The sequence below is a fragment of the Acartia tonsa genome, chromosome 9 (assembly GCF_053477335.1).
Source record: "Acartia tonsa isolate MP-2025a chromosome 9, ASM5347733v1, whole genome shotgun sequence".
Classification (NCBI taxonomy): domain Eukaryota; kingdom Metazoa; phylum Arthropoda; class Copepoda; order Calanoida; family Acartiidae; genus Acartia; species Acartia tonsa.
Window position 1 is genome coordinate 6,651,906 of NC_137268.1, and position 144,179 is coordinate 6,796,084.

The following is a 144,179-nucleotide window of genomic DNA, read 5'->3' on the forward strand; positions in this document are numbered from 1 at the left end:
AGTGTTTAAAAATGTATCAAAAATATATTCATTATTGTTTGACGACGAGTCCAATACATTTTCTAATATAAAATAATCCCTATATTGTAAAAATACAGCCTTAGGAAAAATGTAATTTGGGAAAAAATCATTTAGTATAACAGTTAGGAGGTCTAAACAAACTTAATTGTAGAAAAATTGTAATCAAGATTTTTTTTTTAACTTGTACGAATATTGAAATAACTTTTTTCCTCTTTTCATAGATATTTTTTTGTTTTCTCGTATTCATTCGAATCCAGTGGATAAGAACTGGTTCTTATCCATACGAAAAAACTATATCTAGCATCGTATTATATCCAGCTTTCTACGAATATAAAACTGTACACCTCGGGGCTAAACAACTGGTTTTAATCTTATAATTGTACATTCTATATCCGCGGAAACCTGTTTACAATACGATCCAAGAAATAACTATTAACATGTATAAAATATCTTATTCCATAACATGCAAAAGTGGAAAGTCAACACACTCCTTTAAATCAAAATTATTCTTACCCTCCCTTCTATTTCACAACCTTATGTTTACAAACGCCTGGTAAAACCCTTGGCATGCCACTGTCCTATTCCTATTTAAGGCAGATTCAACTAGCATCATAACCTTTTTGTATATTGGAAATATTTCAATAAAGCTATTTTTATTTAGGTTCATTATCAAACATCATAAAGAAAACAAGGGTGAATAGCAAAAAAATTTATGCACATTGATTGGATAATTCCTCACAAAAAAATAGCTGTCTATGTTAAATAACAACAGGGCAAATCATATTTAACTGAGAGTCCAACAGACGGCAAGACAGCGATTTACAGAGTTGTATCGCAACAACTAAAATGAAACAACATAACAAGTATGCCAACATGGTATTTTTTTTTATAAAGTTTGTTTCAATTTCCTAACTGTAAAATAGATATAAATATCTAAATATGATGGTCAATAGTAATGGTAAAACATTGTAATTTAAAAATCATCCCCCCAGATAAAAAAGGTCGTAATTTACCCCAAAACCAACCCCTGAGATTAAAAGGTAACTCTTGATTCTAAGATTATTAAATTTGATATACTCTTAGAATTATCAAGAGGTACATGTGAATATTTAAGACAATGATTTAAAGTAATGCAACTAAACCAGCTAGTATTATTAATAATTAATAAAGAACAGTAAACTGTAATGCCGTAATATTGAAGACAGTTTGAAATTGCGAGTTACTATAACATTACGAATCTTATCTTATCTAGTGACCTTATTACTTAAGGATAAACAGACATAATCTAAGAGTATATTTAAGGGGTGTGGGGGGGGGGGCATTGACATAACACCATCCTTGGCTGTATATAACCCCCTGTCCTTTTCTGATTCTAAATAAGTATAATACTTGCTATAAAATGCATGATTTTAATTTATGCTTATTTGCAAAAGTCCATATCAAATTATAAAGTGAAATATTGTTATTTAAAGATTTAAGAGTGTCTTTTTACTTGATATATAAATTACATAAAATACCCCCCCAATAAATTCATTAGTTTGGTTATCTAAATTTCCTATCGGCAAATTTCATTTTGTTGACCTACTAGTAATGAAAAAAGTTTAAATTGTATGAAAAGTAGATTAAACAAGGATGACAACATCTATAAAAGCGAATTTGTTGAAAAGCTGCTTGATACAGGATATACTTACATTTTTATCACTTGATTATAGAGTTGCTTCGCTTATAATATTGTACTTTGTTGTCCCAGAAATCTATATAAGAAAAATCAGATCAAACGGATGATTAGATCACATACAAATTTGTTGTTAAAAAAGTAGAAAACTCAACATGTTTCAAATGGACGTACGGTCATTCTGGTAATGATTATAGAGTTGCTACGTTTTCTAAATCGTATCAATTTACTACATAGGACAATTCTAACATGCCTAAATTAACGAAAAAAGCTATCTATCTCGGACGGACGTACGGACGGACAGACCCTAATTATAGAAAGCTTCGCGTTTAAAAAACTTCATCATATTAGAAATTATATTTTATCTGTAATTACTTTGAGGATTTAATTATATAGAATCTTCTTGCTTGTATTTCTTAATGTCTTTACAAATCAAAGGTTTTCCGTTTTGAGATCATTTAGGTTTTTTTATCTCCTCTATCTCCAAAACTTCCATAAGTAGCCAAAAACCTGTCACAGACCCAAGCAAAGTTCCAATAAAGAGATTAATTTGGCCTTGACATTTTATAGTATTGCATTTATTTTATTATTGACTGATAAAAAAAAAATTCCATAGGAATAAAACAAAGCTTTCCTGAAAATAATAATATTAAGAAAGACACAGACAAACATCCAACTACTACAGTGCACATTAATCAGAAAGGATTATTCAATTTTAAGTTTTAAAACAAAAGTTGTTATTGCACTTTTTACTATTGATATGTAATATTACTTGGATGTTGCAACATAAATTTTTATGTACTCTGATAAAAAGATACTAACAGCTGGCTAAAACAACGATACTCCCCATATAACCCCTTTACCTCATCCTCAAAAGCCCTACTGAATGAACAAACTTACCAATAAATGAGGTCTATATTAGCAAGCTAAATTGACGACAAATTTTCCCCAAGCTAATATATCCACGTATATCCTATATCCAATGTTGACTCAGTATGCATTCACTTCCGCAAATTTATCACATTTTTAAATCATCACAAATTCGAATTTTACAACTATCATAAACTGTCTATTCTTATTTTTGTAATTTTATAATTCAATGGCTTCGAAATCGATTGATATCCGCTGTATTAAAACCTTATAAAATTTATTTGAATATGTTTGTCATGAACTGGTATTTTCAGCTTATGCAACGGCCAACCTAGGTTATGAAAGTACCAAACTATGCATAAAAATATGTGAATATGTGTAATAATTTTATTATTATTATTATGTATGCTTATGTTGAAATACATATCTATCTATCTATCTCAGGCATGCTGAAAAATCATGTATATCATCATATTACAGACAATTTTCCTCGAATATTTAAATTAAATCAAGAAATAAATACCAGTTTTATACTTACATCTTAATATCCGCGGAAAGCTGTCTTAAAATCGATGCGATAATTATAACCATTTTCCTCGAATTTAGTGATATTGTATTTTATTGCAAAACTTTGTGCGGATTTAACAATTGGCGTAAGTGAATGCACATTATTGACTCTTGAGCCTGGGAAACTTCATGGTGGTCCTTATTGGCTTCCAGAAAACAATGGAATATGGGCATTGGCTACCAATCTATGTTATTTTATCCTTGAACGTTAAAGATTTTAACCTCTAATATTATCTTTTACTTTTTAGTTTGAAAAAAAAAAAATATGGGACATGAAATGATCCTTAGGGGTTGGTCCTTATACCAAGAATGTTGATAAAGGTTTTAAAAACTAACTGTCCATTTGTCTATGTTTTTACCCCAAAAAATTACTGACAAATCTCAAATATCTTTTATAATCCCCGTATTCCATGATAGAGTATGAACTTTCTCCATATCCATTTTTTTCTGTAGGATATTAGAAAAATTTAAAAGTAGTAGTGTATACAAATTAACATATTTATGGCGTTTTTACACTACAGTCAATTCATCATATTAGCTAAATTAGAATATATTCTTATTTAGAGCAATATTTCAGATCTTACATGAAGGATATGTGATAGATATCTACAGAATATTTTTGTTTTGTTTAGTTTGCAATGTAGTAGACGTTTAATGTCATCTGGTAACTCCAAGTTTCTGATATTTTTGGTGCCAGCTATACCTGTGAATAACTTTTCTTAGGCAGTTTTGTGACTTTTGGTTTTATTGTTAGAAAAAAAAATGTTTGAAAAAAGAACTTGATTAACCTTAATTGACTGCTTTTCTAGCCAACTAGATGCTTAGATGAAAATATTCGAGAATACCTTTTTAGCTTTCTATGAAAATTGCTTTATTCTCTGTATTAAATGAACTCCGTTTTCATGACTAAAGTCCGTCCCTAAACTAAACTTTTTTACCAATGATTCTTTTAAATAGGCAGTTACTACAGAAATTATCACTAAACCAAGACAATTTTGGCCATTAAGGGCGTAGCAATAACAAGTTCATTTAGTTCTGATAACAGAAAAATGCTGCACTCACGAAACCTTTCAATGAAACATTTAATAAAATATAAAAATAAAGAAAAGTATAGATCAATTTATATGAAAGTTAACCTCTTCTAGAAACTCTATGATACTAGGTACAATGCCACCATGATTTGATATAGGGAGGGTTGTTTGTTAATGATCCTGAATATATCTCTGAAATAGATAATTATAAGTAATTAACGAGATCTATTTTTTTAACAGACATCTAATCAAATACATGGTTTTACTATCTATAATACAAAGTATAATGATGTATGTCCGTCTGTCCGTCTGAAGCTTAAGATCTCGGTAACCACTGAACGGATCGGATTCTACTCTTCAGGGGGTATACATATTGGTCCTGTGGTGGTTTTAAGCTATTTTCTTGGGGGATGGGACACCCCCGAACCCCCCCCCCCCAAAAAAAAAAAAAAATCTCGCCTCCGATTTTTTTCTTTTTTCTTGCGGATAAGAGGCTAGGGGCGAAGCCGCTAGTTCTAAACTAAAGAAGTTGTTTGTTACTTTAGCAACAGATCTATAGTATATGTATATGTATATACAGACAACTACCTACCTTCATTTTTCAAACACCTCTTTCGTCTGCTTCTAAATTATTTTCTGCTACTTGGCTGTGTAATATAAGCGATACCATTGGTTGATTTTCAATGACCCAATAGAAAGGTTTCACAAGGCGGTTGCGATGGAGAGATACAGTTATTTAACCATTTCTCCCTCTAGTGTTTTACTATAATACTTTAGCCTCAAAATGAAAAATGTTATACTTTAACAAAAGCTTTACTCATAACAATCGATTTAATTAAAATATATTTATAAATACTATCAAAATATACTGAATAAAGTCATTATAATAACAAGATGTTTTTTTTGTTTTGTCGTTTGTATATTAATACTAACAAGAATGACAACATCCATAAAAGCGAAGCACTGAAACAGTAGGACAAACGGACATTAACATTATATAGTGTCAGAACTGAATAATCAGAATATAAAAGTATAAGAGTCGAAGCAAAATTGTAAGTAAATTTGTTGAAAAACTGCTTGATACAGGATAATGATTATGGACATACTTACATTTTTAGGACTTGATTATAGAGTTTCTTTGCGTATAACATTATACTTTGTTGTCCCAGGAATCAACATACCAAAAATCAGATCAATCGGGTGATTAGATCACATAAAAATTTGTTGTTAAAAAAGTAAAAAAATCAACATGTTTAAATGAACGTACGGGCATTCTTGTTATGATTATAGAGTTGCTACGCTTTCTTAATCGTACCTAACTACTAAAGAAATCACCATGCAAAGTTTGAAATCGATAGGACAATACTAACTTGCCTAAATTAACGAAAAAAGCCATCCGTTTGAGACGGACGGACGGACGGACCGACCCTAATTATAGAAAAGCTTTGCTTTTTAAAAATCTAGCTAACCGTTGGACCGATTGGGTTAACCTCACGTTTCAATTGTTTAATGTACGTTTGCACCAAAACGTACAACCCCTGCTAAAAAGATTGAGTTTCTTTTTCCTACTTTATTGATAAAATAACAGTCATTTTTAAGTCAACATTAATAATATCAAATGAAATTATTTAATTAATGAAATGTTTAAGTTGTGTATTAAGTTGTAATTCATACATATTACTTTAATTAATTTGTAATAATTATGAAGCTGTGTATTAAGTTGTAATTCATACATATTACTTTAATTAATTTGTAATAATTATGAAGCAGCTTATAATATTAATTAAAATGCTAATATCCCATAAATTTAACGATTATAGCTTTGAAGTGCGCTAAGTATAAGCTTGATTTAATGATAAACAAATAAATTACTAAATAAAACAAGGATGACAACATCCATAAAAGCGAAGCTCTGAAACGGTAGGACAAAAGGGCATTTACACTTTATAGTGTCAGAACTGAACAATCAGAATATAAATGTATATGTCTGTACAAAATTGATTATAGAGATGCTTCGCTTATAACACTATACCTTGTTGTATTAGGAATCAGTATTAAAAAAATCAGATGAATAGGATAATTTTAACATTCAAGTTAAAGATACAAAACATTAAAACGTCTCAGAAGAATATAAACATTTTTCCTTTTTCTGTAGATTAATTGAAGCCTAAAAAATAGCCATGCATAATATTAAATTCTTAACGGCTTCATTGCTACTGTCGTTGTCGAAAGGAATATTTGACTGCGTATTACACTTTCCCCAAAGTATTATGATAATGTTTTCTAATTCATTGGCTTAACAACTTTGAGGACTTTTATTGAATTTTCATTAAGTTGAGTGTCCAAACGTTTCAACAACTAATTGTATCTTCAGAAGGGGTATGTTTGTGTATCATCATAGGAAATATATATCAATTTGTCGGCCATTGTCTTATCCCTTTACATCCTTACGTTGTACTTGATGTTCCTTGTTGATGTATTATTGACCGTAAGATATCATAATATTAACAAATTGCCTTGCTAATCATAACCCTTCACAGACGATAGGTCATAATTATTATAAAAGATTGCCTTCAAACAAAGAGCCGCTTGAGCACTGAAAATGCCCCTCCCCATCCATCTTTTTTCAAAATAAATAAATAAGGGAAAAGGGTAGTTTTTATTGTAGTGGTTGGCCAAAACCTTGAGGATCATATACCTGCTGTGCCCAAACCACGCGGGGCTTTCAAGTACCCAATTTAATAGATCCTAACCTAAAGAATTACGCCCCATTCTATAAGTTATTAGAAAACATAAAAAAGAAATCATATCATAAATTCACAGATTTTTAAGAATAAGATATTGCCATCCCTAGAGAGTTAAAATTATGGGTTCTATTATCGTTTCAATAATTTCCTTTCGATTTTAGATTTTATTAGAAGATTCTAGAATAGTGTCAATGAACGTAAATATGACCGTATTCGCCAGTTCAGATATTAAAGGGTTGTTAATAAATTTACATTTGCTATAATGGATATCACTTATTGGTCAGTTGTTTCTTCCAGTAGAAGGAGAGGGGATGGGGTGTCATTATTTTAGCCAGCTACAAGATTTATTTATTGGAGTATATGATAATTTGGTGTAAGGTCCAAGTAATAATAAATCCATTGCTAAGTTACTGCATCTTTTAAGCACTTAAATATTTATGTTGACAAAAAAAGTAAAGTAAACTGTAATTTCGAAAAACAAATAAAACAAGTTCAATATAAGATAATTTTAAAATTGAAGATTGCATATTACTATTGGATAAGTATATTAAGTATTTAGTATTAAAAACTGACGAGTTTTGTATTAAATTTTTAACTGTTTCTCCTTTATTACACATTAAAGATAGCCTGATATCTAGTTGCCGAATGTGTACGCAGTTTCCTGGGTGTTTCCTCATCCTCGCTCAATATTTACTACTAGCTACAAATCTTCAAACTTCCCTTAAAAAAATCAAAATTTGAATGTGTAAACGATTTATACAATATACATTATAAATTTGAATTTTTTAAATTTTGATTTTTTTTTTTTGAAGTTTGAAGCTTTTTTAGCTAGTAGTAAATATTGAGCTAGGATGAGGAAACACTCAGGAAACTGCGTACACATTCGGCAACTAGATATCAGGCTATCACATTAAATAGCGGGTTCTTTAGTTATAATTAGTAGCAGTGTACCATTAAAGCATTCTTTGACTTTTAATAGAATGTAAAATGTTTGACAGAAAATCTTAATTATCAAACTTTGATTACATGTCCTTTTCCTATAATTGTAATATACAAATTCAATAGGTTCGCAGGCGCTAGCATCAAATACTTCATATAAATCATTTCAAAATATATATACATTTTTAAAAAAATCTTTATGTTTTGTGCTGAGACTCAAACTTATCAACTTTACGACAACAAACGGACATAGCAACTTATTGCTTAGACTAAAAATTCTGATGTAATTCTAAAATAAAGGAAATCTTTGGAAACCAATTTATATGAATTTTATTCTTATTGTGTTGCTACTAGTTATTTCACGGAGAGATGGAAAAGTAAAAATGGTTAAAAATGACTTTTACAATATTGACATACCCTTTAAAAAAATTACCTAATGTCGACTAAATGGTTATAATGAAAGTGTTCAAGGCTGATATGTTACCTACATCTGATGATATAAAAAAGTATTTGAATTTTAACAGTTTAAAATAATAATATTGGCTAATATTTAAAGACCTAATTGAAAGTCAGCACGGGTCCCAAGCCGTTAGTTACATTACGTAGAGTTACATTTAGTTTGTGTCCCCTCTATTTTTTACTTTTTTACTATTTTTATGCGCTTTAGTAAAGCATTGGTTTTTGTCTAACTCAAACCTCCTTTTAAAATTCTAATTTAACCCTTCACCCCTGACTACTGTTAAATATAAAAGCCATAACCCTCTAATGAAGGTCAGATTATTTACAATAAATAATGTGTATACAATGCAGACACAAATTTTCAAATACAGAGAATAGGGCCTAGTTGTAAATTTTGGTCGGAGTAAAACCCACATATTTTATGGACAAACTGCAGCAGATATTTTGGTAAGTTTTGCCAATAAATCAGTGAATATGACATTTTCTGGCGAGTGTAAATAAACAGCAGTTTATCTTGTAAAGTTTTTTAAAATAAAAAAAAAACAAGAAAATGAAGTCAAGAAGAAAAATATAATATAGTTTTTAGCAAAAAGTTATACTGTTTATAAATAAAGATTTTAGTAGGATTGACGGAACATAAAATTTGTCGAATCAAAGGGAGATATTATCATTAGAACATCATTAAATTAATGGGTGTTCAATCACGTACGCATAATAACACAATAACAAATTATTAGGTTAGAGCCAGTGACGTCACAGCTTTTAAATTTGAGGTATTTAGGCAAATGAGAGGTTTCAAAGGTTTGAGGGGTTAATTTAATGTATTTTTAAAAAATTTAATAGGGGTATATTGAGGGGATTCAAAGATTGAGGGTAAACACCCCATTACCCCCACCCTTGGACGTCTATGGATTGTTTTTTTTAGTGATAAAAGTGAAGTCTTAAAAGGAATATATCTGAAATAAGTCTTTAAAGCAATATAATTGAACACTATATTATTGTTGCATTAGAGACTCCAGGGCTTTCGTTTACTGCGAAATTTTCAGCATAATTCCTTCAACCGCTAGATGTGACATAGAAACCCCTCTCCATCTGTTTTATTATGCTTTTAGTCCCTCAGTGGTAGATCTAACCCCTAAGGGGCTCCTCTAAACTTAACCTAATCTATAATAAGCACAAAAATACATGTGTGAATCAATGATAACGAAAAAAACTAAATATCTAACTTTTAATCTGTTTGTGATTTATTAACAATATCTGTCAAAAGTACAATATGACGCACAGTAGAAATAAGGTGAAGTTGTAGAGAATGTTTTATATACTATACTACATTTAACAATTGGTAAATAATTGCATTGATGTTGCACCAGAATTTAATGTGCCCTAAAGGGATATCACTAACTGGCTAAGATAACGATAACCCCAATCCACACCCTCACGCCATCCCCTACAATTATACAGAATGAACAAACTGACCAATAAATGATACAAATATTAGACAAATATTGCCCCTGTTAATATATCCACGTATTCTATACCCATTCCTTTAACCAAGCCGTTATTGAAATCTGCTACTTAATCTTTAATACTCAGGAATATTGGGATAACTTACAATAAATGAAAAAAAAATATTTATGATTTTAAAATCAAATCTACTCTTTAACAGTGCCAGTAATATATCATAGTACGTCTATATTTATAATGCCATGACACAGGGACGTCCAGTGGGGGGGAGTAAAGGGGTGATTATCCACCAAAATGAATTTTAGGCAAAAACTGGGACATCCCTGCCTTTATGAAAACCTTAAACTTTTCTATTTTAAATTTTTAACCCCCCCCTCAAAAAAAAAGCTTGGACGCCCTTGCCATCACAAAAAAAAACGCCAGGTTGATAATTCATCGGCCCTGACCACTTTGATCTAATGACATATAATCGAAAAACGCGAGCAGAAGATGTTAAATACAGGATAATAAACATATTTTTAATTTATTGATGCACTACTTATACACGTGTTTGTACTTGATTCAATTTACCTTTTCCTTCTAACCGTGCACTTTCCCCTTGAGGGTAAAATTAATAATTGAATCTAATAATGGGTTTCATGTAATAATAAGAAAATTATCATATAACGGTGAATTATTTATATGACTTGTCCAAGTTTTAAAAGAATGATGGTTTATATTTTACAAGTGGCTACGCCCCTAGAAGCCTCTAGTGGCACTGTAACTGTTTTTTTCATGTCTACGTTGCTTTCAATTCTCTATTTTTTTGTGATTTCTCCTGGGAGGGAGGTAACACCCTCCCTCAAAAAAGTTATAAATCTTTCTAGGACCTATGAGAAGCTAAATTATTACGGTTTTGCGAGATCCTTTGGTACAAACAAACAAACAGACAAACATCCTGTTACTTTATTATAAGGATAGGAATGCCTTAGCACATAAACATGCAAATACTCATAAAAATATCAAACATTTTAGATTAAGCATAATAAGTATACTTCCAGTTTGGCTTTAAAACAAATTTATATCCGCTGGATTAGAACCGGTTCTCAGGCATACTCAAAAATGATGTACAGCATCGTATTACATAGAATTTTCTATGAATACCAAAAAAAAATCATAAGATTAACAACAGTTTTCTAAAGAATAGAGGAGCATCTAGCTATATGTGAACTCTGCCCACAGGGCAGCAACTCTTTCCAGCTTTTTTATATTAGATGTTTTAAATGTGCTTACATCGTCGGAAATATAAACACAGCCGAGTCCCATCAAAAAGCAATTTGCAAGCAGACAAAAAAGGTCTGCACCACTTGGGCCAGGTAAGTGTCTGGATTCTATACATTTATTCATATTGATTATTATTAATGCGCGTATTTTTCATAAATCAAGATATAAAATCTAAACTACCTAAAACTCAGCAGCTACGAAAAGCAGGGATAAAGTGATTGGACAATTGTCGATAAATTTATGTACCAATTAAAAAAACTAACCCTTATCTATAGTTTGATTATTGGTGAAAAAGTGTAGACACTTAAAAACTTCGGGGGCAGAGTCATTTACTATTCACTTTCTCTGTGAATGAACAAGGATGACAACATCCATAAAAGCGAAGCACTGAAACGGTAGGACAAACGGACATTAACACTTGTATAGTGTTAGAACTTAATTATCATAATATAAATTTATAAGAGTCAAAGCAAAATTGTAAGTAAATTTGTTGAAAAACTGCTTGATACAGGAAAATTTTTATGGACATACTTACATTTTTAGGACTTGATTATAGAGTTGCTTCGCTTAATACATTATACTTTGTTGTCCCAGGAATCAATATACCAAAAATCAGACCAATCCGATGATTAGATCACATAAAAATTTGTTGTTAAAAAAGTAAAAAAATCAACATGTTTAAAATGGACGTACGGACATTTTGGTAATGATTATAGAGTTGCTACGCTTTCTAAATCGTACCTAATTACTAAAGGAATCACCATGCAAAATTTGAAATCGATAGGACAATTCTAACATGCCTAAATTAACGGAAAAAGCTATCCGTTACGGACGTACGGACGTACGGACGGACGGACGGACCGACCCTAATTATAGAAAAGCTTCGCTTTTAAAAAGTGATTATGTTACAAATTGACTACTCAACGATTTTTGATATTTCAGATATATTTGGCGTGAACAATTCACCAATAACAGTTAGATACACAAAGTGATTATTGTGTTTTGGGAGAGCAAATATTCTCTTAAATTCTGTAGATGTATTCTATATGTAATTTACTTGGATTTTCTTATACATATATGGAATTATTTTATACTTTACCAGAGCTGAAAGTATCTTTTCTTCACTTTTTCTGTCGCTCTGCCATCCTATCGGTTTAAAATTGGTCATATTTGTTACAAAAAAGAACAATTTATTTAGTATTGAAACTTAATAATTCTTGATAAAACCCATTTTACATATGGTAAACCTTTTGGTATATTGACACCAATTAACTATATGATACATAAATGGATCAATTAATGATTTCTAGGAAGATTAGGAATTATTTTATTAGTAAGGAACTTTCTTATTAAAATCTTAAAAAGCAGGTATGAGAAAAAATTAAATAGACATTAATTTTGAATTCTGGAAATTGTCAAACTTTTTCAAACCATAATATAAAAACAATTTTAATGGCCCAGTTTTCTGAAAATCTGTTAAATTTTTATCTATACAATAATAATTAGTCTCCTAAGACACAGGTATCCAAATGTGTATCTTCCTACTCTACCTATTGTTGTATCAAGGTTAGCACAAGGATGCAAATATTGCAGAGTTGTCGCAGCAAGAAAAATAAACTATGAAAAGGTCTAACATCTATAATACAGATGAAGATTTTAATATTTCACAGCATCAAGAGCGAAGAAAAGTATTCTAGAAGAGAAGTAAATCTTTTGGAAGAAAAAGATATAATTGATGTACGTGCAAATTTAACGTATTTCTTTGTAGGATGGTGGGGGACGGGGGGGGGGGGGGTGAGAAAACATAACAGATTTTTATACATTATAAAGCTTGCTAAAAATACATTTTTTTTTTGGGGGGGGGGGTAAGCTAAAATTTTGCAGAGGATTGTTTCCAATCCTCTTAGGGTTTTTTAAGTCCTCGGTAAATGATCACCAGTTTTCTAGAGAGATAACACAATAGAGTATAATACATAGATTTATTGGTAAGACATCCCCAATGATGATACACTAAATAAGTCCCCAAAGAAAAAAAGTTATTATAAAAATTTGTGGACAACGAATAATTACAGAAATGCAACTCATAAAAAAACAAAAAAAATGCAAGAACAAGTGTTGAAATTATTGTACATTTTTTTCAAGGTAAATTGAAAATTTACATTTTCTAAATATTTCCAAATATCGGGCATTTTTTTCGTTTTAGATGATTATTTGTGATTGGATTTTTTAGAGGTTCAATGTCAAATTTTGCATCGGGAGATTTTTCTAGCGTAGCTACTCTATATTATCGATTATATGTCTGTTCATCCACATGTATTTAATGGCTGTTAAATTCATTATGTTAATCTTTTTTTCCTGAACTACTAATTCTAAATATTAGATTAAAAGAACAAAAATGCATATTTTCATTAGGGTTGGGCCGGATATCCGGTGAGGCCGGATATCCGGCCATTTTCAATATCCGGCCGGATACCGGATATTGAAACTATCCGGCCGGATATCCGGCAATATAATATTTTATTTTTTACAACAAAAATTTCTGCTTTTTTAATTATAAATGGCTGTAATTTTCATATTATTGAAGCTATAAGAACAATTGAATGTGTTTATCTTTACATAAATTTTGGCGGGGGCAGCAGTTCTTGGCAGCTGCCAGCCTCAAACTGGCGGTCGGCAGGTAAACAGCAATGGATTTTATGAAATTGTAATACGTCATGAAGACATATAAAAAGCCTAAATTTAAAATTTGAAGTGTATAAGTCAAAAATTGCTGTCACAGGAACCGTTTAAAGATTTCTGGAGACCTGGAGGTTTAGGACTTGTAGGACTATACCTGAACCTAAAATCGACTTGAACACCTATATTTCATGTGAGGATGTACGACTATAGAATATTTAAGTATTTGATAACATGAAATGCTTTGTTTAAGTAAAAAATTTTTTTTTACTTTTTACCTGAATGACCTTGCCAGGTTTGCTGGCGTCCTGTTGCCAAAATTCCAACTCTCAGTTATGTGTCATACCCATATTTTGAAAATCATTTAGTTATATCCCTCTACCTTTTATACAGAGAAAATGCACAGGGGGTGGGGGGGAGGGCATGCGTTCAATGCCACCTCCCCGCCCATCCTCCAACACGGGTTAATATTACAGATTGAGGGTAGTAATAGTTTATTAGATTAATTGCTTAGAAGAAAGATCATTTAATAGTTATATAATTTTTAAGTTTTTACCTGAATCCTTATAATAAAGTAACAGAATGTCTATCTGTTTGTCTGTCTGTTTGTCTGTACTGAAGGATCTCGCTAACCGCTGAACCGTTCAGGTTCTCCTTTACACCCTTCTCATAGGCCCTGGGAAGGTTTTTGGGTGAGGGTACCACCATGCCACTCTCCCAGGAGAAATCGCCCCTAGAAAAAAATACCCCCCCCCAAAAAAAATATATATTTTTTTAAATTTTTCAACTAAATATAAAAATAAGGGGCATCAGCCCCTCCCCCTAAATTTTTTTTTTTTCTTAAATCTGAAATAAAAAAATGGTTATCAAATTCAACTCCCCCCCCCCTCTAAGGGCATAGCCGCCAGTTTTATATAATAAGATGGCCGGTTATCCGGTAGTTTGCCGGATATCCGGCATTTGAAATCTACCGGATATCTGGTATCCGGTATCCGGCCAAAAAACTATCCGGCCCAACCCTAATTTTCATATTATATAAAAACCCCACAAAAAAAGCTTAGTGTTAGTAACCTTTTCGATTTAAAAGATATATTCCCATTGTAAAAAAACTATTCTGCCCCTCAAAAAATCACAACTTTTTCTTTAAAAAAAATAAATACCTAAATCTGTGATATTTAAACCAAAATTAAGGGTTTTGTAGGCGGCCGTTGGACACCCAGAGGGGTGTAATTCTCCCCCATAATTTTGCCAGGGGGGTAGATACACTCCTTCCTTCAGGCCTCTGGCCTAACTTAGCCCTTACAGATCGGGGGGGGGGGGGTCATATTGACCCCCCCTTCTAGTTTTTTCAATGTCATTTTTTTTGTAGGTAAGATAAAGAGTTGTGACTTCATGACTTTTTAAGTTTAGTAATTATACGTAGGTAAGAGTTGATTTTATTAGGATATCTGGTCTGTGTCGGTCGTGGTGTCCGGTCAAAGTCGGTTGGGTAGCACCAAAATTAAAAAAAAATTCTAAATAAATCTTAATTTCTACATTATGACTCTTGTGTAAAAGGTAGAAACCTAATTTTTTTTTGGTGAATACTTAGATATCAATGCCCTTATGAGAAAAGTGGTGTTATGACCGTTTGACCGCTCCTGACCGACTTTATGACTGATTTTTGTCCGGCTTTTACTTCAGACATATATCATGAATATCGTGGCTTCGATTACAGCTAGAGACCTATAACTTTTTTTGTTAAATCCTTGAGCAACAATAAACAGATAAAAATATTAATTATCACCGCCAACCGCCGTTTTACCGCCGTAACCAGCTAAAATAGCGGTTTCCGTTATTTGCCGTTTTTCGGCGATGATCAAAAAAGTTTTTTTTTGTTATGAAAAATAAAAGTTCGTCCTAAAATGTGGCTATCCTAGCTGCAAAATTGGCTGCTCTACAGCTGTTTTAAAATTTAGCAGCTGGCCGCTAAAAAGCGGCTAAGGAGCGGCCTGACCGCTATGACTAGAAAAAGTAATTTTCTCTAAAAATACACATGAACCACCAGAAAAAAAAATTTACGTCTTTATCTGTAACAGAAGCCGAGATAGAGGGGGGCCGGGGGGGGGTCAATATGACCCCCCCCCCTTCCCGATTTATTAAGGTGGAAATTGGGGCCCGATCTGTAAGGGTTAAATATAAGGCCTAGGATTAACCTTCCAACCCCCTATTACAATATACATAAGTAGTAAATAAGAAGTAAAGAAATGTGAAAGCGTTTTACAAAAACAGGGGCCTTTCAAATACCTTTACCGCTTAATGTATGTGTGTTTTTAAGCCCTTTTCTTTTGACTTCTGGAATCAAATCTTTATTTCGTTAGATTTGTCAGTATGTCTTACTTTCATAAGAACAAAATAAATCTGTCAAAAAATGGAAAATAGAACAGCAATACTTTTTTCAAAAGTATAAAGCTACAGCATATTACCATATATTTAAATCTAGTGAATACGCGTGGAGAAGTGGGGGGGGGAGGAATTTGACACCCCATATTTCTATTTAAGTTTTAAAAAGACAAACTTGTATTTTTTTTTTGGGGGGGGGGGGGGTTGGTCCTTTTTTAATAATTGTTGTTTATTGGGAGGGTTGGCATCCTCCCCAAAATTAATCATAATTCTTCCCATACTGTAAAGGAGAACTATATACATTCAGCAATCAGCGAGATCGTTCGGTAAACACAGACAGACAGAAATATACAATCATCCTATTACTTTAATATAAGGATTTAGGTTTAGGGCAGGTAAAGTGATTTTTTTTACCGAACTTTTTTTTTAGCAAAAATTGGCTTAAATAGGAAAATTTAAGTTCAATGTTATGATATTTTACTTATTTATTGACATTTTGCTGTGGTAATTTTAACATTGTTGTTCTTGTTAATTTGTCACTACTATGCCACCTTTTTGCTAGTTCGCTAATGTGCAAAACAACATGTACATAATTATGCACGTTTGTTTAATCCTACGGTTTTTTTTATTTTAACTGTAAAAATTTTATTGTTGTAGGATCTCTGGACCTGAGTTGACAACCAACCCTTTGATTGCAAACCCTTGTCTTGAAGTCCCTTCTTACTGTGCGTCATGTTGTACTACAGTTTTTGGTCTGTACATTAAGATCTCACTTATCACTGGACTAATTGAGTCCATATTAGATTTTAGGTTTTTTTTACCCCGGCCCTCTTTTTGCGATAAAGGCTAGGTTGCTATATGATTAGAGTAAAACACTAGAGGGAGAAAGGGTTAAATAACTCCCCATCGCATCTGTCTTGTGCAACCTTTCTATTAGGTCTTTGAAAATCAACCAATGGTATCGCTTATATGACACAGCCAAGTAGCAGAAAATAGAAAATAAGCAGACCAAAGAGGTCCTTGAAAAATAAAGGGAGGTAGTTGTCTGTATATACATCTATACTATAGATCTGTTGATATATGTTTTTTTTTTTGTAATGCAAATTTTCTATAACTATGGTATGCCCATTCGCCTAATCCTTCGTTCATCCGTCATATAAAGATTGACTTTTTATAATATATAACAATCAGTTTGGGATATTCTTCGTAAGAGACACACTAACAAATATCCTGTTATTTTTATGATATTGATAAACACTCACATTAAATTATATTATTTAAATTATGGATGTCATAATAGGTATAGGAATTCGATTGTGTAACATGAAAATATAATTGTCAGTAACACTGAAAGGCTTTTAGTGGCTGTCGCCGAGCTGCCCGGCCCTGAGCTGGATCTTTAAATCATTTTAGCGGCCAGATCGGGGTGAGCCAACTTTCTACCAATGAGAGCACAGCATTTTATGAAATGCCGCGCTGTGATTGGCTGAAATTTGGCGCACCCCGATCTTGCTCACCACTAAAATGATTTAAAGATCCAGCTCTGGTTATTCCTCTCGTAAAGAAATATTCTCTGTAATATTAGGTCAGCCAATTTGGTTGTTCTATTAAAGAAAGCTTTTAGTTGTTTTAGATCTTTTTTAAAGAAATTTATGAATACAGGGGAAAATCGAAGCCGCTAAGATTTTTTTTTATAATGACATGGATTTAATAGTATAAAAAGGTAAGTTTTCAATTAATTGTTTTGTTTGGCAAGGTTAGATTATTTCTTATGCCTGAGAAATTTTGGGGTTTTTATGGAAAAACAAATAGAAAACTTGTATGAAAATGATTCAAAGAAGTAAAGCTACCAATTTATTTCGCAATTATATTTTATCTCAAAAACTCTTCTTTATTTTTTTGCATCGGTCAGAGCTAAGCGAGACTAAAAGCATAACCAACCTTTTAGTCATGTATTGGCCTTAATTGATTTATGATTGATCTGTACAAAGTACCAGTCTCCAAACTTTTCATACTGGGTAGTTAGAAAAACATTGTTTTATTGCCCATTGATCCATCCCTAAGATCTTTTTGTCTATAAGAGTTGCACATTCGAATGAAAATACGAATAACGGTTATTTATCGAATTGTATTATTGACATATTTCCGCGAATATTAAAATCAAACATTTTAAGATTAATAATAGTTTTGGTAGCCACGAGGCCAAAATAAAACTGGAAGATTTTTTAAAATTTAATATTCGTGGAAAATTGTCTGTAATACGATGCTGTAAGCAATTCTGATAAATGATTTACACTGTAAATTATTTATCAGAATTGCTGAAAACTCGTTCTAATCTAGCGGATATATAAATAGGTTTGTAAGCATACTAAAAATAAAGTTATGGAGTCGCTACTTAACTAAAAACAAGCTGTTTAACAAAAAATTTAAAAGGTAAGAAACCTAAACATATTAAAATAGTGTTAAAAGAATACTTATGTTAAGTCTTTAATGGAAATTATGTTTTGCCCCAAAATTCTTTCATTTTTGTAATATTTATATACATTTTTATGCTGTTCATACAATAAACCAATATTAAAAAATAGCAAATTTATTTTTGTTTTAACTATAATTATACAAAATGACTTTTTTCAAATTAAACATACAATATAGAAAAGCTTTTGGTAGATATCTAAAGGTAAGAAGACTAATTTTTAAAAGCGAAGCTTTTCTATAATTAGGGTCGGTCCGTCCGTACGTCCGTACGTCCGTAACGGATAGCTTTTTCCGTTAATTTAGGCATGTTAGAATTGTCCTATCGATTTCAAATTTTGCATGGTGATTCCTTTAGTAGTTAGGTACGATTTAGAAAGCGTAGCAACTCTTTAATCATTACCAAAATGTCCGTACGTCCATTTTAAACATGTTGATTTTTTTTCTTTTTAACAACAAATTTTTATGTGATCAAATCATCGGATTGATCTAATTTTTGGTATATTGATTCCTGGGACAACAAAGTATAATGTAATAAGCGAAGCATCTCTATAATCAAGTCCTAAAAATGTAAGTATGTCCATAAAAATTATCCTATATCAAGCAGTTTTACAACAAATTTACTTACAATTATGCTTTGACTCTTATGAATTTATATTATGATAATTAAGTTCTAACACTATACATGTGCTAATGTCCGTTTGTCCTACCATTTCAGTGCTTCGCTTTTATGGATGTTGTCATCCTTGTTTAAGATTAGTTTTATCTCATATAGCAACATATATGAAATTTTTCTCATGAAAAACCAATTTTCTTCGGAGCATTTTAGTTGAAAGTTTCTATAATTTATTAATGTGTATTGTGTATACCTTTTAAATTAGGTTTAGCTATTTACGGAAATGAGTCATCTGTGGTTTTACATTGGCAACTTTACGAACATGTTTTTGTAAAGTGTTTTTTTGCACGTTGTTTACATTTTAACTGACATAAGAGTAAATAAGTAAGTTTCTTATATTTTTACAATATTGCCAAAAATATACACAAATCTCTTTTATGTAAGAATCTTCTAATCGAATTTAATCCTTGAAGATTCCTCTAAAGATGTGATATAATTAAAAAAGCCTTTGAACATTGCATTTATGGTACTCCAACAAAAATAAAAAAAAACAATAAAAAATTTGTTGTCCCTATAATAATCATTTTTGACTGACAGAATAGTTTCTGTAGTTAAAATATTTATTTTAGTTATAGTGTTGTTTTTCTTAAAAAGTAGTGTTATATTAATGTAAAGTTTTAATTTAAAAGAACTAGATGATCATTTAAGATAGCTCAAAAGAGTTAACCTCTTAACAGACATACGTACAACCAGATAATATAGAATATATGTAAGCATATTTCAACAAAAATGACAACATCCATAAAAGCGAAGCTCTGAAACGGTAGGACAAGCGGACATTAACACTTGTATAATGACAGAACTGAATAATCAGAATGTAAATGTAAAAGAGTCAATGCAAACATGTAAGTAATTTTTAAAAAAAAACTGCTTGATACAGGATAATGTTTATGAACACACTTACATTTTTAAGACTTGATTATAGAGTTGCTTCACTTATAATATTGTACTTTGTTGTCCCAGGAATCAGTATACCAAAAATCATTCTAATCGGATAATTAGGTTACATACAAATTTGTTGTTAAAAATGACAAAAATCAACATGTTTTAAATGGAGGTACGGACATTCTGGTAATGATTATATATTTTCTACGTACGGACGGACGGACAGACGTACGGACGGACCGACCCTAATTATAGAAAAGCTTCGCTTTTAAAAATCACTTTAAACATCTAAAAACGATACTTTCTTAATAATGCGTTCATCTCTCCAAAACAAGATAACTAGATAAATATCAGAAAATAATATGTGGAGAGGGATATTTATTCTAAAGAAAATATATTTCATCTTAATTAAAACTATATCTTAACCAAACCAAGAACCGTTTATCAGCCATATAAAAATATCATGTATAGTATCGTATCACAGAAATTTCTCAATGCATATTACATTAAAATCATAAAATTAATACCAGTTTTAATCTTATTTTTTTTATATTTTAACATCCGCGGAAAGCTGTCTTTAATACGAATACGATGCGATAAATAACTATTATAAAATAAGCACGGCTTCTATTTATGTCTTACTAGTGGGTTCGGCTGCAGACTGTTTAAAATTGATGGGGGGGGGGGGGGGGGTGTTAATGAAAAAAAAACTTAATTCTAGATAATCTTTCCATTTCTAAACAAATATTTTGTCCCTTAATTAAATAATATTGTCGTTCCCCCACTTTCTCTTCTTATAATTTTTAGTAGCGAAGATGTTTTATCTATGGAATTTGTCAATACGTCCGCACAATTAGTTGAGTATTTAAAGTCTCATTTTTATGGTTTACTCGCCCCTAGACTCAAGATTCGCAGAAGAGAGTGAGGTTCATTTTTGCTGTTGTTGTCATGGCTATCAAACCTAAAACATATATATATCTCATTTTTTGTTGACGAATTTAAAAACATAATCATGTAATTTTTATAATTATACATCTTTATACTTTAAAATAACTCTATGGTCTAACAATTTTCAACTGTTGCTGTAAAGTTGATTTTTAATTCGAAACGATAATTTTCATATTCTTTATTTAATATACTTTATAAATAACACATTATAGGACATAAATGTCTTTGTTGATTTGATTCACGATAAACTGTCGAATTTGTCACTGTCAGCACATTCTATTTATAAATCCATGAAAATTTAAAGTTTTAATTAAATTAAATATTAATGTATGGTAATTATTAAAAGATGCACGCAAAATAGAAATAAAGTTGGATTTTTCCAACATTTTAGGGGCCAACAAAACTTACTTTCAACTATTTCTTTTTTCATTTTAATATCCGCGGAAAGCTTTTTTATAATAATATGCGATAAAAAAAAACTATAAACATATGACATGTTGAACTATTGTTCATATTGTTGACATGCATTTTCTGTGTTTTAGTCGACTTAAGAATTACAATTGAAAGCCTCAACTACAATAAAAAATATTAAAATTATGACTGAACTCATTGCCCATAGCAAATGAAATAAATGGCTGGAAATAGAATTACCCCAAGACTTAAATTGAAAAATTTTAATTCTGGCCCTAAAATCCTGGAACTATTTCTCTAAAATGGAGAACTCAATCGGTTATAAGGTTAGCTAGATAATTAAGGACCCAGTAAGAAAACAGTAAAATATAAAAAAACTGTGCCAAAAAATTGCAATTAAATAAACTAGAAAAAAAAACAAAAAAGCAAACAAAAAGACGTTCCTTAAAACAAACAAAGTTAGGTATATAAAAACTACGCTCTTAAAAAACATACTTTTCAAGTTACACGCGATGGAAATCTTTAGTCTAACCCTAAGTACATCTATCGAAAGGCCCATGCGAGCGATCCATCGCGCGAAAACCAAACCGCGTATTCCTTAAAGGAATGCGCCAAACGTAAAATATAAAGAATCAGGATACGTGTATGTGTGTGTGTGGTGTGTGCGTATGTGTGTGTGTGTGTGTGTGTGAGCTGCGTAGAACCTAAGTTGACCCAGGATATGAGAAATTAATAAGGAAGGTTTTGTGGTGTGTCCACAAAATTGCGAAAGATATTTTTTTTTCTTTTCGGCGAAACATCATAAATGCAGGGGCCATTTAAGTCTAAATAACACTGGTACCCAAAGTTTTATAATTACATTATCTTATGTGTAGGTTGAACAACTTTGGGTACTTTAAAATTGTGATTGATTGGTTGGTTCAAATATCAATAGATACTTTTAATCAGGGATCGGAAGCCTCACGTAAGCCGCGCATAAGCCTCAGTTTTAAACCTGCTTGTGAGCAGAAAAAAAAATTTAAGAAAAAAGGATTGTCTGATAAAGAGCCGTTTTTTACATCCAGCTGAATTTTATAGTAATAAAATCACGATTTTACTGAGGCTTACACGCGGCTTACGTGAGGCTTCCGATCCCTGCTTTTAATTTATTGAAGTAGCAATTTTGTTTTAATTCTTTATTTTTATTTTAGGGAACTTTTGATTGTTTATCGTTTATGTTGGTAATTCCAAACGGTAAGGGTAAAACAACACAATCAATGTACTATGATAAATCCAATATTTGAGAAAGGAAAATAAAATTATCCGTATCGTATAAACGTAAAACTAAGGATAATGGCTTTAAAATAGACAGATACACACTTAATAGATAGATAGATAGATAGCTGCGAACTCTGAAATGTTTGTGTGTGTGTGTATATATGTGTGTGTGTGTGTGTGTGTGTGTGTGAGTACACATACTTACTCTTATACTCACTTTTAGTTTCATTCCCACTGTCAAAGTGTTTATTTCTCTAGCCAAAAAATACTTTATTAGTGATAAAAAAGTGTTTTAAAAACTTTTTTTTTATTAAAACTAAAGGTAACTTTTTTTTAAAATTGATGTTTATGTAGGTGAAATTTTATCAAAACTTGTTGTTACTAGGGCAAAAAATGGCTATAACCCATTTTCAAAGCACATGTTATGTAAAAAGATTTTGCAAGGTTGAAAACATCCAGTAACGCAAAACATAAGGAAAAAGATAAATATTTCATTTTTTTATAGGCAATTGCGTCTAAATTAAAAGAATACTTATTAAATAGAAAATATGAAAAAAATTTTATTACCTAATACAATAATCTAGACATCTTAATTGCAAAATTATGTATATTTTGGTAAACGTACTTTTTGGATATGACAGAAAAATATAAAGAAATAGCAGAACCTATCAAAATCTAAGATATTTTCATCTGATAAAAACCTGCCTAAAAATCTTGCCCTCAGTTGTTTGGGTTTTCGATAATGTCTATCAAAATCTCTTTTCGGGTCATGGAAAGAAAACGAAGTTGCAGGTTTCATCATATTTTCACAGTAGCGTTTGAAAGGTCATTTTAGGTTAGGTCAGGTCAATTTAATGTTAATGATTGCCCCGCAGGGCTTGAGCCCCTCGCAAGGGGTTAGAAATACGAGAAAAGCTACTGTAAAAATACGAAGTTTACGTAATAAAATATTAGTAAATGAGATAAAACTAAATTTATTTAAAGAAATTGGTTTATAAAATTTTACTTTGGATTAATGAACTTTCATAGCTGTAGGGTGGTAGCTGATATCTTGATTTTTCGTGAATTTTCTCCGCTGATATTAAAGCTAGACCTCTGATTTTCTTGTCAATATTCCCATCATTATGGGGCATTTTAAAAGTCTATGACAACTTTTTATTTAGCCGCTTTAATTTTTTTAATGATTTCCATATATCTATGTTGTTTTTCCTCAGTTTGTTTTGTTGTAAAAATACTTTAAACTTTGGTGTAATTTAAATAAACGAAGACGAATAAAGTCGCTCAAAAAATCATTATGAGAAGTCATAAAAATGAGGGATTATCCATATCTTTTCCCACTCCTCCTCTCCTCATCCCTCATTTTTATGACTTTAGAATTTTTTTTTGAGGGACTTTATTCGTCTTCAAGTAAACCTATTCGGTTGAAACGCATTAAGATAGGTTATTAAGTACACTATACATATAATGGACATAATATGTACACCTACATATTATATGCATAATAATAATTACTATAAATCTGAAAATCATGATTGTAATGTAACAAGGACATTTATAGTCACAAGTTGCGCAGCCATATCATGTTGACAACAATATTGGAAGAGGGTTGAAGCGAGTATCCACGCCCCCCTTACAAGCGAAATTTGACAGGACTGCCTTCCCTTTTCTTCAACCCCTCAAGGATTAACTCCCCCCCCCCTCCCCCCTACTACACTAACAAAACCCTGTGCACGTCAAATTGACAAATTTTAATAAAAGAAACTTCGAAAACAGTAAAAGTGTCTGACTATGACGTCAGAAAAAATTAACAATTAACCAATGAGAAGCCAGTATTCACAATGGTAAAATATATAGCGGCCTTTCATTGGTTAATTGTTAATTTTTTCTGACGTCATAGTCAGACACTTTTACTGTTTTCGAAATTCATTTCAAAACTATATAACTGTATAGCATTAGAAAAGTGGCACTGATTGAAAAAAACACATTATTATTAGAATTGTATTAAGATTAAAAAACACTCATTTTTCAACCGAAGGACTACTTGATTATGAAAGTATTGACTTACAGACATACTTTATTGTACTGCTAAATATTTCATGTTCTTAAGATTTAAAACTGTATTATAAACATATATTACATTAATGGGTCAATATGATTCGAATAAAAAGATAAGTAGATGAGGTTTACTTTGGGCTTTTCAACATTTGTCGTATTAGAATAAGACAAAAATTATGATATCTTTAAGATTAGAATTTATTAGAGTTCAAAACTGTTTCTAAGATCTAGAACCTACCTTAGTTATAGGATTACTAGTTGCCGTCCCCTTGTATATATGAGAGGGTCAGGGAGTTGAATAAAATAGCCTAAAACTCCCTCAAGACATTTATAAAGCATTCTTGAAAAGAAAAATCAATTTGAACCTTCGAGCATTTTCTGAGATCTTTACTTCTTAATATTATAGGATTAAATGAGGATATTGCGGTTTTCTTGCTCTCTGAAATCGTGGTTCGATAATAATACTATAAATATAAAATGTTCATACAAAATATTAGAAAATTTTGTCTCATATGTTAAACAACATTATTACTAAATACATAGATGTATATAAAGTAAAATATTTCTAAAAGCATAAGTATTCTTTTTAAAAGTAACATGGTTTGTGTTTGTGTGAGTTTGTCTTTCTAACTGCTAGACCGATATAGTTCTCCTTTTTTACTTTGCAAACTAAATTTGAAATTGCTGGGAGGGGTAATGTCGATTTCCAATATCTTCAACTTTAAGTTCCACTAGAGGCCTCTAGGGGCGTATTTAAAAAAAATATCTAAAGGGCGACGCACTAAATAATCTAGTATGTGATTTATAACACATAACTAACTAAATTTATATTCCGTCAAAACTTTTATTTATTGTTCTTTATTTCATAGATTAAAGCATGCTTGTTTTAATTGCTGTGCTATTTATTGCTTTTTATTTTACTCCATTGTATGATGACATGAATAAGTTAATATGTAATGATCTTGTTATTAACTATTGACTTGTGTATAGAGGTCAATCACCCATCTTAAATACAAAGCATTTTTAATATACAAAATTAACAGGATGTTTGTCTGTGTGTCTGTACCGAAGGATCTCGCTAACCGCTGAACCGATCGGGTTCTCCTTAACAGGGTAGATTCTCATGGGTTCTGGGAAAGTTTATAACTATTTTGGGGGAGGGTACAACCACCCTCCCAAGAGAAATGACAAAAAATCGAAATTTTTAAAAATCTATGGGAGACTTCAACGTAACATAAAGAGGTATTCTATAATATAAAGTAGTATCGTAACATAAAGAAGTAACGTAGAGACTTTAACAAACAAAAACATCTAAAGTGCCACTTGAGGCCTCTAGGGGCGAAGCCACTAGTTTTTAATAAATTGATTTTAAATTATATTTGTGTTCTGATTATAACGTATTCCTTATTAGCGTCAACGCCCCTATAGACCTCTAGGGTCATTTCTTTGTTTAAATGAAAAAGTAAAATCTCCCCAAAATATACATAAACCTTCACAGGACCTAAGATAAGCGATATCATAAATGAGCACCATGACTGTTCAGCGGTTAGCGAGATCCTGTGTTACAAACAATCAGACAAATATCGAGTTACTTTTATATAAGCTTAAACTTTTTAATACTTAGGAAACATTTATAGACAATTAGTATTTTGAACTATTTTAATGAGTGGCGTGTATAGGGTCTTTTTTTAGACATACTGATGTCTATATCACAATTATAGCAGAGTTTTGCATTTTAAAAGTCACTATAAAAGAATGACAACATTAAATTTAAAAGCAATTAATCTTATTAACTAACCATTTACAGTAGGAAATTTACGTGGATTTTTGTGTGCCATAGAGTCTGTTCGCTAGGAATAAAGATAACGAAAAGACATAAAAATTTTGGTCTATGGTTTGAAAATTGATAGGTTGCATTCAGTACAAATTCGTAAATGTTAATGGGTAGCTAAAAACTAAGTTTCATTTCTAAACATAATGAATTTACAAAAGTAGAATTCGCCACGCAAGTAAGTTCTAAACTGCTGAAAATCCTCACATATTAGGAGCTAAGCTCCACTTATAATTGATGTGTCTCTCTTATTCACTTATTAGCTTTTTGGTATTTTCTCTCTTTTTTTTCTTCTTTCTCTCTCATAATGAAAGTCTATTTGCTCAAAATCTTTGCTTTTATTGAACATTCTCGTTCTTGTTAGTTAATGTCTGTTTTGAACTCACTGGACATTGACGTGCTGCAGTACATTACAACGATGTTGGCGTTTAAAGAATTGTTTTGAAGACTAGCATAATCGAGTAGCAAAGCGGGTATAGCTTAAGAAAACAATACCATCGAAGAACTTTTTTTTGATATTATGTGTCAACCTTTCATAATTTAAAAGTGTATTGCATTTAATGACAATAACTGACATTGTTTTATATTGTTTTTATAGAAGATTCTCTAATAATACTTATATACAGTCTTAATATAATGAAATAAAAGTATATTTTTCTTAGGAGGGTGGAGATACCATCACTCAAAATAGTTTTAAACCTTCCAAGGACCTGTAAGAATCTTCATTCTTAAGAAAAACCATATCGGTTCAGCATTTGGCGAGATCCTTCGTTACAGACAAAACAGAGGGCACTATGGAAATTCTACCAACAAGTTCGAACAAATTATAGAGTAGCTTCGCCGCTAATAATCTGTCCTGGTTAGCCATGCGAAAATTTTTGCAACCAAAATTACGGAAGGATATTTCAACCTGTTTTTAGTTATCAATACCATGGAAATGCAAAATAAGAAGGTTTTATATCGTTTTTTATGGACTAGTGTATACAATTTTATTTGGATCATGGAAAGTAAACGGAGTGATGGGTTTCGTCGTTTTTTCACAGTAGCGTTTGATAGGTTAGGTAAATGTTAATGATTGTCTCCCACAGAGCATAATTGTGTAAGGAAATATTTTCTTGACCTTATATTTTTACCCTCACACTAGCCATATAGCCTTAAACCTCCTTTTGATAATAAATCTATAAATATACAATTCAAAATTCAAAAAGGGGCGGGAGGTCAACTTACTTCATTCCCGCCTTAAGTGCTCCTAGAGACCTATAAAGCGTAGCCGCTATTAACGGATAAACAGAGACAGAAAGAGTGAAAAGAAAATTTGTCTTTTGAACAGAAAGTGAAATTTGGAAGATTAATGTTTGAAAGGGGAGTGGTAAATAAGATGTATATTCAACAAGAAACGCAAAAAAGATTTTTTTTATATTAGCTCTTATTGTTATTCACCCAATAAAGATGGTCTAACAATCTAATTTTATTAGAAATAAAAGACATACTTTTCTTTAGGGAGTGGTTATTAATTTTCTGGAGGCCAGTCTTAAAGCAAATAAATTAATTATATCTATCTATCTATCTAATCCTACCAAATACTCAACTTAAATGAAAATCGTGATCGCTACATCCATTTATGAGATCTTACTGTACACACATTTAGCTTTAGTGTATAAGCTATATATGTAGGCATAAGGTATATTCCTCCCCAGACTTGAATAAACACCATACATTTAAAATGGTCTTTTTTTATCTTGACATATGATCATGTTTCATTGTTAAATTCCAAAAGGTAACTCAATTTATAAAAAGGCTTAAATGTAAATCCCCTTTAGATTTTCGGGGGCGTTTTCTTTTAAGGTTTATACATTTTGACCCGTGTTTTACAACACATGAAAACACTGTCTACCTAGTTAAAGAAAGTACTTAAATAACCATACCCAGTTTATGCTAATAAATGAAATTAATTGGTGAGATGTTTTCATTATTTTACGTACTTGTTGAAAAAGGTTTATTTGGAAGGCGTTCTTTTTTAAAGTATTATTTTCTATAAAAAGGCATACAATCTTTTTTTATGACCAACAGGAAGCTTCTTTGAAAGAGTAACTCTGGGTATGCTCAAAAAGGAATAAAGAAATACTACCCAGCATCTTGTTTAAGCTATTTTTTTTATTTTTCCTTTAACCCTATTTAGTTAACAACTTTCTCTTTTGACCACATTCATACAATAAAATTTTATCCGCCGTTTTTAAATATTTTCCCAAAAAATAAGGATTATATGGCTTTTTATTTGATAGTTTTGCTCTAATAAGCTTGTTCATAATATTTATTTACAGGCGGTTACGCCCCTAGTGGCCTCTAGACAGACAGACACACACATCATGTTAGTATTATGTAATGATTATTGTTTTGAATTAATTTACATCTCTTGATTTACTAGAGTGACACAAATTGAGAGCGGCACTAAGAAAATTAGGATATTATTTACAACCCAATCTTCCATTAAATTTACACGATTTATTAATGGCAGAATTTCACACTTAAGCTTTCGGGTAAAGATAAAAATATTGTTCAGAGTTCAATATTAGGTTCATATGCGGAAGTTACATAAATATATAATATTTTCATTTAGTTCAGTGAATTACAAAAAAGTTACAAAAATCAGAGTCAAACAGTATGCGCTCAAGACATACCTAATTTGAAGAACATATCCAGTTTTATCAAGCACGTCCACGTATATTGGACAATAAGGAGACGCATGGACAGACTGATACGAACTCCTATCGAGTAGCTTCGCTACTGCAAACTAGTAGCAGCTTAATTGTATACTAGTGGATGCGACCCTACCATCTAGGGGCTCTGTATTAAAGGGGTTGGAAAGGGCAGAAAAATAGCCTAACACGATCCAAATATAAAAAAAGAATAGCCTAAAACCATCCCAGAAAGCTTTCCTTAATTGGAGAGCACAATTGGTACAGTAGTTATCAAAATCTGAAGCCTTCCCTGGACCTATAAGAATCATCACTGTAAAGGAGAACCATATCGGTTCAGCGGTTAGCGAGATCTTTGTCACATAATAGAAAACCTTACTACTTTATATCATAGGATATATATTTATAATACAAAGTAGATGGATGTCTGTCCGTCTGTCTGTCCGTCCCTTAAGATCTCGGTAACCACTGATCTGAATGGATTCTACTTTTCAGGGAATATACGTATTGGTCCTGTGGTGGTTTTAGGCTATTTTCTTGGGAGCACCAGCAGTAAATAATTTTATTATTTTTAAATTTTAAATTTTTTTAATGACCTCTCGGGGGCAAAGCCCCTAGAGGCTAGAGGTGAAGCCGCTAGTATATATACATATATATAGAGGTGTTGATAGTCTAATGTGTTTAACCATAATTAATTCACAATCGCAAGAGAATTACATTAAATTTGTTCCCAAATACTCTAGTGTCCTACCAACTAATTGTAGTTGGGGACAAATATTCTAATACATAATAATTCCAATATATAATTCCATATAAAAATGAAAATGCCAATAGATGAAAATCAAAGTTACCACTGCAGTAGATTAATAAAATAATTGTCAAAAATGTTTGATACTCTTAGTTTGAACAATAGAATTTAAGATTTTATCAAGACTACTTAAAATGTAAAACAAACGAATGTGAGAAAAGTTTTTGTTAACTTTGGGTACCAGTATGATTTAGATTCCCATGTCCCCGCCCATGTCCCGGTAAATGAAACGTTGTTTCCTATTCCCCTAAAAAAACTGTTTAGATCTGGTTCAAAAGTACCTTCAATTTCAAGTGGTGTCTTTTGTAGTAATGTTTTTTAGTAGCGAAGCTACTCTACAATTTATATGTCCGTCCATATGTCTGTCAGTTCACACCGATTTTGGGTATTTTCTCAGCCTTTATTAAAGATAGACAGCTGAATTGTCATGAAGATATCTATGACATATCTAATCTAAAAACTGGTTTGTCAATCTGACTCTCGGTCATATTTTATCATATTCTATTTTTTTCTCTTTGTTATGAGAAAAAAAGCATCTGCTCTATAACAAGCTATTTGTTTGTCCTTTCCATAATTTTTGTTCTTCCCTAATTATGGATGTTGTCATCCTTGTTTTACTTGCAATTGTGTTTTTATACAATATATCATATACTTACGTACTTTGTGTAAGAAAAGGTATTTTGAAAAAAAGATTTATGTGAATACTGATCTGTTAAAAAAGAAATTATTAAAGTGTTGAATAAAAAAAAAAAATAAACAAGGACTAAATCGTATATACAACCGTGTTAACGATTGTGAAAACTTAAAGTTAAATCTAGAGAAATACGTCTATTGGTTCCTCCATGGTGAGGGAAGGGCATGGCGTCATTAGCCAGCTGCAAAAAAAAACATTCTCGAAAACAGTAAAAGTGTCTGACTATGACGTCAGAAAAAAATAACAATTAACCAATATTAACCAATGAGAAGCCAGTATTCACAATGGTAAAATATATAGCGGCCTCTCATTGGTTAATTGTTAATTTTTTCTGACGTCATAGTCAGACACTTTTACTGTTTTCACATTCTCTCATAATATCCATGTATTATCTATCAATTAAGCATGTCTAAATTGAAGTACAATTGTATTTCTTATTGCTGCACTAGATATAAAGTTCTTAATTGATATATGTAAAAGGAATCTGCATCATGAAATTTACTGTAAAATAATTATTGTTTTTTTTTTGCGCTTTCTATGGATACAATTTTTCCAGTGTTAATTAATTTTGAAAACCTAACTGTTTGTGTTTATGTTACAGCATCGCTACTAGGAAGTTTAAAAATATGTAATTCATAATGTGGTTCAAATATTATGCTTAATTGGAGCATGATAACTCAGGAATAAAGTAATGCTGTAAATGATTTTTAACACAGAATTAGGAGTAAGTTTATTGTTTATTACTTAGTAACTTTTTTAGTTTTATAACTTTATGTCAATTGCTTTTTTAAAAATCTAGCATCTTGGGGCTGTGTATGAGATGTATAGGAAAATAGCTTAAAAAAATCCCACGACTTAAATCTCAAAACGAAATAGCATAAGATTGTCACTGTATCTATGTGAAGCTTACCTAAAATAGAGAACCCAATCAGTTCAGTAGTTCATGAGATCTTAAGCTTCAGACAAAAGGCCCTCACTATTTGTGACTTGTAATTATAGGATTATTAAAAGCGAAGCTTTTGTATAATTAGGGTCGGTCCGTCCGTCCGTACGTCCGTAACGGATAGCTTTTTTCGTTAATTTAGGCATGTTAGAATTGTCCTATCGAATTCAAACTTTGCATGGTGATTCCTGTAGAAGTTAGGTACGATTTAGAAAGCGTAGTAACTCTATAATTATTACCAGAATGTCCGTACGTCCATTTTAAACATGTTGATTTTTTTACATTTTTAACAACAAATTTTATGTGACCTAATTCTCCGATTGGTCTGATTTTTGGTATACTGATTCCTGGGACAATAAAGTACAATATTTTAAGCGAAGCAACTCTATAATCAAGTCCTAAAAATGTATGTAAGTATGTCCATAAATATTTTCCTGTAATGCAGTTTTTCAACAAATTTACTTACAATTTTGCTTTGACTCTTTTACATTTACATTCTGATTATTCAGTTCTGATATTATACAAGTGTTAATGTCCGCTTGTCCTACCGTTTCAGAGCTTCGCATTTATGGATGTTGTCATCCTTGTTTTTTATTAATTTATTGTTTATTAAGAAAGTAAAACATTAAAAAACAATAATCCTATCTCTTTATCCATGATAAAACACAACTATTTATTGGTTGAAAGATTTTATACAGTTTATGAACAGTAAGATCAATCACTTTCAATTGTGGCTAAAATATTTTTAAAAATTAACGTTTAATTATCTTTAGAAATAAACCAAATGACCAATGTAAGATTTTGTAACTTTAGTAAAAAAATAGCGGCTTTGCCCCTAGAGGCTTCTAGAGGTAATTGAGGAGGGGGGAGTTTAATCCTTAAACCAATTTTTTTTATAAAATTCATAATTCAAAAAAAAGATTTTTTTTTTTTGGGGGGGGGAGGGTAGGGATTTCTCTTGGGAGTGTAGTGGTACTCTCCCCCAAAATAGTTATAAACCTTCCTTTGACCTATGAGATGCTACCCTGTTCAGGAGAATCCGATCGGTTCAGCGGTTAGCGAGATCCTTCGGTACAAACAAACAAAAAGACAGACGTCGTTCTAGTTTGTATTATATGTAGGTTTACTCCTGGGATATATATAGATAGGTATATCTAATTTACTTTGAATGATTTCATGGCTTTAAATTCTTTACTTATACAATGTCTGTCCCTTGGAGCTAAATATCTCAGTAACAAATCGACTGAATTGGTTTACAGAAATAGTCATTTATCGCATCGTAATACAGACAGCATTTTGCGGATATCAAAATGAAAAATATAAGATTAAACCCAGTAATGTTAGCCCTAACGAAACTGGTATCGATTAATGATTTTTATTCTAATATTCGTGGCCAGTTGGTCTGTATTACGTTGCTAGATATTATTTTAGGTTTGGCTGAAAACTGGTTCTAATCCTGCGGGTATATAATGGTTGCGACGCCATACCAAAATATGACCATGAAGGCGCAGACTTGTCTATTTTGTAGACGGAAGCGTCTCAGTCTAAACCTAGTTTTTGCTCGGTTGTTTAAAGGTCATAGAAAACTTGATAAACCTGTTTTTAATAATTTGTGTTTTACAAAATTGACTTGTAAAGGCTTGTAGTATGTATACTGTTAATCTAGGTTAAATTTAGTATGGTTAAAGGCTTGTATACTGTATGGTTTAAATTTATGCTTATGGTTAGTAACACAACTTTTAACATACATTTAAGTATGGCTTCGAAACCGATTAATATATCAGCTTGATTAGAACCGGTTATCAGCCAAACTGAAAAATCATGCAAATCAAATACAAATAATTTTCCACGAATATTTAAATTACAAAATCTTAGTGGATATAATTTTTGTTTTACCATCCGCAGACACCTGTCTATAATACCATGCATGAATTGCGTTATTTTAAAGAATGTTTTTTTTGTTCTTTTATTTTTTTTTTTTCAGACCTTTAAATTTAATATTTATGCAACGTATTTTTTTCTTTCAAATAGATGATTTTAAATTGACCCAAGGTTGAAATGATTATTATTTTAAAATGATTTTGATTTCAATCTAATTTCAGTTTTCAACAATGAATTTTAGAAAAATAAGGGGCTTTTATGTTTTCATTCATCTTGCTTTCAAACCTTTTTTTCTTCAATTTTTTGTATGTTTTTACAAAACAGGTAATTTTACAAAAGTATTAGAGATAGACAAAATTAAAAAGTAAATAAAAAGGTGACTTCTGATTGTTGTTTACGCATCGTATTGTAGACAGCCTTAAAATATCTACATAAAAAAAAAATTTAAGATTAGACCAGTTTTGTTTGCCGAAAGTTGCCAAAGGCCCAGGCTAGCAAAACTTGTAATAATTTTACCATTTTTTTTCATTTTTGTGAAAATTTTTTTGTAATACGATGCTATACATAATTGTTTAGTTTGGCCTGGAACCGGTGCTAATAAAGCGAATATAAATCGGTTTCGAAGCCTTACTGAAAATAACACTGTATATAAGTCATGATAATAATACAGTATTAGTTATTTCTTTCATCGTATTATAAACGACTTTCCGCGGATATATGTAGAATGTACAATTTTAAGATTAAAACCAGTTTTTTAGCCCTGAGGTGCTGAAGGCACGGGCTAAAAACGCTGGTTTTAATCTTATGATTGTACATTTTTATATTCGTAGAAAGCTGGATATAATACGATGCTAGACATAGTTTTTTCGTATGGATAAGAACCGGTTCCTATCCACCGGACTCGAATGAATACGAGAAATATCATTACAAAATCATTAATATTAAATGATAATTAAGATTTATGTTTTTAATTTTTTGTTACTTTGAATGATAACCTCTTTAGTTTTGATTCGTGTTATAGCCTAATTTCCTCAAATATACGTTCTTCTTTAAATTGGACTCAAAATTACGGACTTAATTTGTAATTTTGAGTATATATGCTACAATTTGTATACGTCAGGGAAACAGTGAGTGGTAGATTGACGATTTCTGACTATATTATCATTAATATCCTGTCATATGTTAGAACCCTATAGTCCACATAAACTTATAATTAGCTTTTATAATGGACTGTCGATAAACTTCATTATTTCTTTTAAATACCATTGAGTCAAATTGTATGTAAGTACAACGTCCAAATATTATTGTCTAGAAAAGGTAAACGTTTGCATAGAAGATGAAGACTGATTTATCGCCAATTAACATATCTCTATATTTATGGATTTTTAGGTAGTTTAAATGTATGGGGTACATTTAGTTAAAAGAAAATCAAGGTTGATTCTAAGGAGCGAAGCTCTTCTTTAAAGCTTTTGTCTATTATTTGAAAATCTTAAAATAAGCTGAAACATTATATCTTTAAATGGCTTTTTTGATTAAGTAAGTCTTGCCTTTTAAGGAATCGTTGTAATAGGGGGGCTAAGTCTTTTACAACCCCCCCCCCCCCCTTTCCTTTAAATAAAAGTATGTAACTCATAGAGGCCAGAGGCGCAGCTCCTGTCATAAGCTAGAATAACTGAAACATCTTAAAGAGACAAGCAAATCTACTAACGTAATCTTTTTTTTCCCAGGGTATGAAAAAAATGTCATTCGGGATATATCAAGATAAAAACTGTTGTCTTACTTAAATAGATGACAACAAGAATTAAAATATCAAAAGATATTAAATGTACAATCCATGCATTTTGGGTTGATAAACGAAAAAGTTGTACAATGATATGTTTATATACTCAACTATTATGTACTTTTAAAAGTGATAATTCCAATAAGACTTTCAATATGTCGATATTATGGCAGCCACGACCTTTTTTCGATATAAATCTTTTAAAATGCATATAGAAAAAATGCCAACAGCTTTTAACGGCTGACGGGGACGTCCAAAGAGGGGGTTGGGGCAAAGAGTTGTACTTTTGGAATACAAATTTAAGATAGTTTACAAATTCATTGTAGAAAAGCTTCGCTTTGTAAAATAATAGTTTTGTTGCTTAAATAGATGAGAGAAATAAGACTGATTTTGTCTCAAAGCGACAGACATAATATTAGGATATGGACAGATGTTCAAAATGTTAATCATGTAATATTATGTAATATTTTCTTGTTTGTTCTGTTTCTGTAAATAACACTTCGTTTTTTACAGAGTAAAACAATTAGAAAAAAAGTAACCAAAAAGTAAACTTTTTCAAAATGAACAGCAAGAATAGTAAACTTGTAAAATTAATTGTCAATAAATAACTGAAAAGGACATTTTATTTAGATATAATAGTTATTTCTTAGCAGTTTTTTAGCCAGGATCGACGCATTAACGCATTAAAAGTATTAAAAGAGTTATTTATAAATCATATTAATATTACATAATTCAAATTTAATTAAATTAAATAAAATTAATTTGAATATTTGTCTTTATCCCTGAGGTAAAATAGGAAACAAACAAGACGATCTGTCCGTTTGTCAGGGATTAAGGAATGATTTTTGTGGTGGTTTACCTAAAAGTTCTCAGTCGAGCACAGAACTCCCCAAGCCCTAATTCTAATATATATAAATTAAAAATGAGAGAGGGGTGGTATTTATGTTTTGTTTATTACTTTAGATCAAGTTAGGATAAGTTATATAGGGAACTGAGCAGCTCCGCTTTGTTAGAGCTCCCCGGAGGGGTAAGACATAGAAACCCTCCCTTTTTAAAAATTTATTTCAAACACTAGGGGGGATAGATAAACAGTGAAAGAGTGAAATAACTTCTTTTGTTGAATGTGATCTTAGAAAAAAAATATGGCTCATCATAGCGCAGTTTCTATATACTTAGAGTAATTCTTTAAGTCAATGAAATCAGTAGAAAATTACTACATTTTTAAAAACAATAGTAATTTTTTATTATTTACTAAAAATAGCATTCATTGCCATCCTTGCGAGTCGACGTATGTAGTACGGAAGTAATTTCTAAATTAAATACTAGATGGAGGTTTATAGTCCTATTTTTATTTTATAGCACATCTTGGTATAGGGCTTGGTTATCATGGATTTTAATATTTTATATGATTTTTCAGTATTCTTTAAAAAAAATTAAAGATTTAAAATACAATAGCAACATTTTATACATTTTTAAGTAAGAAAACATCAATAATAAGCACAAATATAGTAATTGTAAAATAATAGGATTCAAATGTTGACAAAAACTTTTTAAAGAGTAAGTTATATTAGCAATAACTTAATTTATGACAATTTTATGATCTAGTCCGAAATATTTTTTTTATTATTTACGCTTCTTATTAACATAATTGTACTTGTTTATTAATGATTTTAAATCCTTATTGATTTCTTGACAAATTAACCTAAGCAGGAGATTTTCTAGATTAATAATTAATACTAGTATTTATCAAAATGTTTACAGTTAAAATTGTAGCTGGACAAAGTGTCTCAAAAATCTGCCATGTGACGTCATAAAAGCTAGGGAGATGAGAGTAAAAGTGGGAAAAAAATCCCTAAAAAAGATATGGATACTTCCTCATTTTTATGACGTCACGAGGCACATTTTTTTAGACACTTTGACCAGCTATTTAGAAATTTCAAGAAATATTTTACATACATTTGATAAGTATAATTCTCAAAATTCAGGTATCTTTAGGGATAAAACAATGGACAAAGTTAAGTTAACTCTACTATGAATTTAAATCATTGCATTGCATTGGTTAAAAAAATTGAACACTGATTTACTTACCACCCAATCAAAACTTAATAACATTACCAATAGTTTTAAAGCCACCTGGAGTGAGGGAAGTGATAAAACTGTCCTAGTTTAATTTACATTCCAAACTTTTTGGAGTAATGTAGTTTCAAAGATTATTTTAGGGTTAAGTTAGGGGTATTAAGGTATAAAGTTCCCAAGAGGGCTCTGCTGGGCAACAACTTACTAGAAAAATGGAAATTTAATTTAAGTGAGAGGGTGGGGGTAACGGGTGGATTTTGACTAATATATTTTTGTTGACATTAATAATTAAATCATATTAACGTCATGTCAATAGATTATAATAAAGAAAACATAAACCATCAAAAATGTTCCATGTTTAAAGGCAGCACAAATAAATAATTAGTCCTTTATAATGGTCATCTTGTATTAATGCTTATTATAATTGGATTTAAGTGGTAATCCAACAGATTATCATAATAACACCATATAATTACACGTACAACAATATAACGGTAGGGATATAGGGTTAGGATAATGGAGATTACTTAAGTACACTATGATTTCGAATTTTTAAAGTCAATGTAGTCAATTTGCGCAAATTTGCATTATAATTCATCACTTTGATAAAACATTTAATAACAAAAAAACAAGGATGACAACATCCATAAAAGCGAAGCACTGAAACGGTAGTGTCAGAACTTAATAATCAGAATATAAATGTATAAAAGTTTAAAAAAAAAAAACACGTTTAAAATGGACCTACGGACATTTTAATAATAATTATAGAGTTGCTACGCTTTCTAAATTATATCTAACTACTAAAGGAATCACCATGCAAAGTTTGAAATCGATAGGACAGTTCTAACATGCCTACATTAAAAATGCGTATAGAAGTGATTTTATATTAAATTCTCTCAATCTCTTTTGTTGTTTCTCCTTTCTATGGCCAGTGAATATCTACTCCATAATTCATTCTATCCGTTTGTTCCTCCTTGAAATCATTATGCTTTGCTACTCATGGATGTTGTCATCCTTTTTTATTAATTAAATTTTAAAGAAACATTTATTGCTAAGATTTTTAGTCAAAAGTAATTGATTATAATAATTAAAAGGAGTTTGATAATAAAATAAATTTAAATAATTTTGCTAAGATTTAATAAAGATAATGGTATTTATTGAATTAAATTAGAGTTAAATATATAAAATTAAGGCGCACACTGAAATATTCATCTTTTCTTTTCTTTCTTTCTTTGTATACTAGGCAGAACGCCTCTAGAGGCCTCTGGGTCACTTGATTTAAATGTGGGGGATCAATTTTAGAGGTTTTCCAAAGGCGATTCATCTTGGGTGGGTGGAGTTATCCTCCCCCAAAATAGACCACGCAACAGAAATTCTCACTAATAGAGAGACAATCATCCGGTCACTTTTACATAATTAAGGATATATGTAACTGATAATATATAGCTAGTAGTTACGAAGGACGGGCATACAAAATTGAGCTTGAAATTTCGAATAAAATTGTAGAAAGTTTTAACTAAATAGTTACTGTACTACACATGCCTGTTCTTTTCTCAGAATATATTGTTGTGCTACTAATATGCAAATAATTGAAAGTTTATATATTTTCTTTCAGAACTTCAAAATGATTCTGCGAAGATATTTGTTTTCTCTGGTCATCCCTTTATCCATGGCACAGCAGTTTGTTCCTTTAGACATAGGTAAGATATTCCTTTGTCCCCGCTTTCTTGGCTGCTATTTGGCATCTCAATAATCATAGTAAAAGTGTGTCCGACACACAGAAAACTGTCCCGAATTTGTATTAATTTTGAGGAACAAGACTCCAGTGACGTCGTATTTTTCTTTCCCGAAAAAGGGAAGGGGGGAAGAAAATCTCTTCAAAAGAGATGGAGAAAACCCCCTTTTATCCCATCTCTTTTTTCTTCCCCCCTTCCTTTTTTTTCTTCCCCCCTTCCCTTTTTCGGGAAAGAAAAATATGACGTAACTGGAGTCTTGTTCCTCAAAATTAATACAAATTCGGGACAGTTTTCTGTGTGTCAGTGTGTCCTATTACTGTATCAAGTATTTTTGCAATTTTGCAACAAATATATGTATACCTAATAGATAAAAATACGTCTAAAAAGGAATAATGGAAGGAGAAGTGGGAAAGGAAACCCTAAAAAAAAGAAATGGATTCAGATGCATATTTATGACGTCACACTTGACACTTTGCGTATTTTGCGTCACACTCTACAAGGTTTATTGTTCGTCCTTCCATCTGATTAGAGAGCTCAGCTTTTATAAATGTTATCATTCTCGTTTCTTAATTAAAATTCACAAAACCGAAAAATTGGTGCTTTCCTACAAAGTACCAGTCGAGTACTGGAACCCCTTCTTTTAATTTTTAAACTAAATTAGAAAAAGGGATGGGGGTTAGTTTTTCTTCTTTGAATAAAAATCAGATATTATACTATCTCTTGACATATTATTTAAGGAAATTCTAAATAGTATATTTAACAGTCTGAAAGTTCTGTAATTGTTAAGATTGGAAGTTGTCATCCTTGTTTACTAATTTTAGGAGAATATGTGAGAAATTCTCTGCTACCTGACGACGAAACCTTGGGCGGTATTTCCAGTATTTTTGATAAATCCAGCAAGGTGGATCTTAGCCATACGGTAAGTTATTTATTTTTGGCGGCTACGCCTCTAGAGGTATTGTGGAGGCATACGTCCCCTAAATAATTATATAAATTTCATTGGCCTGTGAAGGAGAACACTATTGGTTAACGAAATAATTAGCTACACATGGACAAAAACACAGAAGCATAGACAGAAGAATAACTTTATTGACAGAAGAAACCTTTTTTTTCTATCATATTAGGATTTTTATCTTAGGAGGTGTTAAGTTTAAATACAATGCCAATAACCTTAAATCATAAACTGCATTAATATTCTAGATTTGTTAAGAAAGGACTCAATAATCTTATTTTATTAAATTGGGGGTTAATTTAATTTATATTAATCAGGGGCTGCTATTCAGCCAATTGATTTCATTTTAAATTGCAAAAAATTAATATTTTTTTTGGGGTACAGCCTGTTTTTTAATGTAATTAAAGGGAAGTGGTAATAAGGGGGGATAAATAAGGTAAAGGGGTTGTAGAGATAATTTCACCTAGAATTGTTTGTTAGAATCACATTCGTTTTTCCCTGATATTAATGGACGTTCTTGAAACATTTACAGACAACAAAGTTGAACATACTAGGAAGACGAAAAAAGTCCCTCAAAAAATCAACATGTTACGTCATAAAAACGTGGTATTATCCATCTCTTTTTTAAGGTTTTTTTTCTCTTCTCCACCTCTCATCATCCCTCATTTTTATGACGTCATTGAGGATCTTTCTTCGTCTTCTATACTAGTTATACAATTAGTTTAGCTTCCCACAAAAATAGATTAGTGACAAATTTAAATGTACATAAAGTAATTTCTTTTTAAAATACACGCCACTCAGGAATCTAAAGAAATTATACAATGGCCGATAAATTCTTGCAACTCCCCATTGATGGTTAACAAAGTTACGCACTCTTTAGATTCAAATTATTGGTGGGAACGTTTGAACACTCAACTTAATAAGCATCTAATCAAAATTCCACAAAGTTATGAAGCCTACGAATTAGAAAACGTTATTATAAAACTTCGGGGACTAGGGTAATAAACAGCCCACTGTCCCCTCCCTCTCTCTCTGCATGCCACCCCTTGAAGATAATTATATTAGGTTGTTTAAATTACGGATATCCTTTATTTAATATGATAAAATTAATCACGACATTCCAACCCAAAAATTTATCACACACACACACACAAACAGAGAATTTAATTCAGAAAAATATTTAATAGTTATTTATTGCATAGTATTATATAGACAGCTTTCCACAGATATTAAAGTGAGAAATTATAAGATTAGAATAAGTTTTGTAAGCCTCAAAGGGCCGAAGGACCCAGCTGACAAAAACGGTATTAGTTTCATGATTTTTATTTTAATTTTCGTGGAAAAATTGTCTGTAATACGATTCTTTACACGATATTTCAGTAAGGCAAATATTAACCGGTTTCGAGGCCATACTGTAAATACTATTACAATTAACAAGCTACTAGCGGCAAAATTTGTCTTTTGGTAGTGTAGCTATTTCTAGGCCATAGAATTTTTTTTTTAAATTTCTTGTTGGGGGAAAGTTTTTTCCATTTCCCTATCCCTGTACCTTAACCTTCCTCTTTATTTTCTAACACAAAAAAATCTTTGTTGAAAAAAGGATATAATTATCTGTCTATCTATTTAGCTTTGCAATTAAACTTTATAATTATCTATCTATCTTCATAAAAAGGAGATAATTATCCATTCATTTACCTATCTTGTGAGAATATTTTGGTGATTTATATTACTTATATTTTTACACGTAAACTTTAATACTTACTTGTTTGTTGAACCAGATTACCATGTAGTTTAATAAAATGATACTTGTAACTTGCTAAAATAACAAAATATCTTTCTTTTTTTCTATCTTTCAAACTTTTTCTATCTTTCCTCTCTCTTATTCATCCTATTGTTATGCTTAATAAAACTGCATGTCTCCATGAGTAAAGACATATTTTCTGTAGAAAAAAATGGTGTAACAGAATATTAACTGAATATTCTTTAACATTGACTGATATCAAAATCATTTAAAATGTATATTTGCTGACAATTCCTTTAGCCAATAGGCTTTATATAAATAACTCACTTTGTCCCCATGCTATTTTATTATTTTTCATAATTATAATCTTCTCTTTCTTTGAATGTCGTCATTCTTGATTCATTAACTGATTGAAATTTGGAAATCCAAATAGAACAATAATCTATTATATGAGAAGTGAGAAATAAACCTATATTTGACAGTCTTGGTCTTCTATTTATTTTTTAAAAATCCTGGCCACCATTTGTGCATTTGTGTGAAGTTACATGCTGGTTTAACATGTACTTTCTATGTTTATACAATACATATTAACATATTCTTTGGTTCTGGTGCAGTTCATGCTAAAATGTTCGATTATTTCCAAAAATCTATTAACTTTTAAAGCTGCTAGCTGCCAAATGATGCAAAGAAGAGGTTGCCTGAAGAAAATACACTTAAAATACATATAATTGTGCATTATTGAGTAATGACTATTCCCGATTATTTGTAGTCTTTTTTTGGCGGTTAAAATATTTGACAAACATAATCAGATGTATGGGCGCTAGTTGCTTTTAAAGATCATAGATCTTTGAAGATAATCGATTCCAAGAACATTTTACAGTGACCTGAGGTGAATTTTTAAAAAAACTTTTGCCTCACTAAAATCAGGTTGCCCCACTAAAATTTTACACTACAATTATCCTCTCTAAATTTTTAGCGAGCCTCACTGATTTTAGTGGGGCAAACTAATTTTAGTGAGGCAAAAGTTTTTAAAGAATTCACCTGTGTATATGATCCTTTTTTAATCAACAAGTAAATATCTAAGTAAAGCTACTTAATAATTAGGGTCAATTTTACATCCCTAATCCACTCAGTAACGTTTCTAAACTTGAAAACTCTCTGTTCTTAAAAAAAATCAACAGATGTCTATCTTTCTAATGTATAAAATTGCTTGCATCATATGAACATTTGTAGGTGTATAAAGGGTGGAGAAAGTAAAAAAGGAATTTTAAATATGTGACAAAGAATATGAAGAATAAGATAGATGGATAGAAGGGCTAAGTAAAAATTGTTCAGGAGAGAAAAAGAGGGAAAGCAAGATAGTATGTGAGGGAAAGAGATAAAATTATAAAAAATTAAAATCACAAGGCAAACACTTATTAACAAGGACAATTTTGTTCCAAATAGGCTGATAAAAAACTAACATCTAAAAGTTGTAGAATAACTGAAAAAGACACAGATGAATTAAAAACAAGTAAGTCATAAGTAGCAAAGCACAAAATCATGGTTGGACAAACAGACAAATAGCTAATGTCCAGTTTTATAAAAAAAGAACATATAGATTAGAAAATGATATTGGTCTTAACCCTTACAGCTCGGGCCCCAATTCCCACCTTAATAGATCGGGGGGGGGGGGGGGGCTCAAAGAGCCCCCCCCTCTATCTCGGCTCCTGTTACAGATAAAGACGTAAAATTTTTTTCTGGTGGTTCATGTGTATTTTTAGAGAAAATTACTTTTTCTAGTCATAGCGGCCAGGCCGCTCCTTAGCCGCTTTTTAGCGGCCAGCCGCTAAATTTTAAAACAGCTGTAGAGCGGCCAATTTTGCAGCTAGGATGACCAAATTTTAGGACGAACTTTTATTTTTCATAACAAAAAAATTACTTTTTCTGATCATCGCCAAAAAACGGCAAATAACGGAAACCGCCATTTTCGGCGGTTACGGCGGTAAAACGGCGGTTGGCGGTGCCAATTAATACTTTTATCTGTTTGATGTTGCTCAAGGATTTACCAAAAAAATTTATAGGACTCTAGCTGTAATAGAAGCCACTATATTCATGATATATGTCTGTAGTAAAAGCCGGACAATAATCGGTCATAAAGTCGGTCAGGGAGCGGTCAAACGGTCATAACACAACTTTTCTCAGAAGGTCATTGATATCTAAGTATTCACCAAAAAAATTTTAGGTTTCTCCTTATACACAAAAGTCATAATGTAGAAATTAAGATTTATTTAGAAATTTTTTTCTAATTTTGGTGCTACCCAACCGACTTTGACCGGACACCACGACCGACACAGACCAGATATCCTAATAAAATCAACTCTTGCCGACGTATAATTACTAAACTTAAAAAGTCATGAAGTCACAGCACTCCATCTTACCTACAAAAAAAATGAGATTGAAAAAACTAGAGGGGGGGGCTCTTTGAGCCCCCCCCCCGATCTGTAAGGGTTAAGTAGCATGACCGAAAAACTAACAGAAAAAGTAAAGTCTATTTTGAACGACTGGCAAGAAATTCATGTTTTCCTCTAAACGTTTCTTACAGACGGACGGTGATTTTGAATGATAGAGTAGCTTCGTTAGAAAGAAAGTTATTTAACGTGATTTACATTTTTAAAAACGAGTTCCTATCAGATTGGATTTGGTCAAGACTGTAGAGTTGCTGTGCCTCTAAATAACCAAATACATTCTTTAATGTCAATTATATCAAACGATTGTTGTCTGACTGAATGTGATAAAATATATATATAGAGGTATAGAATAGATCAATGGCAGTTAAAATCAATCTTCCTAAAGCAAGTAATATCTATATATTAGAGTAAAACACTAGAGGGGTTAAATAATTGTACCTCCCAATCGCAACCGTCTTGTGCAACCATTCTATTGGGTCATTGAAAATCAACCAATGGTATCACTTATATTACACAGCAAAGTAGCAGAAAATAAATTAGAACAAAATTTTTTTTGTGCAAGTCCCCTGTTTGATTAATTTCCACCTATAAGTCTAAGTCAATTTTTGCTTCCCACCCTTTTATTTAACAACCTTTGTTTTTTAGTCTTTTTTTACTTAAAAATTTCAAACGGCTGTAATTTTCTTATTTTTGAAGCTAGAAGAACATTTTTTTCCCATAAAATGTTTATCTTTATGTAAATTTTACATTAGAAATATCGCAGTCGGCGGTCGGCTGGAAAACGGCGGCGGATATTTATGAAATTTTAATACGTTATGTAGACATGTAAGAAAAGCCTAAGTTTAAAATTTGAAGTCTTTAAATAAAAAATTGTGGCCACAGGAGCCTTTTAAAGATTTCTGGAGACCTTGAGGATCAGGACCTGCAGGATCATACCTGGAACCTGAAATACTTAAAGTCACGCAGTTTGGGCTCTTTATCTTTCACACACAGAAAATTACCGGAGGGGGGGGGGCGTTCAACGCCCTCCCCCCCCCCCTTCTCCGACCGTTAAGGGTTAAGATTCCTGTGAGTTAAAACTCTAAAAGAACAATAACATACGACAAATAAGAGGGATTTAAATACTTAGTTTCATTCTCTAGCTATAGAGTAGCTGCGCTCCTCAAACAAAGAAATTACAATTTAAATAGTTTCTATTAATATAAATAACATTAACCCCTGAAACAATGGAGAAACACATTCTTGTAGTTATAGTAATGTTTTTGTAATTTAAAAATGCATGCAAGCTTTTAAACTTTTAAAACAAGAACAAATTATTTATAAGTAGTATAGCACGTACTTTGTGATAACGAACTGTCATCTTGAAAGTTACGAGTTGAATCCGTGAATTTTCTGCCATGTCAACCGCGTGAGGCATGTAAACAGCCTTGTAAAGACCTAAATGAATAAATTATCAACATGGTAATTATCAAAATAAAAAAGTGTCATGTGTGACGTCATAAAACTACATATATTATTCATTTCTTTCTTAGGGTTTACCTTTCCCACTTCTTCTTTCAACCTTCTTTTTATACGGCTTTTTCATGACGTCACACATAACACTTTCCACTGTCCCAAAATATATGCTTACTATATTTCATAAAGTAGAAAGGTTTTAGGCTATTTTCTTACTCACTCTCTATACATAAGAGGCTAGGGTTAAAGCAACCAATGTCATAAACATATTTATTTATAAAACATAATTATAAAGTAGCTACGCTTCTGAAAGTCCTTACAATGACAATTGTTTAGAATGTAATTACACAAAGTAATCAAGTTCTTAATTTAAAACATACATGCTCCTAACTCTATTCGTGAGGGGGGGGGGGCGGATTTAAATCTGATTTTAAAACAATTTTAGTACAACGACGCTATTCCATAATCATTGACTGTACGGTTAGATCTTTTCAATAATTTTGGAAAATTAGAATTGTTCTATTGATTTCAAACTTAAGATTATGATTCCTGTAACAGTTAGGTGCGATTTAAACAGCGTTAAGTAACTCTATAATTATAACCAGAAAGTTCGTACTTCTATGTAAAACATGATGATTTTTAAATCCTTTGACAATGTTTTAATTATGGTATTTATCGGATTTTTGGAATATTGATTCCTAGGACTACAAAGTACAATATTTTAAGCAAATCATCTTTATAATCAAGTCATAAAATGTAAGTATATTTTTAAAAATGAATCATGTATTGAATTGAAACAAGTTTAATTTAAATATTTTTTTAGCTTACAATGCAAATTCACAGTTTTTTTGGAGACACCAATAATTTTCAACAAATATGGAAAAAATGATCTCTCTGTAACATAAAATTTAATATTAATGAAGACATTTTTCATGAACAAAATTTGACTTTCATGACCCTGAATTAGCATGTTCACTTAAAACATCCATAATTTTTGAAAAAAAAGAAAATTTGGTTGAAAATTTAAGAATACTTATTTATCGCATTGTTTAAAGACAGGTTTCCGCGGATATTGAATGAAAAACTATAAAATTTATTTTCTGTCTAAACACTAGGGTATTAGGCTCAGTAACATCCAACAGGCAACCAACTCTTTGATTGTACGACCTGTCTGGAAGTGTAAAACTGTGCATGGTAATGAGTAATGCCTGTTTTCAACCAAGACATTCCCTTCTCATTAAACTGAGATTCAAAATCATCACCGACCCAATGACGATCGAATGCGCTTGTGTAAAAAGCACTTCATCCAACTATACCTTTGTTCTTTTCAGGGGTGCGGACAAAAATCTATGTGTGAGGTGCTGTCCAGCAGGAGAATAGGAGAAGATGAAGATACAGGACTACAGGTATTCGGAACAGATGAGGTAACAATATGGGGTTTCATAAACAGCTTTCCGCGGATATAAAATGCACAATTATAAGATTAATCCAGTTTTTTTTAGGGTTTAAAACCGGTTTTATTCTTATGATTGTACATTTTTTATACGTAGAAAACTGGATATAATACGATGCTAGATATAATTTTTTTCTATGGATGAGAACCTGTTCTAATCCACCGGATATTAATCGGTTTCGAAAGAATGAAAAAATAATGCAATTATTCATTTCAGAAAACAATCCGAGATGCGGGATTGATCCGTAAGGGATTGGACTACGGGATCGATGCTTTGAGAACTTTTGCAGCTCCAGCGCTTAGTAGGATTGGACTTGGAGCTCTTGCCAGGTATACAAAAATAAATATAGACTGGTTGTGAATAGATGAATAGTTATTTTATTAGACGATAGATGAATGAAAGAGACAAGAATTAAAAGTCTTAACATCTCTAGGTATTCTACATTTTTAAAATATAAACCCAATAACAAGCGGATACGTGGCAGTAAGGCTGAAATAGATAGATAATAAATAAATGTTTTTATAAACAAAACTTCTTTATAATGCACTTTGTATGTATGTGCATCCGTCATTCAGTTCGTCTGCATCGCAATGAGATTTTCTTTTAAGAAAGACAGATAATTTTTGAAGATTCCTTGTACTAATGACGATCCAGTATATTGTTTACTTGGTCCATCGGTCAAGCTTAAAAAGAATAAAACCTTCTAAGATTTTCCGCTTATCCAACCTCTTTTTCTTTTTTATTACGCCGTAACATCTGCTATGTAGCTTACTTTGTCCATATGTTCATTTATTAGTGTTTCTTGGATGTTGTCATCCTTGTCTAATTTCCATTTCTTTACTTGATAATTTTCTTCTTATAATGTTCAATACTTGCACTTGTCAAGGAGGGTGAATAACAATCTGTTTTATAATATAATCAGAAGAAATCTTAAGGGGGTGCAGTGGTTTGTTTCTATCCCTCTGTCTACCTAATTTATGGGGTGTACAAAAACCTGAAACACCCTCCTAAATCAGTTGTCTGTATAATACCCTCCTCCTCTGTTAGACGCCTCTGGGGCTGAAACCGCTATTCTTGATATAGTGTATTCTTTTATTCACACTTTTTTCGGACACCACCTAATAAAAATATTGGAAGTTCATTTAATCTCATGACCAAAATTGTACTCAATTCTAATAGATTAAAATGTTTCCCTGTTTGTGGCACTTGTATTGTAATGCATTTTTTTACGATGAAGGAATAATAATTTGGACATATTTTTGGGTCACCGATCAATACTGCAAAAAAATTTGTTCATGATTACTTTAGATGAAGTATCCTTTTATATAAAGTAGTAAGCTTTTTTATCTGTAGCGAAGGCTTCTCCTAACCGCTGAACCAATAAGGTTCTCCTTTACAGTAAATCTTCATGGAAAGGTTATTAAACTATTTTGGGGATGAGTATCTCCACCCTCCCAAAAACTATTTTGCTAATATATATATTATTGTATGATTTGCATAAACGTTTACAAGAAATTTTTCTACCCTATAATGACCTCTCAATTTTGTATTAGTCAAAATTGGTAAAAAATTTGCATTTGATAAAAATTTGTGCACATGTACATATGTATGTATGCAATTTTACATGGAAGGAAAGAAATTAGGTGGGTTTTTCATTTTGCTTATTAGTAGCGAAGCTACTCTTATACATTAGAGTAAAACACTAGAGAAAGAAGGGGTTAAATATCTCCCCATCGCAACCCGTCCGCAATACTTCTATTGGGTCATTGAAAATCAACCAATGGTATCGCTTATATTACACAGCCAAGTAGCAGAAAAATAATTCAGAAGCAGACGAAAGAGGTATTTGTAAAATGAAGGGAGGTAGTTGTTTGTATATACATCTATACCATAGATCTGATTATTATACAACGTTTTGTACATTCATCGGGCATAGAGTAAATACTAGAGGGATAAGGGGTCAAATAACTGTATGTTACCTTCCCAAGGTCCACGTGCCGGCTTCCAATTGGGTCTTTGAAAATTAACGATTAGCGTCGGGAATATTAACAGAGTCAAGTCGCTACAAAAGAGCAGAAAGCAATTTGCTAGCAGGCGAAAAAGATCCTTAACAGGGGGATCCAGGTAGTCTGGTTAAACATTTATACTATAAATTTATTGTCAATATAGACCGTCAGTCATATTTTTAAGAAACTTAATTAAAAAGGACGCCTAGAAATATTTTAAGAGTTACGCTAAAAATTTCTAAAACTTCACTAAAACGAGTAAGGGACAGCATTTGAGAATCAATGTTATGATTTTTTTAATTGCAGCATTTTCAAAATAAAACAATGACCTATTTGATTTAAAAGGTGTTTTTTCAAAGTAAAGACATAGGTTAATAAATCATTATTGAACTCAAAACTTTCTGAGTTCTAGATAGATGATCAAAACAGAGATATATCTACTAAAGAAAATTTTTTTTCTACATTTCAAAGGTTAGAAAGATGAAAATAATTATATAGTAGGTTACACTGGCGAATATTTTAAAGACGAAAATATTGATAGCAGTCAAAACACAACAGTCCTAAATAACATGGAAAAATTATGTATGAACATGGTTTACTGGCAGAAAAATTTAAAGCAAACAATGTTCACTCTGTAAACAGTTTAGAGGGAGGTGCGCCCACACTTGCCCACACTATCACATTGTCCACATCACATAAAGCCCATTCCAATTGCACCGGTTTTTATCCTGCGGATATTAATCGGTTTCAAAGGCAAACTGATATTTGATGTACTGAATTTTAGTTTCCGAAAGTGTACCTAGCCTCCGCGTCCTATCTTAATATTTACTACTAGCTAAAAAAGCTTCAAACTTAAAATTTTGAATGTATAATGCATAAATCGTTTATACATTATATCGCTTTTCCCTTTGACCGGAGTAGCTGAAAATAGCGTTTGCATATAATTGGGTTATCTGCTGTACAACTTTGTTAATTAGGAAAGAAATAGACAATCCATTTTCAGCACATCTGATATTTGGACCATATCGGTTCAGAAGATCCTTTCTGTAGAGACAGTTATACATCCTTTTATTTTTATATTAGGGTATCATTTAATCGATTTGTTTTTTAGTGGATTTGAATGCATACCATGTATAGATGACCAACTAAGATGAAAGTCCTAAAAAAAACTTTCCCTCTCAGTTTTATGTGCTTATACATTACACAACTATTTTGGAATATAGCAACATTGAAATATGAAAAGACATTTAAATAAATTTGATTATTAAACTTTAAAATTTAAAAACCAAATAGAACAGCATAATCATAAGAAAACAATCCTCAAAAAGTGATTTGTTGTGACTTCTGTACCCATAAGTTTCTGCATGAACCTTGTTTTGAAAAAATAGCCTCTACAGGAAGTCTAAATTGCATTATATTTAGAAGGAAAAGGGATGATTTTTTGTGTATGCCTAACCTCTGCGGGGCCAAAACTTTTAGTAACCTTACCCAGCGGGACTACCCTTGAACCAAATATAACCAAAACCTAACCTAATGTAAAATAAAACACTCGAAAAACTAGCCCCTCTCTTATTCTTACTTTTAAATCTAACAAGGAAGAGTGGTGGGAAACCGGAGACTTTTCCTCTTTAAAAAAACAGACGAATATAAGTTTTTATTGGGGTACTTAATATTTAAAGCAAGTCGTTTGCCCAAGAGAAAAAAACTAGCTGTTTTGTATTGTTCCTATTTTGGTTTCACTGTTCAGACGCTGACTGGTTACATTCAGGACCGGTTACCCAGACAACTTTTAGGATTGTGCCCCAAAAATAACTATTTTCGCTCTTTTAAACAGCATAAAAAGCATAAAAAGTAAACATATTCTTCCATGGAGGTGGCGTTTAATGGGAGAGAGGGGGGAGGCCCGAGGGGAGGTAATTGTGTTTAATATAACTGGTAATATCAACCTCAAAAGTTCTAAAAATAATGCAATATCCAAAAAGAAACAAAAATCATTACAGAAAAGGGTAAAAGACAAAGAGACATGCCAACCCTGAGGTTTATAGCAATAAAATCTTATCAAAGTGACTTTGGAAAAAAATAAAAGCGGATAATGATATAGTAATTAATCGCATCGTATTATAGACAGCTTCCAGCAGATTATAAAATGGAAATCTATTAGATTTGAGCTAGTTTTATTAGCCCCGGAGGGCTGAAGGCCAGGGCTAACAAAAGTAGTATTAATTTTAGGATTTTTATTTCAATAATAATAGAAAATTCTCTGTAGTACGATGCTATTTATAATTTTTCAGTATGGCTGATAACCGGTTCTAATCCAACGGATATCAATCAGTTTGGTAAAAGTAGGTGTGTATTTTTTCACACCAAAAATAAATTTTAGTGTTTTTGTAGACCCCTTCATAAAAAGTAAGGCATAGCGTCGCGTCTAAGAACGGTCTTCAAGCACCCACCATAACTTATCAAATATATTTTATTTGAAGCCCAGATTATCTAAAACTTGTGCATGTATGTCCGTATGTCGGTCAGGAGGTTGGGCATTCTTTTTTTCCAGGAGAAACTCGGCTAGCTATTTGAAAAAAACTTTTTTTTATGACTAATGAAATACAGTTATTTAATTTCTTTAATCTATTAACATGCCATTATTAAGCATAATGTATATTTGTTATTAGGTTTTTTTTTAATGAAGCCAGATTTAAATCATGAACAAGTCTATCTTAGGAGGAAAGTTATTTAGTCCCTCTTCGTTGCAATAGAAACTTTGGATACTTTGATTAAATATTTTTTTTTGGTTGGCCATTGAGGAAGTACACCAAATTGTCTTATCCCTTTAGATCCCTGGTTATTATACAATAGAGAAATTGTTGATAAATTTTCACCCCGGCCCTTGTCACTGATTAAGAACTTTGTCTGGTTCAGGTTTTACAGAGATCTTAGGGGATAAGACAACCGATATAATTTGATGTACATCCTTTATTATAATTAACAACTAACTGTAGGTTAAAGTTATTGGTTTAAAAAATTACACACCACTAGTTTAGAACAAAACAATAAAAATTAATAATTTTTTGATCCAACTAATGAAATAACTGTTTATAAAACTTTGGGTACCAGTGTAATTTAGGGTCACATGTCCCCTTTCCTCCCTGTTTTAAAAGCCTTTCAGGCATATAGAGGCCTAAATAAATGTACAACCCCCGTAAGACTAGGTATCAATTGTTTTTTTTTTCGCACTTTCAAACTGTAAATCCCTGACATTTTTTAATCTTGTATACAAAAAGCGGACGACTTAAAAGTCTTATCTTAATAATCTTGTTTTAAGTTTAAAAATACAAAATATTTTATAACAGACAATTTTTGTATATACACATTTAAGTATATCAAATCATGTAAGGTTTATATATTTAGAGTTTTTTTTGTATAATCTTGTATTATAACAATTATAAACAAATTTCGGTACACCGACAAACCTCCTAAACGACAAACCTCCTAATGCGACATCTCTTTAAGTAAAACCTACTAAAACTTTTTCAAGTGATATCACATTTATTAAATGTGAGGTGAGGGTCGATTTTTTTAATGCAAGGATGTATCAGGTTCGAAACCATGTCGTTGGGTAGCCAATACCGACTTTGGGAAAACTGTCGGACGGATTTTTAAATTTCACCCTGTGGACAAAGTTATTCAAGAAAGAAATATCAGTTTTGATTTTTGTCCATGTGTGTTTTATCGCCATATTGGATTGGATTTTTACATTGTTTCACTGTTAGTATATAATTTTTAGAAGATTTAAAAAATTTTTTTGAAGATTTAAAAATTATATATTTTTTAAGAGGTTTTACTTAAAAGATGTCGCTTTAGGTGGTTTGTCGCATTAGGACGTTTGTCCTTTAGGAGGTTTGTCCCATTAGGACGTTTGTCGCATTAGTAGGTTTGTCCCATTAGGAGGTTTGTCGGTGTACCCAAATTTCAGTAGTTTAAAAATATTGGCGGAAAACTTTAAATACTGTTAGATTGAACTATCCAATTAAGATTTGATAAAAGTTTTCAAAGTTTCGATCCTGTTTAAATATGAAAATATTTTAAATTCCAATAATAATTTTCAAAAAAAATTAAAATTAAAATATTAATTAGATTATATACATTTATTTTGTTTGTAATTGCTTATCCTATTATATAAAGTGGTAAGCTTTTTTGTCTGTAGCGAAAGATCTCAAAAACTGCTGAACCGATATGGTTCTCATTTACATTGAAGCTTCTAATTGCTCCTGAGATTGTTTTAAGCAAATTTTTTTTATCTTAGTGAAGATAGGTATACCAGAATGCACTATGCTAATATTTATCATAGTATCATTGGTAATTGCAAGGCAAAAATTTGTAAATTTGTAAAATATGTTAAATATCAATGTCCAAAATGTAAAAAGACAAACATGGAATAATCATAAAAATGAGCTGAATTTAAATTTCCGAATGTGTACACAGTTTCCTCGGTGGTTCCTCACCCTATCTCAATATTTACTACTAGCTAAAAAAACTACAAACTTCAAAAAAAATCTAAATTTGAATGTATAAACGATTTATACATTTTTCCACTTTTGATTTTTGGAAGTTTGAAGCTTTTTTAAGTAGTTGTAAATATTGAGATAGGATGAGGAAATACCCAAGAAACTGTGTACACATTCGGAAATTCAAATTCATCTGACCTGGAATAATCATAACACATCCAAAATTCTAAATCTCCAGGGTTTCAGGGATAGGTAACTAGACGATACGTTTCAATTTTCTATATTGTTAACAATTACAGCTTATAATTAGATTCTTGGTTTCAAGCATACAGGGCAAAGTGTTTTATTCTCAGAATAACGTTATTTCGATAATTTTTAAGTCAAGTCCACTTTTATTTGATGCTATATAGAGGACATTAAATAACAAAGACCAAATTGTGTCAAAAATGATCCAAGTAACGTCGTAAAAACTAGGTATTATCCATCTTTATTTTTAGAGGTTTTCTTTCTCAATTATCCTCTCATCTCCCTCATTTTTATGACGTCACATGGATTATTTTTGACACATATTCACGTTGAAATAGCAGCAACAGATTTTTTTACTAGTTATAATGGAAAAGCTTATTAGAAATAGAATAGAATAGAAATAAGTGGAAATAATAAATTTAATTTCATCTATTTACCTATTCCTAAGTCCATGAAGCAAAAACCTCAAATCCGCAAGTGCAACAGAAAAATGCAGAGAAATAAGAAAATATTTGAGCTCAATTATGCCAGGGCACATTGACCAGGCATAATCGTTTGGCATATCCGCAAATCAAAACCTTAGGTTCAAGATATTGGATAGGTTTCTAGCTCTTAAAATCTTAATCTTAATCTTAAAACCTAATAAGAAAATATACAACAAATACTAAAAACCATAGTTAGATTTTGAAAACTGAAAGACAATAGCTTTCTTTCTTAAAAAATTTAATAATTATTCCTTTAAGTAGTGCCCCACTAAGCGATTATTGGGGCAATTTTTTTTAAAGAATCCGATAGAGGTGTTCAGTGGTTTTAAGTTAAGTATATTTATAGAAAACCTTGTAATACGTTTTCTGTATGTTTTGATATTTATATTTTTTTATAATAACTAGACAAACGAACCAAATAGATATACACTAGATGCCTTTTGTATTTGCAATTTTCACAACAAAAGTCAGCCGTCTATCTTAATTAGGAGCCAAGAAAATCACGTTCAATCAAAACAGTTTCAGAAAGGTGGACATTTCAAATTATAGAGTAGCCCTCCTACTAAAAAGTAGTAAGCCTATCATTGTTATGCAACTTCTGAAAAAAAATTAGGTTTTTTATTTTCCAAAATTTTTAAAAAGTTTGGGAATTAATAAGGTTAAAATTCAGGATTTTTTCTGTTTACTTAATTTGTGACTATGACTGTTGGCTCTTACACAAATGCAAGGTCGGGGCAATAATAAAGCCTTTTTTGTGTCTCTCCAATAGAGGGTTTCAAATTGAAATTTTCGCGCGCTCAAAATACAAGTATAAGTCTTCTCAAAAAATTGCTAATTAAAAAAAGGAACACATTTTAAATTATGTACTATCAGAAACAAGACTTTTTAAAACTAAATAATCTGAAAAAGAAATAATATTGTACTATTGGACATCATAAACTAACAAATTAAAATTTAAGTCCCCAAAATTGCCAGGCCAACAAATAAGAAAACGTTATTATTAACCTAGGGGACTGACTTGTGTAATAGACAGCCCAATGTCCCCTCGCTCCCTGTCAGATTAAAATCTATTGTAGATTTTTTTTGTCATGTTCATGACAATATTGTTAAAATTGTTTTGAAATATTTGTGTTTGAAACCCTCTACTCTGCATAATATTCTCTGAAACCCATAATTTTTGGACACTTTCCTATGCTAGTTCAACTTTTTGTAGTGTTCCTTTAATTTGGCTAAAAAATGTAAAGTTTAACTTTTGATAATAAAGTTATGTATACAAAAATACTACTATTTTTTTTTGCTATTTCAATTTGATCATTTCATGGTATAATAAAAAAAAACAAAATAAATCAATCCTTTTAAAGAAGCCACTATTTTGCGAAAAGGTAAGAGGAAATAGGTTTTCTTTTTAGATGAATTATTCCAAACGTTACTAATATGCCAATAGGATTAAACTAAAATTTGCTTGAAATTTTTGAATGTATTACAGGCAGATAAACTTGTAAACACACAAATTAAATTATAAAATCTTTATCTATCTATCTATTAAAAATTAAATTATGCGTCTTTCTACAACAAAAATATATTAGGTGACTAACAATCATGGCAAAAGCATTACCAAAATGTCCGTACGTCCATTTTAACCCTTACAGATCGGGCCCCAATTCCCAACTTAATAGATCAGGGGGGGGGGGGGGTCATAATGACCACCCCCTCTATCTCGGATCCTGGTACTGATAAAGACGTAAAATTTTTTTCTGGTGGTTCATGTGTATTTTTAGAGAAAATTACTTTTTCTAGTCATAGCAGTCAGACTGCTCCTTAGCCGCTTTTTAGCGGCCAGCCGCTGAATTTTAAAACAGCTGTAGAGCGGCCAATTTTGCAGCTAGGATGACCAAATTTTAGGACGAACTTTTATTTTTCATAACAAAAAAATTACTTTTTCTGATCATCGCCAAAAAACGGCAAATAACGGAAACCGCCATTTCGGCGGTTACGGCGGTAAAACGGCGGTTGGCGGCGCAAATTAATATTTTTATCTGTTGATTATTGCTCAAGGATTTACCAAAAAAATTATAGGTCTCTAGCTGTAATAGAAGCCACGATATTCATGATATATGTCTGTAGTTAAAGCCGGACAAAAATCGGTCATAAAGTCGGTCAGGGAGCGGTCAAACGGTCATAACATCACTTTTCTCAGAAGGTCATTGATATCTAAGTATACACCATAAAAATTTAGGTTTCTACCTTATACACAAAAGTCATAATGTAGAAATTAAGATTTATTTAGAATTTTTTCTATTTTTTTTTGCTACCCAACCGACTTTGACCGGACACCACGACCGACACAGACCAGATATCCTAATAAAATCAACTCTTGCAGACGTATAATTACTAAACTTAAAAAGTCATGAAGTTACAGCTCTCCGTCTTACCTACAAAAAAAAATGAGATTGAAAAAACTAGAGGGGGGGCTCTTGGAGCCCCCCCCCCCCCATCTGTAAGGGTTAAATATGTTGATTTTTTTTTACTTTTTTAACAACAAACTTTTATGTGATCTAATCATCTGAATTTTGGTATATTGATTTCTGGGACAACAAAGTATAATGTTATAAGCGAATCAACTCTATAATCAAGTCCTAAAAATCAGGGTTCGGAAGCCGCGCCTCAGCCGCGCATAAGCCTCAGTTTTAAACCTGCTTGTGAGCAGAAAAAGAAATTTCAGAAGACGGATTGTCTGCTAAAGAGCAGTTTTATACATCCAGCAGAATTTTATAGTGATAAAATGAAGATTTCACTGAGGCTTACGCGCGGCTTCCGAACCCTGCAAAAAATGTAAGTATGCCCATAAACATTATCCTGTATTAAGCAGTTTTTTCAACAAATTTACTTACAATTTTGCTTTAACTCTTATACATTTATATTCTGATTATTCAGTTCTGATACTATACAAGTGTTAATGTTCGTTTGTCCTACCGTTTCAGAGCTTCGCTTTTATAGATGTTGTCATCCTTGTTAAAACATGAATCTAAGAGTTGAAAGTGTAAAATAAATAATTAATGTGAATTTGAGTGTGTTTGAGTAATATGTAATATATAAAATTTTTGTCAGATTTTTTATAACAAACCTATTCTATGATGTAATTTATTTGCTAGTCCCCTGTTGTTAATTCTAAATGCACTCATTATTTTGTGTTAACCATACTATGATTTCAATAGCAATTGATTTCTAGAAATCAACAAAACGAGTCAAAAGTTGGGTTTTAAGAGTTCAGAAGTGTTTTGATGAATTTTTATGATTAATGCATATATAATTTTTTTTGTGTAGTGAGTCTTAAAGTAATGGATATATGTAAAATACGTGGATATATTGACAGGGGAAAATTTTTCGTCAATTTAGGTTGCTAAATCTGATCATTTATTGATTGGGGAGGGTATGGGGTAAAGGTGGTGGAATTTAGCCAGCTGCGTGTAGTACTTTACTAGAAAACATGAAAATCTGGTGCAACAGTCAAGTAATAATAAATCGATTGTTAAAGTGTGTATGTTGAATTGTAAATTATAGTGATTAGAAATAATGCAAATCAAATACAAAATTATAAGTGTTACAAATTGCCTCAGAAAGACACAAGTTTTATGTTAGATACAAAATAAGAACAACCTAGGCAAGACAAAAAAAAACTAAAGGGTGTGCAAAAAAATACGGACATCTTTAAAATTGAAATTGCGCGGCTTTTGTTAATAGTAGAAAAATACTACGTATACCGTTAGAACCGCTAAGAAGTCTATTTAAGGAAATATAAAAACGAGTCCTGTGCTACGCTTAGTTTAGGAGCTACGTGCTAAAATAACCCAACTGTCTTAAAACTTGACTTGCGAGTAAATTTTGTGACATTTTACCATCTGGCTCGTAGATTATTTGTAGCACAGGAACCGTTCTTATATTTCCAAAAAATACAGTTCATAGCAGTTCTAACGGTAAGCGTAACATGTTTCTACTATTAACACAAGCCACGCAATTTGAAATAAAACAAGGATGACAACATCCATAAAAGCGAAGCTCTGAAACGGTCGGACAAACGGACATTAACACTTGTATAATGTCAGAACTGAATAATCAGAATGCGAATGTATAAGAGTCAAAGCAAAATTGTAAGTAAATTTGTTGAAAAACTGCTTGATACAGGATAATGATTATGGACATACTTACATTTTTAGGACTTGATTATACAGTTGCTTCGCTTATAATATTGTACTTTGTTGTCCCAGGAATCAGTATACCAAAAATCAGACCAATCGGATAATTAGGTCAAATACAAATTTGTTGTTAAAAATGTAAAAAAAATCAACATGTTTAAAATGGACGTACGGACATTCTGGTAATGATTATAGAGTTGCTACGCTTTCTAACTCGTACCTAACTATTACAGGAATCACCATGCAAAATTTGAAATCGATAGGACAATTCTAACATGCCTAAATTAACGAAAAAAGCTATTTAAAAAAGTAAAAAAATCAACATGTTTAAAATGGACGTACGGACATTTTCGTAATGATTATAGAGTTGCTACGCTTTCTAAATCGTACCTAACTACTAAAGGAATCACCATGCAAAATTTGAAATCGATAGGACAATTCTAACATGTCTAAATTAACGAAAAAAGCTATCCGTGACGGACGGACGGACGTACGGACGGACGTACGGACGGACGGACGTACGGACGGACGGACCGACCCTAATTATAGAAAAGCTTCGCTTTTAAAAATGTAGGCATCTCTTTTTGCAAATATCTTCTCTTATTTTTAGTTATATTTTAAAATTTACTCGCAAGTCAAGTTTTACATCAGTTGGGACATTTTAACACGTAGCTCCGTAACTATACGTAGCAGAGGAATCGTTTTTATATTTCCAAAAAATAGACTTCTTATCGGTTTTAAAGGTATGCGTAACATTTTTCTACTTTTAACACAGGCCGCGCAATTTAATTTTAAAAATGTCCGCATTTTTTTGCACACCATTTAAATAGCAGAACCTATATTATAGATTTTTAAATTGTGAACCTTCAATCCCTTTTATTATTTTTAAAAGCGAAGCTTTTCTAAAATTAGGGTCGGTCCGTGCGTCCGAGATAGATAGCTTTTATTCGTTAATTTAGGCTTGTTAGAATTGTCCTATTGATTTTAAACTTTGCATGATGATTCCTGTAGTAGTTAGGTACGATTTAGAAATCGTAGCAACTCTATAATCATTACCAGAATGTCTGTACGTCCATTTTAAATATGTTGATTTTTTTACTTTTTTAACAACAAATCTCTATGTGATCTAATTATCCGTTTGATCTAATTTTTGGTATAGTGATTCCTGGGACAACAAAGTACAATATTTTAAGCGAAGCAACTCTATAATCAAGTCCTAAAATGTAAGTATGTCCATAAACATTATCCTGTATTAAGCAGTTTTTTTAACAAATTTAATTACAATTTTGCTTCGAATCTTATACATTTATATTCTGATTATTCAGTTCTGACACTATATAAGTGTTAATGTCTGTGTGTCATACCATTTCAGTGCTTCGCTTTTATGGATGTTGTCATCCTTATTTTTCCTTTTTTTCTTGGACGCTGGTTTTATCTTTTTAATGAATTATCTCACATGGTTCTATCGCTATACATATGCAAAATTATGTAAACTTGCCATTTAATTTTTCTTTTTTAGTAGTCTCAGCAGAATTCATTTTTCTATTAGTAAACAAGCCCCCCCCACCCCCGAATCTCTATCATACTAAAAATTACCTTCCCTGCTAAAAATTGGTTCGTATAAGTTAGACCCTTTTAGACACCTTAACGAACACAAAGAAAGACATCGGTTACTATTTTCTTTTCTAAAAGTAAATTATCATTTTTTTATTTTTTAGGAGTGATGTTTCTCTGTTTGACGTAATTGTGGATTCCTTGGACAATATGCTCATATGGGGGGCTAGATTCTTAGCTGGTAGAAGGTGAGATAGAAATTGATGTAGAATATACGTGGATAATATAACAGGATAAAAATTGTCGTCAATTTAGGTTGCAATTTCCCCCCGCTTCCAGTAGGAGGAAAGAGGATGGGGGATATCATTATTTTAGCCAACTAAACAGTTCACTTTATTATATAACGTGAAAATCTGGTGTGTATCCATGTAATAATACATCTATTATTGAGATAGATAATTAGATAGAAAGACATTTAGCTTGAATGATAGATAGATAGGTTTAGCCTTTTCTTATCAAATTTCTTATTTGGGGGCTGATAGTTTCTAAGCAGGTCGAAGGTAAGATAAATAAATAGATAGAAAGAAAGACATCTAACTAATAAATAGATTAGATGTGTTTGGACTTTTAGACAAATACCTCAAATGAATTGCTATGATAAGAATATAAAGTTAGGTAACATCCTTATATAACACTCAACCACTATTGTTCTCCTTTGCAGGGAAGCCTAGCTTTGTATTGTTTATAGAAAGGTTTATTACTATTTTGGAGGAGGGTAAAATTTATATTTTATGTTTTACGTTTCAAAACTAAGTAAAAAGTTCTATCTTTACATGAAAGTACAGTAATCTTTTTCATTTCCAAAAGGCATCAGTTTTCGTTTAAAATTTCCTTTTATAGGGTGATGCTTTGAACCATCTAAAATTAAAGGTTCTTAACTTTTTTCGGCTGTTTTATAGCCCTACAAAATTTGTGTAGCATTGAATGAACATAAATATTTATAACCTCTATTAGAAACTAATTTACATATTAATACATGCATCAATAAATAATAGTTTCTGTTAACTATGATGTTCTTCTGTTGACCTACAGTTATATTAGACGATTTCGAAATTATTTTTTACTGAAATTGTCTTGTAAAACCTATTCCAGAGCTGGATCTTTAAATCGTTTTTATAGTGCGCTGAATCGGGGCGATTCAGAGGTGATTTGTAGGTGCGCTGGTGGTTAGCCACAGCGCGCCTATAAAACATTGATATTTAAAAGATTTTCGGCGCGGTGTGGTTAAATCGCTTGCGACACTCAATAAAATATCGATCCGCGCCAGTACAACTTTATTACATAAGCCGTGTCAGTAAGGCATTTTATGTAAAATTCCGTGTCAGCATGGTATTTTATATAAAACATTAATATATAATTTATTTTAAAAATAACTATAAAAATGTTTTCACAATAGTTTTGCAATAAAATATTAAAGTAATTAAAAAAAAAAAATTTATTTATTAAATAAATCACCCCGATTTAAACCGGCAATGCCACTCGGTGAGTGGCGTTGCCGCGCCGGGCCCGCGCCACTGCCCGATTCAAATCGCCCATGCAAATTCGATTTAAAGATTGATATTAATAATTTGATGGTGCGCCAAATGAATCGCCCCGGTTTAAATCACCTATAAACGATTTAAAGATCGAGCTCAGTAGGGCCTTGAAACGAATTAACATCCGCTGGCCTAGAACCAGTTCCCAGCCGACAGTCATACTGAAAATGCATGTATAGCAATGTAAATTTCCCACGAATCTGGAAATTAAGATCATAATATTATTATTAGTTTTGTTCGTGTGGGCCTGCGGCTTCTCATGCTTAACAAAACTGGTATTCATCTTTTATTTTGTATTTTAATAGCTGCGGAAAGATGTCTATAAAACTATGTGATAGATAACTATCACGCCTATCACTGCAAAATCAAATTAAACCGTTGAAACTTTAAATCAACAGAAAGCTACCAAACTTGTCAGTGTTTCTATTCTATGATAAAGTGAGCATTATGTTGTTATAATAACAGCATCAAGGTAAACAGGGCATGAATGCATAGATAGATAGATGTGTACCAATTAATAACTATGCAGATAATTTTATATTAAATCCGATTGTTCCACCAAAACAGCGATTTTCTTTGTTTTCGCTGATTTTCTATAACAAGGTGATGTTCGTCTGTCTAACAGTTCAGTCATATTTTTTGTAGAAATTTGTATATTCTTTGAAAGGTTAAATAATTGCTGTTTTGATATTACATTTACTAAATAGATATAATCTATAAATGACTGTTTTATTGGTGGAATTGAATACACACCTCATATTCAATGCACATATTGCATCAAACTATTATTTATTAGAGTTACAGGTATTCTCATAAACAAAAAGTAGAACCGACATCCATAACCTTTCAATTATGTCCAATAATAAGCTAGTATATAAAGTAGTAAGGTTTTTCTTAATTAAATATCAAACTGGCGTTTGGCAGGGTAACCTAGCGACGTTCGGAAAGAGCCACATTACAAACTTTAAGATATTTTAATTTTAAGAGTAATTTTCTTTCTCGTATTCATTCGAATCCGGCGGATAGGAACCAGTTCTCATCCATACAAAAAAACTATGTCTAGCATCGTATTATAAACGGCTTTCTACGAATATAAAAATGTACAATCATAAGATTAAAACCAGTTATTTTAGCCCATGCTTTCGGCACCTCGGGGCTAAAAAACTGGTTTTAATCTTATAATTGTACATTCTATATCTGCGGAAAGCCGTTTATAATACGATGAAAGAAATAACTATTCCCATATAGAAAAAATGCAGAATATTAATACTTTCATTAATTTATTTGGTTTTGCTTATGCATACGATCGTTATAGATTTAATTTCAACAGCAATTAAAATAATCTAAATACATAAATACATTGTGCAGTCTCTGAGGTTGCTCTGAAATTCTGTTTGTCTGTCTTTCAGAAATGCACAAAAACATTGCACTTTGTCTGAATAATGATTATTTTTTTATTAAATTCTAATTTCCCCCAGAGTCAAAAAGCATTTAAATTTCTTAACAGGCCCTTATTGAATAGAATGAATATAGAATTAAGATTACTTTTATTGACCTCATTTATTGGTCAGTTTGTCCATCCAGCAGGATGGAGGGTACAGTGTTTTCGCCAGCTTGAAGTAATACTTTATTAGAGTACATGAGCATCTTGTGCAACGTCCTGTATCGATTGCTAATAGTTAGCGACAAGATTTTTATTTCATTACCAGACGTTCAGAGCCTATAATTAAGAAGGCATTGCTTCAAAAAAGGATAAAATCACAAAAAATAACTTTTGTTTCTATAATTGTTTGAGAAACAGAATCCTTCACGTAAAAATGTTTTGTGTTAAGTTTCTTTTGTAAGACCATTACGCATCAATTTTAAGGTGTGTTTTTACAAAATTGTCTAATATTTTTTTGCTTAAGCTTTTATAAAAAATATTTTACTAAAAATATATGACAAAAAAGCATAAGTTAAATAGTGCATTATATACTAAAAGTTCGGTGCTTTCACTAAAAGTTCCTAGCGAGCATAGCAACCCTACCTCTATTTTTTTAGATAAATTTAAAAGGGGGGTGTGGATTTTTTCCTGTTTCTAGCCCTTGCGGGGAGCCAAAACTCTATGAGGCATCTACATGCAGAGTCCTAACCATGTGGGGCGTGGGGGTTTACTGTATCCAATTTAGCCTAACCTAATCTAGGCTAGAGTAATATACAAATTCCCCGCACCCCTCTTATATTAAATATTCAAAAGGTACAAGGCACTTTAGTTGAAACTGCCAAAATTTTACTTTTCTCACAACTTGCTATAATGGATGGCTTACATCTGTTTTGTATGATAACTTTTAAGGCCCCGGAACTAATAACAATTTAACGCGAATCATTCCTTATTATAAACGTCTATAATAGGCCTAGCCACATAGGTAGGTAAATGGAAGAAAAAATAATCCTCTTTCTAATTAATTAAAGAAAAAAATAATAGTTATCTCTTTTTGGGGGTTTCCTTTCCCACTTCTCCTCTCATCCTTCATTTTTATGACGTCACACGCATTTTAGGCTTTCTAAAAAAAAGTCTTTATCAGAATGAATTAGTTTTCCCCAAACATTAAAATAAGTAATACTAAAATATCTAATAAAACATTAGCAAGTACAAATTATTCTATGCAACCATGACTAATGTTATCCTTGTTTTTCAGTGCTTTTTGCATAATTCTAATTTTCCTAGGTCAATTGATTTTTTTACAATTCACATAGCACTGTAAAATAGTAATGGACATTTTCTCAATAGTAATTACTGTCCGTCTGTTCTTTCATTTTTTCTTTGATGGAGCTGGGAATTTTTTAAGTTTGATTTTCTTAGCTGCTTTTGAAGATAGAATCTAAAATTGCATGTAAAAAATCCTTAACAAACATTGTTCTTCATTCGTATGACATACCCTAATCCAAGATGGAATAGGGTTATAAGCTAAAACAGCTAAATAGTACATGAAAATATTAAATTTGAGCCTAAATTTCTTGTTTTATATTTATTTGTTTTTTTATTATTTGTTAAAAATAATAAACAAACAATTATTAATATTTGTTTATACTTGATAGTTGTTTTTCTTTTCGTGTTAACCCTTAACGTGCAAAGCTGGGGGGGGGGGGGAGGAGTCCTGAGTTTCTAGTAGCGAAGCTACTTATTATTTCGTTGAGTACGTTTGTCATTCAGAACGTAACATTGTTATCAGCCCTTTCTCAGTTATATAAAATGATAGATCTTGTTCAAAGTCTAATGTTTAGGTAATTTTCACCTCAAAATGAAATGAAAAAATAAACAAAAATTTTAAATGTTATGTTATGTTGATATTATGTTAAGATATTTCTATTTTGCTGTTATATTCATGAATTTTATTTGAAAATATTTGATTTTAGGTTTTCTAGACAAATTGAGGATATAGCTCCCCTTAGGAGTGCAATCAACCTGGTCGGACCTCTGATTAAACCCCCTACAGACTACTATCCACAGTAAGTCTATAGATAGATATATAGATAGTTACAATCAACCTGGTTGCACCTCTGATTAAACCTCCTACAGACTACTATCCACAGTAAGTCTATAGATAGATAGATAGATAGTTACAATCAACCTGGTTGGACCTCTGATTAAACCCCCTACAGACTACTATCCACAGTAAGTCTATAGGTAGATAGATAGATGAGAAGATAGATAGTTAGATAGTAAGACATTTGAAATTATTTTTTATTTGTGTCTGACGCTTTTATTTGTCAAATATGTTAATTTTCTTACATGGTATTAAGGCAATTATGCAGCATGTTTATTGAGTATTGCAATAATTTTGTAAATGCTATCACAAATATCATAAATATAACTATTTTTATCTTAACTCCAGTCCTATTTTGACTTTTTAAGAGTTTAAGACTTATTTTATGCAATTGTTTTTTTTATGCACAGTTGAGCCTTATACACAAAGATTGTGCAAGCAAAGAGTTGGTTGTCTGCAATTATTGGGATGATAGGACCAACTGCAAATAATTGCAAACTGAAACCAAGCAGTATAAGTAATAATCTACTTTTAGTAAAGTATATTTTCCAGTATGGCTTCGATTAATATCCGCTGTATTAGAACCGGTTCTGATACATACTAAACTTTCCACGAATATTAAAATAAGAATAATAATAAAACTGTTTTAATCTTATTTTTCATTTTATTATCCGCGGAAAGCTGTCTATAAATAACTACGAATGCAATTTATCTAATTTTTTGTAATAATGTTTGTATAGTATAACCTCTCACATTTAAAAAATTATATCTGTTTAAATAAAGGCTCTAATTAGATATAGAATATAGGGATAGGATAATGGAGGATAAAATATTGGTATTTTAGAAGCGAAGCTAATAATAAGTTTTCTATGTACGTTTGAAATGTGACCTTCTCAGCTGCTATTTAATATAGACAGCTGATTTTTTGGTTTAGATTTCTAGGTATATAAATATATATTTATCATTAAGTTGATAATCCACTTGGTCCGGCAAATTGACGGTAATACCAGTAGCGTAAAAATAGAATATTTTCAAGAAAAGCTATAAATTACTTGGCTGCTATCTTATATAGATAGCTGAAATTTTGTATGATGGTGTTACTTGCAATTGACTATTTACTCTAAAATGCACTTAGTCCTTTTGTCTATCCATCAGATCTATAGTATAGATGTATATACAGATAACTACCTCCCTTCCCTTTTCAACTACCTTTATCGTTTGCTACCAAATTGTTATCAGCTAATTGGCTGTGTTAATACACACCACACTATTGGTTGATTTTCAACGAACCAATTGAGAGTCGGAACAAGGAAAATGCGATGGGGGGATACAGTTATATAATCCTTTCTCCCTCTAGTGTTTTACCGTAATGGTTATCCGTCATACTCTGGGAGACCATCTCTGATACCTTACACTTATAAGAAGAGAGGAAAATTAAGATATATTTAAATCCAAAAACCATTACTCTCTAACTCCCTGGATTTGCAAACAAGTTAAACAAGCAAAAAACATACACAAACTAAAATATGTGCGACAGTATGTTTAATTAAAATAGCCAAAAAAAGAAATATGGCAAACTTTATAAATATGATATGTATCTTAAAAGTCAGTCCAGAATACTTTGTTTGTTTCTACACTCTTTATAATATAAAATATAAAAATTATGAAGTATTTTGAAAACATTTCACACTTATATGTCTGTTAAAAGTGTTAGCTCTTTTTCTCTCGATTTTTTTGTGTGGACACTTTTGCGACATTAATTTGTAATCAGAAGCGTGTTAGATTAAATAGATAAATAAATTTACTGGTTGATATCTTTTTGTAGGTAGAAAGATAGATTTGTAGATTGCTATTCAGAAGTGTACTCTATAAAAACACTGAAGTATAAAAAACTAGTTATTTCGTCTATAGCCTAGTACTGGGACAGCCTAAAACCACCTAATGACTTATACTAAGCTTCCCTGTGAAGTGAATAAATAAAGGGGATATTATTATAGCTAACATTCTTAAACGGATAGCCAGACTTATAAAATATGGAAAGATAAATGTATCCTTATACTAAAGTGACAGGATGTCTGTCTGTTTGTATGTTTGTAACAAAGGATCTCGCTAACCGCTGAACTGATCGTGTTCTCCTTAACAGAGTAGCTTCTCATAGCTCCTGGGAAGGATTATAACTATTTTGGGGAGGTTACCACCACCCTCCCGAGAGAAATCACAAAAAAAATTTTACGTATAGAGACTCCTACGCATCGTAGAAACTTAAAAGCAACATAGATAGGTATCGTATTATTTTTTTAAAACCAAACATTTAAAGTGCCACTAGAGGCTTCTCTAGCCGCTAGTAGATAGATAAAGTCAGCATTTACTCTAGCGTGCAAAGATACAATTTATTATGTTTGTTTGATGTTATTAGTAGCGTAGCTACTTTAAATCAGGAAGACCAGCACAGTCTACTGCATTTTTTAGTCAACCTTATTTTGAAAAAAAACGAAAAAAGATGTTGGTAGTTTTTTGTGTGTGTGTTTTACTTTTTTAAAGATTAAATTAGGTACAGGGTATCAACAGATTTAGGGTACTGATTTAGGGTCAGGTTATATGATTTTTATATCTCTTACGAAATACTGTTTTTACCATAGCATTATTAGATAACTTAATTTCAAAAGTACCATTTATGTAGGGAGTTTTAGAGAATATATGGGTTTAGGCCATTCTAATAAATGTAAATTGCATATATCAAGAAAGGTCCGTTTGATGAAAATAATTATTTTTACCCCGGGGCATTAACTTATTTACAATCACAATTGATGTTAATACATAACAGTAAGCTTGTCCCAATATCAAAATAACAGGATATCTATTTTCCACATAAAAATAGCCTAAAACCTTACAAGGACTTGATTCTATAAATAATATTGCCTAAAACCACCCGAGGATCTATGTGAAACTTCCCGAAAATGGAGAACTCAATCGGTTAAGTAGTAAATCTTGAGCTACAGACAAAAAAAACCTTACTACTTTAGATATTAAGTTAGGGTGTATCATTTATTCTTAATTTATAATAGGCTGATCCTATTATAGAAAGTAGTAATTTTTTTTGTCTGCAGCTTAAAATTTCATTAACTACTGAAGGGATTGAGTGCTCATTTTTGGAAAGCTTCATATTGATCCATGGAATATTTTTAAATAAGTCTTGGGTTTAGTTTAGGCTATTTTCTGCCCTTTTCTAATGATAGGGGCGCAACCGCTTTAGACAAATTGTGTTTTTATGATGTTTCAATTTAGCTTAATGTCTTATACATTTTTTTTTATATTGTATGAACATTTTTTGAGATTACAATTACACCAAGGTTTATTCATTTTTACTTCCTTTATTAAACAAAGATAGGACAATAGCACGAAAAAAATAAATCCTCCAAATTCATAAGTTAAAGTAAAACCTAATCTGTTCAGCAGTTACCGAGATCTTAAGCTCCGGACAGACAGACAGAAATGCATTGTTCTACTTGGTGTATTTTCTTACTTTAGATTTTCATAAAAAGTATAAAAGTAATGGAGCAAGCAAAACACAATCTACGTGCATAATAAACATAAAAATGTATGAGTAATGGAAATGTGATAAACAAGCTACCAAATTCAGAGTTTATACATTTATTCTTATTCATTTATCCTTTACCCTCTATATATACCTTATACCTTGTATAATAAAGTTAGGATTTAGACAAAGTTTGAGTATCTATAATGAATTTGGTAATAAACAACCCTATATTTTTTTAATCGCCCCCCTATTCGTGTTTCCCTGAAAATATTTTGAAAAAGTTCGTGTTAATTTCTTAATTATAATCTGCCTAGGTCTATTAAAAATGTAATTATAATATTTTGTTTTGTCTCACAGAAACAACATGTAATAAAAAAACAATGAAGTTTAAGGCTGCAAATAGCGCAGTAATAACAGGATGTATGTTTGTCTCTCTATCTAAGGATTAACTATCCCTACTATGCATGCACTTGGCTTGCAATTTGTAAAAAAGAAGTAAAATTTGCACCTACAAATTGAAATAAGTTTTCACACGAAATCATTATTGATATATAGATAGATATGGATATGTAGATAATTGGATGAATATCATATGGATATAATATAAAGTAATAAGCTTTTTTCTTGTAGCGAAGGATCTAGCTCACCACTGAACCGATATGGTTCTTCTTTAGAGGGAAGCTTCTTAAAGGCACTGAGATGGTTTTAGGCTATTTTATTTTTATAAATAAGTCTGGGTATTAATTTAGCTATTTTTCTGCCCTCCCAATCCCTTAATAAAGAGTACTTAGATGCTAGGGGCGCACTGGCGCAGTCGCTTGTATCCATATACAGTAGTAACATGGTGTATGTCAGATTGTCTGTGTGTAACGAAGGATCTACTTAGTTTTTTATTGCCTTCAAAACTATATTGATTGTATTACATCGTATTATAGACAGATTTCCGTGGATTTTAACTTGGTAATTTATAAGATTAAAACATACGGCTTATCAGTTCGGGTCTTGCAAAACTGGTATTAATTTTATGATTTTTATTTTAATATTCCCGAAACATTGTCTATAATTTGATGCTATACATGATTTTTCAGTAAGTTTGAGAACCGGTTCTAATACAACGGATATATATCTGTTTCAAAGCCACACTGGAATAACTGTTAAAATATATGTTTTTCTTGTTCTACTGTTAGTTTATTAGTACATTTGTCCTTGTACAAAAAAATCGAGCGGGGACAAAGTCACTCAAAAATCAGCCCCGTGACGTCATAAAAATGAGGGATTATCCATACCTTTTGAAAGGGTTTTCTTTCCTTCTACTTCTCCTCTAATCTACTTCATTTTTATGACGTCATTTGTTTGATTTTTGAGTGATTTTCTCCCTATACAAAAAATCTTGTATTTTATAGGCAAGGATTTTTTAACATGTTTACCCAAAGGCGCATTTTTGAGCTTAACGTTTTGGAGGATTTTTTTAACCAAGGTTGAAAAATTGAACTTTTATAATAAGTTATTGGCCTTAGTATATTTAGAAAATACTGTTGTCTTATTATTATTAATTTTATATTTTGGTGGTTTCCATAAAAGTGTTACATCACCAAACTAGCTCGAGAAAAGAACTCCATTACTTTATATGAAACTAGCGGCTACGCCCCCTAGAGGCCTCTAGTGGCACTTTAAATATTTTTTCCTATGTTGCGTTTAAGTCTCTACGTAAAATCAAGGATATTAATTTTTTTTCTCGATTTTTTTGTGATATCTCTTGGGAGGGTTGTGGTAACCTCCTTCAAAATATTTATAAACCTTCCCGGGACCTATGAGAAGCCACTGATCGGTTAACGAGATCCTTCAGTACTAACATACAAACACACAGACAGACATCCTGTTATTTTATTATAAGGATTAATTAAAATTAAGTTGTTAGGATTCTGTGCTCGCTGGACACTTCCAGGGAAAGCAATATTAGAAAATAGAAAGTAATCAATTGGTCTTAGCAGAATGGATTTTTAAAAAATTAATTCAGGTTTCTTAGTTTTTTACTTGAAGTATAATATCCTGGAACTTGGTGGTTTTATTGAAGGTGTCAAGTTCATAAGATAGTGGACAATGCAGAGCAGTAAACTAACAAATTTCTAAGAAATTTCAAATCAGAGTATAGGTTGGACATATAATAGCATCTTGTCTTAAACTTTTTAGTCAGCCAAAATGGAATTTTATCATCTTCACTAGCTTTAAATGGATTAACCTAGGTGAAAAGTTAAATTTCCCTTTATTTAACTTTATTCTTTGAAAATTAAAAAAAAATTATGTGTTGAGGCTTTAGCTATATAGAAACCCCCATAAAAATAAGACAAAGACAAAAAGTGGTATCCTAGGTATTAATGGACACACACAAACATAAACCCTATATAAAAGTAAAACAATGGATACAGATTATACGTGGATATATTGGCCAGGGAAAATTTGTCGTTAATTTAGCATCTAATATGGACCTTTTTTGGTGGTTAGTTCGTTCATTCAGTAGAAGGGGGTATCGCAAGTATAGCGAGCTGTGAGCATCTGGTGCAATCTGGTGCATTATCTAGTCTATGTGTTAATATATCGATTAATAAACCAAATTAACAATAGGTTTCGTGATTAAAATTAATTTAAACAAATAAATTTGAATGTAAATAGATAGATAATGATATATTTCATACTGAATGCTTCTTAAACAGACAGCTTATGTATTATAGATGTTTTCATGGTCTAATGCCTTACAATCTTTGAGAAATGACAACTGAAGAAAATTTTTGTTTCTTAATACTTTAAAGGAGATTGTAACGAATAAATTATTTATAATTCTAGTTCTGTATGAAAATTAATGTTGTCATCCTTGTCAACAATTTAATATGTAGCAACCAATTTATATGTTTTAACTTACATATATCATATAATATATGTTATTTATATAATAATTTCATAATTTATCATCTTATCACAGCGTGTCATATAATTACTTGCGTAGCAACTATATAAAAGATCTTTTTCCCTTACCCTCTGACTTATATATCATCATTTCATAGTGTGTCATATAATTACACGCGTAGCAACTATAAAAATGTTACTTTCCCGCACCCTCTAACTTATATATCATCTTAACACAGCGTGTCATATAATTACTTGCGTAGCAACTATATAAAAGTTCTTTTACTCTTATTCTCTGACTTATATATCATCATATCATAGTGTGTCATATAAATACACGCGTAGCAACTATATAAATGATCTTTTCCCTTACTATCTGACTTATATCATTTTATCACAGTGTTTTATATAATTACTTGCGTAGCAACTATATATATACAAGATCTTTTCCTTTTCCCTCTGACTAATTTAAAATTTTTTCATAGTGTGTCACATTATTTCATGCTATTACAGGTTATTCAATATAATGTTTTTTTTATTATTATATAACATAACTTATAGGCTTAGAAAAATATTACTCCTATAGTTAAAATTACAACTAATTGAATAATATTATGTTATTATTAGAATGCCACGATTTTATGAGATATTGTCGTCCTTGATTTATTTTATAATTGAACCCACAAGCTTTTTAACATTTAACCTTGGCAATAAGACATTGGAAACAGGGGGAAATATATATCTAGCGTATCGTATTATAAACAGTTGTCCGCGGATGGAAATGTGATAAATTATGGAATTAATCCCTGTTTTATTGTCCCCCAGGGCTAAAGGCATTGTCTGGAAAAATAGAGACTTATACAATGATTTTTATTGAATTTTTCGTCAACAATTATCTCCTATACATGAATTTTCATGACTTAAAATGCACTAGGTCAGATATAAAATTAGTATCAACGACTGAGCAAATCGTAATCATAGAGAGCTACACAGTTATCAAATATATATGTGTAGCTTTTGCCCTTGGCCTTTTTTACAATTTAATTCAATAATGATGTTTTTTATCTGCCATCTAATTGATATTTATACAGAAATTGATATTTTTTAGAGGTTCTAATTATCTTTAGATATATCAAAATTTAACCTATGATCATTTTGAGGGTGGTCTGTTTTTGTTCCACTTTGGGTTAAAATTGGAAGTTTTTTTATTTACAAATATGACGAAGCCCAATCTGTACCACTTTTAATTCCTGTGACATCATAAAATGAGGGAGATGAGAAGAGAAGTGGGGAAAAAAAAAAGAGATGGATAATCCCTCATTTTTATGACGTCAATTGGCTGATATTTTAGACATCTAGTAAAGCTTCAAATATAGACTGCAAAGCTACTTTATAATAGTTTTGTGTCTGTCTGTCGGTGATGATAGGGTTGTTTTTCTAACCATTTACTTTTCTATCCATTTAACATACATATAAATACAAAAAGGTAAAATGCATAAATGTGTGTTAAACGGGATATGGAGAGCCCAAAACAGTTGTATCTCTAAAGAATCTTAATGTACACATGTCTTTAATACAAAGTAGAACATAGTCTGTCCGTCCGTCCGTCTGGCATAAGAAAAATGTTTTGGTAACTGTTAGACCAATAATATTGTGCTAATAAGGGTTCATACATTGTGGTCCTTGGAAGGTTTCAAGCTAGTTTCTTGGGATGGGACACCCCACCACCCTAAAAAGCTTATATCTAACTGTTTTGACTATAATATGCTCTTTCTTTTCTTTGTTTTCCCTTTAATATTTAGTTGTTCTCTTTCTTTTTTCCCCAACTATATTTAAAAGCGAAGCTTTTCTATAAATAAGGTCGGTCCGTCCGTACATCCGTCCGTAACGGATAGCTTTTTTCGTTAATTTAGGCATGTTAGAATTGTCCTATCGATTTCAAATTTTGCATGGTGATTCCTTTAGTAGTTAGGTACGATTTAGAAAGCGTAGCAACTCTATAATCATTATAAAAATTCCCGTACGTCCATTTTAAACATGTTGATTTTTTTTTACTTTTTTAACAACAAATTTTTATGTGATTTAATCATCCGATTGATCTGATTTTTTGAATATTGATTCCTGGGACAACAAAGTATAATGTTATAAGCGAAGCAACTCTATAATCAAGTCCTAAATATGTAAGTATGTCCATAAATATTATCCTGTATAAAGCAGTTTTTCAACAAATTTACTTACAATTTTGCTTCGACTCTTATACATTTATATTCTGATTATTCAGTTCTGACACTATATAAGTGTTCATGTCCGTTTGTCCTACCGTTTCAGTGCTTCGCTTTTATGGATGTTGTCATCCTAGTTAAATAATTAGCTCTTGTTTGCTTGTAACTTAAACATCTTAGCTAATATTATTGACCTTGTTTTCTCACGAAATTTCTGGGTTATGAAATACTTCGTTTCTGAAAATATTTTTATTTATTTTTGAACATGAATTGCATAATAATAATACAATATAACCCTTTTATGTACTTGAATACAAATAAAATTTTCACCATTTTTTTACATGAAGAACAAATAAAGGCCGCCCAATATAATAAAGAACGGGTATGCATACAAAATCTACTTTTTTTAAAAAAAATATGACAAATGTTGTTTATAAACTGATAGGATAATAAGACTACAGTTAGGATCTGTTAAATTGGCTAAAATCTTACAAAAACAACTCTGTGAATGCACAAGTTTTGTTTGCAAGTTGTAACTTTGGAATGGTCATGAATCATGATAAAAATTAGTGGATTCAATTTTTGGAATAAAGAAAGAACACCCAAAATAATAAGAACTTCCGCCCATATTTGGCAGACAATAAAATACATTTTTGCCTTATTGTTTTCCCTTTCTTTAAACATAGATGTGGTAAACTACAACTTTGATAAAGTATATCAACAGATTGGATAAGATAAACTTTAGATTCTTTAGTTATTAGAGTAAAATACTAGAGGGGGAATGGGTTAAATAACTGTATGTCCCCTTTCCAAGGACTTTCAATTGGGTCTTTGCGAATCAACGAATAGCGTTGGAAATATTAACACAGCCAAGTAGCTTCAAAAGAGTAGAAAACAATTTGCTGGCAGCCGAAAAAGGTTTTTGACAGTGGGACCTAGGTAGTTGTCTGGTTAAACATATATACTAAAATTTTATTTAGTCAATGATTTACCAAAAAACAACATTGATAAAGTATGCAATAGATTTGATATGATTGTCTGATTTAATCATAAAAGAGTTATAAACCTTAAACATAAACAAAAACTTTTTATCCATTTGTAAACCTTATTTTTAATAAAACTTTCCTCTGTTTTTTTATAAACAAAACTCTTTGTTTTGAATAACATATAGTGTGTTTATGTTGTAAAGTTCTCTAAATAAATATAAGTGTAGCATTCACAAAAAATTTCCATATAAATTTGCATCGTATTTTGTAAATATATTTACTTTTTTATTTTCTTGCGTAAATAATTTTTATTTTGAAAATATATAAAAATTTGATCTAAATAGTTGGCATTCTCAAGCAAAGATCTTAATAATTTAATTATTTTTAGGATTTAGGTATTTATTGATGTAAAAAAAAACATTTTCTTTTATTTAAATACATATTTCTCAAATTAAAAACTTAGCTCAAATGTAAAAAAACGGGTCATTATTGTAAATTTTTAAATTCACATAAGATTAAAAAAATATATTAATCTAATATACTTGTTGCTTATGTATTATAGTAAAACACTAGAGGGAGAAAGGGTTAGGTAACAGTATCTCCCCATCGCAACGTCCTTGTGCCGTCTTTCAATTGGGACATTGAAACCAATTGAAAATCAGCCAAGTAGCAGAAAAATATTTGGTAGCAGATTAATAAGGTCATTGAAAAAGAAAGTTAGGTAGTTATCTGTATATACATCTACAATACAGATCTGTTGCTTATGTATCCTATAATTTTTATTGTTTATTAAATCTAACTGTAAAATTATTTTCACTTCAGTAATGAGATCAATTTCTCTATTTTTGGTATTTTTATCTGTATTTAATGGATGGACACACACAAATTCATCTTCTTATAAAAAGCTCCTAATATTTATTTTTATGCGCTCATGATACTTCATGATTTATGATCAGAGTCACCTATAATTTCATTGTTTAAAATACACCAACATACATCATGTTACTTTTAGTAAACCAACTTAAAATCTACATGTATACTTTCTCTGTGGTGCAAAGTGATTCTTCATCATTTATGGGTGGAGTCCCCTATGTTTGCCGACTTTTCTTATAATATCTTCTTCTTTCACTTTCATTTAGTGTTCATACAATCTAGATAATTTTACACAACAGCTAAACATATCACTTTGAATTATACTGCTCATATGATAAATTAATTACTTAACCCATAAAAGTCGGACCCTGCCAGGTTTACTGGCATCCCGTGCCCGCCAGGATGGAGATATATGAAAAATATCATTTCTTACTTATGTGTTATATTCATGTTAGAGATGATTTTAAATTACACAGCCTTCTATTAAACTTGGGACTATTGTCAATCAGCTTGTGAAATAAAGTTTATATAAATCCTATTTAATGCTTAAGTAATTGTAAAATTTCATTTAATGAACATATCTGAAGATTTTCTATTACTAATATATATTTTTCTTCCTTTAACATATTATAGTTGCGCTACTTAAGAACAAATACTATAGAGTTACTGCTTTATACCAACACCAATAGAATAACAGGCGCATTTTTTAGTTAAATTATATTCTAATTATTTACAAACATTTTTGATAGATCACTTAATTCAATAATGATAGAAATTTTCGAGAATTAAATTCATAAAGTGACAGAAAACAATGGAAATATAGTATGTGGATATATTGAAAGGGGGACATTTTACGATAATTAAGGACTAATATGAGCCTTATTTTTTTGTCAGTTACTCTTTATTCAGTAGGAGGTGAACTGGGGGGGGGGGGGGGGGGAGAAATGTTGGGGTGGATGTTGGGTATAGCTATTTTAGTCAGCTGGGAGCATCACTTCATTAGATTACATTCAAATCCAACGCAACATACAATTTTCATATATTGACTCAGATAACAGAATTTTCGAGCTTTTGTTGAATAGGTTTAGACTGAATTTGTTTTTAAAGAGCTTGTAAGAACACAGTAATAGTGTCTGACTGATTATGACGTAACAAAAAAAAATTAGCCAATGAGAGGCCGCTATTGACAAATGGTAAAATTTATAGTGGCCTCTCATTGGCTATTTTTTTTTGTTACGTCATAATCAGTCAGACACTATTACTGTGTTCAGCTTATAAATGCCATAATACTTAATATCTAATTTAATTACTTTGTCTTACTGTTGTTATGTAATACAAGCGATATTATAGTAATACTTAAGTCTTGGCCTAAAACAAACCCAACTCATCACCATGCAAAGTTATGCCTATCAGACAAAGGTAGTGCAATCATAAGGTTGTCTGCAAAAGTCTGAATATCTGAATCTACGTTGTTTTTAACAGTATTTATTATTTATCAAGTATTTTAATCAAATATGAGAAAGTATTTAAATTTGGAAATTCCAATTTCAAAAAGAAATTAAAAATATGAAAAATCATTTTTGGGCGTTGAATATCAAAACTTTTTCTCCTTTCTGAGATATCTTTTGTAAAACCATATTTTATTGATTTAATTCAAAACAGATAAGTTCTTATTACATGTTCAAAATAAATATACATCATGAAATAGTTCTTCTTTTTTATGCCTTTGGAAAATTAAGTATTATTGTTTATATTGTTACTAGTGACTTCGCCCCTATCCTGGTGGAACTCATATTAATTTATCACAAATAACATTCTTAAAGACCACAATTTTTTTCAGTGGGGGGTGGAAGACAGGTTGGAAATTATTAGGGGGAAAGGTCATTCCCCCACCCCCCACAAAAAAGTAAAAAAGTGTGGTCTTTAAGATTGCTTTTTGTAACAAATTAATGTGAGGTCTAATAGTATAGAAGCGAAGCCACGAGTAACCATATAAATACTGTACTAGTCAAACACGAGAAACCGGCCAAAAACCAAATCAAAGTTAAAGCATGTCAACTATACTTCTGAGGACTTAAAAAAACATTTTAATAATTTAAAAAAGAAAAGATTCTTTTAGTTTTGTACATATGACCTATAGAGTATCTATTACGCCTCTATTAAACATTATTGAGTATAATAACTACTCTAAATATATTAGTTAATTTTATTACCTTTTAAATACTAGTATTTACCAATAATTGAAAACAATTAAAAAATGCAAAAGATTATTTATGATCGTTTTAGTATCTGTAAATTTATGTTTTAGGGTTTACAGTAAAAATGTATTTAGAATATACGTGGACATATTTACCGGGGAAAATTTATTGTCAATTTAGATTGCTAACGTGGAACTTATTTACTAGTCAGTTCTGTTATCCAGGAGTATAGGATGGGAGAGGGTAAAGGGGATTGATGGGGAAATCGTTATTTTAGCCAGCTGTAAATTTCACTTTATTAAAGTACATGAAAAACTGGTACAATTTCTAAGAAATAATAATATATCGATTACAGTATAAAATCACATGGATTGGTTTCTATTTATCTATATGTCTGTATGCTAAGATCTCATAAATAAAGAACCAATTAAATTTTCTTTTCAAACTTAATTCTAATTATAACAATGTGATGTTGTTAATTTAAAGAGTTATTAAGATCCTTCCATATAAAAATGCCCTTGGAGAATTTTTTTTTTACATTTTCAAACTAAGAACTTAGAAATTCCAATTCTCCATTTGCCCCCCAAATATTACTTTAGAATTATATCGCTTGTTGGTTACACCTTCTTCAAAGGATCTTGCCTATAAGAATCTTTACTGTAAAAGAGACCAAATTAGTTAAGCATTTATTGAAATCTTGTAGAATAAACAGATATACTGTACTGTAGAAACATACATATGCCAATATGTAAAAACTTAGTATGCACTGATTTCTAATTGAACTGATTTCTGCAATAATTCTTCAACATTTTTAAAGTGTTTTTGAAGATCAGCGCAATATTTAACTTTTAAAATTTCTTATGTTGTAATCCTTATTTTATGTTTGGCTAGATAAAATACCACAGAGCCCCATGGGCTTACTCATTAACTAGATTTTGTTACCCCCCTGAACCCCTGTACTTTGCAAGAACTAGAAAAAGTGTTTAATTATTTTATATTAAGAGAAAGATTGTTTTAACCTATTTTTAAGGGTATGTTCACATACCTAAAACGTTAAGGTATACATTTTAAGGATAAAATGATTAAATAGTGTACATACATTATCTTTAGTAGTATTAACAATATCCTTTTCTTGTGTTATTGGTAAAATTAACAGAACACTTATTCTGGTGTTAAGGAGAATAAGCCAAAGAAAAATGGTAATGGGCAGGAAGGATGTTTCTGCGCCTTAGCTAAAAAATAATATATTGTTTAATTTATTACAATGTTGTTTAACACTGTATATAGATCTAGTAGATAATCTAACTATGATGCCTTGTGGGGCACTAAATAGCCCAAATGTACCTACATTTATAAGGAAAATAAACAAACCAAAGAAGTTGTCATTGATTGCCTCGAAGCTGCTCTGCAATTCTCTTTATCCATCCGTCCGTCTGTCTGTATGTCTGTAAGATAAGACTAATTTCTCGGCTCCTATTTAGGATATAAAGCTGAAATTTTTGGTGAAAGTTGGCATTCGTTATATCTACTTGAGGTTATCCTTTTTGTTGTTTTATATGAACCTATTCTATGATAATACGGTGGAGGTGGTGGGAATTGGAATTGCAACTTTGCAAAAATTGTTTATTTTCTTTTGTTTCAACTTTCAGATGGGGATGAGAGCACCCCCCAAATATTTTGTATTTGGTGAGTGTTAATTAAGATTCTAAGAACAGCATTTTTAGAAGTAATTTTCAGGTGTTACACTACACAAATAAAGAATATTTTTGGGGAATGGTTTAACGATTTCCATGAAGATTAGGTTTCAATGTTTTTTTTCTCAAGGTTTCAACTATTTTTAAAATTCCAAAGAAGGGAAAATCTTTGAATGTTTTTAATACCATCAATGTCTTTTTCATGTCTTTCATTTTTTTCAAAAACATTAATAAAAAACCTCCAATAATGTTAATGCTAATCTGTCTAGTGCTTCGTGTAAGAATGACCAATGCTAAAAAATTATTAAAGACCAATTGGGCAGGAATAACTTTTTAAAATTTGGGGCAGATTTGGTCTTCATTAAAAAACACTGCAAAGTGAGTAACGCATTCCCAATGACTTCCACTGAAACTGAAAGTTTGTAGGCTGGCTCAATATTTTCTTAATAATTAGGATGGTTTCAAATTTGAATATTTCTTATTTTTTTAATTGGTTACATTATCAATTATAACAATTGTTGGCTAATTTTAAATATCTTATGCGGTTTAACATTATAAATCTTTTATAGATCATATAATGTCAATATTTGGATAGATATCCTTTTTGCTGGGGCAAAATTTGGATAGATATCTTTTTGAATATCTGGTATGTTTTATATTACAAAGTTACATAGATATATTTTGGTTTCACTGTTTTTGGTAGATTTCTTTTAAATATCATGAGGGTTTTCCAATTGGGTAGGAATCATCTGCCTTGTGTTAAACTTAGATAGAAAACTTTTTTATTATTCATTATTTGTCAATATATAGAGAGATATCGGATCTACTGCAGTTCACGGTAAAATATTGCTGGTAACGAATATTGCTAAAAATCTATGAATTTTAAAGGCTGCTAGCTGTCAAACGACTGAACGTACAGATCATACCCGCACACCATTTTAAGCGGTATAAAAAGGTCTACAAATAATCTGGAATAGCCAAGATCCAATGATGCACAGGGAAAGCTTCACTGAAGAAAAAACGCGTAAAATAATCCTTTTTCGTGCATTTCTCTGCACTGCGAGATAATTATGCAGTATTGATTTATGGCTATTCCAGATTATTTGTAGGCCTTCTTATGCCGCTTAAAACAGTGTGCGGAAATGATCTGTACGTTCAGCCGTTTGGCATTTAGCAGCCTTTGAAATTCATAGATTTTTGGCAATATTCGTTACCAGCAATATTTTACCTTGAACTGCAGTAGATCCGAGATATCTTACTAATATCCAATATGGTCTAATTTGGAGTAGGTACCTGCACTGTGTACTGTGAAATTTTGTCCCTCATAATGGTATGCATCCTGGACCCCGTAATTTTGGCTTGCATTTCAACAACCATTGGTATGGTACATGAATGGATAATTTTGTATCGGGAACTGCTATTGTGTATCTTCCTTTTACATATAGATTTTTTTGGTAAAAATTCTGAAAGCAGCTTAATATGTTTGGCCGAACTATGACGTCAATTGGGATAGTTCGGCCAAAAGTTGTAATATTTGTCCCTTTATTTAGGAGACACTATAAGCTGCTTCTTTTATTTAAAAAAATTGGTTTGGGGGAGATTCTAGGAGCGAATTATCTTGGAAGGGTAAAGGTACTCTCTCCTCATGTAGTTATATATTTTTTCAGGACATAAAAGAAGCTTTACTGTATAGGAGAACCATACTAGTTCCGTGAGATCTTTAGCTAAAGACACACAGATAGGCGGACAGACACTCATCCTAATATGTTTACATAAGGATCATTCAACTCCTCAATGACCCATTATCCTATTATTACTATCCTAAAAATTGTCAATCTATTGATGTATCTAACTGGACATGGTGAGCCATTATATGGAGCCATAGGTATCTGACCAGTATTCACCAAAAACAGTCAAAAACATTTTTGAAATCCTATATATAAAAGTTACAGAATGTCTCTTTGTCTGTATGTTTGTGCTGTACCCAAAAGAAATCGTTCCTGGAAAACCTCTCCCCCCCAAAAAAATCCTTTTAAATAGCTGACAAAAGGGTCACAAAAAATCAGCTAAAATAACGATTTTTTTTTAAATTCAGTTATTGGTTGTAGGCGCCTCTAGGGGCATATCCGCTAGTATGAGGTACAGTAAAAAATAATTTTGACATTTAGTATTTAGTTACAAGGTTGCTTTAATTCAAAGGTAAAAATAAAAAGAGCTTTAAAAATATATACTGTTATAGATTTTTTTTTGCTGTTTTAGAAGCAATTTCTCTCAGCTGCATTTTTTTGTATTGTGTATGATTATTTGTCAGTACAACTTTTGGGCATTTGCGCATTTTTTGCGGAAAAAATTTGCTTTAATCTACCGGAACTAGAAAATTGATTTCTAGGTCAAATAATAAGCAAATGCAATTTTTTTACCGAGTATTTAGAGTTATTACTGAAAAATAAAAACAGGAACTGCTGAAAATTGAAGGCATTATATTTTTGTATTTTAATATGTATTTTATACAAATTAATAATAAAGCTGTTAACCTGACTAGTATTTATAACAAATAAATAAATCCAATAAATTATATCCAAAATGGCTAAAAACAAAACATATTCACAATTGACGTACTAAACACTAGAATATAACTTTTTGTTGCAGGAATCTTCATATAAATAAAATGGCTTGAAACCTGTAGGACAAGTCTATCATGCCTAAACCATTATTTCAATTACACCATAAAGTTAATTGTATAACTTATTCTTAAAAGCAGTGGCATCCTTAGGGTTTTGCCACCATCCTCATTCAAAATCGATCGAGAGGGGTGATATTTTAACGCTAGGTGGGTGGATACAATATTTTTTTAGGTCAAAAAGGTGTCCTTTGACTGGCAGATTTGTTTTACACCCCCCTTAAAATAACATTTTTTACCTTGACACCTCACTTGGCTAATTTAGGGAGATGTGCAATGAAGTTTAAGGGGGATGTAGACTCATGTAGAGGGCTGTAAGGGGGTCTATCCACCCCCTTTAACTTTGCAAGGCTGATGTAAACCCTCCTTTTGCACGCCTCTGCTTAAAAGCAATACAGATAATCTTCAAAAGCAATTTGACAATTTTAGATTGCAAAAATATTTCAATTATCTTTATGTTCGTCTTCAAATAAAGAAATTTTTATTTGATCTAATTGAAAAATTATATAATGTAAAAAAAAAATTAGTAGATTATTAGATAAATATATTGTAAATATAATTTTTTGATTATTTAGAATCAAATAAATAAATATTTATATTGGCAAAGTTACTCTAGAACGTTTTTAAGTTACATATTCAAAGTTTTAGATAAGCAAAAATAGGCTTTTTAAAGATATGTTATACATTATTTTTGTGGATTTAATGAAAATACCCTCAAAACTTTACTTTTTCATCAAGATTTTGGAACACAGTAATAGTGTCTTACTGATTATGACTTAACAAAAAAAAATTAGCCAATGAGAGGCCGTTATTGATTACTGGTAAAATTTATAGTGGCCTCTCATTGGCTAATTTTTTTTGTTACGTAATAATCAGTCGGACACTATTACTGTGTTCAGATTTTGTTCCAATTGTTAATTGTGGACATAACTGTCCTTGTTGACACTTGAAATACTTTTTATCATGTCAACTAAATACATTGTCCTCCAAGATTAAGAAAATGCAAATCTTTCTTAAAATAAGTATTTCATAATTTAACCAGAACAAGTTTTATACATAATAAGCGCAGAAATAACGAGAATAAACAATTTAAATTTGATATGATAATCTCTAATTAAAAGTTTAAACAACAATTAGTCGGTACTAAACATTAAATAGATAATAGATTTTCCAGTATGGCCTCGAAACCGATATCGATCATTTTCTGCTGGATTATAACCAGTTATACTAAAAAATTATGATGATACTAACATAAAAAACATAAAATGAAAACCAGTTTTCTTAGTCCTGTCTTTCGGCCCTTCGGGCCTAACAAAACTGAGTTTTATCTGATAACTTTTATTTTAATATCAGCAGAAATCTATCTTTAATATGATGCGATAAATAACTGCTTTCTTCGGCCTGTGTATTGGCATGTATTGAAAAAAGCTAGACTGTGTAGAGATTGTATTTATAACGTTCATTTAATGACATTATGACCCTGGCACGAATTATTAGACGAACGGACATACCATGTATGTATATAGTGTAGCTGCGCTACCAAAAACAAAAAGACATGAGGAACGTGTGAACGGATTGCGTGTCCAACGTGAGTGCGGGGCATAATTATCTACCTGAACCACAATTCCAAGAAATGGGAGGCGCCGTGGCAAAATAAAATCCGTCAAAATTGATATGTAAATCAGCAAACACCATTTTTTTTACCTTTTTATGCACATTTTAATAACGTAGCTTTTTACATGCAGGCTATGTACGTACGCCCGTTACTTCACCAACGTAAGTTAAATAGAACAACAGTGTGTTCAAGATTTTTATTTTTTTTGAGTTTTAAAAAGTTTTACAACTTACAATAATATCTTTAATTTGCTATATTTTGTCAGAACTCTTCTTGTTTTGTATTTGAAAAAACAACAAGTTGGTTAAAATGCAGTAGCGAAATGAGTTCAAAATATTGAGGATAAAGGGAAATGACAATTGAAGATAATAATTATCAATTATCCCCTTTAATTTAAAATGTAAAAATCATCACTTTACAAGATTTTAATAGAATAAAATCACTGTAAAACTGTTGCTATTATGTTGTTCTCTTACATACTTAAGTTCTTTAGTGTACTCAAGTAAGGTAATATCTTGAAAACAGTTGGACCAATAAACCCACAATTTTTAGAGAACTTCCAAAATTGTAATTTGATTCCTTTTTTTAGTTTGTTGGATCTTGCAATGGACGTTACTGGACTTTTGGACAGAGACAGGGGCAGCTACAATTATGTTAGAGCTGGTATATTAGGATATGCTCAGGTAAACATATTTAGTGGACACCCTGTATATAGATAGATAGATATAGTTACAATTATGTTAGAGCTGGTATATTAGAATATGCTCAGGTAAACATATTTAGTGGACACCCTGTGTATAGATAGATAGATATAGTTACAATTATGTTAGAGCTGGTATATTAGGATATGCTCAGGTAAACATATTTAGTGGACACCCTGTGTATAGATAGATAGATAGAGTTACAATTATGTTAGAGCTGATATATTAGGATATGCTCATGTAAACATATTTAGTGGACACCCTGTGTATAGATAGATAGATATAGTTACAATTATGTTAGAGCTGGTATATTAGGATATGCTCAGTGAACACCCTGTATATAGAAAGATAGATATAGTTTTAAGGAATTTAATTTTTTTTGTAGGGTGAAAATGGTGTTTGTGATATGCTACAGGAAGATGTTAGCTGTGAGAGTGCGTGGTCTATTCTTCCACCTGCTAGCAATAACAGGCTAGGAGAAATAGTACAGAATAGAATTTACGGCAGGTAATCATCAACCTTTCTTATATACCTGTCTATCTTTCTGTCATATTTAATCCTGGATAACTTGAAGTGAATATGTATCTATCTATATAATATCAATTCTTGTAATATACACTTTGATGAAACCCTTATAAAGTATATATTTGTTTATATTTTTTATTGATATGTACCTACATAAAGCTTTATATAAAAGTAACATGTCTATATTTACGGAAGAATCTCGATAACTGCTTAGCCTATTTGGTTCTCCTTTATAATGTAGCTTCTCATAGCTACTGGGAAGTATCTTTTTTTTCTTATTCAACTAAAATTAAAAATGGGGGTTAAGTGAGTCCTTCCCCACCTCACCAAAAAATGACCTCCCTTAAAAATATGTTTCTATGACTTAGATAACGAAACAAATAGACATTCTACCCACTTTTAAGAAGGATGACAACATCCATAAAAGCGAAGCTCTGAAACGGTAGAACAAAAGAATATTAACACTTGTATAGTGTCAGAACTGAATAATCAGAATAGAAATGTATAAAAGTCAAAACAAAATTTTAAGTAAATTTGTGGAAAAACTGCTTTAATACAATATACTGTTTATCAAGGACATACTTGCATTTTTAGGACTTGATTATAGAGATGCTTCGCTTAAAACATTGTACTTTGTTGTCCTAAAAATCAGTATTCCAAAAATCAGAAGCATAGGATAACTTTAACATACAAAATTTGTTTTTAAAAAAGTAAAAAATCAGCTTTAAGTGGACGTACGTACGAACTTTCTGGTAAAAGTTATGGAGTTAAGTCGTATCTATTTGTTATAGGAATCAGCATGTAAAGTTTGAAATCGATAGGACAAAGCTAACATACCTTAATTAACGAAAAAAGCTATCCGTTCCAGATAGACGGACGTACGGACCGACCTTAATTATATAAAAGCTTCGCTTTTAAAAAGGACATTTGTATTAATCTAGGATAAGAAAGTCTGAAATGGATGCTATGGTTGAGGAAGGGTTTAAATGGGAGGATTTGGCCCACCCTAAGGTAAATAAAAAAATATTTTAATAATCAAGGATAACAACATCTACAAGTAGCAAAACAAAATTATCAAAATTTAACATAAAATCTACGTCCTCATTTCACAAGCTATAGTTACTATCCCATTGAATGACATACACTTGATTTTGATATTAATACCAACAAAAATAATGAAAATCGGACCCAAAACATACACAGAATGATAAAGCTACATTTCCTTAGATAAAAATTGATGCTCTTGCTAATAATAAAAGCTACATGTCTTTTCATCTATCTACACACAAAAAAAAGTTGCTCAAGAAAGTTCGCTTAAAAGCATTATAACCGCCATGAATGATTTTAAATATTCGCAAATATGTTTGCCCCACTCAGTTTTTTTATTCGGACGGCCATTTCAGATTACAAAGTAGCTTTTAAAGTCTAAACCATTAATATTATTAATAATTATTCTTTTTATAGATTTTGTTGTGTAAGATAGACACATACCTTGGTCTGCTGAACGGACATATTGATACGGCTGGGGAGGGCACGGTAAATTATATTTTATCTCCGCATAAACAACAAATTTTTTAGATTAAATGGGAGTACAAAAGTTTCAGCAATAATGCAATGTAGTCAATTTTAGGTATAATTTTGTGGTAGGAGGTTTAAATTTTAGGTAAAAAAGTAAAAAAACACTTTTTTATGTTGAGGGGAAGGGGGTCAATTAAGGTGTGTATTAAAGCAACCATTTATTTATATGCGTGATTATAATAGTAATACACATTTTCAAATGTTCTAATTAACAACATTTTGCATTAAGTTCTTTTATGTACACATGGCATTATTCAAAAAAAGGTTTACCTTTAAGCCAAAAAAACTAAATATACCCAAATGCTCTAATGGTGCTTAACCAGAAAAAAACTTGTTTTAAGTTTATTTGTATCGAAATAAAAGCTTTTAAATTGTTATATTTAATGTTATCTTTAAGGAGTTCTTAGACTATGATTTTGTTGTTGATGAAGAAGATGCCGCAATTATTCTCAGCAAAATAAATTTGGAAAAAACCACGACTACTACAGAATCGTCCGACCTCATTGACAATGACAAGGTAAGGGACAAAAACATCCCAATCCCCACTTTACCCCCCCCCCCCCACACCATATAAACATTACCCCAACCATTTAGGAGGGGGTAATAAATACTCCAAACCAATTTTGGGGGGATAAATACCCCCCCAAAATATATATTCCCTAAAAAAAATCTCGGCGTGCTTCGCACGCTTTTTTTACATCAACTATCAGGATTTTTTACCGCCACCCAAAATCAAAAGACTATATCCACTGCTTTAAACAGTTCTGAACCAAGATAAAAATACATGTTATAATTTTAAATAACCTTTTATTTAACAATGCACTGGGTGTGTCTAAACAATGTCTATTCAAAGAAGTAACATTTTCCCAATTATTAGGGAAAAAAATGTTTAAATCAAAATTATTTGTCTAGCTTCCATAAATAGATAAATCAACTCAATCAAACATTGTAAACATAATCTTTTTTTCTAGGGGAAATTTATCTTGGCAGGCTGCCAGGGTGGTGGTACACTCCCCAAAACTAGTTAAAAACCTTACCAGGACCTATTTGAAGCTACACTTTAAAGGAGAATCATATTGGTTCATCAGTTAGCAAGACTTGTAAGTTTATTACTGTGTTTTCATGTATAGGAATGAGATTCTACTAAATATTTAAAATTACTTCATTATTTTACCTTGGGGTTAAATTTTTTTGGGGGGGTAATTACCCTCCCCAACAGATTTTAAGGCTGGTAATTACCCCTCCCCCCAAGCAAATTTTACTTCCGGGGTAAAAACTTTTTTTTTTGTGGGGGGGTGTGTAAAAAAGCTTGGACGCCCTTGGTAAGGGAGAGATATTAAGAATTTTATCAAATATGAAAATCACGAAACCTTTTAACTTGTAATGTCAGACGCACTGCCTTAAACATTTTAAAAATGTCACATTTACAGGATCTGTATGATTTCTATGATGATGAAGGATCAGGGGACTTGACCAAGTCTGACCTCCTGAGTCCGGATGAAGCTATCAGAGATACACAAGGACATAAACTAATCAAGAAAAAGATCGCTACAAGAGGTGAGATAGATAGATATAATAATTTAAGCAAAAGATACAAAATATGTATTTAGTAAAAAAATGCAAGACATTTGTCTAGTATTCTTTTTATTCTATACTATATTTGCGGTAACTTTTGCTTTATAGAATTTTTTTGGAGGGGGGGGGGGGGTTTCTGTTACTTTAGTATAAGGATTCCAATTTTTAACATTTACAAAAGGGCTTGCTTCATTGTTTCAAGATCCATGTCATGTCTATATATGAGCTTAAGTTTTCCAAATGTTGACCGTTTTAAACTCATAGTGGTTAAATAATTTTGTAATAACTCTCGTTGACTGCTTAAATTCAATTACTATTTTACAGACTACAGTTAGGGAGTTGAATCTTTTTTTTATAGAAGCAGAAATATAATCTATGATTACGGTTTTGACCCTCTAAAAAACATAATCTACCATTCCACTTTTCCCTATCTTGATGATGATATCATCAATGCCGATATAATTTTTGAAATTTACCATTCCACTTTCAATAGAGGCGAAACTGGAATGGTACATTTATGTTTACATATCAACGTATTCATATACATTGATTTCCTTATTTAAATCGACATAATAGTAATGGTATATTCTAGTTATTATTTTTATTCTACATAAAAAATTTTAGTTATAAATAGTATTTTATACATTCCTACGATTAACATAATTTAAAAATATTATGTATGATTTCAATTATGTCGATGTTAAAAGTGTAAACCACCATTCCAGTTTCGCCTCTCTTGAAAGTGGAATGGTACATTTCAAAAATCGTATTGGCGTTGATGATATCATCACCAAGAGAGGAGAAAGAGGAATGGTAGATTACGTTTTTTAAAGGGTCAAAACCGTTATCATAGATTATATTTCTGCTTCTATAAAAATGGATTCAACTCCCTAACTGGACTAGGTAAAGTTTTAAATTTTATGTTGATATTGTAAATGTCCTAAAGAATATAATTTCGACTATTTCGAAGAAAAACATTAAATAAATCTAGCCAATAGTGGAATAGTTATAGTAATTTATATTTAAGTGTTTGGTTGACCTTCTTACTCCCTCTAGGGTTATAAGATTGAAATCAGTTTTTATATCCAAGGAAAGCCTCGCTGTTTAAAATACGATGCGATAAATAACTATTTTTTGGTATTAATTAGCATAAATGATGGACTTACCTACGAACATACAAACTGTATAATATAGTACTTACTTTACTAAAATAAAATTATATTTTTTAGCTGATAAATTCCGTCGTATGTGCAAAGCTGAAAGCAGAAGTATTCACGAAAGAAACCTTAGGAGGCTTGCTGAAGAGTTAATAAAAAACAACGCTACAGTAAGTTTTATTACATTCAAAACTACTCTACAAGTCACAAGTTTTCGTCCGTTCGCTATTCCAGTTTTCCAAGACTATCTCAGACAGGGGCGTGCAGGAAGGGGTTGTCAAAACCTCGCCTGTTACCGAGTGTAATGTAACCTAATTTTGAAAATTGTTCATTTTTACACAAAGCACTAAAAGATTAGCATTGCCATTGAATCGAGGATTTCTCTTACTTGGGTTTAACATAACAATTTTTTGTTAGTAATGGAAAGATTTTAAGGCTATAACATTTTGGATCTACTGCAGTTTACGATAAAATATTGCTGGTAACGAATATTGCTAAAAATTTATGAATTTTAAAGGCTGCTAGTTGCCAAACGACTGAACTTACAGATCATGCCCGCACAGTGTTTTAAGCGGCATAAGAAGGCCTACAAATAATCTGGAATAGCCATAAATCAATAATGCATAATTATCTCGCAGTGCAGAGAAATGCGCAAAAAAGACCTATTTTACGCGGTTTTTCTTCAGTGAAGCTTTCCATCTGCATCACTGGATTTTGGCTATTCCAGATTTGTAGGCCTTCTTGTGCCACTTAAAATGGTGTGCTGATATGATCTTTACATTCAGCTGTTTGGCAGCTAGCAGCCTTTAAAATTCATAAATCTTTAGCAATATACGTTACCAGCAATATTTTACCGTGAACTGCAGTAGAGAAACCGAAGCTGACTATTTAAATTTAGCCCGATTATGATTTTTCTTTAAAGTTTTATCATTTAGGTATGATCTTTTCACTAAAATAGTTCTTACAAGCAAAATGTACATAACTCTCATTTTATATTTTTTACACAGTGAGGTTTTGTTGACTTTTAAAGTAAATGTTTTGCTGTTTTCCAATCCCTTATCTAGATTCATTCTTATGGGCAGGGGTGTCAAAGCTTTTTATTTTTTTGGGGGGGGGGGAATTATTTTAAGGGTGGGGTAATTTGTTTTTTTAATCCCCTCCCCCCCAAAAAAAATAAATTTTACCCCGGGGGAAAAATTTGCTTGGGGGGTAATTTGTTTTTTTACCTCCCCCACAAAAAAAATTAAATCGGGGGAAAAATTAGCTTGGAGGGGGGGGGGGTTAATTACCCCCCCTGAAATCTGTTGGCAGGGGTAAATTTCCCCCCCCAAAAAAAAATTTTGGTTGGTTTTTAGGTACCAAATTAGTTTGGGTGGTAATCACCCCCCCCTTGGACGTCCTTGCTATGGGTACAGAAATAATTACTATTGAAAAAAAATTAAATTTTTTGTCAAAAATATTTATAATTTTAGATAGAAGATCTTGGGAATATTGACTATACTGATGACTACAATGGAGCTGTTAGTATCGACCTCAAGGATAAGGTTCCCACCAATACAGTAAGTGCATATGTTCTGCAGTAGTTGGACATCCAAGTGTCAATAGATCACCAACTCTCCGATGAAGTGGGACAAAGTGACTCAAAAATCAGCCATGTGACGACATAAAAATGAGGGAAATGAGAGGATAAGTGGAAAAACATAGAGATGGATAATCCCTCATTTTTATGGAGTCACAAGGCTGATTTTTTAGACACTTTGTCCAGCTACATTGATGTCCTTTTCCTCCAAGTGCCAATAGGCCACTAATCCTATGATCCCTCTAATTTTTAAATATACAAGCATGAAAAATTTACGTTGGGGAAATACCCAATACCACATCTCTTTTCCAGTGGATTTCTTTTCCCCTTTCCCTTTTCACTCCGTCTACTATGCTGTCAATAGAATAGGTAGGTCAAAAGCGGTGACATCTATCCGCATTTTTCTAGGTCACTAAATGTAGCTACAAAGAGCATACAGGAAAGCTTTGATTTGTTTACTCAAGCAGTGTCCAAACTTTTCAATCAATAATGTTATTATATATAATGGTTTATTTTGTTTATCATAATTAGGATTTTTAATCTATATATCGCTAATTGTCTGGGTGTTAATAAATAAACATAATCAAACTATGTAAATTTAACTCAAAGTTGATTTTGTTTTAGATCTCAGAAACGTTAAGGGGGATTTTCTAAGATTGATGCTATGTATTTAAAATAATTTATGATATTCTATTTAGAATGCAGAAGATGATGCCGTGTTAATTGCTAGAACAGGCCTAGAGAACGCATCTAAACAGTTGTCTGAAATCAGTAAAACTTCTATAGTCATTGATAAGGTAAGATAAGTTATGGAAACACCTACAATTAATTTTACTTATTTAAGTTAACTATTTATCGCACCATATTATGGACAGCTTTTCGCGGATTTCTTTTTATTAAACATTATAAGATAAAAATCATTTTCGGGGCTAACACAACTGATTTCAATTTTAAGATTTTCTTTTATTATTCGTATAAAACTGTCTGTTATACGATGCTACACATGATTCTTTAGTATGGTGGAGAACAGGCTCTAAACCAGCGGATATTGGTTTTGGATTATTTATGATTGCCCTTTTAAAATCTTTTAATCATTAATTGATATACATATTAATTTTCTCATGAATTGTGTGAAGTTTATCTATTTGATTTTCAATTCAAATTTTTAAGTCATGTTTGTTTTAGTTGAATGACAAAGCATTTTGAAATGTAATAATATAATTATTTATTTATTTAAAGATTTCTAAAGAGCTGAAGACCGAGAGTGACAAAGCTAACTTTGTGTACAACTTGATGGTTCAGTTTGCACCAAAATCTATTGAAAATGTTAAAGACGTAGATGTTATCAAGTAAGATAGATAGATAGATAGATAAACAATTACTTACGTCCACGTTTTTTTCAGAGGGGGGGGGGGGGGGTAAAATGAGGGTTTTAAGAGGTTTGTATTTCCAAGAATTTTTGGGGAAACAACTAATTAGTTTGGGAGGGGATAAATTGCCATTTAACCCCTTTACTTGCATGATTTTTTGTCTGCTATAAAATTGTTTTATGTCACTTGGCAGTGTTAATATCAGAATACAGTTATTTAACCCCTTCTCCCTATAGTGATTTACTGTAATATTCAATCAACCTAGAAAACAAATTAATCAGCATTTTCTTTAAGGAACGCCAAGTCTGACACCTATGGATCACTGATTTTAACCATGAAAAATAGAACTGATAGAGAAAAAGTTTTGAGGGCTTATAGAAAATATGATAAAAGGTAATAAAAATTTGTAGAGATAAAGTTTATAAAAAATATAAATATGATTTAAAAAGGTATAAAAAAAATTTTATAAGAGGTTATAGATTTTTAAAAAAAATGAAAATATAGATAGAAATAACAAAGTTGATAGAAAAATGATAAAAGTAAAAAATAAAAGGTTCTAACTTTTATTATGCTCCATTTTTTTATTTAAGGTAATACATGATGAAAATATAGGGTAAACAGAGATGGCTACTTGATTTATCAAATGCTTTGAAGAAGTCAGATTGCATGGAAATAAGAAATTAGATAGATTTTAGAACATGGGACTATTTTTCATTAATGCTGCCTTTGGTTACGGTGAAAAACTATAGGATGGGTGTTTGTGTAAGAAAAGATGTAATTTTAGTAATACATATTTTGTTTTAGGAGTGAACTGAAGGAAAAAATCAGAAAGCCAAAACTCAAAGACATAGAACTATTCTTCAAAAACTAGAACTTTTATACCTTTAAAATGTTCCTTTTTTCGATTTTAAGAAACAAAATTACCCTTATTACTGTAAAAAATCTCCTGAAATTTATTTTTGAAGTAAGAAATCAAATTAATTTCCTTTGATTTATATAAATCAATGATTTTTAAACTATTGTTATTTATATAATTTTTTATTTAGAAAAAACACTAATTAATTTCATTTCTAAAGTCTCGTTTTTTGTTGATTATAAAACTGTTTTTGATATTTGTTATTTTTTCTCAAATTTTGAATCTCGTAAAATCTGAATCATTTTTGAAACAGGGATAAAAGGGTAAGGCATTTAATACATTTTTTGCTTCCAAAATTTGTCAACAAATATAAAATATTTATTCTTTTTTTTAGCATTTGCAGAATGCATTAGCAAAAAACTAAATAAAGTTTTTACAAAAAATATATTGCTACTATTGGCTATATTCATTCTTTGCCTTATCTTTCTTATATCTGTTTTTATTTTACAGTATTTTGTGTTCAAAAGTCTCACCCGTTGTCAAAAACATAAAAATAAAAGTTATGCTGTTGAAAATATTTTTCTTCTTTTAAAAGTTCATTACCCCATTATTTAAGTCGACTACTTAGATTTGATTTTTTATTAAAAATGATTGTAACATATCAATGTAAGAAATAATGTGCATGCTAATTTCATATGAACAATGATATTACAAAATTATAAATTTTAAGTGATATGTTAAGGTCTTTTTGAGCAAGAAGAAAATATATTCAACCTCCTCTCTTTAAAACAAAACTTATTTCAAAGTTCAAGTTGAATAAGTGTATTTATTGATTCCTTTTAAATGTTTATGTAACATGTCTGTAAATATTTTCAATACATTCTCTAAGCTTCTATTTGTAAATGTTTTTGGTTTATGCTCCCAGTATTTTTTTCCTGAAATGAAATATCTAAAAATAAGTTGTATTCAAGTTAAATGTTTCTAAAGGGATAAGATTATAGAGGGTGGCTATTTTTTATGTTTAAGATTTTTACCATTAATCAAATGCTTGGTATTTTAGAAATTGTAACTTTTTAAAAAAAAGTAATAGCCATTGACTTATTTCTTTAAGAAAGAAAATAATTTGAAAACATTAATAATTAATAAAATTAAAACATTACAATTAAGAATGATATTATAAACCCGGTGCTGGTCAATTTTGGTTGTTATTCAAAGTATAAAATATTATGGACAGGTATTTGTCTTTTGAAGATTTTATAGTAGAACAGAAAAATTTAAATTAACTTTTTATAAAACTTTTTTTCCTTTATATTTTTGGCCAATTTAAACAATATGCTTTAAAGCAATAATTTTCTTTAAAAATCAATATTTAATCATTTTAATATTTTACTTTGATATATATAATTTGATATTTTTCTTTACAGTTTTACTATGTTTTTCTTTAGAATGTTTAAAACCTGTTTTATATATTTATAAATACTTTTATAGTTATATTTTTTTAATCAAAAAAGTAAAATATTACAGTTAAAGCTTTCAAAGCCTATTGTTATAAAAATCCTTTTCAGGCTTTTCAGTTATACTAACTGTAAGAAAGATCTTTCATTCCCTGTAAAAAATTAGTCACAAAAATTAACTTGTAGTCAAAATATTGATAACAAAATCTTTATTTAAATGTACAAAAATGATTAACCTTTACAGTAGGGACTGTGAAACCACTATAATCCTGGTTCAATGTCCCCAACTGCTTGTTTATTTTTATGATTAAACATATCCAGTTTTATGTGCCAAAAAGTTTGAGGATACAGTGATAAGTTAATGGATTACATATTAATTCTTCTGGAATAATAACAATATTTTTGATTACTTTATTACTGAATTTGAAGTTTTATTTTTCTTTAATTGACTTATCCCTATATTCTTGGTTAAAATAGTCTAACTTTATGTTATTTTTATTTATTTTTTTATTGTTTTTATCTATTTTTAAGTTTGTTGTTGTTGACTGAATTTTGTAAATAAATTGTTATAAACAAATCCTGTTGTACCTTTATAAGTCTGTATTTTTGTGAAGATTTCTCTTGTAATATGGTATGCTACTGGATTTATTAGAAATTTTTCTGATTAATGAACAATGAACATCCGTTCACTGAATTAATAATCATTGGATTCACAGGGGAACTTTTTTACCCGGCTGCTTTATAAGATATGTCCCACTGATACATTAACAATGAAGTCCATTAGTTACGTATAAGTTACATCCTCCTTCTACATGCCACAGATTTACCATTTTAAATAAAATGAATAAGAAAGCAGAGTTTAATGAAATTCTTCTAGCAAAGGGGTCTTTGTAATTTAGGGTCGTAGTGTTCTGGAATATGCATTTATTGATTTACCTGTCAGTCAGACAATTAAACATTAGATTTTCCGACTTTTGTGTCTAAATGCCCTGGGTTGCTCATGATAATAACTAGGACCTGCATTTCTATTTTAGTAAAGGCGCAAATTCTGTCAACCATTTCACAATATGGCTTCAAAAACGTATTTAGTACCCCGGGTATTTGGCCCCTCGTAGCTAACAAAACTGTTTTTAATCTTTAACCTTTCTTTTAATGTTCGCGGATCGCTGTCTTTAATACGATGCGATATATTTGTAATTTTAAAAAAATATATGGCATAAAAGTTTATTTTTCAAAGCATATTTACATAATAAGAGAATGGTATTATTATAAACAATAACACAAAAAAATAAAGTTTTTACCTTAATAATACAGTTTTCTTGATAATTCTTTTTAATGCTTTTTATTACTTTTGGCAGTTATAGTAACATATTTCAGTTCAAAGGCAGTTTTGTTTTGCTATTGACATTTGACCAGTGAAGGAACTACAGAATTTTTTATAGAATTAAATTATTTACTTTAAAAAATCACGAAACCTTAAAAAAATTTGGTTAAGGGTAAACAAGATTATTTATTACGTATAAGGCACATACAAAAATTATTTTTAATATGTTTGACATTCCCCCAATCCCTATTGTATCCTATCTTACCAGGAGTTACCATTCTCTGCAATTAACTACACAGCCAATTACACTATACAAATGTATACTATAAGGTACTCATTGATGAATAGATAGACAGAATGAAAAAAAAAGTTGGGTTTTTGAACAAAAAAAAAGGTAGCTGAACACAGATTTTAGATTGTAAAGAAAAAAATTTAAAAATTATCAATAAATTTGATTTAATTTTCAACTTGTATAACCTAAAATGTTCTTCTATCCATTTTTTTATTTTTAACAAAAAAAAGCAGATTTTTTGCATTTTATGGGCTTAACAACTAAAAAAAATAACTTTCATGTTTTTTTTACAATAGCTCACTAAATAATATAGAAAAGCTCATTTTGATATCAAATTTGTTAGATTCTAAATATTTTTTTACATTCTTAACAGCAAAAAATTGTATATATCTGTAAATTCAAAAAAAAAAATTTTTATTTGATTTTATTGGGGCAAAAATATATCAATATTATTAATTTTAAGAGGTAGAAAACCTTAATTTATTCTTTAATGCAATTTTGAAACTATTTTATCAAGTTGAACAAAAAAGTATTTTTTTTTATTTCATAGAGATTTAAACTTAAAATTTTTTTTACATCAAATCAAGAAATATGGCCTTTTTTCTGCAATTTAAAATATGTTACTTTTAGACAATATAGTTTTGTATTCAGGTGCAATTTTCCTGTTAAAAGATAAAAATCTAATTGCACTATAGAGAACTAATTTCAAGGAAAATTAAAAAGGAAACCCATTTGTAAATAATGGTCTTTCTTACAAATAATCCCTGAATAATGCTAAAGGAAATATAAAGAATGTATGTAGATGATGTATAGATTATCCCCTCCTTCTTGTGTTCCTGTTTCCTCCCCTGGAGCGCCCGCCAGAGCTACGGTTCTTGGGAGGTACAATGGTCAACTAAAATGGATACATATTTTTAGTTTTAATGTAAAACTTGATATTTTCTTAGATGTAAGACGACATTTAAAACACTACGTCTTAAATGTTTCAAAATAATCGATACATTATTACTTGGATGTTGCACGAGATTTTTATATACTCTGATAAAATCAAAGTGTAGATAGCAGCTGGCTAAATTTACAATATCCCCCATTTCGCATTTGCCACATCCAATCCCGACTTACTGGATGAACGAACTGACCACTAAATGAGCTCCATTTGTATAAAATACAATTGAATCATCTGGATTCCAATAAATTTTAATGCCTGGATTTCAATAAGCCAGTTATGTAAACAATAAATAGTCAAGTAATTAATAATCCTGGTTCTTAAAAATTTAAATACCTGTATTCCAATAAAGTTGGTAGGCAGGACTGGGATAGGCAAGAAATTCACAGCTGAAATTAATCAGACAAATAAATCATTATTTGCATACAGATTTCTCTAACCACTGGTCCGTTTAGTTTTTTTTCTTACAAACAACTTTATGTTTATTTTAAATTGGATAGGTCAATCCTCTAAGAAAATTAACCCTAGAAAAAGTTCAACCTTAGTCCCATAATCTTGGTTTTTTGTTGCATTTTAAGACATTGAATTAAAAAAGTATTTGTTTAGTGTTCGTCTTTAGATGCTTTATAGTCTTTGGCAAAAATTCACTAAATGAATCTTTTCATGGCTCTGGGATGGTTATTGAAAAGGTCAAAAAGGTCAAAAACCATAGTAGAGCAATAAATGTATAAGAATAGATATATAACCCAGTGGTTGTGCTAGCAAATGCTTTCTGTTCTTTTGTTGGTCATTAGCTTTTTGTTACATTTCAGACGCTAGTAGCGGATTTCAAAGACTCAATACAAAATCGGGACAGGTTACCCCTAATCTATTCTTTTACTTGAACAGTAAAGTAATGGAAAAGTACAAACACACAGGCGTACAATATGCGCGCATTTTAAATTTTGTTGTAGACAGCTAGATTATATTGCATAATAAATTATGTATATCTATCTATAATCTATATATTTTAAAACAAAACAAGGATGAAAATTACAACATTGTTTTTTATTGTAATTACGTTTAATTAGAACATACTGTCGAACAAATCAAGCATGCGTTTGACCATTATAAAAATACAAATGTTTAAATTATAGCCGTTATAGTGGTTTTAATTTTCACACAGAGATAATAAATCGACAAACCAGCAATTTTGCGGTGAAAGATTAAAATAATACGACTAGCTGCATTTATGTATTTAACTAAATTAATATCATTATTTTTCAATATCAAAAACAGAAAAAATCTCAGACAAATTAATTATTTTTTTTTTGACGAGAAAACTGCATTCTACGGGATGTCTTAAAAAGTATCTCTACATAACTTTTGATTTAAAAGCTTATATGTTGGTGTATAACATAGGTGTAAAAAAGGGATGGGTATCCATTTCCCTGGCTTAAATAAGGGATGTTAGAATTGTCCTATCGCTTTTAAACGTTGCATAGTGATTCCTGTAACAAGGTAAATATAAATCGTAGCAATATCAATAATTGTTACCAATATGATATTGTTCTGATACTCTTACAAGTGTTAATATTCGTTTGTCCTAGTTTCTTTTAGAGCTTTGCTTTTATGAATGTTGTCATTCTTGTTTACCCAACACACATTCAACTTGCTTTAATGGACATACAAGGGCAATGCAAGCTAAGACAAACTATTTTTTCTCAAAAATTTCAAAGGGGGATGGATTGTTTTTATACATATACCAAAATTGACCACCCTGTAAATAAATGCTTACCTAAGCCAGTAGCTATTGAACCAAAAAACCTCTTTTGTCTCGACTACAAAATAATATCAATATTACTTAAACTTCAGTGAAATATTTTCTAATAGCAAGGACAACTATTCCGAAAATCAAATTATAAAATTGGCAGAAACATAATAGTCTAATAGCCTAATTGAAAACAAGGGTAATAACTTTCATAAAGATCGCAAGAACATCAAATGTATTTGTCAAAGACAACGATAATTGTTTTTGTAATTGTTTATCACTTTCTCAAAATTGATTAGCAAAGCATAAAACCCAAGAAATTAAAGTTTGTTGGCTTGAAGATAGTACATAACAGCATACGAAAGTACGTGGGTAGCTTCCTTTTTTCGTTATCGAACTAAAACTATCCCCCCCCCCACCCTCTTTAAAAATCAATTATTTTAAAAAAGTAAATGTAATTCTCATTTGCGGTCATATCAGAGTAAAAAAACCCGACTTTTTTAGTCAGTAGAAGATGTATATAAAATATAACAGGGCCAGTAGAAAATGGGCGTTTCTACTCAAATAACTGAGTAGACAAAGTTGTGATGTGAATAAAAAGGATAAAGAAGGAAAGAAAAAACTAACAAACGTACAAAATTGAGCATTATCCATTTTTGTTGATAATAACAAAACAGGGCAGTCTTATTTAATAAAAAAAATTACTGTTTTAGTAATTCTTAAATCTAACACATTTAAGTTCATTCCATAAATGGATAATGCAAAATTTCATGAAAAAAAGGAAGAAATTGTAGGAATCTCAGGGCTTCGAACCTTCACACTCAGGAGCTAGTTTAGGAATAAATAAATAACCTAAACAAAAGAATATTAGTTTGATAATAAATAATTTTTAAAGGAAAAAAAGAAAAAGGTCTTACCTTAGCTACCAATGATTCTGATGAAGACAAAATTATTTACCATAATTTTTTTTTTATTTTTTATTTTAACCTTTAAAGACACTTTGACCTTTTTTAGCATTTGACCTAAATTTGTTGAACTTTAATTGTTATTTAGAAGAGGGAAAGATCACTTAAATTTGTCCGATATTTAAAAGCCACCAAAGGAATCAAGGACGTCTGAGCTTTTTTGAGAGGGGAGTTTCAAAAAATTAAGTGGGATAAACACACCTTTATCTCCCTTTAATGTAAATGAAAGTATGCTAATATGGGGGAAGATTACATTTATGTCTATAAATAAAATGATAAATAATCATTCCTGGTTGAATAATTTCATCTTCAAAACTGAGTGCTGAAATTAAAAATACATAGTATCATATAATTGTTATCAATTTATTCAATTAAGAAAACATTGGTTTTAACTAACGAAGAAGTAAAAGAAAAATATATCATAAAAATATAAGGATTTATTCAAAGAAAAATTCTATCCAATTAGCCTTTTCGGCAATTTCTCTTAAACTACATATTAATCAAAAAAATACCCCATCCCTTTAAAAAAAATGTATGGATTCGTTGCAACAGCGAACTTTGTTTAAAGTATTATTCTATCATTAAATTTTAGGAGGGGGTGGATGAACTGTGGGGGATATTTGTAGCCAAAAATATAAATGCAACAAGTACCCAATTATGCCAAATGAATATAAAATAATCTTAATTACCTTTTGAATTTAGAGAAGAAGTAGTTATGCCACAGCTGCTTTGTCTGAAATAATTTTAAGATTATTTCAAATATTCCATTGAGAATTGAAAAGATGAATCAATTGAAATTTACGCAAAATAAAAAGTTTGATAACGGAATAGCTAATCTAGCATAAGCAAATGTCCACTATATTGATAAATAATTGTTTGAAAACCATTTTATAATAGATTTTTTTTATTAAATTGTAATAAACATTTATGAACCACAAAAGGTGATATAGTTAGTTGCTTTTATGATTTTGAACATGGTAAAAAATTATTATAATTCCTTAGTATAAATCAATTAAATTTCTTGTTAGAGTATTAAGTATAAATATTAATTTCATATAGTTATAAGCTGAAAATAAAGCTTTTTCTAGACTATGTACTGTCCAAACACGTAAATATAGTATATTTAATTTTTAAATGTTGTATTATTTTTTCAATTAAGTTATGTAAAAAAAAAAAAATTTTAATATCTTTTTACAAATGGTTGTGACTCTCTGAAGTCCTGTTTAATTTTAGATTAGTGTATAAATGAACTAAGAAAATTTCCTATGCACCCCCACGAAAAATTCTATGCATGCCTCAGTATGACTATAACTGAAAGATCTTATTATCTTGAACAAATGATATGCTTGAATAAATTTGGCGAGCCCGGTCTAAAAAATTGCATATTTAGTGCATGTTTTATGAAAGATGCAGATAATTTTTAAAATTTTATTCAGAATGATGAGTTCATTTATAAGGATTTAAAAATTATTAATTTATAAATAAAATAAAAAGATAAAACTGAGTAAATAGGAAAAGGTTAAAAAAGAAAAATCGAGTGAAGAAAATATTCTTTTATAAAAATAATAGGATGTTTGTCTGTGTATCTGTAGCTTAGATACTAAACTAAAAGTTTTCCTCAACCTAACTTATATATTTGAATATATGGTTTTTGCTTTTTAATAATTTGGTAACACATTAAAATCCCTACCAGTTAGAAACTGCATATTTTCAAGTAAATGTATGATTAGAGCAGTTAGGTAATATATTTAAATTAATAAAGTATATCTAAGAAATATAAAAAAAAACAATGATAATTATGTTTAATGATACAAAAATCATCAAAATAATAATATGATAAGATAGTTTAGTTTTAACAAATCAAAATTTAAAGTATAGTCCTTTTAATGGCTACTCCTCTTAAGGGGCGTTTCGTCGAATTTTCACAGTTGCTTTTGTTACGTTATTTTAGGTTAGGTTAGGTGATTGCCCCGCAGGGTCAAGAAATAGGAGAAAGTCTGCTGTGAAAATACGACGAAACGCACCTTAAGAGCCAATGTCAAATTTCTTATATTATTAATATTATATCATTATTTAGATTAGATTTTTAAAACTTATCTATATATCCATAAAAAAAAATAAACGATTTAAAAACTGCACATTTTAAGTAAATGTATGATTAGCAGTGAGGTAACCTATCAAAATTCATATATTCAAATAAAACAAGTAAGTATCACACTAACAGAAGCGCAGCTTTGTTAAGAAGTCAGGATCTAGTACAGTTCACAGTAAAATGTTCCTGGTAACGATTCTCTAAAAAAATCTATGAACTTTAAGGGCTGTTGATGTCCAAACAGGGGGCGATTTATCCCCTATTTAAGTAATAGACCTTCCATGGACCTACAAGAAGTTTCAATGCAAAGCAGAACCACATCAGTCAAGCGGTAATCTAGTTCTTAAGTTACAGACACTTATACACAGTAACACACATAGATATCCTGTTGCTTTTATCTAGATTTAAGCTAGATTTACCTACTACTTTATCTAGATTTAAGCTAGATTTACCTAACCTAAACTTAAATGGGCTCAATGTGTATAGACAAACCAAAGAAGAGACCAGAGGTGGATTCTTAAAAAAATTTGCCCCACTAATCGCTTAGTGGGGAAAAATTGTTTTCGTGAAAAATCCACCAAAATCACATTAAAAATCTACAAAAATTAAACAAAATCATAGAATATTAACATATAATTTTATTTAATTTTTGCAGATTTTTTATGTGATTTTGGAGGATTTTTCACGAAAACAAGTTTGCCCCACTAAGCGATTAGTGGGGCAAATTTTTTTTAAGAATCCACCTCTGTACAATTTACAGTCCTGTGTCTTCTCTCTCAATATCTAACATAGGAACACAAGTTAAAGCCAGATTTGTTTGTCTATACCTAACCTGACCTGACATAACTCAACCTAACCCAACCTAACCTAATAAAACCTGAACATCGAAACAAAACTTGAACTCATAGAAAATTGCAAAAATGAATTATGATTTCCAGATAATTTTTAAACATGTTATGATTTAAATAAATTAAAATCAAGAAATTAGATAAAATCTATTAAAAAATGTTGAATATTATTTTTTTGACAGAATAAATTATTACTACAGGGATAATTATCATTTAAAATAATTACTGCGTCTTGAGATGTAGTTAGATCTTTACTAGGAAACTTTATTGTAACAGTTTTGATTGCAAGATTGTTTAAAAACTACATGGATTTATTCATTGGCTAAAAAACTTTGAGTACCAAATTCTGATTGATTGGTTCCAAACTAGCGTTTTTAATCTACTGAAGGAGTAATTTTATTTATCATCATTGGGGATATATATAAAAAAAATCTTCTATTGTCTTATCTTGAGATACGTGCCTTTTTTACACGACCTTTGTCTGAGAAGTCCCAACTGTGCATGGTAGCGAGTTGCATCAGTTTTTGAGCCAGGGCAATCTCCCTACTCTAACTATAAATATCATAAACAATAATAATTTCCTATGTTTGTTCACTGTCCAAATAGTCTTAAGTTACGTCATAAACTGTTAAAGATTAGAACTAACTATCCTATAATAACTCGTTCTAAAAAAAGATATATTTCAAGATAAATAATTGCGGAGAGTGATCTATATTCAGCAATAATCATGTATAGTTTGCATGGTTTTGATAGATATTTTTGGACATTCTTTAAAATGCAATAAATGTAGAAAAGAGTTTGCAAATTCCGTAAAGGGACAGTCGAAGCCATTTAAAAAGAAGGTAAAGTGATTAAACCAAATCAAAAGTAAATGATTCAACTTTCAGAATATCGATACATGTCCAAGGATATTATCGTTTATATTTGATTTGGCGCCTTGCATTTTTTAAAGCACAGCTACTCATGCTCATAGGTAAGTCCTTTTTAAAATCAATAAAAATGGACTTTAAAAATAACCCAATCTGGTATTATAAAAGAAGAGCACAATTTCTAGTTTTGTCCTTTCATTTTTCTACTAATATTCAGGGAGGGAGGGGACGTTTGGCTGTTTATTTCACTAGTCCCAAAAGTTTTATATTTTAAAATGCCTCAACGACTAATTTTACTCTGCAGAGGGGCTAAATTTGTGTATCATCATTGGGGATGTACATTAATTAATCTACCATTGTTTTATTCCTTTAGATCTCTGACTAATATTTTGTAGATTAAAATTTTAAGGATATTTTACAGTTCTGCTAATTAAGAAGATTGTTAATCTTGTTCAGTTTTAAACAGAAGCTTAGATAGATTTATTAATAAATGTCATGAGAAAAAAAAAATGTTGATTATTTCATTGTCTGCAAAAAGATGAATAATAGTTATTTCTCGCATCGTATTATAAACAGCTTTCCGCGGATATAGAATGTACTATTATAAGATTAAAACCAGTTTTTTAGACCCGAGGTGCCGAAGGCACGGGCTAAAAAAAACTGGTTTTAATCTTATGATTGTACATTTTTATATTCGTAGAAAGCTGGATATAATACGATGCTAGACATAGTTTTTTCGTATGGATAAGAACCGGTTCTTATCCACCGGATTCGAATGACTACGAAAAAATATATTACAATACTCCTGTTTTATAACTGGCGGGTATGCCCCAAGCATCTAGGGCCATCTTATATGGAGGAATCTGTTTCATTACCAAAGGTTCTAGGCTACCCGTTCACAAAATAGGAACAACTTGTCTTTTTAAAAGCGAAGCTTTTCTATAATTAGGGTAGGTCCGTCTGTTTGTCCTACCGTTACAGTGCTTAGCTTATATGGATGTTATCATCCTTGTTATTTAAGTTTTCAATACAATGTAAAATACCTACATATACAATCATTTAAATGCTATTATGGATGGTAAACTAATTTTCTACTTTTTCTATTTGATTTAGACATTTAGGACAATATATAAGTTTCACCTAAAGTTAATTATCTATTTAAAATCTCAATTGGTGGTTAAACATCTTTTGTATACCTACAGCTACAGTAATTAATCTTTTAATTGCACTTTCAACAAAAAATATTCATAGTAGCGAACCTCATTGTGATGTACTTTTTGAAATTTCTCTATACAACAAGGATGATTTTGTTCATTAAAGCTAAACAATAAAAAAAAAATATAAAAAAAAACATTTGGTAAAGAATTTAATGTAATAGAATCAGAGTAACAAATATCTAATAAAAAGAAAGAAAAACAAACTAAAAGATGTAGTTAAATAGAAATAAAGAGTATAAAAATAGAGAATAGAAAGAGAGACAGTCATAAAGAAAGAAAAAAATGGATATAAATAAAATTACAAATTGTAAAATTAGAAAACATAAAAAAGTTCCAAAAAAAATCAACAAATTTTAATTTCAATGACAATACTAAATTGTGAAGGTATGACATACAGACAAATTAAATTATAAATAAAATCCACTAGATAAGCTGCTAGAAAATGCAACCTGTACAAGTGCAGAAATTACCATTTCAACTTGTCAAAGATTGCGAATCAGAAAAAGTGAAAATTAAAGATTCAAGTTCATAATGAAGATAAGATAGGCCGACGCAACCCAATCTTTCCCACTTTTGTAGGAACACGATTTCAGTGACGTCATATTTTTCTTTCCCGAAAAAGGGAAGGGGGGAAGAAAAAAAGAGATAGGAGAAAAGGGGGTTTTCCCCATCTCTTTTGAAGAGATTTTCTTCCCCCCTTCCCTTTTTCGGGAAAGAAAAATATGACATCACTGGAATCGTGTTTCTACAAAAGTAATACAAAAGTGGGAAAGATTGGGTTGCGTCAGATAAGCCTAATATTATTTCTTTATTTCATCTAAAATTTATGGGATATTTAGGTATTTCTTCCTAAAAAAAGGCTTTTGTATATACTTGCGGATACGTCCCTCTAGACGTTGAATTGAATGGGAGGGGGGGGGGGGGGGGAGGAATTAAGTCAACCCTCCACTTTCTAATTTAGGTTTTAAAGGAAAAAGTAAACAACAACAAAAATATTGGTTATTTAGGAAAATCTAAATTTTGGAAAAATTTATTCTTATCCCTGAAAATGTACTATAAACAGCATCATACACATTTGAATTCAGGGATTTTGTATGGGAAGAAAAAAGTGAGGGGAAATTGCAGCAGTATGCAGTAGATACATTATTAACGTCTTTTGTTATGACGTGGTTTGGTTGAGATCCCTCCATCCATCTAACCTTTAAACCTCCACCATTTTACAAACATAAAATGTTTTTGGCGACTTTATGTGTATTAGATTAAACTTGACATAATTTGGTAAATACAACCTTATGGCATTGTTAGTTAACAAAATACTTCCAAGTTTAACAGAGAAAATTGTGTCGACATATTCCCTTATATCCTTGGTGGAATTTCTTGTACTGCAATTTTAAGATGATTTAAAATGATAAAATATTTATAAAAATTGTAAATCAAACAACACCTAGTTTTGCTGGAACAAAGGACAGGCAAATTTTAAAGGCATCTAAGTCCCCCCCCCCCCCCAATACAGAAATTTCGGGGGCGATGGATTTATTGATAGTATCTTCTCTATACTACATTATACAAAAGCTAAATAAAGAATTACAAAAAAAACACTTTAGGAGACTGCCATTCTATATAGTATACTAGCGACTATGTCACTAGAGGCCTCTTCAGTGAAAGAAGGGGGGGGGGGGAGTCGACACTACACATTACATACATATTAAATATATAGTTTTTTTAAAGTAAAAAAACCAGGGGCAATTTATCTTTGGAGAGTGAGGTACCCTCCCAAAATAAGTTATTAACCTTCACTGGACCATTTAAGAAGCTTCACTGTAAATATTATGTTCAGTTAACGATACTTTTCCGAATAAACACACAGATTCATAGACATCCTGTTACTTTTATATGGAAACTTTTGATAGTTATAGCAATAATTAATGGTTCAAGATAGGATATAGGGAGTTTAATTTATCTTACATTTTCCAATCCCTGCATCTATCTTGTGCAAATATGGAAATTAAAAATTTTAAATTTAATCAATTTTTTCTTGTTTCTAAATTATTAATTCAAATTGTAATTTCAATATAATAAAGAGATATGAAACGTGAGAAAATGATAATCTTCATTTTATTTATTTATCAGGTAAATGATTACCTCAATGCTCAATAGATTGCTATAATTATAATCAACAAAGATATTTCAAATAACGAAAAAATCTATGGTTTTGGCCATACAGGTAAAACTAAGAAGCAACTTTAAAGTTCCTTCGTATGTATGGTATTTGAAATTGCAACCGTATTTTCTACTCTAATATCTCGGCTTCTATTATAGATAGATGTTTTACAAATATTGTGTGGGTTTATTTTTTTAAAGCATATTTAAAATTACAGATTTAATATATGTAGAGGGTAATTATTTTTTTTTAAATATTAGTTAATTAGATTTTGAAATTATCTTCTTACCAACTTACATATCTATCTATCTATATTCATCTATCTATCTACCTATGTATCTATCTAAGTAAACTGAAGATGATACATAGCTAGAAAGAAGGCTTAAAAGCAAAAATAGATTTAAAATTTATCTTATTATCTATCTATTATACCTGCCGATCTATCTAAGTACCCTGAACGAGATGGCCAAAAGAAGAAGGCTTTAATAGTTATTTCTCGTATCGTATTATAAACGGCTTTCCGCGGATATAGAATGTACAATTATAAGATTAAAACTAGTTTTTTTAGCCCCGTGGTGCCGAAGGCACCGGCTAAAAAAACTGGTTTTAATCTTATGATTGTACATTTCTATATTCGTAGAAAACTGGATATAATACGATGCTAGACATAGTTTTTTCGTATGGATGAGAACCGGTTCCTATCCACCGGATTCGAATGAATACGAGAAATAAAATTACCACTACCCACTTCCTATTCTTAATACACTATCTCGGCCTTTATTAAAGATAGATATTCATTGTTCAACAATTTTTTTATTCTTCTATTTATCTTTCTACATAGCTTTCTATATATCTACCTGAAGGAGATAGCCAAAAGGAGAAGGCTTACAAGCAATTGAACTTTCATTTTCAAATCTGAAATTAAAACAGATATTTAATTATTAAGGTTATAAATTTGAGGTTTATAAATAAAACACAAATAAACATATAAAAACTCCCTCGATGATTATTTCAGACTTGCTTCAAATTAATCATAAATTTCAAAATTAGAAATAATAGTTGTATAAAAATCAATATTAATATGAAACAAGGATCACAACATTCATAATAGCAAAGATAAAGAAAGTCCATGTTTTTTAACCAATAAATAATCGTACTGATTCTCTGATTTTGACTATAGAGGTGCATAGATTATAACATGTCATGCAAGGTAAGGTTTGCCTTTAATAGAACGATTTTTAATGTTTAAATTTTCGGTGCTAGCTTTTGGAAAAGAATTGTAAAACAGACGTTAAAAAGGACATATTCTAAAAGTTGAAAAGATTCACGTTAAATTAAAAAGTAATATGTTATTAGATAATATGGCAAATATCATAAAGTTCGAAAAACCGTAAATTTTTGCGGTTTTTTAGACGTAAAGAATTAAATTTATTAACCAAAAACATTGGTTTTCTTCCAATACGGAAAAAAACACTAATCAGCGATAATTATTATTTTTAAAAAAGTAGTTTTTTCATTTCATAATTTTCATTAACCGATATATAATACTTGTATGTAGCACCAGATTTAATATACTCAAATAAAGTGATACTCACAGCTTGCTAAAATAATGATCCATCTACTTTACCCCATCCCTTACCCTCCTACTAGATGAATCAACAAAATAAATGAGGTTCAAATTAGTGAGCTAAATTGACAACAAATTTTTCCCTGTTAATCTATCCACGTATATTCTGTATCAATTGATACAGCGATTTGGAAATGGAAGATTATTTATTCAGAATAAAGGAACACTAAAAAATATATGTTTTAAAAATTTCTAGTTCTAACTAGACAAAAGTACAAAGTGCATCTTATTACTCATTAAAAAGACACTCTGCAAATTAAATTTAGATAAGATAAGATAAGATAAGATTTATTTTCCTCAAAGGTACAACATATTTTTATTTGATATATGGTATTTTAAAGGTTACTATGCTTTGTTTGGTTTGGTTCTTCTGATGTGATTCTATTGGTTTCGAGTTTGAACAAAATAATATAGAGAATTGCATAATAACAATTATTTAGGTACCTAGCATGGAATTGGCCGAAATTTAAAAAAGTTCACATGCAATATTACTTTCTTGTTAAAAAAAGAATGGGGTGGGAGTATTTTTTATGGTTTCAATTTCTTCTGAGAGGGTGGTAATACTCCTACTCAAAACCTTTCTTGTAAATATGAGAAATTACATTGTAAAGGAGAACCATATCGGTTCAGCTGTTATTAGGATCCTTGGGTACAGACTGTCAGAGAGTCTAGCATCTAAAATCCATGAATAGAATAAAGATATTGAATATCTCTTGTAAAACACACATGTAACTGTTTATTGATTAAGTATTATAGTTATGTTAAGGGCTTCAAAATTATATGCTTCAATTAAATTCAAACAAAGACAGAAACTCAACCATTTTATATGTGTAAAGCCATTTTATGTTTTTGTTTAAAAATACTTTTTTACTTGATTTTATTTCAAACCTTTTTGTGGTAAAGTTTTGCATCTAGGGGAAGTGAAAACAAGTACAAGATTTATATTGATTAGAATTGATAAATTTATGTCCATATTCTATTATACAACAATATTTCCCCCTTTTAAATAGCATAGCATAATAACATTGTTTTGGTCGCGAAGAAGGATTTAAGCTATTTTTTAAGCATGTAAAACTCACTTATAAGAACCAGCAATTTTAAAAAGGAAAATTAATTTAGTAGAGAAGGTGAGAGATATTTAGCATCTTATCCGTACAGACAGAGCTCCTAGAGACTATGGACGAAACCACTAGTTGATGAAATTTTAATTGTTAAAATCTCAAAGAAAAAGTTGAAATAACCCTGTAGTAAAAAGTTAAAAACTAGACATATTTTAAATTTCATTTATGCATCACTTAACTTTCTGTGGTAGATTAACATCAAAGAACGAGACACTTGTTATGGAAAGGTTAATTTACATCCCTTTTTCCATCATTTTTTTAGGGAGGGGGACTTTTGTTCAAAGGGGATGAAGGTGAACTCCCCAATCCTTCCAAGGACCCATGAGAACTTGAAGCCTCTTGTAAAGAAGAACCATATCAGTACAGCTGTTAGCAAGATCCTTTTACAGACACACAGACAGACATCTTGTTAGTTTTATATCAGGATTGTTTGTCAACAAATTGATTTCAGATTTAACTATATTCTATTTTATTAAGTTCTATCTTATTTTATTAGAGAATGAATGTTCCAATCTTCAAAAATTAGGAAAAAGCAAAGTTTAAAGAGCTTTAACATTCCTTAAAATCTAACCTCTTTAAAATGATATTAAATGAGAAAGATAGAAAGAAAGAGTACTTGAAGGAGAGAGAAAAAAAAAGATAGAGAGAGATAGATAAATAGAGAAAGAAGGAGAGAGATAGAGAGAGAGAGAGAGAGAGAAAAAAAAAGATAAATAGAGAGAGAAGGAGAGAGAAAGAGAAAGGGAGATATAGAGTGAGCAAGAGAGAGAGATAGAGAGATTGAAGCTAGAAATATGTATAGATGTTACCTATCAAAAAAAAAAAAATTGAAATAGATGTGAGCATTTATTAGGGTTGGGCTGGATATCCGACAATATAAACTTTTATATTTTACAACAAAATCTCTGCTATTTTAAATTTTAAATGGCTGTAATTTTCTTTTCATTGAAGCTAGAAGAACATTTTTTTCTAAATATGTTCATCTTTATGTAATTTTTATATAAGAAATCTTAATAGTTCAGTAGATTATTTGCATAGAAGAAAAATTATTTTAATAGTTACTTAATTTTTAGGTTTCACCCAGTTTATGAAGAATTTTTTTGGTTACTTCCATAACTAGTAATTTGGCCGGATATCCGTTGATTTGTCGGATTATCCGGCCCAACCCTAATATTTATATTTTATGCCTTTCTAAACTTTTTAATTTTAATTGGATCAAGCCTTTAAAGGGAGAGAGAGTACATAAAATTTGAACAAAGTTTTTTAAACCTTTTTTAATAATCATATTAACTCAAAAAACATCCAGTAATTTTATTAAATTGAGATTGGTTGGTTATAAACTAGTAGTGTCCAAACTTTTCAACCAATATTCTACACAAAGTGTTATTTTATTTATCACCATTTTGGTGATGTACTTTAATTTGTGGTCCATTGACTTACTCCTTTACTCCCTGATTATTTGTTTATTAGAATACTTGTTCTTAACCTTTGGTAAAATTTGCAATCAATTTAATTTCAACCTTGAACCATCAAAAGTGACAATTAACCTTTAAAACTTGTCTGCGTCAATGCGTACTTTTAATCAACCCTAATCTAGCGTATTGCGTAGTTTTGCGTATTGGAAATTCTAGCTCAAAGTGGTCAAGTGACAATTGTTGATCTAAAACAAAACCTGATTAAGGTTAATGGATGTAGAGTATACGTGGATATTATGACAGGAGAAAAATTGTCGTCAATTGTCAATATTCATCCCATCGCATTTATTGGTCAGACCGTTTATCCAGTAAGAGCGAAGGGGATTGGGTAACGGAGGAAAATGTGGGAGATCGTTTTTTTAGCACGCTACAAAGTTCACACTTTTATAGAATATGGAAATCTGGTGTACGATCCAAGTAATAATAAATCTATTTTAAGGTTGCTTTCTACTCATATCGGATTGAATAATATTCTATTTACTTTTAGGTGAACTAAAATAAAGAAAAATGTAAAACTACAGATACACTATTAGATCTTAGTTGGCTGAAAAAGAGTTAATAGTGTCTGAAAAAGTCCAAAGATAACCAACGCTTTTATGCTACAATCCTATTATATAAAGTAGTAAGCGTTTTTTTGTCTGTCCCGAAGGATCTCGCTAACCGCTGAACCGATATTGTTCTCCTTTACAGTGAAGCTTCTTATAGGTCCTGGGAAGGTTTTAAACTTTTTTCGAGAGGGTGTCTTCCCAAAAAAAAATAATTTTTATAACTCTTTGGAAACTCAAATTTAAAATAGGATGAGGTCGACTTTTCCTTCTCCTACCAGTGCAGTGCCCCTAGAGGCTTCTAGGGGCGTAGCCGCTAGTTTAGTGTATAAAGGTATTGAAAAAAGTAATTTAAGCCAAGGAATAACCCTACTCCTAATATTTTATGTGCCTGACATAGCAGCTTTGGAAACACTTTTTAACATCTTTAGTTATGACGGGTTCTTTAATCTTCTTAAATATTTTAGTATTCAATAACGAGCTTTTATTTTCTCTTCATGTCTACCCTATAATCTAGATATTCAGGTTAACAAAAAAACAGTAAATTAATCTACAAATCTTTTAAATTAAAAATTATGAAAAGAAATTATTTTTATAAAATTGTCATATCGCTTCGTAAAACTTATATATTCCAAAGCAGTGGCGTGCACACGGCTTTGCCAGAGGGGAGTGCATATTGAGGGGAATAAAGAAAACAAGGGGGCGTTACCACATATAAGGATTTATAGATAGATCCTATGGTTCTGTCTATTCAAAGTACTAAAGGCTAAAGCTCAGTCAACTTAATCTTTGATTGCACGACCTTTGTCTGGAACCCTTAACTGTATATTGCCAAGGCATTTCACTATCCATATTTAAATCAAGCATCTGGCAGAGCAGCATAAGTTTGATTTTAAACATATTTGGTTACACCTTTTTAGCAGAATTACTAACCCATCCTCTGATTATTTTCTTTATTTTATCTTTAAATCTATTCTTTTATAGATGTTCTTAAACTTGTTTTTCTTTTAAGATTTAAATTTGTGATACTAAAAGTTGATCTTTATTTCTAAACAAGTATAAACAAGTGCATGTCTTTATTAATTTCTTAATACTGATCTGCATAGTCTAGACTTTGACGGATTTTTTTTTAATTGGGTTACTTAGCTGTCAATAGTGACTTTAGTAAAGTATTTGATTTATCAAACATTAGGTTTTTTTCTGGGAGAGAAAGGACATTGGACTTTAAATTACACAGAGTTAATACACACGTTGTATTATTTGTCAGCTAAAAAAAATAGGGAAATTTTTTTGAATTTTTATTGTTTGTTTGTTTTAAAATCAGGGTTCAAACTTTTCAACTAATAATTTAAATCTAGAGAAATAAAGGGTTACTTTGTTTAAAATCATTGAGGATGTAAATAAAAATAGTCAATTGTTTAATCCAAAAATAAAAGGCTAGTAGAGTTAAAAAACATGATTAAAATAATTCAAAGATATGAAAACTTATGGAAAAACTACACTTATAAAGATGTTATTTAACGACGTAATTAATAACGCATCAACAATTAAATTAAAGAATTACTAAACCGTTAGGTATTGGTTTCTTTATATAATAAAAGTAATATAATGCTAACAAGATTAATAGTAAAGCTATACAACAAAGCATAAAATGTTTTTCCTTAACTTTTACAAACGAGAGAACTTATTTTCGTAATTAGTGCAGTTATGATATGCTAACTTTGACAAAAAGGAAAAAATTAGAAATTATTATACAGTTACAATTTAAATAGCAATATTTTTCAAACACACTGTCATTCCAAATTTAACCAATTAAACAAGAAATAAATCTTCATAAAGCCAAACAAACATCCTACTACTAAACATAAGATCAAAATATGCCAAATGTAAAAATGTGTGACAGACAAACTTTTTGAAGACCATTGTTTAATAGGTCTTTTTAGGTTTACCAGAAAGTACTTGAAAGAAGAAAAGGCTGAATCTATTTGGAAATCATCTCAAATCATTAAAAATCCAGCTGTGCTTATAATAACGTATAATGTAAATAAAATAAATAAGGTTTTGGCGGTTTTTCTAAATAAAACATGGAGTAAAAAGTTAGCCAGAAAAAGACATTTTTGTATTATCTAATAAACAATTAGTATTTCATCCAAAAGCGATGCAATAAAAAACAAACCATTAAATTTAGATGCCAATAGTATCAAAGTAAAATATTTTATCTATCTTTTATAATGCTTAATTAATTACTTAGGCTAATGAACTTGTTTAAGCAAAATTGCTCTTTTAAAAGCAGTCTACGTGTAGTACATAAAATTTGATGACGTTCTTCTTATCATTTCAAGTTTTTAAAACCAATATTCTAATAATGGATATAGTATACGTAGACATTATGACAAGGGAAAATTTTGTCATCATTTTAGGTTGCTACTTTAGTCCTCATTTATTGGTCAGTACGTTGCTCCAGTAGGACGGGAGTAAGTGGGGTAAAGGGTGGATTGGAGCATTAGGCAGCTAAAGATACTATTCTATTCGCTTCTTGATACTTTTAAATCTTTGTCTCTCATACAAAGCTGTCCATGGATTTGTAATTCTAATTAGTTTTATCTGCTAATATATTTATTGAGGCTAGTTGGTGCCTAATAAGACCTAGTTTTTGTATTACGTAATTAGCATGTAATCAAGAGGCGTGCAGAAGGGGATGGGGTGTATGGAATATAATCCCTAAAAAAAATTAGGGAGACAAGAGTCTAAATTCCCCTGATACATCCCCCTTTAGACAAGCTAAAAAAGTCTCATCCCAATAAAATTTTAGGCGGGATGGAAAATTATAGGATTATATATTTATTTAGGCTATATATCTATTTTGATGTTTAAAAAGACCTAGTTTTTGTATTACGTAATTAGCGTAGATCCAGAGGCTTGCAGAAGGGGTGTAAGAAATCCAACCCCTGAAAAAATTAGATACTTTTTAACCCCCTAGATAGGAGTCTATATTCCCTTCATACACCCACTATAGACAAGCTAAAAAAAGTATGATGTATAATAGAGATGCTTTGATTCTAAAGTTGTACCTTTTCTTAAAGACTTGTTGAAATAAAATGATAAAAAGATAGTTTAAATGCCTAGACAGATTGATTGATTATATCTACAGACAATGTTTTAAGTTGCAAACACAAATTACAAATAATCAAGATTTGTTTACATTGCAGAGAAAGGACAATGATAGATATTTTAATACTTTCTTATGAAATAATTCTCTTGAAAGCCAAAGTAAAAGATAATCTATTTATAGATTGATAGATAGATAAGATATGTCAACTTGAAATTTGAAAGACAGACGAATAGAAAAAGTATGAAACAAAGAGATAAAACAATTCAAGTTTTATTTTACTCCTACATTTTCTACTCTTTAGCTATCAATGAATGGCGGGTTTATAGATTTTTTAAAGCCAATAAATATTTAAATACGTTGACATTTTCAAAGCGTTTGATAACAATCAAGATGCTAAAATTCAATTGTTAAAAATTTTAAAATTAATTAAAGAACAAAAAAAATGAATTTTGAGGATATTCTCTACAGTTTACTAAGAAGCTTTATATAGGTTCATATTGTGTCCTTAAATCAAATTGCAACTATTTCTAAAACAATGTTACAAATCAATATCAGTGTAAAGCACGTAGAATCAAGTCCTAAAAATGTCAATAAGTGCTTAAATTGTATTCTGTATTTAAAAAGTTTTGCAAAAAAATTTACGTATAATTTTGTCAAAACATAAATATCTATATTTTGTTTATTCAGTTCTGCCACTCTACAAGAGATAATGTTCGTCTGTCATTCCGTTTCAGAGCTTTGCTTTTATGGATGTTGTCATCCTTATTTTTTTAATTTTACACTTTGAGGCACTTAACCATTACAGATCGGGCCCCTATTCCCACCTTAATAGATCGGGGGGGGGGGGGTCATATTGACCCCCCCCCCCCCTCTATCTCGGCTCCTGTTACAGTTAGAGACATGAAATTACTTTTTCTAGTCATAGCGGTCAGACCACTCCTTAGCCGCTTTTTAGCGGCCAGCCGCTAAATTAAAACAGCTGTAGAGCGGCCAATTTTGCAGCTAGGATGACCAAATTTTAGGACGAACTTTTATTTTTCATAACAAAAAAATTACTTTTTCAGATCATCGCCGAAAAACGGCAAATAACGAAAACCGATATTTTCGGCGGTTACGGCGGTAAAACGGCGGTTGGCGGCGCCAATTAATATTTTTATCTGTTTACTGTTGCTCAAGGATTTACCGAAAAAAAATTTTAGGCCTCTAGCTGTAATAGAAGCCACGATATTCATGATATATGTCTGTAGTAAAAGCTGGACAAAAATCGGTCATAAAGTCGGGTAGGGTGCGGTCAAACGGTCATAACACCACTTTTCTCAGAAGGTCATTGATATCTAAGTATTCACCAAAAAAATTTTAGGTTTCTACCTTATAAACAAAAGTCATAATGTAGAAATTAAGATTTATTTAGAATTTTTTCTAAATTTGGTTCCACCTAACCAACTTTGACCGGACGCCACGACCGACACAGACCAGATATCCTCATAAGATCAACTCTTGCCGACGTATAATTACTAAACTTAAAAAGTCATGAAGTCACAACTCTCTATCTTACCTACAAAAAAATGACATTGAAAAAACAGAGGGGGGGGGTCAATATGACCCCCCCCCCCCGATCTGTAAGGGTTAACCTATAGAAACAATAGTTACTTGCGGAAGGAGGGGGGGGGGTTGTAAGTGGACACCCCCATAAAAAAATTCAAATTTTTAAACCTTTTATATTCACGTACATCTAGCAAAACCCTCTAGAGGCAACAACCAAACCTGTAACCTAAAAAACATCAAATTCTGTAGTTTCTCAACTTTGAGTAAAACTAACATGGATCAGATACGTGAAACATAACTCTTCCCTATTGTGTTTTGAAATATTTATGGGTGTCCAGTGCATTTCTCTATTTATAAACAGGGATTTAGGAATAGTTTAATAGATAATTTATAAATCTTTTTCAATTTTTTTATATGTGAAACTCTACATTTGGTGGCTGGATAATAATTGCTGGGGAGCTAGTTTTGGAATTGCCTCTACTCACAATTACTTGTAAGGGTTAAAAGTAAAAGCTTGAACGTCCTAGTGTGTAATATCAATCAAGATTTGTCTTTCTTCTAATAATACATATTAACAATATGATATATGTCGGGTAGTTTTTCAATCAAAATTTTTTGAATTTAAATGAAGTATCCAAAGTTTGAAAGGACCTCAAAATATTAAAGCAAAAATTTTATTTATATTCCATATACCTGTCCATGTCAGATGAATGGACAGGTTTTTAACTAGTTTTACTGATAAATTTCCAGATTAATTTTCAGTAGTAATTGTAAATTGGGAGGCACCAGAGAAAGGAATAGTTAATTATAGTATTTTTGTATTACTTCTTTAATTATGAAAAGAACAAAAAACTTTTCCAATTTTTTTTTGTTTTTAAAGTAATGGTAATGTAAAATAGGACAAACAATTTTTTTTCAGATTTAAAATTGACTATAGAAAAATCATTTCAAAAATTATACCAAATTATTGATTTTTTTAATGATACTAGCGGCTGCGTTCATAGCATCAATGATTTATTTACTTAAAGGTTAAAAAGATGCAGAAAATAGCCTAAAACCTTCATAAGGTTCAAATCTAAAACCATCTAGAGATCTATGGCAGTGAAGCTTCTCTATAAAGTTATTGAAATTTAAAGCTTCGTACAAAAAAACGTCTTTTTGTAGTACTATAATCCGACTAATTATTTTCTTAAATATATGTTCCCCATCCCTCCTCCCCTGTACACACTGGTAACCAAAACCACACCTCGCAACAGCTACCTAACGATTAAAATCTCTGTTGACACTTTTTAAGATAAATTATGTTAATTCATAATAATACATAATGACGTCAGGACACACAATATAATTCAAATCAAGTATTTTTAAACATAGCACAGGGATCTTAAGGGATAAGACAATTAATAGACGATAAATTGATGTACATCCCCAATGATAATGAATATAATTATATAGTTGGTTGAAAACTGTGTACACTACTCGTTCAAACTAACCAATTTAAGTTAAATAAAAGTATCCTAGTTTTTTAGTACAACGAATTTTTAAAACTTTGGGTACCAGTGTAACTTACTGTCCAAACTCGACTTCCTCTCTGAGAGAAAGTAGTTTATATCGTTTGAGAGAGGACCCAATAAAGTCCTGACAATGTGAAAGTCAGATGCAAAATATCTCAGAAAGCCTTTCATCTAAGGAAGCATACTTTTAGTCGTTGTTACTGTACTATAGGCAAAATCCTAAATATCCACTAAACCCCTCTTTTTTTCCAAATAATATCCCATCAAACAAAGTTGCAATGTTTTGATATGGTTTTAGGCTATTTTCCTGATTCTTGACTTGTAAACCCCTTTAATTTTAAAGTCAAAAGATGCTACCAGCACAGCCGATAATTTAATAATATAAAGTAGTAATTTTTTTTGTCTGTAGGCTAAGATCTCACTAACCACTGAACCAATTAAGTTCTCCATTTTATGGTAGTTTTACTATGGGATGGTTTTATAATATTTCATTTCAAGATATAAGTATTGATATTTTAGGTAATTGTTTTTTTTTCTCTATTGTTGAAAACATAACACTTAGATACTAAGGGCGAAGCTACTAGTTGTATTATAAAGTTCTATATAAAAATAATATCCACGTATTGATAAATCCATGAAATAAGCATATGTTGCATATCAGGTTTGTCAACTAAAATGAAGATTCCCGCGTGTACTTTTCCCAGGGAGGGAGGGGACATTGGACTGATTATTACATTGGTCCCCAAAGTTTTATAATAACGTTTTCTTATTAGTTTATTTAATAACTTTGAAGATAACTTTACTGGATTTTGATTTATTAGTAGAATGCCCAAACGTTTAAACCACTATCAAAATCTATACAAGGGGTAATTTTGTGTATCATCATTGGGTATGTACTTTGATTTGTTGAACCATTGTCTTATCCCTTTAGATACCTGACTTTACTGATGAAAAGTTAAGAGATCTGCAGTCAACGTCCTGTAAACCTGACTGGCGACTAATGACTAATGATCCAGGACAGGGATAATACAATTAAGAAAAAACTACCAAACCTCCATGTTTGCTGTATCCTATTATATAAAGTATTAAGCTTTTTTGTTGTAGCGAAGGATCTCGCTAACCACTGAACCGATATGATTCTGCTTTAGAGGGAGGCTTTGTATAGGCCCTGAGATGGTCTTAGGCTATTCTATTTTTATAAATAAGTATAGGTAAGGTTTTAAGGTTTTCTGCCCCTAGATGCTAGGGGCGCAGCCGCTAGTTATAAATAAAGGGTATTATTTTTATGCATCTTATTATTAAAGAAATTGATATTTTTAAATTAGATTGCAGAAACAATATTTTCTTCAAATATCATTTCCCTGTCGATGAATTCACTATTTAGAGATCTGATTTAACCTTTTGGGGAATGACCCGCTCTACAAAAGTCCTAAAATATAAATATGTCAAGTTTTTTCACAAAGTTACTTACAATTTTGTTTAGACTTACAAATTAATGTTCTGTTTTTTTTATTTCTTACACTGTACAAGTGTTAATGTTCATTTGTCCTACCGTTTAAACCTTTTAATTTTTTATTTGTTGTCATCCTTTTTCATAAAAGGACAGATAAAGAAAAATATTATAAATCTTTGATAATATTTTATATGACAAAATATATCATTTTAAATTGACATTTATAAAATCACAGCTGCCTTTTATATAACCAGTTGATGCGCCCCTACTCCAAAATTTTTTAGTTATATAAGAAATAAGACGTCAAACTATTTATATATGTTAAAAGTCAGTTTAAAGTGGCAATAAAAATTATTTTAAATCTGCCCAGAACCAATGCAGTTTACCAATTAAATCAGACATTTTTGAGATCCTAAAGGACACACTCATTGGTGGGGGGTAATTTTTCGCTCATTTTTTAATGCTTTGACTCAGTTTCGGTTAGGTCAGATTATACTGTATTGTACTGGGTAGCCTAGCAGGGTTTTCTTTGCAGGGCTTTTGCACAGGGAAAAAAAACTACCTCTACCCTTAAAATATATTTTAAATTTATTGAAAGGGGGGAGGTATCAATGCTCGTTAACCAGTTTGAGGGGAAGCACCTAATTATCTAAATCTTGTTGTAAGAATATACAAATGTACTGACTGAACTGTAAAAGAATTAATAGCTTACTACTAATGGGATTAAGTATGACCACTTTGTGAGGAGCGAAGCTTCTCTGAAATGATTGTCTTATTTTTTATAATTAAAGTCTGTACGTCTGTCCAAAAAGGATAGCTCTTATATCTAATTTAGGCATGTTAAAATTTTCCTATCAATTAAAAACTTGGCATTATGATTTCGTTGACAATTAGGTACGATTTAGACAGCGTAGCAACGATGTAATGGTTAACAAAAAGTTCGTTCAGGAATCAGTACATCCATTTCAACAATTTTCATTTTAACTTTTAAAATTGACAGTAATTTTATTATGTGAATTAAATAAATCTCACTAAAAAAAACATCAAATTTCTATCCTTTAAATATATGAAAATATCTCAATCTTTGAAGTCTTTGGGTCAATCATTAGCTTTTACAAATAGCTTATAATTAAGATTAGTTTATTCATCTATAAATTATTTAATCTAAACTTATAATGGTACAAGAATTTTGTACAGTTTTTAAAAGGTTATAATATATATTAGTTATCAAGAATAAAAGGTATACCAACCAAAAAATTAGAATAAAAGGTTTCTTTGTAAAACAAAAAAATAAAAGAGTAGTAATTATTTTTTGGTTTCGTGGTGAATAACCTACCTAATTACATTTTATCTAGAAGTCTCCATGTTTTATATTTTAAAAATGATTAAATATGATCCCCCTTTGAGCCCCACCCCCAAAGACATCTTAATCTTTAGTTAGCACATGGTTCTACTTTAAAGACCTTCGTTTTTACAAATCATATTAATTGTTCACATTAAGAGGGTAGATACCCCCCCACACCACTCTTTACATTGTAAATTTTATCTACGAGGCTCGCGCAAATTAATTTACTCCACTCTCCTGAAAATTGAGTCACGCTATACCCCCACAAATTTAAAGCTTGGATGCACTACACACTCAAAACATCAGTTTTTTTTGTAAATAAGAGTGACCTATCCCCCCTGAAATACTAGTTTCAAATATACTCATAAGGTTAAAGTATACAGAGACAAAACCAGAAGATTGTATCTAAATCTGATTACAGGATTAACAAGGGGGATTATCATCAATTCCAGTGCACTGTTTCTTTCAAAAAAGACGCATGTAAAAGATTTGACAATATAGTTTTTATTTTTTTTACCTTTTGCATCTTAATTTATCTTTCTTGAAGACTTACCAATTTGAAAACCCGTTAGCCTCATTAACACTAAAACCTAGATAACCTCTAGAGAACGGGATACATGCTAATCTTACTAATTACGTGCATGGTTACAGGCTAATAGTCCTACAGGCAACAAACTCTTACTGTACAATTATTTGGGATTATATATACATGTTTATGAGTTGCGCCTATTATTGGCTAAGCCATTTCCCCCTACTGTACTTTATCATGTTGCGATTCCATAACGTATACAACCTTCATTTGGAAGTATATTGACTGTACATGTTTATTAGCTGTGCCTTTTTGAGGCTAAGACATTCCCCTCTATTACACTGCACCTAATCATGTTGCGATTACATAATTTTTGCAACCTTTATTTGGAAGTATATTGACTGTACAGTACATGTTTATGAGTTGTGTCTTTTTGGGCTAAGACATTCCCCCATACTGTAACTATTAATGTTGCGATTTCATAGCTTTATTCAACCTAGCGTTATCACAAAAATTGATTTAAGCAACCAACTAACACAGCATATTTGTAGAGTAGCTTCGTTACTCAAAGTATTTGAGTTATTCTTGTTAGAGATTATTTAGGGATCATTTCAAGTTTTCAATTCAGAACAAAAACTTATAGTTTCATTTTAATAAAAAAAATTGTTTCAATAGATTAAACAACAATTATGGATCTCTAAATGATTATGAATAAAATATATTTATAATGACTGTTGAACAAAAATGATGTTGAATATTTTTTTTAAATACAAGGCATAAAACTAAATAGCACATTCAAGTTCTGAATCGCTTATATAAGTTCAGTTTCATAAATTTTACTATATCTCTATTTCTTTTTTTTCTCCCTTTCTTACTATATATCTCTCTCGATCGATCTACCTTAGCATGTGTTAGCTGCTACTCCCCCTAGAGGTTCAAGTCTCTATGATACCTCTTTATGTTGCTTTCAATTTTGAACAGTATGCATTCCGAATCCGAGCTGAATATTTCAAAGTTCATTGTTCCAAGGAAATTGAAAGAATTTTTGTTAGAAAAATATAAAAGCTAAATCTACTGTTTGACATGATACTATTTTACTTCGCCCCTAGCCCCAAAAGGTAATTTATGAAGAAAAAAAAACTAAAAAAAATAATTATTTCTGATGCTGCCATTTATTTTAAATAAATGCCTAAAAACAATTTTTTTATTTTTTTTTTTTTTTTTTGTGGGGGGGGTTAGGGGTGTCCAACCCCCCAAGAAAATAGCTTAAAACCACCACAGGACCAATAAGTATATACCCTGAAGAGTAAAATCCGATCGGTTCAGTTGTTACCGAGATCTTAAGGGACAGACAGACGGATGGACGAACGGACATCATTCTACTTTGTATTGTAGATTACTAGTAGCTGCGCCCATAGCCTCAAGAGGTAAGAAGGGTTGTATATGTTATGATTCAGAATATCAATATCTACATTTAATATGAAACATTACGCTATGAAATAAAATATGCTTGTTTGACTAAACACCCCATAGTCTATTAAATTTATGATAGATGGTTTTGTTTTTAAAATGGTCAAAAATCCATTTTTGTATTGCCAACATTTATATAACAAGAATCAGGGAGGAAGGGGACAATGGACTGTAAATTAAGTTAGTACCCAAAGTTTTATTCATTCGCTTAAAATTTAAAGATGGGGTACTTTTGTCTATAATCATTGGGAACGTACATACATATACCCGTAGGATCCCTGTAAATGTACAAAAGTTTTATGTACAGTATATTAAGAAATTATAACCTATTTAGTTTACAAATTTTTTGCTTGAAATTAAATTGGCTACCCTCTTTTTATTTATCTAAATTTGTAGTTGAAAGTAGTTGTCCTTGTTTACAAAATGTTTGTAAACAAAAAAAACTTTTTTCATCAACATAATAGTACATTTTCTGCTATTAAAATCCCAGCCCTTCTTTAAAAAGCCACATTAATTGCCTTAATTTTCTTTATTTCAGATCATTGTACAAAACAAAAATTCTTAATATCATGAATAATAGTCTTATACGAAGTAGTAAGGTTTATATGCGTGTAGGTCCCGACAGATCTCACAAACAGAACTTTAAATATTTTTTGCATGGGAAGATTCAAGTCTATGTTTTTGTAGGTGGTGCAACAACCCTTCGAGAAAAACGACGAAATCAGGCAATTTATTACCTAATAATGTATGTAAATATTACTTCAGTCAATATAACTTTTGTTAAATCCTTTGGAGTTGACAAATCATTGAATACTTTTTGGTTTATCAGTCTTATTTTTTAACCTTACAATAACAAAAACAGGTTTATTTGCGGTTATGATTTTCCAGCAAATCTCATTGTTTCTGTATTATTCGCTCGTCTGTAAAATTTCTAGTAATTCATAAAACCAACACGCCCTGAAGGATATGAATAAGTAAAATGAAATAAATAGACGTTTTAGACAGTTAAAAACTATAGAATCCTTTACAATAATCGAATCAACTTTCTTTCTCTTCATATCCCCTTCAAAAATTTGTCTAAAAGATGTCAAAATTTTGTTTTGTTATTTTAAAAATCATTTTACCCTATACCTATATTTTTTTGTCCTGTTATAAAATTTATTTATGATTCATATCCTTGTCCAAAATCGCCGGAGGTTAATCTCGTTTTTCTTCCCAATTACATTTACAATTTTGTATGGAAATTATGGAAATTTTTGCTACACTTTTATTTGTTTCCTAGTGTGTAATTTTCCACATATAAAATGTACCAAAGTTTATTAGACAAACTTTCTATAATTTGTATAACTGTAAGTCCATCCGTATAGTAATTTTCTTGAATTTAGGCATGTTAGAATTGTCTTATCAATTTCTTTAACAGTTATATTTGATTTGGAAAGCATAGCAATCCTTTAATCGTTACCAAAAAGTCTGCATGTTCAATTAAACACTTTAAAAAAAGTTTGGACACTGCAGGTTTGAACCAACCAATCCAGACGTTTTGAAGGGCCCTAAAAAAAACGATTATATTTTGATGAAGAATAAGAAACAAAACGAAGTCTATCAAGAATTTTTTATTAATATTGTTCATGTTAAATTGAAAACTTTGAAATAAGAGCCCAGCAATTTGATGCAATGGAACAAAATTAAGGTAATGTTCAAGAAAATTATCTAATTCAAAATGAATGAAACATTAAAATAAATATCATTATCCAACTTATTGTTGTTCTTCTTTTATTTACAAGATAATTTTTTATTACTATACTAGTTTATATTAAACCAGTGGCTGCAACCCTAGCATCTAGGGGCTCTTTTTTCGCAGAGAGAGAAAGGTTGCAGAAAATAGCCAAAAAAATTATCCCAGGACTTTAATCTAAAAAATTAACAGCCTAAAACCATCACAGGAGTCAGGACCCTTATAAAGCTTTCCATGAATAGAGAACACAATCGGTAAAGATGCTTGATAATTAATACATAAAAATGTAGCAAATATAAACAAACATTACATGATCTTTTTAAAAAATTTTTTTGATTATCTGTCCCTTATTCTGCTCGTTGGGGAAAAATAATTTAATAGTTTCTACCCCATAGCAACAATTTTTGCATTACCATTACATATTTTATTGTGTAGGTCCCAAAAAGCTACGAAAAGGAACCTTTTTATAGATTAAAAGGTTTTAAAGGAAATTTAGTCAAAAGCTTTTTTAAAAAGTGGACAACCTTACATGTACATTTAAAATATGAAAAATTCTTATATATAAGTAACATGTTATGTGTCACGTCTGTTTGTTTATGTGTACTGAAGAACCACTGAACCGATATGGTTCTCCATTACAATTTAGGTTCTTATAGGTCCTGGGAAAGTGTATAACTTATAACTAAAAGAAATCCACACAAGAAAAATGTGTTAACTCAAAATAAATTTTTTAACTAAAATTGAAATTGGGGAGGAGTCAACTTCTTCCCCTCTCAAGTTACTCTAGGGGCGTAGCCGCTTCTATAATATAATTTTATAAGCTTTTTGCTAATGTATAAATGTATGTATGTATCGCAGATAAACACAAAACATACCAAAAAAAATTTGTGCATGGAAATTAGTTTCGCCTGTTTTGTACCAAGACAACTTCCCTAATTATTGATATTAAGAACCTGACAAAGTAGCTTTGGATACTATACTTTAAAAGTATTCTGTTATGATGCACTTTGGACGTAGATTTGAACTAATTAACCACCGACAAAAAGCAATCAAAATATTCCATTTCTCATTTATAAATAGTATTCAATTATGAATATCATGCCAAATAATTATGAATAAATCTATTTCAAGTTGGGCAAATTACAAAAAATGCATAACATAATTAATGGAAAATTCTATTAGTTGCATTATTAAGAAACTTTATATTAAAATCAAAGAGTTGCAATAGAGACGTACAAAGGGGGTGTTTAATCAATCCCCCCCCAAAAAAAAAAAATGTAAATCATTTCCCTCAATCCAGATTTTGTTCTCCCCTTCTCAAATTTTTTTTAAAAAATGGACTTGGGTGGGGACTTGGGGAGGTCAATGTCATATGAATTTTTCTTTGCTATAATTCTACCTTTAATTTAGTCAAAGTTATATACTAGATCTTTTCATGAAAATACCCTTTCTCGAATTTCATTCTTCTGCTAACCTAAAAAGTTACTTTAAGGGCCTAGAAATACATGTACAAAATTTCAGCTCTTTATCTCTACTGGCGACCTAGCGCCAGGCATGTAAAATATCAACAGATAACGGTAGCACGGCGGTTTTAACAATATCTCAGTAATGTGCAGGTTTTAAGCTCTTCTGCATATTTCAATTTAAACACATAAGGCCAAAGATATTATATCCAAAAAATCTTTTGTCAAAGTCTACTCTACACCTAGCGCCAGTCAGTTTTCTAAAATCATGCATTTTATACCTGTGAAAAATGAAATCGCCAGCGCTAGGTGTAGAGTAGACTTTGACAAAAGATTTTTGGCATATCATATCTTAGGCCTTATGTGTTTAAGTTGAAATATGCAGAACACCTAAATTCACCTTCCAAGCAATTCTCTATGCATTTTAAATTTTTTTATGAAATAACGGGATTTCAAAACTGCCTTTTGAAAAGGCCTAAAAAATATCTTTTTTTGTCCCTTTTTTCACTGTTTATAGTTACAACTTATTAAGATATTATTCTCAGTTAAAAAAAATTGGCGCTTCCAGCACCAAAACTGGCAAAAACAGGCAGTTAAACTTCTGTACCCCTACTTAACCCCCTAACAGACCCCCCCCCCTCTATCTCAGCTCCTGTTACAGATAGAGACGTAAAACTTTTTTCTGGTGGTTCATGTGTATTTTTAGGGAAATTACTTTTCTAGTCGTAGCGGTCAGACCGCTCCTTATCCGCTTTTTAGCAGCCAGCCGCTAAATATTAAAACTGCTGTAGAGCAGCCAATTTTAAATCTAAGAAATCCAAATTTTATGACAAACTATTATTTTTTATAACAAAAAAATACCTTTTCTGACCATCGCCGAAAAACGACAAATAACAGAAACCGCCAATTTTGGCGGTAAAATGGCGGTTGGCGACACTAAATAATATTTTTATCTGTTTATAGTTACAATTTATTAGGATATTATTCTCAGTAAAAAAAAAATTGGCGCTTTCAGCACCAAAACCGGCAAAAACAGGCAGTTAAACTTTTGTACCCCTACTTAACCCCCTAACAGAACCCCCCCCCCCCTCACCCTCTATTTTGGCTCCTGTTACAGATAGAGACGTAAAACTTTTTTTCTGGTGGTTCATGTTTATTTTTAGAGAAAATTACTTTTTCTAGTCATAATGGTCAGATCGCTCCTTATTCGCTTTTTAGCAGCCAGCCGCTAAATATTAAAACTGCTGTAGAGCAGCCAATTTTAAAGCTAAGAAAACCAATTTTACGACAAACTATTATTTTTTATAACAAAAAAATACCTTTTCTGACCATGGCCACAAAACGACAAATAACGGAAACCGCCAATTTTGGCAGTAAAATGGTGGTTGGCGGCGCTAATTAATATTTTCATCTGTTTATGATCAAAATAAAAGACTTCCTACAAAAATTGGCTGATTAAGGTCCGGAAAGGGGCAACACAGTTAATTGTTGAAACTAATGTAATAGATTTTTATTTTAGTCAGATTCCTGATGCAGGCAATTAGATAAATTAACATTTAGAAATAGGAAAGAAAACAAAGTAATTCCTAATTAGGACAGAAGTCACTGGAAATTGATCTAATTGATCTAAGGAAGGCTACTTATGTCCTTTACCTGACAAATTCTTACATTAGGAAGGCTGCTTATGTCCTTCATCTTGCAAAACTTAGCTTTTCTGTCCTTCACATAGCAAATTCTTGCAAAACATAGCAAATTTTAGCAACACATAGCAAATTCTTGCAAAACATAGCAAATTCTTGCAAAACATAGCAAATTCTTGCAAAACATTGCAAATTATTGGAAAACTTAGCTTTTTTGTCCTTCACATAGTAAATTCTTGCAAAATATAGCAAATTCTTACAAAACATAGCAGATTCTTGCAAAACATAGAAAATTCTTACAAAACATAGCAAATTCTTGCAAAACATAGCAAATTCTTGGAAAACTTAGCTTTTCTGTCCTTCACATAGCAAATTCTTGCAAAACATAGCAAATTCTTGGAAAACTTAGCTTTTCTGTCCTTCAGATAGCTAATTCTTGCAAAACATAGCAAATTCTTACAAAACCAAATTTACAAAGGATTCGAACCATTTCCCAAATCTTACTGTCGGTACCAAGGACACCAGGTCACCGTATCTCGAGAACCGGTGGTCGGATCTCGCTGAAACTTCATTTTTGAATTTGGGACCCCTATTGCAAGAATTTGCTATGTTTTGTAAGAATTTGCTATGTTTTGCAAGAATTTGCTATGTTTTGTAAGAATTTGCTATGTTTTGCAAGAATTTGCTATGTTTTGTAAGAATTAGCTATGTGAAGGACAGAAAAGCTAAGTTTTCCAAGAATTTGCTATGTTTTGTAAGAATTTGCTATGTTTTGCAAGAATTTGCTTTGTTTTGTAAGAATTTGCTTTGTTTTACAAGAATTTGCTATGTTTTGTAAGAATTTGCTATGTTTTGCAAGAATTAGCTATGTGAAGGACAGAAAAGCTATGTTTTCCAAGAATTTGCTATGTTTTGCAAGAATTTGCTATGTTTTGTAAGAATTTGCTATATTTTGCAAGAATTTGCTATGTTTTGCAAGAATTTGCTATGTTTCTAAGATTCTGGATCAATGACAGAAAACGAAGTTGCTGGTGATTCTTATGTGCTAGTATGCATAAAATGACTTTAGAAATGTCTTCTAATTTTAGTGTTGAAAGGTGGATACAATAAGTGAAGGACCTATTTTTATAGTATCTAACAAAAAAAAAGTTTATAATCAGTGATAGTGAGAAAAATTGTGTCTATGGTTGTCTTTATATAAACTTTTGTAAAATATTTAATATTGATATAGTGTAAAAAATAATTGTAGTAATATTACCATTCTCCCCTTCAAGGACGCCAATGTGTTTATTAGGCGGGGGGGGGGGGGAAGGATATTTTATTTAGGGGGGATAACAGGGTGTCTGTTTTTATGTCTCTCTGTACTGAAGGATCTCACTAACTGCTGAACTGATATGGTACCCCATAACAGGGTAGCTTCTCTTAGGTCCTGGGAAGGTTTATAACTAATTTGGGGGAGGGTAACACCACCTTCCCAAGAACTTGAAAATCTAGGAATCAATCTGATTTGACACACAAAAAGTGTAGAAAAGTATGAATAAATATATATGATTGATCACATGGTACCTTCTGAATAAATTTTGACAAATAAAATAAAAATGAGGGACAACAAAACTTATGTAGTGCAATAAAAAAATATGGACTTTTTTTGTTATAAAAAATAATAGTTTGTCATAAAATTTGGTTTTCTTAGCTTTAAAATTGGCTGCTCTACAGCAGTTTTAATATTTAGCGGCTGGCCGCTAAAAAGCGGATAAGGAGCAATCTGACCGCTATGACTAGAAAAGTAATTTTCTCTAAAAGTACACATGAACCACCAGAAAAAAGTTTTACGTCTCTATCTGTAACAGAAGCCAAGATAGAGGGGGGGTCTGTTAGGGGGTTAAGTAGGGGTACAGAAGTTTAACTGCCTGTTTTTGCAGGTTTTGGTGCTGGAAGCGCTAATTTTTTTTTAACTGAGAATAATATCTTAATAAGTTGTAACTATAAACAGTGAAAAAAGGGACAAAAAAAGATATTTTTTAGGCCTTTTCAAAAGGCAGTCTTGAAATCCCGTTATTTCATAAAAAAATTTAAAATGCATAGAGAATGGCTTGGAAGGTGAATTTAGGTGTTCTGCATATTTCAACTTAAACACATAAGGCCTAAGATATGATATGCCAAAAATCTTTTGTCAAAGTCTACTCTACACCTAGCGCTGGCGATTTCATTTTTCACAGGTATAAAATGCACGATTTTAGAAAACTGACTGGCGCTAGGTGTAGAGTAGACTTTGACAAAAGATTTTTTGGATATAATATCTTTGGCATTATTTGTTTAAATTGAAATATGCAGAAGAGCTTAAAACCTGCACATTACTGAGATATTGTTAAAACCGCCGTGCTACCGTTATCTGTTGATATTTTACATGCCTGGCGCTAGGTCGCCAGTAGAGATAAAGAGCTGAAATTTTGTACATGTATTTCTAGGCCCCTAAAGTAACTTTTTAGGTTAGCAGAAGAATGAAATTCGAGAATGGGTATTTTCATGAAAAGATCTATTATATACCCTTGTTAATGATACATGCCTTTAGGTACCCATCTGAAAAAAACCCTGCGCACGTTGCTGATTTCAAACAACTATCATTTGACTTAAAGTTACCACTTACAGAATAGTTTTGCTTTGGATAATGATATGATATATTTTATTATTGGAAGGGATAGAATTATTAACTTGCCTTAAATCCTAATTTCTATTTAACAATTTTATTTTCCTTTTCACAACAACTTTTCAATGTACAAACAAGGATGACAACATCCATATGTAGCGAAGCACGAAAATTATGGATGGATATCTAGCAAAAATTAACTGTGGAGCAGTTTCATAAAAAAAAACATTAAACTAAAAATCACGAAACCTCGTCAGAATTACTTGAAAATCTAGGAATCGATCTAGCACCTCAACCAATAAGCAAATCATAATGAAACTTTGTGGGGATATGTAAAGTGTTAACTTATTTAATCCCTAAAAAAATCAGACGTCTATCTTAAATAGGAGTAAAGAAAATCATGAAAACTTAAAAATCTAAAAATCGAACTAGCACCCCAACCTATAAGCAAATCTCGATAATACTTTTTAAAAGTATGCAGAATATGAAAGTATTCAATCCCTGAAAACTTCAGTTATCTATCTTGAATAGGAGTTGAAAAAATCCTGGAAATTTATCTAGTACCTCAACCAATTGACGAATCTAACTGACGTACACTTGGTGAATATGTCTCAGACAGTCAGACAGATGGACGGACATTTTGAATTATAGAGTAGCTTCGCTACTAAAAAGTGCACAAACATATTGGTCTTAGAGATGTAAATATTTGATAAGTGAAAAAGTTCATAACCTTATCCTTAAAGTAACAGGATGTCTATGATTTTGTCTATATGTCTGTCTGTCTTTTTGTAGCGAAAGATATCGCTTACCGATAATTTCATATGAATCTCCTTTACAATGTAGCTTTTTCTAAGTCCCGGGAAGAGTGTACCATCACCCTTATAAGCGAATTATCCCCTATTTATAAAAATGATATCATTATAAGTAAAATACACAATGAAACACTTTTTTAACAAACACTATTTTACTGACTAATATGACACACAGATTTTCATTATTTTACTTGGTCTTACCACCGCCACGGTTATAAACTAACTAAAAGCATGGTTAGTTAGGGCAGTTATAATATTACCTTGCGGGGGCTGAGTTTCGTAAGATTTTGGAAAATTACAGGGAGTAATAGTCAGAGAAAGCAAGAAGGATGAGAGAGAGAGAAAGAGAGAGAGATAGATAGAGAGAGAGAGAGATAGATAGATAGAGAGAGAGAGAGAGAGAGAGAGTGAAAAATGAGAGAGAGGGAGAGAGTGAGAGAGAGAGAGAGAGAGGGAGAAAGGCCTAGAAAGGGAAAGAGAAACAAAGGAACCCATAATTGACGGAGGGTGGCAGAAATAAAAATAACATCTTCAGTAAACAGGAGACAGAAAAAGAAAGAAAAAGGAAAGCAACGTACTTCGGCGGTAGAGAGAAAGGAGAGAGAGAGAGAGAGAGAGAGAGAGAGAGAGAGAGAGAGAGAGAGAGAGAGAGATAGAGAGAGAGAGAGAAAGAGAGTGAGAGAGATATATATAGAGAGATTAAGGCCTGTAATCAAACAGAGGGTGCAATAAAAGGCCTAGGTCGTAAGGAAACATAATGAGAGAGAAATAGAAGGCGAGGGAGACATAGGGAGTGAGAAAGAGTAATGGAGACACAGAGGGAGAGAGAGAGAAAGGGCGGGGGGGGACGAATTTTGAATTCTTTATGCAAGAGACTTGAACGAGAGCTAACATTACAAAACCAAAAAAAACAAGAAAGATGGACGGAGTTGGGAGGGGATGGGAAGGGAGATATGAAAAGGGAAGGTGTGGAAAGGGGAGGGGGGAGATCTGTTCAAACTTCGACGGAGATCAGATATGCAATGCGGTTTCTCCAACATGGGTGTCGTAACTTTGATGCAATTTTCCGTAATATGTTTTTATTTTTCCGTAAAAAGAAATTTATTTAGTTGTTGATGCTAAATAATTTATTTTTGTTCAACAAATGATAACCTATAAGATACCTTGCCTCTAAGTTCATTTAATAGGTTAATAGGCCCTTAAATTAAAATAATAGTTTATTCTAGTGATTTTTCTATTCTAAAGGTTGACCCTTTTCCCATATTTTCAAAATACCTCTCAAAAAGAGCCAAAAACTGAATCATTTGAATAGGCTTACTTTAATTAATGTTGTCCTTGTACTGCAAGAATGCTAAAAATTTTTTCAATGTATATAAAAAAATAAACGATGGTAAAAGTCAGTATCTTGTTTTTGTAATTAAAAAAAGATTTAGATTTTAAGAAACATAAAAGATAAAAAAAAGGATGACAACATCAATAAAAGCGAAGCACTGAAACGGTAGGACAAACGGACATTAACATTTGTATAGTGTCAGAACTGAATAATCATAATATAAATGTATAAGAGTCAAAGCAAAATTGTAAGTAAATTTGTTGAAAAACTGCTTGATTCAGGATAATGATTATGGACATACTTACATTTTTAGGACTTGATTATAGAGTTGCTTCGCTTATTACATTATACTTTGTTGTCCCAGGAATCAATATACCAAAAATCAGATCAATCGGATGATTAGATCACATAAAAATTTGTTGTTAAAAAAGTAAAAAAATCAACATGTTTAAAATGGACGTACGGACATTTTGGTGATGATTATAGAGTTGCTACGCTTTCTAAATCGTACCTAACTATTAAAGGAATCACCATGCAAAATTTGAAATCGATAGGACAATTCTAACATGTCTAAATTAACAAAAAAAAAGCTATCCGTTACGGACGGACGGACGGACCGACCCTAATTATAGAAAAGCTTCGCTTTTAAAAATAGGAAAACAAAATATATCAAAAATGGCATTAACAGTTTGTTCCATTATTAAATGAAAACATTAAATAATAGGTAATTCATTGGTCTAAAAAAAGATACTATGTACAATGGACAAAAGACGTTTAATAAAAGGTCTATAATTTTTACATTGTTTAAGGCCCTCAGAAAGTCTACAGTAGACATAAGACATAAGTTGCCCTTCTAGAAATTTGAAAGACTTACATTTAAGATTATCGTTGCAATTATCGACTATTGCAATTAAAACAATAAAAGTGATTTTTATCTGATGCATCAATTTTGCTTAAGGTGACTAAAATTATATAAACCAATTAATGACTGCATTACTTTTATTTTTACAATTTTAATGCCAAAAAGGTCAACTATAAGCTTATGGTGATTTAAATGCCCTTACTTATTGAAATTAAATACTAGAAGTTAATTTAAGTACACTTGGCACATACACACAGACAGACATCATGTTACTTTTATAAAGGGATAATTATCGTCCCAGGATTCGCAATTTACTTGAAAGGCATTGTGTTTCTAGGACAATTATGAAATACAAGATTAGAGTAAAATACTAGAGGGAGAAGGGTTAAATAAATGTATCTCCCCATCGCAACCGCCTTGTGCAACCTTTCAATTGGGTCATTGAAAATCAACCAATGTTGTCGCTTATATTAACACAGACGAAAGAGGTCTTTAAAAAAGGAAGGAAAGTAGTAGTCTGTATATACATCTATACTATATATCTGTTAACACAAGTTTGGAATAAAAATCAAACTTGCTACGCTTTCTAGACTGTACCTAATTTCTACAGGAATGCTCATGTAAGGTTTGATACCAACCTTACAATTCTAACATGCCGAAAGGACGGACCCTTTATAAAGACAAGCAGTGCTTTCAACAAATGGGACTTTTCCCTTTTATTACTTTGATAAATAAACTTGTTTGCTCCTATTATTTAATCTTTTCTTGATCTTGAAATCTTGTCAGTCAAGCTATTGGATCTATAAATAATGGAAGGAGTATACATGCATAATGTTTTCCCTGTCTAATGGATGAACAAGGAGGACGGTTAGGTGCCCCCCCCCCAAAAAAAAAAGCGACATATTTTTACCCTGAGGCTATAGAAATGATATACTTTAGAAATTTTTTTCCGCAACTGATCTGCCAGTTAAAATTAATAATCCAGTAATCTGTAACTGTATTTTCACTGCATTAATAACTAATACCGTTTGAGCCCATAGCATTTAGGGGAAGTGTATGGAAAGGACAGAAAAGTGTTGGGGGGTCGAATGGTTGTGGTACCAATCCAAAAAATAACTAAACTTTACCAGGACCCATGAGAAGCTATTTGAAAAGGAGAACTACAAAGTTTCAGCGGTTAGCTAGATCCTTTTGTTTAGACAGACAGACACACAGAAAGCAGACATACACCCTGTTACTTTTACAATTATTGGATCCTAATGAAATTAAAAACGGACTAAATGTATTCATTCAAAATTTTTACAAAATCAACGAATAATTTGCATTTTCGTAAATAAATAGATCTAACTTAATTAAAATTAAATTTAATCAAAAGAAATTAAGCATCGTTAGATAATTAAAAATATATGCATCCTCTCTTATCTTATTTTCTAATAGATCTTTAATTGAACAGGGTAGTGTATTATAAGAGAAAATTATAATTTAATAAAATTTTACTCTGATTATTCTTTTTATAAAGATACCTGTTTACTCCTGGAATCTGGTGGATTTAATTAATAAAATCTTGATCAATAAAAGGCTTAAATTAAAATTAATAAGTACAATTTTTGTCACCCTTGTTCTGTTAAAAGCTTCTCCCTCCCTATCATTTTAAAGAATAATGAATCTAGTTTTAAAAGTGCAATATTAAAGAATGGTAAAGATGCAAAATGCTGATTGTTTGTCAGAAATAAAGGGAAATAAAAAAAGTTCTGAAATTAATGGAATTTTGCCTTGAACATTTTCGTAGATAAAAAGGTCTTGTATAATCTCCAATCCACATTGCAAAACTAACTTGTAAAGTGTCATAACTTAATAAGCAGAATCTTTTTTAAGTACTAAGAAATTGCATATAAAGTAGTGGCAAAATTGCATAAATACATGATTCTGCTTACTTTTTTAGCACCGGAATATAAATATTGTACCTTGTTGTTTTAGGAATCATTGTTCCAAAAATAAGATGAATAGTATAATAATATCATATAAAAAAATGTTGTCAAAAAAGTTAAAAAATCAGCATGTTTTAAATGGGCGCAAGAACAATATTAAATCAACGATAAGAGCTAACTATTTTGTACAGACAGTGCTTCATTATAGATGAGCTTTGCTTTAAAAATAAACTTTACGGAAGAATGAGGGTAAACTTTCTCCCCATACCATTTTTCTTGGCTTGCTATCATGTAAACAGTTTATTCAAGATTAAGTTCTATTATTTACAAATAATACTTTTTAGTAGTGAAGATACTCTATAATTCTCGTTGTCTTTTCGTCCGTAAGTCAGTTACACTTTGGAGAAAACGTTGTTTTCTAGGCTGCTATTAAAAATGTACAGCTGATATTTTCAGTGATGATTCCTATGACACGAGCGCATCTTGTATATACATAACTGTATCTTTAAATTTTTCGCGATTTACTTTCAGTATTGCATATTCTTTCTCTTTCTTTTGTTTGTAATGACAACTGAACATCTGCTCTTAAAATCACTTAGTCAAATCATCATTATGTGATTTTTATGCTACGTTTTTTATGGATATTGTCATCCTTGTTTGATTCTGATATTATTTTTCTTATCAAATCATTAAGCTATCTATAATACAAAGTAGCTTGATGTCTGTCCGCCCGTCCCTTAAGATCTCGGTAACCACTGAACCGATTGGATTCTACTCTTCAGGGAATATACCTAATGGTCCTGTGGTAGTTTTTGGCTATTTTCTTGGGGGGTGAGACACCCACAACCACCCCAAAAACAAAAAAATTCTTTATCTTTTTTATTTTATTTTGTTTCCTTGACCAAATAGAGCAAAACAATAACAATATTCATAGCAAGTCTAATCTAGAAAATGAGCCTGTGTGTCAACACATTTATTTTTCTTCACATAGCATTATTGGTTTAAAGTAGTTAAGCTACTCTTATAAATCACTTCAGCTTTATTTGGCGAAAAAGGTGTCTAAAAAGTATTTAAAATTGCATAAAAAACTTATAAATAGTTGCTAAATTTTGTAATTTTAGGCCCTGATGAGGAAACATGCCTTCTTTCGAAAATTTGGGCAATAAATATAAAAATTAAGTAGCTTGAATATTTTACTGGGGTTAGTAGTATGTATTAGTTTGATATAAAGTATTTAAAAAAGCATATCTTCTTATTCACTATTTATGAAGGCTATCATCCTCCTAAATAATGAATTTTTCAATTCAAGTTTTGTAAGTGTCTGAAGAGGAGAACAAGTAGAATGTATGTAGCAGGGGTAAAGGGATTGGCCAACACAAAAAAAAATAATTTTCTTTGCAATTCAGATATGTGTACATTTATTTGAAATAAATGACTTTAGATCCTTCTGTGAAGCATTGATAACCTTTTTCCCCATTTAGGGAAAGAGGGGAACTGAATAAAATGTGCATTGTCCTCTCCATGAATCCCTGAGTATGAATCGGTAAGATGTGCTAAAAATGGATTGCCTATTTCTTCCCTAATTTCTAAAGTTGTAACCCAATTATTGCAAACACTATTTTCAGCTTACCCAGTCAAAGAGAAAAGCAATATAATGTATAAACGATTTATACATTATACATTCAAAATTTTAATTTTTCAAATTTTTATTTTTCTTTTGAAGTTTAAAGCTTTTTTAGCTATTAGTAAATAGGACGCGGAAGCTAGGTACACTTTCGGAAACTAAAATTCAGTACATTATGTATGAAGTCAAGTTTCTTTTTAAAAGTAGATATTGTGTGATGAGTAGCTACTCTAAACAATAATCTAATTGTAAATTTGTTTTCTCGTATTCATTCGAATCCGGTGGATAGGACCGGTTCTAATCAATACGAAAAAACTATGTCTAGCATCGTATTATATCCAGCTTTCTACGAATATAAAAATGTACAATCATAGGATTAAAACAAGTTTTTTTAGCCGTTGCCTTCGGCACCTCGGGGCTAAAAAAACTAGTTTTAATCTCATAATTGTACATTCTATATCCGCGGAAAGCCGTTTATAATACGATGCAAGAAATAACTATTATTACCCTTTATGTAACACAAAAACTCATATGTTACATCCTCAATGTCAGGCTCCTAACAAACCAACAGAAGGTGTTATTTCGGACCGATTATTATTCACTATTTTAATAAAAAACAATGGTTTCTTAAAATAGATTTTCTAACATTTGGGCTGTGCAAAAACGTCATTTAGTATATTTTCTTAGGTTTCATAATATTTCAATATAAACAAACACTTAAATTTGTACTACTGTGTAATTGTATTATCGGTCAAACTACATCTTACAAGATAAAATACCAGAAATATCTAGACATAGTTTTACTTCAGAAAATGCACGTAGACAGGGAGGTTGGGGTGTGTAATTTTTTTTTGCAATTCTAATGGAATTTTATAAACTGCAAAACCATGTATTTTTAGGATTTTATAGGAAGGGGGTAGGGTGATTTTTTTAAAAATTGTTTTTTTTTATTTCCTTGGTTTCTCTTGGTAGGGTTGAGGTAACCCCCCCCCCCCTAAAAAAAAGTGCCCTTATGTAAAGATGAGCAAGATAGATTCTGCGGTTAGCTATATTTTCGGTACAGACAGACATTAATCCTGACTCTTTTATATAAGACAAGTGGCTATTTAAATGTTTTTTGAATAAAACGTTACCTGTCATGTTGCGTTCAAGTCTCTAGGTAAAAAAAAAAAATAGATTTTTTATTTCTCTTAGGAGGGTGTGGTACCCTTCTCCAAGCGAGATCCTTCGGTACAAACATACAAACAAACAGACAGACATACATATTTTAATCTTAGGACATACAAGAGTATAACCACAAGTAAATGGTATAACCAATAACCAACAAGTGAATCTAAAATAATATTTCCGCAAATAGAGAGGTCGTCAATTTTACGATGTGTTGCCCCGAACGACAGCTGAAAATCATATATAGGTTTCGTGATTTTTTCTCTAATTATTTTCATTATTGGTATAAGCTGATATAATAAGAAAAGAATGATAATTGGATATTGTAGTAGAGCCTATAAAGAGAAAATAGTTATCAAATATTTTTGTTATATTTTTAATTATTTTTCTCTATATTTACATTGCTTAAAGATTCTTCAATAATATTGCAGAAAGAAGAAATCTTTGTCTTAGATAATATAACATTTTTGTTATTTTTCTATATTAATTCTGATATGATATTTAATAAAATCCAATATTATGTATAGATATCATATAATACAAGGATGACAACATCCATAAGTAGCGAAGCACAACAAAATCATGGAATGGACAAACAAACAAGTACGTTACTTAATAAATGTTCAGACAGAAGGACTAAATAATGTATTGAGAATATGCCGTAGAAATATTCTCTAAAAAATTTCAGCTGTCTATCTTCAATTGCAGCTGAAAATTTACATTTCTCCCATAGCGTTAAGGACTAAGAGACAGGCGTACAAACAGACAAAGTGAATTATAGAATAGCCCTGCTACTAAAAAAGATTCGACTAAAACCCTAATTTAATTATTAAAAGTATATTTAAAATTAAATTCTCAAAAAAAAAAACAATATAAACTTTACATAAACAAGGATGACAACATCCATAACAGCGAAGTCTGAAATGGAAGGACAAACGAACATTAACACTTGTAGATTGTCAGAACTGAATTAGCAGAATATTAATTCATCAGTACAAACAATACTTTTAAAAAATCTGTTGCAAAAATGCATAAATAGATGATACTGTTTAAGGACATAATTACATTTTGGGGACTTGTTTATAAAGATGCTTCGCTTATAACATTGTACCTTGTTGTAATAGGAATCAGTTTTCAAAAAATCAGAAGAATTGGATAATTTTAACATACAAAAATTTGTTGTCAAAAAAGTTAAAAATCGACATGTTTAAAATGGACGTACGGACATTCTGGTATTGTTTATAGAGTTGCTACGCTTTCTAAATTGTACCAAACTACTATATGAATCATCATGCAAAGTTTGGAATTGATAGGACAATTCTAAACTGTTTAAATTAACGAAAAGAGCTAACTCTCTGTGACGGACGGACGAACGGACCGACCCTAATTATAGAAAAGCTTCGCTTTTAAAAATATGTTTATTTCTTGTTCATACCACATACCTAAATCCATGAAATATTTGTGAATCTATGATAAAGTCTATAAAGTCTCGGTCAAAGGATTAAGCTTGCATGGTATTCAAACATTTCTGCCAATATAAAAAGCCTTTTGATTTATAATATCACTAGCGGCTGCGCACCTAGCCTCTAGGGGCTTTGCCCCAAGAGGTTTAATCAAACAAATTTTTCGTATTTTAGAGTTAAAAGAAAAAATGTTTTAAAAAAATTTTTTGGGGGGAGAAATCTTTTTTTTTTTTGGGGGGGGGGGTAGTCGACCCCACTATTTTAATTTTCGTTTTAAAAAGAAAAATTAGGGAGGGGGGGCCTTTTTTCATTTTTTTGTGGGGTTGGGGGTGTTCAACCCCCCAAGAAAATAGTTATAAACCTTCCCGGGACCTATGAGAAGCTACCCTGTAAAGGAGACCCCGATCGGTTCAGCGGTTAGCGAGATTCTTTGCTACAAACAGACAGACAGACATCGTTCTACTTTGTATTATAGATAATTATTAAAGTCAGCCTACAAATATGACACAAGAACTTTCAATGTTTTTATCTTTAAGGGAGAATTGTTTAACAAATTTATGGTGGGAAAATACTCCTCCCTCCATCCCAAAAAAACAACGAATGGAAAAAAGGGTTTATTGCTTTCAGGGGGTGTATTCGGGGCGGGGGAGGGGGGAATGGTGGTAGAGTTAAATCACTAATCAACACGTAAACCCATTTCTTTTACACCTATGATAGAAAAGGTAAAAAAATACTTTTGATATGACGTGTAATTTCTTGTAGAAAACTTTTTTACAGCCAATTTGTTTTTTTTTGTGAAAACGCCTTTTGCAATGCATTTACTTATGTAAGTTGACAAATACACTATACAACAGAAAAGAATGGATACAGACATTGATGTTATGACAGTGATAAAAATCTAGTCAATCTAGCTTACATGGATATCCCTTAAAGGTCAGTTTGTTCATCCAGTATGTTGGGAAAAAAATAGTTAAAATGGGAGGATGGGGGTGGGGGGTCGTCATTTTAGCCAGCTACAAGATTCATTTTATTAGAAAACTTGAGATCTGGTGTAAGTTCCAATATCAAAATCCATTCAATTGAGATAACTACATGTGAAAATATCAGACCCCTAACAATTAAATGTTACATAAGGGATAAATCGCCTCCCAATGCCCCACCCTTCAAAAAAAGATTTATAATTGGGGAAGGGGGAGGGGGTACAAGTGTAAGCTCTTATGTAAAAACAATAAAATTCACTCACTAGTCTTTTTTGCCAAATTATTACAGCATTTAAATTTTTTCCATCCTTTTATTGTTGAACTATTCCTTATTTCGCTGTAAATAAATATGTAATTTTCAGAAAACTTGTCTTGATTGATAAAAACAAAGCTCACTAACAAGAGAGATAAAAGTTAATCCCCTCTAAATAAACTTTTCGTATTCCATTCAATAAATTTGGTGGAAAATATCTGATTCAAAAGCCTAGGGGCGAAGCGTCTATAGTAAAATTAAGTCGCAGTAAAAAAGTCAAGAATTTTCTAGTAACAATTTTATCCGCCATTAAAAAGGTTAAGTAGTCAAAATTAAAAGGAAAATATTTTTAAAACTTCGCACTTCACATTTTATAATATTAACAATTTACTTACTGCTGTTATGTCAAATACATTATATTAATACAGTAGGTGGAATGCCTTGGCCCTAAATGTAACTATAAAACAACACATTTAACCACCGGACAAAGATCGTACAATCAAAATGTTTGTTGTTTGCAATTATAATTGGATCTATTATACATCAACAGAGGTTATATTAATTAGATCTTTTCATGAAAATACTCTTTTTCGAATTTTAGTCTTCTGCTAACCTAAAAAGTTACTTTAGGAGCCTAGAAATACATGTACAAAGTTTCAGCTCTCTATCTCTAATGGCGACCTAGCGCCAGGCATGTAAAATATCAACAGATAACGGTAGCACGGCGGTTTTAACAATATCTCAGCAATGTGCAGGTTTTAAGCTCTTCTGCATATTTCAATTTAAACACATAAGGGCAAAGATATATTATCCCAAAAATCTTTTGTCAAAGTCTACTCTACACCTAGCGCCAGTCAGTTTTCTAAAATCATGCATTTTATAACTGTGAAAATAGAAATCGCCAGCGCTAGGTGTAGAGTAGACTTTGACAAAAGATTTTTGGGATATTATATCTTTGGCCTTATGTGTTTAAGTTGAAATATGCAGAACACCTAAATTCATCTTCCAAGCCATTCCCTAGGCATTATAATTTTTTTTATGAAATAACGGGATTTCAAAACTGCCCTTTGAAAAGGCCTAAAAAATATCTTTTTTTGTCACTTTTTTCACTGCTTATAGTTACAACTTATTAAGATATTATGCTCAGTTAAAAAAAATCGGCGCCTCCAGCACCAAAACCGGCAAAAACTGGCAGTTAAACTTCTGTGCCCCTACTTGCCCCCCTCTTCGGTAAACAGTAGTTATCTCAAGAAGTAAAAGAGATATCAACACACAGAAAGAAAGCTTTTTAAATAAAACTGAACTAAGTAACTATTACATATTTAATTTTGGGACTTTCCTTCTAGGGGCTTGTGGAGCAAAAGACCCACCAAAACGCTAATAATATGAGTTCTGAGCTTATTTTTAAAGATATCAACCTGATTTTTTTTTAAATCTTTTGTTACCATAATTGAACTCAGTAACATTTACAGATTTCATTTTGGGACTTTCCTTCTAGGGGCTTGTTTGGCAAAAGACCCCCAAAAACTAAAAATGTGAGTTCTGGACTTATTTTTAAATATATCAACCTAATTTTTTTTGAGAAAACTTTTTTTATATAACCAAACTCAGCAACCTATACAGATTTCATTTTGGGACTTTCCTTCCAGGTGCTAGTGGAGCAAAAGACCCCCCAAAACACAAAAATTATGAGTTCTGAGCTTATTTTTAAAGATATCAACCTGATTTTTAAACTTTTTTAAGATAACCAAACTCAGCAGGGGCATCCAAGCTTTTTTTTTGGGGAGGCTTGTGGAGCAAAAGACCCACCAAAACGCTAATAATATGAGTTCGGAGCTTATTTTTAAAGATATCAACCTGATTTTTTTTTAAATCTTTTGTTACCATAATTGAACTCAGTAATTATTACACATTTCATTTTGGGACTTTCCTTTGAGGGGCTAGTTGGGCAAAAGACCCCCAAAATCAAAAATATGAGTTCTGAGCTTATTTTTAAAGATATCAACCTGATTTTTTTTTGAAAACTTTGTTAACATAACCAAACTCAGTAACATTTACAGATTTCATTTTGTGACTTTCCTTCTAGAGGCTTGTTTGGCAAAAGACCCCCAAAAACTAAAAATATGAGTTCTGGACTTATTTTTAAAGATATCAACCATTTAGGAGGAGGTATTTTAGGAGGGGTAAACAATTTTGAATACCCCCAAAAAATAAAAAATACTAAATTTTAAATAAAATTTAAATAACCCCTCCCAAAAAAAAAAAATTACCCTGGGGGAAAATTTTGTTTACCAACAGATTTCAGGGGGGGTAATTACCCCCCCCTCCCCAAGCAAATTTTACCCCCCCCCCCCAAAAAAAAAAGCTTGGACGCCCCTGCTTAGTTTGGTTATGTTAAAAAAATTTTCTTTAAAATATCAGTTTGATATCTTTAAATATCAGCTCAGAACTCATATTTTTTGTGTTTTGGGGGTTCTTTTGCTGCACAAGCCCCTCAAAGGAAAATCCCAAAATAAAATGTGTAATCATTACTGAGTTCAGTTTTAGTTAAAACATTTTCTTTAAAAAAATCAGGTTGATATCTTTAAGAATAAGCTCAAAACTCATATTTTTTTGTGTTTTGGGGGGTCTTTTGCTCCACTAGCACCTGGAAGGAAAGTCCCAAAATGAAATCTGTATAGGTTGCTGAGTTTGGTTATGTGAAAAAAGTTTTCTCAAAAAAATTAGGTTGATATCTTTAAAATTAAGTCCAGAACTCATATTTTTAGTTTTTGGGGGTCTTTTGCCAAACAAGCCCCTAGAAGGAAAGTCCCAAAATGAAATCTGTAAATGTTACTGAATTCAATTATGGTAACAAAAGATTTTTAAAAAAATCAGGTTGATATCTTTAAAAATAAGCTCAGAACTCATATTATTAGCGTTTTGGTGGGTCTTTTGCTCCACAAGCCCCTAGAAGGAAAGTCCCAAAATTAAATATGTAATAGTTACTTAGTTCAGTTTTATTTAAAAAGCTTTCTTTCTGTGTGTTGATATCTCTTTTACTTCTTGAGATAACTACTGTTTACCGAAGAGGGGGGCAAGTAGGGGCACAGAAGTTTAACTGCCAGTTTTTGCCGGTTTTGGTGCTGGAGGCGCCGATTTTTTTTAATTGAGCATAATATCTTAAT

At 30.9% G+C, this 144,179-nt stretch overlaps 2 protein-coding genes across 3 annotated transcripts; one reads left to right on the forward strand and one right to left on the reverse strand.

Moving 5' to 3' along the window:
- The first annotated feature begins 39,126 nt into the window (after positions 1 to 39,126).
- On the forward strand, positions 39,127 to 95,482 carry LOC145328092 (uncharacterized). Of its 2 annotated transcripts, none has more exons than XM_080171661.1 (18): positions 39,127 to 39,207; positions 40,065 to 40,162; positions 47,173 to 47,247; positions 47,512 to 47,624; positions 60,446 to 60,529; positions 65,273 to 65,365; positions 84,700 to 84,793; positions 85,197 to 85,318; positions 86,278 to 86,347; positions 86,801 to 86,872; positions 87,312 to 87,431; positions 88,345 to 88,471; positions 89,719 to 89,816; positions 91,119 to 91,205; positions 91,924 to 92,022; positions 92,465 to 92,574; positions 92,890 to 92,988; positions 93,400 to 95,482. In XM_080171661.1, the coding sequence occupies exons 1-18, from the start codon at positions 39,132 to 39,134 to the stop codon at positions 93,464 to 93,466; spliced, it is 1,704 nt and encodes a 567-aa protein (XP_080027787.1). In that variant the 5' UTR covers positions 39,127 to 39,131; the 3' UTR covers positions 93,467 to 95,482. The 2 variants fall into 2 exon arrangements, with proteins under 2 accessions (XP_080027787.1, XP_080027786.1); XM_080171660.1 differs by having other exon boundaries at positions 47,173 to 47,265; positions 93,400 to 93,534.
- Positions 95,483 to 96,115: 633 nt separating this feature from the next.
- Positions 96,116 to 108,281, reverse strand: LOC145328093 (uncharacterized). Its single transcript, XM_080171662.1, has 7 exons — positions 108,227 to 108,281; positions 100,872 to 100,915; positions 100,472 to 100,504; positions 100,135 to 100,151; positions 99,245 to 99,287; positions 97,804 to 97,856; positions 96,116 to 97,416 (listed from the first exon to the last, which is right to left on the reverse strand). The coding sequence occupies exons 1-7, from the start codon at positions 108,274 to 108,276 to the stop codon at positions 97,336 to 97,338; spliced, it is 321 nt and encodes a 106-aa protein (XP_080027788.1). The 5' UTR covers positions 108,277 to 108,281; the 3' UTR covers positions 96,116 to 97,335.
- Positions 108,282 to 144,179: the final 35,898 nt, after the last annotated feature.

What these genes read in the sequence shown, in the direction of transcription:
- LOC145328092 (XM_080171660.1), top strand. Translation starts at nt 39,132, where the DNA reads ATGATTCTGCGAAGATATTTGTTTTCTCTGGTCATCCCTTTATCCATG. An exon ending in AGGTGGATCTTAGCCATACG is followed by an intron (nt 40,163 to 47,172) that starts GTAAGTTATTTA and finishes TGTTCTTTTCAG; the next exon opens with GGGTGCGGACAAAAATCTAT. An exon ending in ATAAGGTTCCCACCAATACA is followed by an intron (nt 91,206 to 91,923) that starts GTAAGTGCATAT and finishes TATTCTATTTAG; the next exon opens with AATGCAGAAGATGATGCCGT.
- LOC145328093 (XM_080171662.1), bottom strand. Translation starts at nt 108,276, where the DNA reads ATGAAAGTTCAATTGCTTGTAAGCCTTCTCCTTTTGGCTATCTCCTTC. An exon ending in CTTTTGGCTATCTCCTTCAG is followed by an intron (nt 100,916 to 108,226) that starts GTAGATATATAG and finishes AAATTATTTCAG; the next exon opens with ACAAAGCAGCTGTGGCATAA. An exon ending in TTCTTCTCTAAATTCAAAAG is followed by an intron (nt 100,505 to 100,871) that starts GTAATTAAGATT and finishes TTTTAATTTCAG; the next exon opens with CACTCAGTTTTGAAGATGAA.